At 41.8% G+C, this 144,179-nt stretch overlaps 5 protein-coding genes across 7 annotated transcripts in view; 2 read left to right on the forward strand and 3 right to left on the reverse strand.

Moving 5' to 3' along the window:
* Positions 1-34,666: 34,666 nt before the first annotated feature.
* Positions 34,667-45,841, reverse strand: nt5m (5',3'-nucleotidase, mitochondrial). Its single transcript, XM_078279443.1, has 5 exons — positions 44,038-45,841; positions 42,244-42,344; positions 41,230-41,290; positions 40,996-41,110; positions 34,667-38,550 (listed from the first exon to the last, which is right to left on the reverse strand). The coding sequence occupies exons 1-5, from the start codon at positions 44,314-44,316 to the stop codon at positions 38,411-38,413; spliced, it is 696 nt and encodes a 231-aa protein (XP_078135569.1). The 5' UTR covers positions 44,317-45,841; the 3' UTR covers positions 34,667-38,410.
* An 84-nt stretch (positions 45,842-45,925) lies between these two features.
* cops3 (COP9 signalosome subunit 3) lies at positions 45,926-62,251 on the forward strand. Its single transcript, XM_078279438.1, has 12 exons — positions 45,926-46,109; positions 47,597-47,726; positions 50,168-50,280; positions 51,574-51,623; positions 53,700-53,792; positions 55,314-55,493; positions 55,869-56,009; positions 57,954-58,127; positions 60,369-60,455; positions 60,572-60,685; positions 60,810-60,890; positions 61,864-62,251. Exons 1-12 carry the CDS (start codon positions 46,055-46,057, stop codon positions 61,915-61,917), a joined length of 1,272 nt encoding a protein of 423 aa, XP_078135564.1. The 5' UTR covers positions 45,926-46,054; the 3' UTR covers positions 61,918-62,251.
* A 751-nt stretch (positions 62,252-63,002) lies between these two features.
* On the forward strand, positions 63,003-99,706 carry usp22 (ubiquitin specific peptidase 22). 2 transcript variants are annotated; one of them, XM_078278835.1, is made up of 14 exons: positions 63,003-63,523; positions 67,506-67,553; positions 69,275-69,407; positions 78,237-78,350; positions 79,547-79,648; positions 82,888-83,054; positions 83,202-83,349; positions 88,341-88,443; positions 93,965-94,123; positions 96,146-96,272; positions 97,456-97,547; positions 97,844-97,906; positions 98,979-99,128; positions 99,251-99,706. In XM_078278835.1, the coding sequence occupies exons 1-14, from the start codon at positions 63,404-63,406 to the stop codon at positions 99,291-99,293; spliced, it is 1,569 nt and encodes a 522-aa protein (XP_078134961.1). In that variant the 5' UTR covers positions 63,003-63,403; the 3' UTR covers positions 99,294-99,706. The 2 variants fall into 2 exon arrangements, with proteins under 2 accessions (XP_078134961.1, XP_078134962.1); XM_078278836.1 differs by lacking the exon at positions 67,506-67,553 and having other exon boundaries at positions 63,005-63,523.
* A 5,641-nt stretch (positions 99,707-105,347) lies between these two features.
* On the reverse strand, positions 105,348-116,226 carry tnfrsf13b (TNF receptor superfamily member 13B). The gene is made up of 5 exons (XM_078279411.1): positions 116,137-116,226; positions 110,352-110,486; positions 108,295-108,411; positions 106,892-107,212; positions 105,348-106,083 (listed from the first exon to the last, which is right to left on the reverse strand). Exons 2-5 carry the CDS (start codon positions 110,467-110,469, stop codon positions 105,839-105,841), a joined length of 801 nt encoding a protein of 266 aa, XP_078135537.1. The 5' UTR covers positions 110,470-110,486; positions 116,137-116,226; the 3' UTR covers positions 105,348-105,838.
* Positions 116,227-131,401: 15,175 nt separating this feature from the next.
* LOC144535982 (somatostatin receptor type 2-like) overlaps positions 131,402-144,179 on the reverse strand; it is a 14,454-nt gene continuing 1,676 nt past the window's right edge. Inside the window, exons 4-7 of one of the 2 annotated variants that reach the window (XM_078278837.1) lie at positions 141,837-142,028; positions 141,311-141,738; positions 139,899-140,224; positions 131,402-138,184 (exon numbers count right to left, since the gene is read on the reverse strand). In XM_078278837.1, the coding sequence (XP_078134963.1) occupies positions 137,756-138,184; positions 139,899-140,224; positions 141,311-141,698 (1,143 nt within the window). In that variant the 5' untranslated portion in view covers positions 141,699-141,738; positions 141,837-142,028 and the 3' untranslated portion in view covers positions 131,402-137,755. The remainder of the gene's footprint in view (positions 138,185-139,898; positions 140,225-141,310; positions 141,739-141,836; positions 142,029-144,179) is intronic. The other variant, XM_078278838.1, reaches the window with a different exon arrangement.

Consider the following 144,179-nt stretch of genomic DNA (forward strand, 5'->3'; position numbering starts at 1 on the left):
TTAGCACAACAATTTGTGATGGTTAGCTTGTTACCTGTGACGATATATACTAAATGTAACGTCTCATTCACATTAGCAAGTGATTGACCTGCCTGGGTGCATTGAGATGCCTGATGAAGTTCGACGTTGTGGATCTGGCATCATTTATCTTGGTGCCACACACCTTGCATGTAACTGTTCGCTTACTGCCACTGTTTACGAAGTTATTGAAAGCAAAACTAATGACAAAAGGCACAACTCTGGGAGGACTTGGTGTCGCCATCGTCAATGCATGTATGTGAGTGCGCGGACATAAGGCATAGCGCATGCGTTACATTGCACATTATGGCAAAGGGCAGGGGACATGCAGCTCGTCATACATTTTCCCAACGTACATGCGCCAATAAAAGAAAATAGAAATACATGAATAAATTTAGATTTAAAAAGCAATTATTGCATGAAAACAGGTTGTTGACGAGTCTCGAAGCTTGAGTTCGAGTCAAGTCTGAAGTCTTTTGGGTCGAGTCGCAAGTCAAGTCTGAAGTCAGCTGTTTGTACGACTTAAGTGTGACTCGAGTCCGAGTCTCAGACTCGAGTCCCCATCTCTGGTGCACAACAACCATAGCAACGCACAGAGCTGACTGTAAACCGTAAACTGTCACAAAACACAATAAAATCCCAGATTGAGACCCATATTCTTAATGAGCTGTTTACATGTTGAAAAAACGCTTCTAAAATCCAAATAATACCGGCATATCCCACGTCTTAATCGGAAAATGCTAAAATTGAACGTGCCCCTGTTCAGGGCACTTGAAAAAAATTAACTCATTGGATCAACAGGAATCTCACAAATCTTTTGGATTCAAAATGGCATTTTTCACTGAAAGGTGACAATTGCGCCTTTGAAATTAATAATTTCTTTTCTTTTCTATTGTGTTTAATTGGTATGTTGATGTTGTTTAATGTCAAGATTTGATCATGTGATGAGAGGATATGCTATACGGTAGCTATATAGGGGGATGGGTGTGTGTGTGTGTTTCATAACTAGTAATAGCGTTAACTGGGGCCCGTCATAATAGCATGCACTGTGGCCTGTCATAACATAACGCCGCCGCCTGCAGGTGACGTAAGAACTGTCTTTCACTCAGGCAGAAATGTCTCGCAGAAGTTCTGTTCCTGCAGAATTTCTAGCTGCAGTTGTTAGTTAGTTGGATCAAGAGCAGCAGAGCAGCAGGCATCCGACAATTGGGGCTTGTTTGACGAGGGGCATTTTATAAGAAACAGACGATTTGTGCGTCTTGCGTGAGAGGATAATCTGCTCCTACAAAGGCTTTAGATGGAGCAGACAAGATGCAGGAGTGACGATTCAATTACAGATGACATAAGGCGCTGTTATCAAAGATCCTTCAGATGTGTGTGTGTGTGTGTGTGTGTGTGTGTGTGTGTGGGGGGAGGGCCGATGCACTGACACACAACATCTCTAAAAACAGAAACAATATGACAGGCGTCTTACTCCCATGTAAACATGCCTGGTCTGGTGAAAGATTTGATGTAGTGCGGGGGATGGGCGATGAATCAAAGGTTTGAAGGGCTTAATTGCCTTGTTGTGGTGCATGTGCTGACCAGCTCTGTTAATGCTGGTTGTTTTTTTTGGGAGATCCTGGTCTCCATATTAGAGCTATTATTTATTCGATTTGATTTATTTAACGAGACAGTGTCTTCCATCTCAAAGAGCGCCGCTTTGACAAAATGATGATGATGATCATGATGATCATGATGATGATGATGATCATGATGAAGATGATGAAGTGTGAATGCATGATAATAAAAAAACAAAAACAGTCCTTGCTTAGCAGAATGATTACACATCCATGGACTGGAACATTTTGAGTGCTGCAGCTCTAGTTATTATTATCAGTGTAAAATGATTTTTAGAAAAACATTTAAAAATAAACTCTTTTCAACTGCATGTTTTTCAGTTTACGCTGTTTTTTGTTTTTGTTTTTAAAGCAAAGAAGTGAAGTACATGTTCTTCTTTTCAGCGGTGACCAGAAAGAAAATCTGCGGACTGTTCTTCTGTTTGCTTGGGTCGGAGATCTGTTAACATTGTGAGTTTTAAATATGTGGAAAAATATACGGAAAGTTTTGCGGAAAGTTGCCGTCAGCTGACACAGGAACGGATGCCTGCAGATGTTCATCACAGCACATTATTTAAATAATTGTATATATTTGTACATTGTACAATATGCTACAGTGTACACATGGTATACCAACATTGTTGACGTACTAGAGATGATTTTGGTGTATATCTATCACCTATAATGTTTTTCACCCTGCTGCTCTGGACATAAAGCCATACTGATGGGTTCAGAACACCTAATCATGGTCTGTTTCACACCTGGATATCAAGAGGGTAAATACAATGGACGTCCAGGATTAACAGCAGATAGCAGGGAATTGATCAACAACCTGCCCTAAATACGGTGTCTTCCTTTAAAGCGCACTTCTTTGTTAATGTGGTGTAAAACATTAGATCATTCGGTGGATTAGCTTTGACCTAAATAGGAATCTGGGTCACCTGTTGTGTATCTCTGAGGTCACTACGTTTTGTTCCTTCTATCTTGGATCTGATGGCCTGCACAGCATGTGCTAGCAGAATATGGTACTCAACTGTTGAAATCAGTCAAAAGCACACTAAGGCTTTTCTCTTTTCGGTTGATTCATGATGTAACAAAGTGCAAAATAAGGTTGTAAATACCAGTTATATAGCAGTATTTTCATAGAAATAAATGTTCATCTTATAACCTTTTAGGAATATGCAGAAGACCTGGATCATTAGCGCTAACGATGTTAGCCACCATGAACAGACAAAGACAAGCGCGCCATATATTTGAGATTTGTAATGCAGTGTAATTATTCGGCAAATCCCTAGTAAAGTATATGTAATATAAACAATAAAGCTTCTTTTTTACAATGAAATAAGATATGTAGAACCATGGGCCTGTTTCCAGCAGCTCTCTGTTTGACTAGGTCTGTGTGTTATTCCAGTTGTTCTGTAATGTTCCAGTGTAGTTGTCAATAACTAAATGATCGTCTGTGATTAATCAGTATCTCTTAGTTTGGTATTGCTCCCTCAGTAAATAGTGTAGTTGCAGGTGGATGGTTTTACAAGCCGGGACAGGATATCCTATAACCCACATTCTGATGTTTACATAATGTAAAGAAAGGCAATAAGTGACTACGAACTGTTGTTGTAGCGGAACACATTCTTGGTTAAAGAATGGTGTAAGTACGGTGTGTGCCACAAGCTGTATGACTCAAACTGATCAGCTGGAAGCTACTATTCAATACCGGCAACAGGGAAAGTGTGAAAGATATGCAATGATTGTAAGCAGCTGTAACAGTTTAGTGCAGATCAAGCTCAAACCTACACAGCTTCAGAGTGTGTTATGTTTCTCTTCCTCACCCCTTCCGCCATCTGTCTCCTCTTTGTTTTCTTTTCTTTTCACGCCTCTGCAGCATCCACTCTCTGACTGCCGACAGAGCCACACTCTGTGACGTCATTAAGTTTAAAAGCCACATTCCTTGAATATTACAGTAGAGGATAAAGGACAAAGTGCTCAACAGGCATTGGCTTGGCACAGATGCCATTTTGAGTAGTACTATTAGATGATTGGTAGTTCCCTATTTCGCCCAGTCATCAATAAAAACACTTTCTACACCATTCTCCTCTTTGGGCTGTCATCAGTCCTTGTTTCTGATTTTCAAACTGGCAAAACCGAGGCTAATTCCAATATGCATTTCTAATCTGGGATTTATTTTTTTAATAATCAACCAGTTTCTTGCTTCAGTACGTAACCGGATCATATTTATAGTAACCTCTTGTCAATATGATAACACAAAAAAATTTGTCAAATTATTTACTATCTGAAAGTAAGTATAGGGTACTCTGTGTATCTGTAATGTTTGAGTTAAAAGCCCTTCCTCCTTCATGGCTTCTTCTGCAGCCCACTGTCGGAGAGGAGTCATTTCTTTGGCAATTTATTATTATATTCCATCCGTTTATTTCTAACTTTATAAAATGTGATTTCAATAAATCCAAGTTGTGCATTGTGAAACATTAATCAGAAGAACTGACTGAATTTAAAAAAGTCTGTTTGATAAGTTAATTTACACAAATGACTGATGCAAGGCAAATAAAGTCTTAACCCTCGTATTGTCTTCCCGTCAACCATGCACTTGTTTTTGTCTCAGTTTGCCTGTTTATAAAGCATAAAGTAGCCTATTAATGATTACCCAATTGTATGTTATATCTTTTTAGCCAACTTCATAAGTTATTACCACTAGTTGTACACTTCTTTATGGAATTGATGGTGAATAAACATCATTTACATGAAATTATCAGTCATTTTTGAGTAACATGAACAGAAATTAGGAATTATCTTGATTAATAGTTAAGGACAGAGAAACATACAGGTGCTGGTCATATAATTAGAATATCATGAAAAAGTTCATTTATTTCAGTAATTCCATTCAAAAAGTGAAACTTGTATAATGTATACATTCATTCCACACAGACTGATATATTTCAAGTGTTTATTTCTTTTACTTTTGATGATTAGAACTGACAACTAATGAAAACCCCAAATTCAGTATCTCAGAAAATTAGAATATTGTGACAAGGTTCAATATTGAAGACACCTGGTGTCACACTCTAATCAGCTAATTAACTAAAAACTGCAAAGGCCTTTAAATGGTCTCTCAGTCTAGTTCTGTAGGCTACACAATCATGGGGAAGACTGCTGACTTGACAGCTGTCCAAAAGACGACCATTGACACCTTGCACAAGGAGGGCAAGACACAAAAGGTCATTGCTAAAGAGGCTGGCTGTTCACAGAGCTCTGTGTCCAAGCACATTAATAGAGAGGCGAAGGGAAGGAAAAGATGTGGTAGAAAAAAGTGTACAAGCAATAGGGATAACCGCACCCTGGAGAGGATTGTGAAACAAAACACATTCAAAAATGTGGGGAAGATTCACAAAGAGTGGACTGCAGCTGGAGTCAGTGCTTCAAGAACCACCACGCACAGACGTATGCAAGACATGGGTTTCAGCTGTCACATTCCTTGTGTCAAGCCACTCCTGAACAAGACACAGCGTCAGAAGCATCTCGCCTGGGCTAAAGACAAAAAGGACTGGACTGCTGCTGAGTGGTCCAAAGTTATGTTCTCTGATGAAAGTACATTTAGCATTTCCTTTGGAAATCAAGGTCCCAGAGTCTGGAGGAAGAGAGGAGAGGCACAGAATCCACGTTGCTTGAAGTCCAGTCAGTTTCCAGTCAGTGATGGTTTGGGGTGCCATGTCATCTGCTGGTGTTGGTCCACTGTGTTTTCTGAGGTCCAAGGTCAACGCAGCCGTCTACCAGGAAGTTTTAGAGCACTTCATGCGCGCACATCATGGAGATGCAGATTTCATTTTCCAACAGGACTTGGCACCTGCACACAGTGCCAAAGCTACCAGTACCTGGTTTAAGGACCATGGTATCTCTGTTCTTAATTGGCCAGCAAACTCGCCTGACCTTAATCCTATAGAAAATCTATGGGGTGTTGTGAAGAGGATGACGCGATGCTCCAGACCCAACAATGCAGAAGAGCTGAAGGCCACTATCAGAGCAACCTGGGCTCTCATAACACCTGAGCAGTGCCACAGACTGATCGACTCCATGCCACGCCGCATTGCTGCAGTAATTCAGGCAAAAGGAGCCCCAACTAAGTATTGAGTGCTGTACATGCTCATACTTTTCATGTTCCTACTTTTCAGTTGGCCAACATTTCTAAAAATCCTTTTTTGTATTGGTCTTAAGTAATATTCTAATTTTCGGAGATACTGAATTTGGGATTTTCATTAGTTGTCAGTTATAATCATCACAATTAAAAGAAATTAACATTTGAAATACATCACTCTGTGTGTGATGAATGAATTTAATATACAAATTTCACTTTTTGAATGGAATTACTGAAATAAATCAGCTTTCTCATGATATTCTAATTATATGACCAGCACCTGTATGTTTATGGATGATCACGGATTTTCACCCAGGTAGACCATAAAAGTAGTGATTATCAATTAGCCATCCATGTTATTTTTGGAAAATTTGGTTGAAAAAGCCATATTTCTGATGTAGAAACTTTGAAAATGGGTCAAATTTGACCCAAGGACAACATGAGGGTTAAACTGCTTCCTACTGTTGTAGCAAAACCTCCATTAACATATTGTTAAATGTAACAAGGCCGAGCTAACGGGGAAACATCTACAGTGGGATTTTGTTTTCGCAATCATGGACCATCAGACAAAGTTGTCTTTGAAAGCCAACTACAAATGTTTCTCCACAGTTGAGAGTGTGTGTGAGAGAAAATGAACAGAGCGTGTTGTGTGATGATGACAGAATGTGCCAACGTCACACGCAAATCATTCAATCACGGCACTAACATGCAAGGCTCTCTGTGTGCTCTCTTTTCTCGAGTGCAGAACAAATATCAATTGTAAGGGCCTATTCGCTCTGCGTGGAGCTGGAGATTCTGCGTCAGTAGATGAGAAGCTCTCCTTTGTGGTGACCTGTTAAATGAGACGGGCCACGGAGAAACTTAAGCACACTAGATTTTGTTAACTGGCCGGAGATAATGCATTTCAGGGGAAATCAATGCTCCAAGTCAGCATGCTGTTTTCTTTTTACTTTCCAAAAAAAAGTTACAAATAGTTTAATCTCACTCGGGTAGGTGCTAATGAAATTCGGTTAGTCATGGCTATGGTTGCTACACCACCTCTGTCACACAACATGGCAAACACATCTCCTTCTGTGTTTTTGCAAAGTCTTTGGACAGGAATGCACGGGGCATGGGGCCAAAATAATATCCAAATCCTCTTGAGCACTGGCCATAGCCATCTAAATTTGGATGCCAAAGTACCTTTTTGGTGGCCCAAACGTAAACTTATATGCAAATTGACACAGCCTTACTAACCTTACTAAAAGACATTAACAGTTTGTCGTATACTCTGGCTCAAATGAATACAGGTGGTCATCGAACTATAATGACCTCATCCACATTGTCATTTAAATATTGATAAAGGACACTTTTTGCGTCAGTAACTAACAGCAAAGGCCCCTGACCAAGCGTTTTACCAAGCGCTGGGAGTAAAGGCTGATTTACACTTCTGCGGAGGCTCCGCGCAGAGCTTTTGCCGTAGCCCACGTACGTAAGTGGCCTGAAGTTTATTCTTGTGCGTTGGTGTGTGCGTCGATCTCTTTAAGAGAATAGCTAGATAGAAATATTTCATGTTGTTTATGGAGAAGGAGAACCTGGAAATAGGGGGAAATGCAATGCTACCAAGCCACGGCCAAGCGACGTGCGTCGCCACAACGTGTAGTTACATTTTTTAAGAGGTGCACGTCATGCTATGGCGTAGTGGTATCTCCACGTACCTATGTACGTACCCTCAGCATTGATTTAACGCAGAAGCATAAATCAGCCTTGCGACTTTGTTGGCTCGGTAGATGTGTGCGATCAATGTGATCCGACCAAGCGGCCGTCTGTGATCTATTGGGAGTGAGAGTGTGTTGCTTAGTCCAATACAAAGCAATGTATGTGATATAAATGTTGTTTATATGGTAAATTGACAGCAGGTTGGCTTCCGGTCACACTTGGAGCGACATGTTTCACACCATGTTGACAGCTTTAACCCATGGAAATTAGCAGTATAAGCCCAGCGGTTTCACACAAGCTGGTGGCTCTCTCAAGTTCTGCAGTTACCGGTTCAAATTAACAAGTTACTTAACTGCCTTCAAAATAGAATTTCAATCACTTCTCACTGCTGCAGTGGGAGTCCACACCCGGGGCAAAAAGTTAGCTTTAACATGTGTAAGCAGTCTGCAGTTCTTGTTGTCATGTGTTTAGAGGGAACAAAAAGCACATGATTTTCTAGAAGTAGTAATAAATACGTTGTCAGTCTGAATATCATTAATTATTGCATCCATATGTAAAAAAAAAAAGCCATTGTGACATTTCTCCTGTTATGCTCTCAACACAAAGAACATTGTGTGTTTCACAGTTCATGTTTTCTTTTAACTTTTCTTCATATCGTTGCTTTAAAGGGCTGCCCTGTACGTTATTTGACTGTAAAGAAAATATGATCAGCGTTACTGTGAGCCTGCAATATAGTGCATATTTTGAAAGCCACTATGTTTCTGCAATGCAATTTTCAACAGAACTTTAATATGCAACATAAATTCCCAGAGTTACACTATCAGCAAATGAGAAGAAAGTAATAAGCCCTATGCACATAGTTATCACACAGGCTGTATGTGATTGATGCGTGATGTCACTATGACGTGTGTGACATCAATTTAGCCTCCTCTCTTTCCACAAGTATTAATAATGTGCACAGACAAAATGATGCTGTTTTTATTGAGCGAGAAAAAATAAAATATGGAAATTAAACCTTGAATGTAATGACCCATACAGTTGGTAGTTTACAGGAAAAGTTCCACGTATACTGAAAATTGCATTCAAACTATGCCTTCATCCTAGAAATCAATGCCTTATCTGCACCTTCCCATATCTTTGCTCTATTCTATTCAGTTTCATTCTTTCTACATTGTGCGTAAAACTGTCACACTGATACACTGCAGTAAAATTACAGGAAGAGTTCCATGTATTAGGAAAACTGCATTCAAACTATGCCATCTTCCTAGAAATCAATGCCTTATCTGCACATTCCCATATCTTTGCTCTATTCTATTTAGTTACATTCTTTCTACATTGTGCGTAAAACTGTCACATAAACTGCAGTTAAATGACTTGCAGCATCACATGCCAGCGCTCCCGAGCAACCATCAGTGTTACCGCAGTGACCTTTGCGACTTTATAGCTCTGACACTCCCTTTAATTACAGTCTCCAGGCATCATTTTTTCATAGTCTCTTTTAGTAAATGACAGATAAGTATACGAGAATGTGGATGAGATATTTTGGTTTGGGCGTGTTAGTTTAAACTGACATTCGTTTTTCTACTGGAGCTAAAAACACTCGCACGGCGATCGCTTTTGGCTCAAAACCAAAAAGTAGCAATGTAAATGTAGCCTTAAATGGTGTGTTCCGGTTTAACTAGGAAGTTGGAATTCCAGAGTTCCCAGTCGTAAATTTAAAGGATAATTTTGGTATTTTTCAACCTGGACCCTATTTTTCCATGCAATGAAGCTCGGCGTAAATTCTTTCAGGAAGACTTCTAAACTTCATCACCTCTCTCTCTCTTCCTAAAACTGATCAGCTGTTTCGAGGCATTCACTTTTCAGTTAAACCAATCAGAATCGGCCATGAATTTAACGAGCCAATCACAGCATTACATCCCTGCTTTAAATCTGTTTCTCTCTCTGCGGCTGTCAGTTGTCATTTAAGGTGAAGAGTGCAACCCTCCTCCTCCCCTTTCCACCTCTCACCTCATCACCCACGGCACCCTGGGTCCTCCTCCGGCAGACTCCTTCAGTCTGGTCTTCGGGCTCCATCACCACCACCACCAGTGTCTCCAGAGACTCTATCGGGGGGGGGGGGATATGTCTTGGTTTCTCTACCTCTTTAAAAATTATTTTATAACGATGGAGTCTAATCTCCAAAGACTGTACATTTCATATTATGCATATGTACAATAACCTTTTGCATATCTGTAATGAAGTCTCTCCTGATTGAACTGGTGTCTAAGTGACTAATGTGAACAAAAATCTCTAAAATTATTCCAGTATTGAGCGGTCAATTCGGTGTGATGCCATTCTTAGTTCCGACCTCCGACATCCGAGGTAAATGTAACAAAAGATCAGTAGGTTTTATTTCTGCATCCTCCTGCTACGTCCTGCTATGCTCTGCTGTGCCACGCTACATCCTGTAACGCCCTGCAGTGCCCTGCTATGACATGAACTACTACGACTACTATTTCTAGTCACTGTAACATTATCTTTATTGTGACTGTTATTGCCACTGTTCATCACACCCCCAACCGGCACCATCAGACACCGCCTACCAAGAGCCTGGGGCTGGCCGAGGTTTCTCCCTAAAAGGGAGTTTTTCCTCACCACTGTCGCACTAAATGCTTGCTCTTGGGGGAATTACTGGAATTGTTGGGTCCTTGTAAATTAATGGGTGTGGTCTAGACCTACTCTATCTGTAAAGTGTCTTGAGATAACTCTTTCATTGAATTTCATTTGCAAATAAACATATTTAAATGTGTCCTTCCGCTAACATCCATCTGTTAATCTGAGCATTTAAATACTCTGCATCCAGGCTGTTGGATTATAAATATTTAATATTGATTTGATTGTTTGATTTTCATTTTATAATCCCCATTTTTATAACATAAAACACCCCATTTTTGTTAACATCTTTACAGTAGGCCAGAGTAGCTTGATTTGTCTGCTGATAGAGAATGAAAAGGAAGGGCATCCAACTCAGTCAAGGAAAGTGTAATAAGTGTATCCCAAAATATCAAGCTTTTCTTCGAAAGCTGAAAGCTATCATTGCAGACAAACAACAACTAAATGGACCCAGAAAAGCAAGACATTTGTGTTCCACAGCTATCAAACTGATACACTTGCCACACAGGAAGCCATTGAAACACTGTTTATTAAAGCACATAAGCTGAAGTAATCACCCACAAGAGATGGGAAAATAACTTGAGAAACAATACTTAAGAAAACAGCCGTTAGCAAAGCAAAGCGGTGAGGATTGAGACATCAGACTAAATGACGACACAGTTTTGTCTACTCAGCTCAGCTCCATTCACTGGAGCTCCTGTTGACATTGTTTTACTTGAGAAGTGGGACTTCATGGCAGCACACTGAGACCGCAACATGAGGCGACACATCACACATCACACTGACATCATAGGGATCCTCATCCGCTAGCTGCAGAGAGGTTTTATATGGCATCTGCTGGTTAAGCATTGGTCCTCTGTTAAATGACCAGGAAATGTTCAATACGAATGGAGAATCACATGCATCTTATTTTTTTTTTTTTGCACTGGATTAAATTACATCCCAGTCAAAGTACATTTGATTTTATTTGACTATTTGGATCATGGTCTTTCACAAGATCAAGATCTTATAAATGTAATTTGTTAAATGTTGTTTGTGCTGACCTGTTTTTATTCTTGTGAATTTATGTGTTGTTACTGTTGAGCTCACTCAATGTTATAGTGAAATGCTGCTTTTCGTAAAGCAATTTGAAAGTGCTGTATAAAACGTTATTTTTATGTTGGTAATATTATTACTATTATTGCAAAAAATATACAAGCGCAATTTACTGTATCTCTTTCCTTATTTTCACCATCCAGTTTCTTCAGTCTTGCAAGATTAAAGCATCAATTGGATTTTTTTGGCCTGCTTGTTGGCAGCGTAACAACAGATATTTATTTTGTGAAAAAGTTAGCAAACAGTTATATAGCATATTTATAGCATAAAATATAGCATTTTTACATATTGCGAAGATACGGAGCAACATTAGCATTCATTAGGAGCCTTTTTATCTGGTCACCTGATGAGTGTAAGTCAAATGTTCCTTATTACCGTTTTAGTCTCCAGAAACTCCTGAGGGAAACGTGGCTATAGCTGCTGATCGATCCACCAGATAGTTGTTAACTTTTTCTGGTTACCATTTGGTGTAGGGTAGGCACCATTTTGGTGCCTCATTTCGATGACACTTAACTGCCTGCGCTGCCCTCTGATGCTCCGAAACAGACATTAGAGAAAACAGAGGCATCGCTGCATGTGGCACTAGTTAGCATTATACTTGACAGCAGGCAACGTTAGCCTACCGTTAGCTAGCAGCTAACCAGGGAACTGCAGAGTCGGGTAATAATTCTCTATAGGTTTGTCACTATGGGGTGACTTTTCACATAAATTGTTTTGCAATGTTTCTGAAAAGATTATGCTGTTAAGGCCCAGGCACACAGAGCCGACGGCCAAATGTCTCCATAACAGCAGGCGGTGCTAATCTGTATTGTCGCCTAAAAATGAAAACCGGCAGCTGATTGGACGAACGCGTCACGTGGGTCTTGTTTCTCCGGAAATTCAAAGACAGACTGTCATGGCGGCTTGTTCAGAATACGATCTCATATTGCACTAAAATAGTTCACCGAAACGTGTTTCTGAAAACATTTTAAGCGAGAAATAGGCCGCGCAGTTGCTGAATCTTCATTTCAGATCAACAAAGGTCAGTTTAAAAGATTTTCGTCAGATTTTGAGAGACTCTAGTCACGCTCATTCCGCTCCCCGTTTCTGGGTTAGCACTCTACCAATCAGATGGGTCATTTGAGTCCGACTGCGGGCAGTGCCCGCCCCGCCGATTATACATGAAATCGGCCAAAATGAAGGACGACGGCCCCTCGGACGGACAACGGCACGGAACACACCGAACAGACTCGAGTCACTGACCTCACCAGACTGTCCCACGGCCGATTATCGGCTTGGTGTGTCCTGGCCTTTAGTTTTTTGATTTTTCTGAGCTCACACAAACACAACTTAATACAACATTGTATTTGGGTGGAGGCACAAATCTCAGAGATCTGTCAAAACCTAAGCAATGACTATATTCCGCTTTTATAAAAGGGATTTAATATCTTTATTTGTAATTTTGGGTGAATCCTTTAACAGTTGCTTTAACCTTAGAAAACAAGCCATAATAACTCCACTGCAAGGCTCTACTGCAGGGGTGGAAAACCAGTCTAGCATGAAGAGCCAAAAAAGAATCTTACCACATCATTGCACATGCGTACACACACACACTACATCAGCAACAGTGACTAAAGGCCAAATAATAACACACACATTTAGGTCTGATACCAAACGCTTCCGGCTGTCAGAGAGGATAACAACAACATTTTGAGGTACATCTTCACATTCCCCTTCACTGTACGGCTTTTTAGCGCAAGCAATCTTCCATACCAGCTGATTTGATGCCAATGGGACTGTTACAAAAAAATACGTCTGCTTCTCTGACTGACGTTTCAACGTGTTTATCTTGTGCTTGCGATGATTGGTGCCTTTGGGTAACGCCTGTATCACATTAGCATAAAGTGAAATGGGGCTCGAAGTTTGATGCCTTAAAATGCAACACTAAAGTCTGGCATATCAAGCAAAAGGCTTTCCTATTCTGTTTAGGCAAAAGAAAAATACCAATCCTCCAATTCAGATAAAAAAGGTCCTGTGCTCATCTTCACATTTGCACTTTGCGCTTTCCTGCCTCTGCTACGGCTATGGCTATGGTCAGTAGCCCAGCCGGTAGGTTTTCCAATGAGCCTCTGCCAGAGTGCGAGTATGTTTATGTTTAGGCTGTTAGTAGGCTATGTGCATTACATGCGAGATGTTGATCAATCACATGAGGACACACTTAAAAACTTTTTTTTTATTCCAATGAGATAATTCGGCACAGATTAAAATGCCTTTTGATTTATTACAAATAGGCTACATTTTAAAATGTAAAAAAAAATCTCATGACAACACATGGATAGAAGAAGCGCGGGCAGCTGGGAGCCACAGTTTCGCCACAATGCTCTACTGTAATGGCCAATACAGCTAAGCCTATTGGCGCAACAAAGAGAGAGAGGAGAGACAGTATTTCTAGGAACAGATACACCCACTGTGGGAGATGTACTGTGTGTACCAACATTAAAAAACAACAGGAATGAACGTCGAATGTTTTTGATCAGGGACTTGAGTGCATGCACGTGTGTCTCCACAGTCATTATGTAGGAACAAATGGACAGAGGTGTCTAACCTCAGCAGATGAGAGCGGCTCGAGAGTGTATGATTGGTCTAGCCCATAAGCCTCGTGAATCACTTAACGGCCTCTCGTCTACACAACCCTGTACACCCAACCAGGGGGTGTCAGGAGGTTTGTGGGTGGAGGGGCAGGCATGTGATAGAACATCCTCGCAGTCCAGTGTTGATGGGAGTAACGCGTTATAAAAGTAACGCAATTACAGTAATGTATTCCTTTTTGCTGTAACGCAGTAATATAACGCATTGCTAATTAAATTTCAGTAATAGTATACCCGTTACAATCTCAGTAACGCGAGTTGCAACGCATTTTAACGCAACATTTAGTGGGGTTTTGTTTTTGAATTCACCAACACCGCGAAACATTTCTTCACAGAAAAAAAAAAGCCGTGAGTATTATTTCCTGTTGCTGTATTCGATGGTTGAGATGACTTATGGAGTTATTACGCTGCGTTGAAGCGAACTGTCCCGTCACTGTTCCCGTGGTCAGAGCCAGAACCAGAGACGGTACGGACAACAGGTGACGGTACATCAGCGCAGACAGCAGTGTGTCCGTGTTGCTGACAGATTGAAACATGTCGGGAATTAATGTTTAGGCTTGCTACACTAGCCTGACAAGCCAGACCCACATCATGATGTTGGGTCTGGGAACTCACCATTGGCAGGGCTCAATCCGAGGGGCGGGATAAACGGTTGTCTTTCAAATTCCCTCTGCACGCAAATGGGATAGCGCTACAACCAACCAGAGCGACGCTAGTTGATAGATTAAACTTTATCCGGTCGGCAAAACTCTGAACACATCTTCCTTTTTTAAGAATGACTTCAGTGCCGTTCTTTGTTCTTTTCAGTCTTTCAGAGTCGCGGCCAAAGCCGATTCGAAAGACCGCTGTTCGCCAGCAGCTGCAGCAGCAGCAGCAGCCATCTTCTTTGTTTTCAAGTAGCAGGGAATTCACACGGAACCGTCGCAACTCTGCTGTCATTATGTTAAGCCCGCCCACCAACTCTATACACGATGTGATTGGCCTGACTAGAGTTTGGTTTTTCCAGCTCGCAAGCCAACGGAGAGTTGCTAGACGACCCTGGCTGCAAATTACATTTGCTGCCGATAGGGTGCGTCTAGATTTCTAGGCTGTTGCTATACGTAAATACCATTGCATTTTATCAGCCGTGGACATTTGTAATTGAGTATTTTCATTTTCTCCTACTTGCCTATTGTGCGTTTTACTTCAGCTTAACAACAAAATATGATGAATAATCTATGATGTATGAAAGTGGATAAAGAGGAGACTTTATTGATCCGGTGGTGAAATAGCTAGCACAATAGTTAGCTGCCAAGTCAAACTTCTGCTGTTATTTTGGTGAAAGTAACTCAAAAGTAATTCAAAAGTAGTATAACGCATTACAATTCAGAGACAGTAATATTGTAATTTAACTAATTACTCTCAAATGAGAGTAACTAGTAATCTATAATGTATTACATTTTGGAAGTAACTTGCCCACACAGCAGTCATACAGTAGCAGTCAGCATAGCACATACAGCATACAGCCAGTGGAATTACATAAAGGAGGAATATGACCAAAGTGTGACGATTACCTGCATGTCATGACCTGGCCCAGGTGGTCATAACAAAAAGACAACACCATGTTAAATGTTTAAAACAATACAATACTTTATTAAACCAAATTGAACCAAATAAGGCCAAATTAACTATATACAGAATGAGATGTAGAAATCAGTGGAGGCAGAGGTGTAGGGTGTGCATGAGTGAGTGTGTGTTGGTGTTGTGTACAGTGTAAACTCAGCAAAAGGCAAACCTAGGATACCATAACCAAACATAACCTAACCAAACCTTGGTGTGCCTGTGGAAACAGCAGGGAGGGAGGGAGAGGGAGAGAGAGAGACAGGATACTGCAGCTAAAGAAGCCTCAGCACACCAGACCCAAGTGAGCTGAGTTACTCTAATTAGTAACCTGCAAACAGGAGGCACAAGTTTGGACACACCCCCACCACGTAGACAGCAAAAACACTCAAATAACACCAAGGGCCCTATTTTAACGATCTAAGCGCACGGCGTGACGCGCCTGGCGCAGGTGGGTTTAGGGCGTGTCCAAATCCACTTTTGCTAGTTTGACGGCGGAAAAAAGGGTCCGTGAGCCGGGCGCATGGTTCAAAAGGGTTGTACTTAGTGTCTTAATTGATCATAGGTGTGTTTTGGGCGCTACATGCAATAAATCAATCAGGAGTGTCATCTCCCATTCCCTTTAAAAGCCAGGCGCGTTTGGACCTTGGCGCATTGCTATTATGATGGCGGATTTGCACGGTAATATTTTTATTTGTAATCTTCTGCGCGTCTCTGTGTGTGTGTGTGTAACAAGCAGAAGCTGGTTGAAGGACTGAAGGAGGGAGGATGCATTTGCACGGTCAAACAAGTCCTCCACAGGTGGAAAACTTCAAAAAAATCATATTCACGGTGGAATATTCACTTTCATTAGCCATGTAAACAGCTTAGTCTGAATTAGAGATGGTCCGATACCATTTTTTGCTTCCCGATACCGATTCTGATACCTGAACTTGCGTATCGGCCGATCCCGAGTATCGATCCGATACCAGTGTGTCATATATTTTATTATGTTTTAACAACTGCATACTACTGTCCCTGTATGGATGTGATATGATTTCTATCTTTGTTATTGGTGGGGGGTAAATAGAGTCATTTTTAACGCCTCGTAAGCATTTTTTAACTGTAGAGTAAGTGGCTGAAACAGGGTTCTAGCTCTGAAACACACACAACACATATTAGTCTGGGAGTTTTTTTTAACAAGTTTATTGCAGGTCAACATTGGTCCGCACTGGTTCATACTAATCAATATCATTTTTTCCATTTTCTTTTCCATACAATAACAACAATACAGCAGCAACCAACAACATACAGTTGTAATCATTTGGCGGATTCTAAATACACAACAATGGTAAGGTAGTAAATAGCAAGACTCCTCCCAGCAATCCTGAATCTACGCTTCTCCGCATGGAGGACCTCGCCCAACCATCAAACTTTTGATTAGTCTGGGAGTTGATTAGATCAAATTATATCATAATAATATAGGGTAACACTTTACTTGAAGGTATCGACATAATCGTGACATGACACTGTCATAACTATGACATGTCACTGTCATTAACGTGTCATAAACGTTATAAACAAGTCATAAACGTTTATGACTTCTGGCATTAAGTGTCATTTGGTTTTTGTCATGACAAGTTGACATTGTTTGGGTTGTCTTGATTATGACAACTTGACATTTATCAAAGTGACATTACCAAAAGCTGTCTTGGTCATGACAGAAGTCAAACGTTTATGACTTGTTTATAACGTTTATGACACGTTCATGACAATGTCATGCATAGTTATGACAGTGTCATGTCACGATTATGTCGATACCTTCAAGTAAAGTGTTACCTAATTTAGGCATGTATATAATTAGGTACAGGTATTTTTAAAACCGTGGGTGTGTATTCTGTGTCGTAGCTTTACGGCTCCCTTGGACATCCCTAAGCCTGATGACGACACACAGCTTCAATATGTGTCTAAAAACATCAAAACACCAGGGTGATGGAGGGAATGCCATGTAAGGATTAACATACTGGCTCGGAGGTGTGGCGCGCACACACACACACACACACACAAACACACACACACACACACACACACACACGCGCTGTGAGTGACAAGTTGGCATCAATGTGCTGAATCCCACTGTGAGCCTCAATCTGTTGGGCAAAGACGTCAATGTGTGAAGTTTCCTGGCACAGAAAATGTATTCTGAATGGAGGATGCTCATCACACTCGCTCACGCACGCACACACTCATCCACACAAACAATACGCATATGAAATATAAACAGATACGCAGGAGAGTGGGCCGGTTAAAATGGGTTAGCTGTAATAGCCATCACAGCTAATTTACCTAACACTAACTCAAATAGAATAAAAAAATGTGATTATTCACCACGTTTAATAGATATTGGACTACAGACAACACAAACATTCGCAGCCAACAATTAGAGCAAGCTGCTATTTTGGTCTCACACCCCTCCCGAGGTTTCAAATCCACAGGAAATCCCTATGAAATACATCCCCTTAGCTTCCATATTCTCACAACAAATATGATTCAGCTTACTCCAAAAAAGGATATTTTTGTTATCCTATAAGAGAGGATCTTTGTGAGTCAATCTTTGCCATGTACTGCTGTTCTTTATTCTTTCTCTTCTCAGGCCACACACACACGCACACACACAAACACACACACACATGCACACAAAACTACAAACGTTTGCGTCATCCTCTATTTCCACGGGTCCTGCGAACCAGACGAATGCGCGAGCTCATTTTATTCGCTCTAGCAGATGCGTCTGGTCCAAGGGGGTAAGCGAGCATCCGGAAAGCGTACCTCCTATGGGGAGATTCTGAGGCTAACAAGCCATCACCTGCTGTTAACATTCCATTGACTGCCATTCACTTTGACAGCGAATAACTTTACATCTGAAGCATTTAAAGATTTTTCCATTGTTTATTTCTAAAGAAACACGACAATGTATAAAAGGCTCCATTACCTTGTACCTCACGTTATGGCTCCGTAGCAGACGTTTTTATAAAAATAGGCTAACAGTTGTGTCATAACCACGTGACTTTCTGTCGCATAGTAGAGAAATTACCGTATAGTACAGGAGAAGCTCGCAGGCAGTTTCGACTTACATTAGCTGTTTAATTACTAATGTTAACTAGCATTTTAGTTATCAATAATTAGCCTGTGCCTATGTTATCTCCTTACATATCATATACCTACGCTCTCCGTCTCTATAAGATTGGGAATGATTAAGATTTCTCTTGGCACAGCTACCAGAAGACTTACAACTTTCAGACAGGTTGCTCACGTCACATCTACGTCGTCGAGCTCAGTTTGAGGCTGCGCAGCAACGCTCAGCCATCACCGGAAAAGTGATGTGTGTCCATTTCTTTTACTGTCTATGGTCTGGTCCTCCACTTTATTTGAATACAGCATAGACAATCTGCTTAGAAATATAGGAAATATTGGATAGGATAGAACAACACGATATAATTCTGCTAAATAAAACATCAAAACAAATCCAGTGCTGGTTCCATAGTATGGTAGAATTTAGGATAGTGACAAACCAAGATGGCTGCAGCTGAGTGGAACTATCTGATGATATACTATGTTCAAATTCTGATGCCAAATTGTCGTGGCAAATTGATGCTACACCACCACAGCTCATCTCTAAACGCTGCAGTCTGTTTACGTTTCTCCGTCGCTCAGCGCTACGACGTGTTTCATTGCTCTGACTGGTTGTAGGTCTAACCGATCCCGTTCGGAAGCATTTTGTCTACGGTTGTTGCTAAAGCCCTTTGGAAATCGAGGAAATGAACTGAGAGTTTCCAGACTAACTCACATTTGTAATTTGGTTTGGCAATGTCAGGCAGTAGCCAACAGTAGCCCCTTTAATGTTGTTGTTTGTATACGTATATGTGCTCGGTGATTACGTGTCAGATTTAATAAGGTTAACACCATGGCTGCTACACAGAGGACCTTCAGATACTACAAACTGAATTGACAATAGGAAGGGATGAAATGAACACAAGAGTGTGTGTGTGTGTGTGTGTGTGTGTGTGTGACGTGAGCAGCCTAATGTGAACATTTTCCAGCTCTTGTGTCTTGTGTCTGGAAGTGAGGCTGCTCTACAAAGAGATGTCATCAGCTATATCTGTTCCTCTGTGAAGATAGATGGCAGAGCGACGTGGATGTCCATCATCGTGGAAATTCACCTGCTTTTTCTTTCCATTTCCTACACACACACACACACACACACACACACACACACAAAAGCATACATAGTGCATGAAGACAGGCATAAACACACAAACACACAAGCTGTGCTATTTGTCCCATACTGACCGAATACACATATAGGAAATGAATCATGATCAAGCGTACGCAACACGCACCTTATCAACCCCAGGTGATGTGCACTGTTGTCGATGTTTTCTTCTTATGTAATTGTCTGGTTGCGTAAAGCAAATTCACAACTGAACTCCTTCAACTCAATCTCTTACTTGCATAACATCTACTTTCCCTGCACTCTTCATTCTTCCTTCCGATCTCTGCAGATATCAGCAAGCCTCACTTGGAAATGAATTACATTTCCAGGGAGCTTCAGCAGAACAGGACTTATTCGCAATTAGTAAATGTGGTGCAGCGAGGCAGTGCTCCTTCCTTTAGAAAAGAACATGAAAAACCCTGAAATGAACTGCTTATGATTCATTACTGTACTTACTATACTTATCAACAGCGTGTTCCACTCAGAGATCACTGCAATGCATTGTCTTCCTCTAAAAAGAAAATGAAGTCCCATCTTTTGTAAGCTCGGCATGACATGCAGCTAACAGCAGCTTTTCACAGAAATACTGCAAACTCGTTGCCTCCCTTATGAAGCAGCACAGAGAAAAAGAGACAAGTAGGAGAACTATATTGTTATTCAACCTTTGATTCATCATGCATTCCAGGAATGGACCTCTCTATCTTGCCTGACCCCTCTTTCCTTACACGTGCCTCATCTACTTTACTTAGTGTTTGCCACCATTTCTCAGAATGCCTTGACAACACAGAGAGATGAAAAAGTTGTGTTGTTTCCCAACTGAGAAATAGCGAATCATGCACCGTACTCAAAACACAACATGACTTGCAGCTGCATTGCATTCTGGTCGACTAAAGCTGCTGTCACTGCAGAAACTGGGATCTTTTTTTTTTTCTCCCTCTTTGACTGCTGAACAACATTGATGCAAAATGGCCGCTCTAAAAAAAGCCAGATTACAGGATGTTGTGCTATTTGTCATTATAAAAATCAAAGCTGCTATAATTGATCATAGGTGTGATTGGCAAAGGACAAAAAAGAAGGAAAATATACGCCGCACCCAGCATCACCCCCCCGTGCACACACAGTTTGCACTGTATTTCATTAAATGTATATACATTTCATGAAATACAGTGCAAACAGTGCACATTGAATGACAAGCTATCCTTTTAGGAAGGCTATATACCGTTTGTTTTTCTTTGACATGTTTTCGTTTAACTTCAGTTAGATGGCTTAGAGTTACTGAATGCATCTGCCAGACTGTTAACCTGCATGCTCAGCACGCGTTCTTTATTAGATGTGTAATAGTACCGTTGATGGGTGATTTAGCAAATACAAGCACTTTAGGTTGTAGGTTTTTAGGCAAAATGAAAACTCTTTAAACTGATTTTTATCTATCTGAATGTTTTCTTCACTCTGTCTGGAAACAACAACTAACAGTGGCTAAGACCATACTATCTGAGAATATACAGATTTTTGTTGGTTTCTCCAAATACCTGAGGAAAAATGTCATTAGCACCACATAATGTTTTAGTTGAAAAGGAAGGTACAGAAATTGTGGCCATATATATAAATGTATATATAAAATTTCACATGATGTTTTTATGAAATCATGTTTTACTACATGTAGTTTTTTTTTTTTTTTTTTACTTTTTGTCTTAGTCATTGTCATGTTTAACCCTTTTGTTGTCTTGCCCTTCCGGGTCAAAATTGAAAATTCACTTTTTTAGCGCTTTTTTTCTTTTCTTTTGGCAAATTTGTAAAAGTTTTTGTCAAAAAAGCTTTCAAAGTTTTCTTTATTCATGGTCAATAAACCGATTTTATATGACATTATACCTCATTTTTTCGCCCTTCACAATCCACAAAATTAATATTTTGTTGTGTTTTCTAGTAAATTAAAGGACAATTCCGGCGCAAAACAAACCTAGGGGTTATTAACAGATGTGTACCCACTCTTTCGCTCTCTGGGACATGTTTTCATGCTAATCGAATGAGTTTTTAGCTTGCAAGACGCTAGCGCGGCTCGCCGATTAGCTTACAACGCTAGTATTCAGGGCACAGGGAACGTAAAAACAAATCGCTATTTATACCACTAAAAAGGCTAAAAATATCACCAAACTTCAACGGTAGCATAATGAGGGTCCCTAAATGTTAACCGAAGCATTGAGAACTTTGTAAGTGATGAACAAAGAGCTCCGTGAAAGGGCTACGAGAGAGAGAGAGCTACCGGTAGTCAATGCCGCAACACAGCCTTGTACTTCAGGAAACTGGTGGTGTACCTGCGGACATTGTGAAGCTATGGCCACCGAACAGGAGTGTCTGTGTTGCAAGGAGTGGGACCTGTTGCGTCGCGATGCCCAAGAGCCGCAGCGTTTTGTACAGTCTGAAGAGTTCCCCTTTCTGATAAACAGGGCTGTACTTGAAACTTTTTCGGCGACCCAGACCTGAGGGACCAGATGGACAGTTATCCACTGAGTTATTTCAGATATATTGAGCAAATTGCTTCTGATTTTAGTTTGCATCGCCAGTTGTAAGTCATGACTGGTTTCCAAGACGGCGGAGGCGTGTAAACATGAACGCGAGTGTCTTTATAATCTATCTTTTCAATAAACTGTCTGTACACTTACAAAGTTCTCAATGCTGCGGTTAACATTTAGGGACCCTCATTATGCTACCGTTGAAGTTTGGTGATATTTTTAGCCTTTTTAGTGGTATAAATAGCGATTTGTTTTTACGTTCCCTGAATACTAGCGTTGTAAGCTAATCGGCGGTCTGTGCTTGCGTCTTTCAAGCTAAAAACTCATTCGATTAGCATGAAAACATGTCCCAGAGAGCGACAGAGTGGGTACACATCTGTTAATAACCCCTAGGTTCGTTTTGCGCCGCAATTGTCCTTTAAGTACCCTAAGTTTTAGATTAGGTGTTAGTCAGTCTCAACACCTTTCTATCCCTTTTTTGCTGACGTTTGGCCGTCGGCTCTGTGTGTCCGGGCCTTAACAATAGATCAAATGACTGTGTATGTGAAAGGTGTTTTGAGAATTATCAACCAACTCTGCTGTTCGTCTACGGAGAGTTTAAGTGTCTTTCAGAGACTGTGCCCCTTTTAAAAAATAAAACTCTCCCTACAGCTTCGGAATAGATATTTGGCAACGCTGTCGCAAAAACTCGTTGGCGACTCTCCCTCCCTCCCATCTTCTCCCTCTGGTCATGTGCATTTGTTTTCAAAGAAGCCGGCGAACGCACGGAGCCATGTCCACTGAGGTTTTTCTCGAAATATTACCCTTCTCTCCCGGGTCCGTAACATTATTCTTTTTTCCTACAATGGCCTTAGAACGCTGTCGGAGCTGAAGCAACTTGCGTTTGCCAACATCAAGCTTACAAGAAACTCTCGCCATTCTGAAAACGCAGGTCCGATGTTTACTTGTGTCTGACTCCTCGCTCGGTCAGTCTTCCGTTTCCTCTTTCTCTGTTCATCCGACAATGCTTTCCTAGCTTTCTGTTTCTTTTTTGCAGGCTCAGCCATGACGATAGTGTGAAAAACTCCATCGTTACCTTGTTCTTATAGCTAGCCGGTTCCTGGATGAGGGCGTGTAGCGGCAAAGTTGCAAGGGTGGTATTTCCGCTCACAGGCGCTAGGGGGAAGCGAGACGACCACCATTCAAACCAAAAAAAGGTCATATAACCATTCCAATGACTCCGAAGCTGTTCAGTTAAGGTAAATTAAGCTACAAAAAAACGGCATAATTCCCCTTTAAGGAATGGTAGTGTTGTTCCATATCTGCTGAATGTGTTAACTTAAAAGGTGATAGTATGTCAGTGTTGTGTTTACAGCTAGTTTTCGCTGCTCCCACGTGGCCAAAAAATCAACTAAAGCAGGTTTAAGTGATGAAAACAGTTAACAATATTTAATGGGTTTCAAATTTTAAAGGGCTTTTACGTATACTGCTCTTACCGGTTGTAATTTGCTGCGGACTGATTTGCGTCTAAGGGCATGGTCTCTCTAAGTGTCTTTAGTAATAGATTGAAGGAGTTGAATGAAGGTACATGATGTTGTAGATGCGTTGAATGTGCTATGTTCCCCTATGTGAGTCTTACTTAGGTATACTCATGTGATCAAAAATGGTATTGTGTGTAACTATTGCAGCCTATGTTGTGTGTCTAAAACTCAGTTTAATGTGATGCTGCTTGTCTTGGCCGGGACACTATTGTACAGGAAATGTTTTATGTTAACGAGGCTGTTCCTGGATAAATAAATAAAAATATATAAAATATTGTCGAGAAGAGTGCTGAAAGGGCTAAAAAAATGTAATGTTGGGTTAGTCAGCCACTTTGAAACTGCCATGTGTAAGGAATAGCACTCCGCCTCCAGGGGGCACTAACCAAGGTTTTAGGTTTTAAGCCTCTTTCAACAACAATACATGGAAATCTGTGTAGACGCTCACACAGGAGCCAACATACATCATTATCTTACTTGTTACAATGATTCAACATACTGTATGCTCAAGTGTTCAATTTGAAAATTGTAGTAAAGTATGTAGGCTGCTATAACATTTTGGTGCATTCCAATTCTCATGCAAAGCTTCCTAATGCTGCCCCAGCAAATTTCAGAAACTCCTACAAAAAAGAAAACACTGAGTTGCGTGTGTATTTCTGCAGGCTACACAAAAGTGGCATGCCAATAAAAAAGAAGTATTTTCAGTAAAGACAGTGGACAGAGAGACAGACATAAGGGCAACAGCACCATAAAATAAGCTTATCAGTGTTATAGTTCTGTAGTCGAGTGCAGTTGTGTGTTTGTTCAGTAATTACTTGCAGTGTTTGACTTCCAACCATAACACCAGCTCAGCAAAACACTGTGTCCTGTTCCTTTAGCCACACGGACAGATGGATAGATGACTGATGCACAGACGGAGGCAGACAGATGACAATAAACCAGAACAACAGACTGACAAAATTCTGCCTGTGGATGAATCACCCACTTTGGCACAAGCAAAAAACCTGCTAACTACTGACTCAGATATTACATACTAGCATCAACACAGGAGGAGCAGTTATGTTCTCATCACTCAAACCTGCATTATTTATTTAGTTTTGGCCACTGGGGGCAGCAGAAACAAGCTAGCTGTCAAGGCTACATTGACATGTCACCTTTTAAGTGGATACAGTGTAATTGTTAGCAAACAGTTGCATATTTACACGTCCAGCAGTTAAAGGAGAATTCCGGCCAATTTTTACGTTAATCTTGATCGCTATAGCTACGCGAGTACTTTCAATAGAAAAAACCCCGACCCGAATCAGTGCAGGTAACACGGAGAAGCTGCAGCTACGTACTACAAGCGTCCCCTGAGCTAAAACGGCAGTGGTCGGGGTAAGTTTTAGAGTGCCTTTGTGCCTCTTACCAGACACAAAATACAATGAATATGTCTGTGCCACATGAACAGGGCCTTTACGTGTCAACAAGATGCGTTTTCAACTCAAACATTATGTGTTTAAATTCACCTACCCATGTCCCTGTCTCGATCCTGCCGGTAGCTAGCTTGCCCTGCTGGCTGATAGCCGATAGCTGCCGTCCGGTGAGTGTATTCAGCCAGGCTTCTGTGATAATCATCCCAATAACAATCCACGGAGCGGCGGTGGTGTGGCTATGTCCTCCAGAGGACAGGTCATGTCAAAACAGTAGTGCGATAGTAGCTGTTAGCTGCTAGCTGCCCTCTGGTGAGTGTGTACAGCCAGATAGCCGTTAGCTGCTAGCTGCCGTCCGGTGAGTGTATTCAGCCAGGCTTCTGTGATAATCATCCCAATAACAATCCATGGAGCGGCGGTGGTCTGGTGGATGTCATGCATAGGACAGATCATGCCTTCGCAGTGAAAAGTTTAGATTATTTTCCCCTCAAAATAGGTAATTGAGCACTGTAGTGGTTATGACCATATCAGTGACTATGTAACTACATGGAAATGGGATAAACGATGTCTGTGGCTTGCACAGTAATAGTGTTACTGAAGCTTAGCTGTAGCATCGCGCTGTCCCCTGGGATTTCAGTTGTAGCAGGAAAAGGTAAAGAGTAGTGTGTGAAGAGTGTAGAGCGGAGTTGTTCACAAGGGAAGAAGCTTGGAGTAACGTAACTATGGAGAACATAGCAGATATACAACACACGGAAGAGTCTTGAGTTTGATGGTCGTCCTTATTTATTCGAACCCGAGTATACAGACGAAGAACTAGCCTCACAAGAGTTGGAAAGAACGAGACAGAGGGGCAACAGGCAGATTGCTGCTCCAAGCACAAGCTAAAGCTAGCCTTCAGTAACTGGAGGACATAGCAACACCATCGCCGCTCTGTGGATTGTTATTGGGATGATTATCACAGAAGCCTGGCTGAATACACTCACCGGACGGCAGCTAGCAGCAAACGGATATCTGGCTGTACACAATCACCGGAGGGCAGCTAGCAGCTAACAGCTAACGGCTATCTGGCTGTACACAATCACCGGAGGGCAGCTAGCAGCTAACAGCTAACGGCTATCTGGCTGTACACACTCACCGGAGGGCAGTTAGCAGGTAACAGCTACTACCGCACTACTGTTTTTTTTTAGGGGGAAATAAACTTCAAGACGTGACATGACCTGTCCTCTGGAGGACATAGCCACACCACCGCAGCTCCGTGGATTGTTATTGGGATGATTATCACAGAAGCCTGGCTGAATACACTCACCGGACGGCAGCTAGCAGCAAACGGCTATCTGGCTGTACACACTCACCGGAGGGCAGCTAGCAGCTAACGGCTATCTGGCTGTACACACTCACCAGAGGGCAGCTAGCAGGTAACAGCTACTACCGCACTACTGGTTTTTTTTAGGGGGAAATAAACTTCAAGACGTGACATGACCTGTCCTCTGGAGGACATAGCCACACCACCGCCGCTCCGTGGATTGTTATTGGGATGATTATCACAGAAGCCCGGCTGAACACACTCACTGGACGGCAGCTAGCAGCTAACGGCTATCAGCTAGCAGGGCAAGCTAGCTACCGGCAGGATCGAGACAGGGACCAGGGTAGGTGAATTTAAACAATGTCTGAGTTGAAAATGCATCTTGTTGACACGTAAGGGCCCTGTTCATGTGGCACAGACATATTAGTTGCATTTTGTGTCTGTTAAGAGGCACAAAGGCACTCTAAAACTTGCCCCGACAACTGCCGTTTTAGCTCAGGGGACGCTTGTACATGTTGCTGCAGCTTCTCTGTGTTACCTGCACTGATTCGGGTCGGGGGTTTTTCTATTGAAAGTACTCGCGTAGCTATAGCGATCAAGATTAACGTTAAAAACGACGCAAAAAGTCTCCTTTAGCGTCATATTTAGACGTGCTTGGTTGGGACTCACTTTTTGACGCTCTGGGTCGAGAAATACATTTACCTGACATGCGGCACAAAAACGGGACGGTTAGGTTTAGGAAAAGATCATGGGTGGGGTTATAAAATGTACTTTTCAGTGACGCGCGGGACAAGAACGGGACACGAACCCCGGTCTTTTGGCTGAAAACCCTGTGTTTGTTTTACCCTTCCACCACCCCAACCAACTTCATTATGTGGATTTCGGTCCTTCACACTATTCGCCACCATTGTCGCTCTTAGTACTACGTCATCTTACAGCGCCGCGGTCGACCTGCTGCTCTGCCCGGTGTGTTCCATACAGATGCTGAAGGGTGATTTTTGCGTCGGTATCCGACGCTGAGTGCCGCTGACCAACCTCCGGGGTACTGGCACCATTAATCTGCAAACTTTCCCTTAACTTACCAGCTAATGCTAGTGGTAGCTAGCTAGCTCGGTTGGCAGAATGCTGAACAAGGCAAAATGTCCCAATTAACTTTGATTAGATGAAAATGCACAGTGATAGGAGTTAAAGTTTAGGATTAAAACATGGACAACACCCCAAAAACAAGTTCATTCAGTCTATTTTAATGTACACAGTGTCACGGTTAGCATTGCTAAGCCTCTGTCATGATTGACAAGTTGGTGTGTAGCCACGCCGTTAAAGCATCCCCTGCTTTATCATCCATTTTAAAATAAATGGGACCATACTTTACAAAATGAACATCATGAAAAGACTTTGATTGAGGTAACAAATCAAGTGAGAATTTACCCATAGACTTCTATAGAAACAGAATTCTTTTTGCAAACAGTGGAGTCGCCCCCTGCTGGAAATTAAATAGAATGCAGGTTTAGGGCACTTACTTATTGGCTTTACTTTTCAGGCCCGGGAAGCTTTGTCTATTATTTTTACAGTCTATGGGTGCTGAGCAGGTAGTGTGCAGCAGGCTTTTAAAGCTGTTATGCTAAAAACAGCTACCTGCACCTGCTGTAAATAACACTATGGGGGCAGAGGGAGTGAATCTAAACAACGAGCTGAAACTCACTATAAAGCTCTGTAATGCTGAGGGGAGCTGCAGATTCTGGTGATATTTCTCTATTGGTTCATCACTACCAGCATTTCACATTGTTATTTGAAACATTGTTATTACAAAAATATAGCTGCTTTAAAGAGGCGAGTTGTGTCATCATCAAAATATTACCCAGTTCACCAACAGCAACTTCTTTCTCTTGAAGAAAAAGCACATTGCAAGCTATAAAATCAGACTTCTAATATTGATGTGATGTGCAGATGGTCCTCTCTGGAACAGATTTTGCAACACACTCCTCTTTCTCTTTCTCTGTTTTAAAGCAATTAGATGAACGTAATGAGAGCAATCCAAACAGACTGCTAGAATAACAGAGTGTGAGATACAGGGGGAGGTAGCCGAGGGCCTCTGATGGAAAGAACAAAAACAACTCAGCAAACAGGAAAAGCTCCACCTGACTCGTACTCTCTATTTGATGTGCTTGATTGCACTTTCAGTAGGTCTACTTCTGTTTTTTTCCGGTCCTGCATTTGTACTGTTCTACTCCATGGAATGTACCATCTAAAAAAATAAATCATTGGCACATTGGTATATGTTCCACAAAACACAATCAATGTCAGTCCATAATTATTAACCTTCAACATCAGCAGCACGTGGTTAACCGTAACCTAAGTCTAATCTGAACATTATGCTGGCTAATGGTCCCCTCTGTCCAGTGTAAGGACATCTTGTACTCTATATCTCCACTACTCCAATAATAATATAATAAACAGTATTGCGCAGACTATTTCCTAAGTATGTTCAATATGAGTACACCCCCATACTGTTTTCATCTTAAAGAGACATTTTTGCTCAGACACAGTTTTATTGCTCTGTTGGGATTTCCTCCGGACTCTGACGCATTTTCCCAATACGGACAAGCCCTTTCACAAATGCACTGCAGTTCAAGGCTGTATTTTTTATTCCAAGGCCGTCTGCAGATCTTGAATCAGATCTACTCCGGATAAGCAACTAAATGTGTCTGCTTCTATTTTGTTCTTGATTAACTGGAACTGTGTGTCTAGGTTTCAAGGATTTAGCTTGACACTTGACAGTCTGTACCAAAATGATGTGAACATAGTGGAGCTTCTGGCAGCTAAAGAGACAGATGTTTATCTCAGGAGTTGGAAGAGAGCAAAAAAAGAGCTTAAAGGTGTGAATATTAGACACATCCCTAAATGTCTCCTAGTGTTTTTCCATGTCAGCTGGATGTGTGAACAGGCGATAGTACTGGGGTTCCGGTGTAGCCAGCGGACATCCGGGCGAAGACTTCCCCTTCCGTGCGCCGGGTCCAATTAGCAATTTGAGAAGAAAATAATGAAGTTGGAGTTGAGAGAAGATGTCTCTATAAACAGATAAATAAAAAAAGCTAATAAAAGACTGTTTCCCCAGAAGGCAACCAAAGCCTGCTCAAATGTGATTGTAGTCCAAGCAGTATTGACCAAACAAAAAAACAGAAGGCTTTAATCCCAAAATCTTGCCCCGTTGCCTATATACGGTCTGCATTCATATTCAGATATCAGTTTATAAAGATTAGTAAATATCAGGGCTGCCCCCTCTTATGGCCCGGACACAGAGCCGATAATCGGCCGTGGGACAGTCTGGTGAGGTCAGTGACTCGAGTCTGTTCGGTGTGTTCCGTGCCGTCGTCCGTCCGAGGGGCCGTCGTCCTTCATTTTGGCCGATTTGACATGTAGGACTCAAATGACCCATCTGATTGGTAGAGTGCTAACCCAGAAACGGGGAGCGGAATGAGCGTGACTAGAGTCTCTCAAAATCTGACGAAAATCTTTTAAACTGACCTTTGTTGATCTGAAATGAAGATTCAGCAACTGCGCGGCCTATTTCTCGCTTAAAATGTTTTCAGAAACACGTTTCGGTGAACTATTTTAGTGCAATATGAGATCGTATTCTGAACAAGCCGCCGTGACAGTCTGTCTTTGAATTTCCGGAGAAACAAGACCCACGTGACGCGTTCGTCCAATCAGCTGCCGGTTTTCATTTTTGGGCGACCATACAGATTAGCACCGCCTGCTGTTATAGAGACGTATTACGTCTCGTCTCTTCGGTGTGTTCTGAGGCATTTTTTTGACCAATTCAGGGAGACTGATCAGTCCAACTGCCTTTCCTGCCGACGGTTGGCCGTCTGGTCGGTGTGTAAGCAGCTTAAGTCGATTAGTTGACTAATTGGTCGTTTTGGTCTTAGTAGACTTAAGATTTCTTTAGTTGAGTAGTCATTTTTTTATGCTTCTTTCATGCTGAATGTCTTATTTCCGAGAAACTTATGAGCACATCTCTGTTAAACACAAGATCTAAAGTGGGGCTTTTGCATGATTCTTTGTGGAGAAACTCAGTTTTACAGATCTGTCGATATTATCTAACTTGTCGATTAGTCGTGAAAATCGTATGAGCGTTAGTCGACTAAGAATTTCTTTGAGGACAGCCCTACTAAATATGCAAGTGTTCGCTAATACATTTGCGAAATCAACTACATAACGTGTATCATTTGTTCAATACTGTCTTCAGGGTTTTCTGCTGTCCCCAAGAAGTCAATAAGCACTGCTTTAAAAGCTGCAATAAAACTTTAATTTCTCTGCATCTGTTTATTATCAAAATTGTTATCGCAGTACAACATTTGTAGTGTTGCATCATGCTGGATGCTGGACAAGAATAAAACAGAATTTAAGAATGTTGGATATCTGCACAAAATATCTGCGATTGGTAACTTCAGCCTGAACACACATTTGGCCTTTAAAAACTGAAGTCTTGCCAAAACAACAGTAGTCAGGGCTAAAATGTCAGACAGTTTTCCTGGAACTCAGAAAAAAAAGAAGGGTCAGGGAGAGTTACAGAAGGTATGTTTTTTTTTATTACCACCCTCTTAAATCAAACAGCACAAAGTCGATAGTATTTTATCGGAGGACTGTGCTCTCTGAGGCCATGTGTGTAACTTTAGTTCCAATTACATCTACTGTACTCCTTGGAAAATGTTCAATACAAAAATAAGAACTAAAGGAAACCAAACCCTGGCCAATTCCCAAGCCGTGCGTCCTATTTCAGTGACGTTTTGTTGCTTTTGAAAGCATACTGTATTGTTGACTGTGCTGTTACAGTACATGAGGCTTTTTTGGTGTGATAACAGCAGAGGAAGCACACACTCGTTAATCAGAGTACAAATGCTATAGGTGTGACTTAAACATGTATGACAAATAATTGAATGAAGACATTTCTGTCTTAAAACAATACTCACGCCCATAAACAGCTCTTGGTCACTGTAAGCATTCCTCCTGCTCTTACTGGCCATTAAGAGATCCTTTCCCAACATGCGTCCAATGGAAGTAATATGGTCAAAATCCACAGTCCTCATTCTGAACAAATATGTATTACATGTGCTGGAAATGTGCGCAGGCCTGATTCTGCTTATTGGAATGGAAATGGCTTCAGATATCATATGTCAGTATTAAAAGCTTTAGTGCGTAACTTTTTTACGTGAATGAAAGTCCGTCACATTCAAGCCGTTGCCAAATGAGTTGCTACAAAGCTAATTAAGCTAATCAGCGCCACACAACTCTCTCTGGATTTCTCAGTATGACTATGTTCAGAAGATTGTGGCGTCCGGCGACTTTCACGCGCAGAAACTTGAGTGAAGACAATTGCCTCTTCTGTTTTTGTAATCCTCCGTGTCCTCCATGGCTACTAGCAACTGCGTGTGGGGGAGGCGTTGTATCGTGGTCACGCAGACAGTGGTGTTGTCATTACTTAGACTTCCTCATGGGGGAGACAGAAACTACGCACCATTGCTTTAAGACTTCAAAAGATTATGCGGATTTAAGGATTTAAACGTGTATCTATGTTGTGTGCACAGTAGATTTTGAAGTGCCAATACGATTAAAAAAAAGACAGACCCTGACAGCAGACAAGAACGCTAATTTTGGACAATTTTGCAAAACCCAGAAATATGTTAAATGGTATTGTTTTTTTAAATTTTATTTAGCTTTAATGCCCAATGCCAACACTTGCAAAATGTGTGCTTTCTACGATATCTGCATCGAAAGTATAGTTTGTTAGGGAAAGATAAGGGTTATGGCAAATGAACTATATAAAATATGGTTATTGTTAGGCACTTATTAGGGACAGATCGTGGTTATGGTTAATAAATACCTGAGAGCTAATTGCAGGTGTGTGATGCGTTGCGTCATGTGGGGTACATCATGTCTGAAACTAGCACTGAATGTAATTGTTGAAAGTTCCTGGTTTGAGTGGATCTTGAATGTTGACGTCCACAGACAGAGGGACGGACGGACTGGAAACTTTCAGACTGAGCAGTCATCAGAAGTTCTGTTCATCTGCTCAATATCTGCGCCAAACAAACAGATATTAAGCTTGAAGGCTGGGAAAAGCTGGCCAAAGGATATTCTGATCGACTGCCAAACAGATTTCACTTTGATCCAATTACGTTTCGTAAACATTAGTTTACTAACTGTCACAAGTGCAGAATGTGGAAAAAGTAAAATAAATGATGATAGGAAAAACTCAGGTCTCAGGTAGTGCACCTGAATCTTATTGTATGTATAATGCAATGACAATAAAAGGAGTCTTATCTTATATTGAGCATCTAATCAGGCTTTAATGGCAACACAAGTTCCTAAGCATGAAAAAAATAAACTGCCTTTATTCATCTTTGTCTCGTAGCGTTGTCAACCTCTCTGCCCTATAAAAATGCATGCTGGGATAGACTCCAGCTCCACAGAGCCATGCAAAGGCTAATGTAGAAAATGTATGAATGCCATGCTGGCAAGGTTTTGTTCCATTCAAGAACAAATTACACCCAGGAGACGGAGCTCAACTGAGCAGCACAACAGAACTCTGCTACATGCTGAGGTAAAGATCTGAGTGTGATTTTAAAGGCCAAAGAAGACCTCAAAAGGACCCGATGCTGTGTAATTATCCAACTTCTCTCTGTCTCTCTACACATCCTGTCCAGTTCACACTATGGAGGATGATTGCACACAATTGGCTACACCAGCTGCTGTACACCACTGACACGTACAGTCAGAAGGTTATGTTTTGGTTCAATGCATTCTCATGAACAGGTCTGTATGATATAGTACGGAAATGTATGCACACCAATACATATGATATCCTATGAAACCTGGCGACCGCCGGCTGGTCACGTGACGCCGGCTACAGTGACCGGCTACGAGCTCTGTGACGCCGAGCGACAGTTGCTAGTTGTTTTAAGCCGCTACAGAGCTCTGCGACGCCGGCTACTGTGCTCCGCATGGTGTTCTGCATGGTGCTCCGTCAATTCAGCGGTAGTTGGTGGTTCAGTTAACCCGAGAATAGGTGACTTTGAGCCGGGTACAGGGCACTGCGAGCTGCCGGTCCTTTCGGCCGACATTGCGGTTACGTTTAGGTGACAAAAAGTGAGCGTTATGCGGCGACAACAGTTACGTTTAGGCACCAAATCGTCTTGTTAAAGGTCCCATGACATGGTGCTCTTTGGATGCTTTTATATAGGCCTCAGTGGTCCCCTAATACTGTATCTGAAGTCTCTTTCCCGAAATTCAGCCTTGGTGCAGAATTACAGCCACTAGAGCCAGTCCCACAATGAGCTTTACTTAGGATGTGCCATTTCTGTGTCTGTAGCTATTGAGGAGGGGGGGGGGCAAGGTAGAGAGTGTTGGTGTGGCCTTGACCAACTGCCACTTTGCTCATTTGAAAGCCATGATGCCTCTCTCTCATGGATGGGCCAAATTCTCTGGGCGGGCCAAGCAGAGAAAGGGGAGGTAACCTTGCTCCTTATGACCTCATAAGGAGCAAGATTCCAGATCGGCCCATCTGAGCTTTCATTTTCTCAAAGGCAGAGCAGGATACCCAGGGCTCGGTTTACACCTATCGCCATTTCTAGCCACTGGGGGACCATAGGCAGGCTGGGGGAACGCATATTAATGTTAAAAAACCTCAAAGTGAAAATTTCCTGGGTGCAAGTCTTTTGTACACACACACACACACACACACACACACACACACACACACACACACACACACACACACACACACAGCAGGCTGAGAGTTTTATTTATATATTTCTTCTTTGGGTTTTCTCCCACGGTTCAATGTGAAGTGACCCTGACCCTGTATAGTAACACGCATAACTGTGTGTAGGATATTGATGACTAAAATGCAAGGATGAATGGGCATAAAGAGGCAGATGGGGACCGTTGATAGTGAGCACTTTCCCATGCGTCTATCCTGATATTACAAAACGGACGGAGGGCAAACTGCAGTCCAGACTAATGTTCCTATTCAGCTGCTTTTTCGTGTGTTCTTAGCGGATATGATCAGCAGAGAGAGAGGACATAACAACAAAGAGCAACAAAGAGGAAGCTCCTTGTGTTTAGTCAAAATATCCCATACTGCCAGAGGGTCAACTCAAGATATTGGAGTTTCCAACTTTTGCCAAAAGACAGTGTGGGCCTATATGTGTATAATAAAAAAAAAACTAAACACACAAAGAAAATTAAAATGTACTTTTAATTGCACCCAAAAAAACGAGGACCATATTAAAATCACCTTGGTCATCCCTTTTTTTTTTTTTGTGAAATAAAACCACACAACTCATAGACAGAAAAAAAACATTTTTTAGACTAGGCACATTAACACAGCACTAAAGTACATAACACATGTTCCAGCATCCACCACTTTGTTCTTAAAAAGCACATCAGCGGCAACAGGCACATTTGTAACTGACCCGCCAAAAATAGCCAAAGTGGATTCAAACGTACTTACAGGATGTCTTAAATGACCGTGATTAACAACGCAATTGATATTTTTCTCTCTCAAATGTTACCTTGTTACATTAAGCCTCAGACAGAATAGGTTCTTCAGACCTATGCAGTTTTTGTGGCTCATGTGACTCAGCGACACAAAATGTGGATATCGTGTATGTACTATTTTCAGTCAAAATGTAGTTCTATTTTTATATATATACATATATATATACACAGTACAAATGACATGCTAAAATAAATACAGATAGCTTATATTGTGTTGTGGAGGTATTCTGTTTCATTAACCCAATAACCTGGTTTAAATCGGATGCAATGTGTTGATGAAAATATAAGGGCTCCTGCACACTGGCTGCGTGGCGTGAGCGTGTCAGCTGCGTGGCGTGTCCGTTTTTATTTCGGCTCCCATGTTAACAGGTTAGTGCTTGCACGCTGCCTGCGTCACGTCTCAGGCCGAAAACGCGTGCATGCTAGAAATAAGACCGACGCCTATTTTTCACGCGACACGCAAGCGTGTTGGAAGCTTTTCCAGGCAAAATAGAATAGGAAAAGATGTTTATATGTCATTTTGACACAAATACATATTAACAAATGACATTTTGATGTATGAAAGTCTCTCGGTTTTGACATAAATGCAGATATAAATGTAATTTAAAAAATATAATAAGTAATTATCGATTTTTAAATATTAAACCTGTCAATACAGCACGAAATATTCTGTAGCCTATTTTGCTGTCAATACCGCCGACGTTGTCTTTGCTGTAATCAAATCAGTATATATTTATGTTTAACATGAAGTATACTGCTTGACTGCAGTAAATCAATGAGAAACATACATGTGTACAGACAAGGCTAGCAGCAGCAGCAGCAGCGCCGCGTCAGACACGTTTCTGGTGTGCAAAGACATAGGAAACGCCACGCAGCCGCCACGCAGCTGACACGCAACAGAAACGCCACGCTCACGCCACGCAGCCAGTGTGCAGGAGGCCTAAGAATAGGTAGAAGTGAATTGTGACACAGATCTAATATTAAATGGCGTAGATCATGAGCACTACTTATACAACTGTGCTGAATAGTTTGTCTTAAAACAGATGCTATATTGGCTTTTGGTTAATTGAGGATAACTTTCTTGTTTAATGTATTAACAATAGACACCAAAAAAAAAAAAAAAAGAGCTTGATCCAGAAAGTCATAAAATATGGTGTGTTCAAAAACAAAGTTCAAAGTTTACAGACACCGGCTGTGTGTAAGTAGAGCACGTAAAAACACGATTAATCATCCCTCTGTTTTGAGTTTAAGTTCATTCTGACATCGAGAAATTAAGTCTTACATTCATTTAAAAAATAATCTTACTTAACCCCCAATAAACTACTCCCTTTAATATTTGAAACATTTTTCAGTGACTGTTATTTTAATATATTTCCAACACTGGTGGGTGGTTTTGGCAACGTATTATGTATGTGTGCAATTCTATTCTATGTTTTTCCTATCGGTGTATCAGTTAAGATGCATAGGTTCATTGTGAAAAAGATGAACTACATAAAAACTAAAACAAACAAAAAAACAAAGAATGAAGCACCATGTCTGCTCATTACCAACCTTAAGAGATAGCTTTGTGTATGTATATCGGCTTTTACATTGACAGTGGTACTCGGTGATCCAAAGTGACATTGCAGTACTCAAAAAGTACATGTTAAATGATGACCTGACATAACAGTTACGGCGTCTGTAAGTCCAGGTCCCTTTCTTACAGCATGCTTATGTATTGCACCTTCTCGCCATTGCCTACGACTCATGGGGACTTTATTCTTGTTAATGGCAGTGTGTAGTGGTGTGCCCTGTTGTGTTGTCCACTAACTCATTAACACATTACTGTCAACTAGTGATACGCCTTTTGTTAAGAAGACCGGCTTTTGCATTTAAAAACCTTGGAAATCATTTTTCGAGTTGTGAACAATGGCCTTTCTGTCTGTATTCATTTTTTTTATTTAAATTAAGAGAAGGTCGTTAATAATTTAAGACGGTTTTCTATCTTTGAAAGTAAAGTGAGGATTAAAATATAGCTGTGTTTCAGTTTTGGGGATTCCATTATGGAGTTGAACATGTGCGCGTCTCTATTGAGTTTCAAAAAAGCGTTAAAATCTAAATGAATTCACGGTTAAGAAGTAAGTTGAATAAAATGTAAATTGTAAAAAAAAAAAAGAATCTAGAATTGTACTTAAAGCTACGTTGTGTAAGAATTTCTCCCATCTAGCGGTGAAATTGTATATGACAACCAACTGAATATTACGTTCCAGCCCTTCCCATTCCGATCACGTTTTAACTCCTACGGTGGCCGAACCCGAACTTAGCTCTTAGTCCCTCCATCGTTTACACGCAGCTGTTCTAGCCGCTCCAATATTAACTTTGGCCTTGTCGCGTTGTCGTTTTAATTCTCTGTTTCGCTTCCCTGGCGAGTAATCTCCCCCTGGCATTCGTCACGGTGCCAATAGGTATAAGAGGGCGAAAGGCGGAGGTATGTCCCTCTTTGGCTAATGTATTTTAAAGATGGAGGCGCAACATGGCGGCCGTCACTCGAGCGACTCGCTCGTATGTATTCTGAATGATTCTGAACGGCAGATTCTACGCTTACGAGAACACTTTGATTAGCTGGTGGAAGTAATTGCACATGAATGAGCACATATTTGTGAAAGAACAAAATGTTTTTTTTTTGCTAAGAATCAACTAAAAAAAAATTACACAATGTAGGTTTAAGTATTTGGTTTAGTTTAGTTGAATTTCTGGGTGATTCTATAAGGATTATGGGATAGGATAGGCAAAAATAAGCCTTGGCTTCGGCCTATTCCTTTTTCGGTTCGATACGGTGGAAAATTGTGGTAAATAATCGTTTCTTTCATCTATGTTAACTGAAATAAAATTATTCATCATCATCATCATCATCATCATCATCAAGACCATAGCTAAACAGCCCCAGTGTTAAAATTCAGATTTTAATGAGGAAGAGAAAAAAAAAAAAAAACCTAACAATACGTCTCCCAGAAACATTGTACGCAGAAAAAGAGCAGCTCACAACAAGTTCAACATGCCCTGTTAGACTCCCCGTGTATCCATTTGAAATTCAGTATTCTGCTGTCACAGTTTCTTCAGTGAAATAGGTGGAAAGGTGGTTCCCATCACACTCAGTCTCAGAGTGCCCCCTTGTGGTTGAACAAGTGAATTGTCCATACCCAGCAGAGTGAAAGAAAACCTGTATATAATATTGCGAATGTGGCTGATCATTCCCCCTTTTAATATTAGACCCTCCTTCCTTTCAGAAACTAATTCTGAAGCGGCCGCTCCGAGCCCTCGACACCCACCGGCGTGGTGATGACGTTGTCTCCGGTGGACACCCATCCCCCCCCACACCCACCCCAACTCGTCCACTAACCAGGAAACCGGGGCCGCCGGGGCTCGTGGGTGAAGGGGTTCCTCTCACTGCCTTTTGCTGTCCAGGATGGCCCTCCAGTCGTCCGACCAGGACAGGAGTCGTCTCTGCGGGGGGCTGAGGGGAAGGTGCTTGTTGTGGCAGGCGGTGAACAGGATGTGCTCCCACGTCGGTTTGGGCTCCACGCCTGATCAGGAGACATGTTAGGTACAAACAAACATTACTTAAATGAAAAACACTATAATACATGTCACTGTGTAGAGAGTAAAAAAAAACAAAAAAAAACACAGCTTTAGACAACCCCCGCAGATCCACTACTGTGGCAGCTGTTTTATACGCACTAAGATAATATAGGACAGACTTTATTAATCCCACACTGGGGAAATTCCTGTGCTACAGCAAGCAGCTCAAAAGAAAAAAAATGTACACACATCAGAATAACACAAATACACATTAAGTAGACATAGGAGAAACAATATACATAACGTATAGGAAATAGTTATAATAATAATAGTAATAAAACAAACATATTTACACAATATACACCCTTATATAAACAGACAGTATATAGACACAGATATACAGATGAATAGACATGACATATTGCACAGTTGGAGGTAACAAAGAGTGATAAATAAATAAATAAATATGCATAGTGCAGGATATTGTCCAGTGATGGCTCATATTGCAGAAACAGCTAGCAGTGCTACGTTATGATGTTGCATTAAAGAGTCTGACTGCTAAATGAGAAATGAAAACACGACGCTTGCAAAAATCGGCGTTCATGCTCTAAGAGTGAACGGTTCAAAGATGTGAGCCGAGAGGCTCGCCGGCGCCTCGCCTCGGAGACGCATTCCAGATATCTAGCAGGCTTAATATCTGGAGCTGTTGAGGAGTCTGTCGGGTGGCTACAGCCAATCAGAGCTCGGCTCGGGTGATTACATTTCCAAACCATCCAATCGTGGCTACTCGGGATCAGCGAGATGCGATCTGATCGCCAAACTGACAGAATGGCTACATTGAACACGTAGGCTGGAGGAAGTCGTGTAGTGTTGGACACCTTTTACAGGGCTTCTCGTATCAAAACAAGACCACTGGAAACATTCAAAGGTCAGCCAGAGAACCAATCAGTGGAGCTAACGTTAGCATAATTAGCTAGCCACTCACTTCGCTGTTCATTTCGGGCCGACAACAGCAACGGTCACCAAATGGGCCCGTGTAAGAAACCGGCTTTTTTTCTGCCTCTGTATGGAATCAAGGACCCAATGTTTAATGCGAACTAAGAATTTAGTAAAAAAAGAAAGTTAATCTACCACCGTTTGTTGTTAAGAGACTGCATATGTCACGACGTGCCAGAGGGGTGGAGCTTAAGAAATGATCACTCATTGATCTGGGAGCTGCATTGTCATCGATATCAAATACAAAATAATTATGAATATTATTACAATACAGAATGTCCATTTGTTATAGCAGGCACTTTTGGTATTGTGACGCGATATAAACACTGCATGCGCACACGCGCGCACACACACACACACACACACACACACACACACACACACACTAAGCTTGCACGATATTGGAATAAAACTGACATTGCAATAGTTCTTTTTCATGCAATAATATTGTATATTGCGATATGAAAAAAGACATAATTAGCTCTATTTGTAAATACTAAATCATTCTCGACCACTGGGATGATTTTGTAGGGGGATGCATCTACATAGAAAATAAAAATGAAAAGGGTTTAAGCAAGTAAGCGCTGTGACTACTCTTCTGAAGAGATTTTGGTGAGGGAAATTAGATGGTTAAATACACTAGTTGACTGACATGACACCATTGTATTCATATAATACTATCAATCCAGGCTAAAGTAAATGATAGTAATAATGCATGCATGTTGCTTCCTCTAAATTTCAGGTTGTGGTCGACTAGCGGGGCCCGCTCGTTTGTTTGATACATTGATCAACATTGATTGTGATTGGTGGTTTTGCTGTGCATGCAGAGCCTGCATGTCACGCACTAGCAACAAACTGTGTATCCAAGAGCGCTTAAATCAGTGTAAATGACGTTATATCAGACACAGACTGCTGTTGTAGATTAGTGTTACGTTTCCAGCGTCGCAGCTCAGAACCGCAACGTTAGTTGGGACAGACGCCTTGTTTCTTTAGGCTAACTATATTAGATTTAGCCTGGCTGGTGGCAGCTTTATGCGGTGAAAAATGGCCCGGGAGACGTCGTGATAACGGTGCATTAATCAGGGGATTTATTTTGTCTTTGCAGCGATGGAAAAGCATGTGCATCGCTGTGTCAGCAGCAGCTGCCGCGGTACTTTTGCACGCACGGAGAGCCTCACTTCCCATAACAATAAACCCCGTTGGACTAACGTTACGTCGCATGCACACGTTGCCCACGTGGCTACCTGTCTTAAAAAGGGGAAGGGTCGGCCGGTAACAATCATGTGAAGGGAGAACGGTGAAAGTTTACTTTTCTATCAAGCAGCAAAAAAGTTGAAGCGTCAACATCGCAACGTCTGATGCGATGTGACTATCGCGCACGCGCACGTTGCGATGTAGACGATGAAACTAAATATCGTGCAGTTCTAACACACACACAAGCAAACAGTCCTTACCTAGAATGTCAGGCTTGTCGTCTATCAGGAGGTCTCCGGTGATTACTGTCTTGTCCCTGGTCAGGATTACCCGCTCCAGAAAGTCATGGCCCAAATGCTTCTCTACCCAGGCATACTGGACACACACACACACACACACACAGGAAACAAGATGTAATTAGAAAAAGGAAACACAGAAGTGGTTTCCAAAGGGAACATAGTAGTTATTATGTTGTTAATTGGCAGAGGGCTTACCTTCTCGTACGGGCAGTGGTTGTAATGTTGTATAGGGCTAGTGCAGATGAAGACATCTGTGCTGCAGAAAGAAAAGGGAAACAACAGGACCAGGGTGGAAGCATTTTAAACAATTTCATATTCCGGCTGTTTATACCTGACACACTGGCTATTTATAACTGGGAGCAATAGCTATTGTGGACCTTCCTCGGTAGGAAAACAAAGAGGTGGAAAAAGAATATGAGACACACCATGTAGCAGATTTCCCTGATAAGAAAACAGCTTCAATCAGGCAATGGTGGTCAAATAAAGACATTCATTTCCACCAGGAAATGCAAACATACAATTTCATAACTACGCCGGCTATTTTTAGGACGTTAATCCGCTGCGGTGTTACCTACTGGCTAACGGTAGGCTAACGTTACCTGCTGCCAAGTTTATTAATGGTAACTAGCGCCATGTGTAGTGCTGCTTCTGTTGCCTGTAATATCCGTTTCCGAGCACCAGAGGGCAGGGCAGGCATTTTAGTGGCACCGAAATGAGGCACCGAATCTTGTCATTCGGTTCGGTAGATACCGGTCGTTTAGGCACCGGGGGTTTCGGTAACCGACCCTAGTAACAATGAAACACATCTTCCATCCATCAGTCTGCAGCTCCAGTTGCTGTCATACAAGTCACACACCGAAACTGCTTGTCAAACTGATCACCAAAGTATTGCTCATAGAGCCTAACAAACGTTTGCAATATTTATTTCCGGTGTGAACCGTCTTAACTCAAACAGTGTTTCTGTCTAGGGCTCTCACCAAAAATCGCAAAAAAGAATATTCACACCCTTTACTTTGGAGTTTTGCGCAGTTTAAGGCACAAAATCAACTCCTCGTGATCATCTCCCTGTAAGCTCTCAGACATTCTGGTTTGTTTTCAGCACGATGTTGCTCGGAATAAAAACCTGTCCATATCACATTTTACTAATAGATCAGCAGCATCTCAATCAGTTTATAGATTAGATGAGTGAACCGCATCTTCAAGACCTACTTATCCATCTTGGCCATCTCCTTGACCGCCTCCACTCCTCCTGGCAGCGGCTCCAGTTCTATGAAGAAGTCTTTGGACTCCCAGATACTGATGGCTTTGTCCTGGAGTAATAAAAACAACACACACAAACACACACACACACACACACACACACACACACACACACAGTGTACATTGATAAAGTGTCCACGTGAGAATACATGTGCTCTGAAGGCGGAATCTTCAAAGGTCGACTTGTTAGCTAGACACTTGGTTGCCTGAAGGAACAGAAAAGCTGATATTTAAATGAGACGGCACTGTACAGCGTTTTTGAGTGTTTCAATTATGACAACGCAGGAACTGAGAAAAACACATTTGTGGTCTATTAAAACACATTTGTGGTCTATTTCTTATTTTGTGCTCATGTGCAACATGGACCTCGTACCCCTGGCCTAGTTTCGCTTTTGAGACCTGCTTTATTTGCGTGATATAACACAAATTAGGACAGACATCCTAGTGTGAAATAGGGCTGGGCGATATGGAGAAAATCAAATATCCCGTTATTTTTTTGACCAAACACCTCGATATCGATATTGTAGTGTTGACCATTGGTGCTTTCACAAAATATTTACACAATGAGATTTTTGATAAATAATCATCAGTAATGTGGCTGTAATGAGTAAGTGGGTAAAGGCAAATAAGTTACAGTTACAGTTACAGTTAGAACAGCAGAAAATGACATCACTTTACTGTAACGCACTGTACTGTACACTTACGCCATATTACGATATCCAAAATCTAAGACGATATCTAGTCTCATATCACGATATCGATATAATAGCGATATATTGCCCAGCTCTAGTGTAAAATATACTTTATTAAAATGAAAGCCTGAAATCTGATGTGGATTTATTGGTTTAGTATTCTACCTCATCGCTACCTCCAAAGTCTTTGAGTAAATACATATTTTCAACAGAAGAAACTATAAATACGAATGTGACATTCACACATTTAACTATGAGAATAACCTAAGTGGGTCTTATTAAAACTACTGTAAGTAGGAGAGCCTCTATCAGGCTCTTTATACTGGCCCAGGACTGAGTAGCGTGTGATAACAAAATCAGCTTTAGGATTAAAATGCATTAAAAAAAGAACAACTTGTGTTGCTCATGTCTTTTACTTTTGTTTTCCTGACTTATTCCAACACGTGTGCACTGTGCGTCTGCCATGCCAAGTACCCAGGTAGTCCAGATGAAAAGATACTGTAGGCGAGGCCAGGGGTTATAAAGGGAAGGGTCACAAAATAGATATGCATTTGGCTCACTGGATTCGAACCAATACAGACAAATATGTACAAATAGAATGGTTCAGTATAGCAGTAGTTTATTTATTGTATGGGATACGAATGTGTTCAAGACTCCTTATGCATTTTGTCATTTAAGATACTGGCTACTTTTAGAGGCTATCTGTCCACTCAGATATTGAATGAAATTCATAAACAAAATGTAAAATTGTAGTTCAACTGGTCAGCACTGTGCAATTGCATAGCCTGCAAGGGACATTGGAGGGGATGCACTGCATGTTGGGTAATATCAGGCTTCAACTGCAAACTCTACAGAGTGAGACCTTGGACACCTGTCATTCTGACACACTGATACAGCCTGTAAATCAATGCAATTCAATTCTGTTTGAATGTAACTTTTTAACTGGGGACCCTGGGGAACCAGCTCCAGGCCTCTGGCTCTGTGTCGGACAGCGAATGTGAATTTCTCTAACATTATTAATATAGCACACGTATGCGTGTCAGTCACTTACACACAGGTCAGTCCTCAGTTGCCCGTACTGCGTTGACACCCAAAACCCTCTCCTGTCGTCCAGGGTGATGTGGGGATCTTCCGGGTATCGGGCCCGGTACTTCTTTAAGAAACCCCCCTCGAAGTCTGCCAAGACCCCGTCCATGTCAACCAGAACCCGCAGTCTCTTACCCGAAGGAGAGGATGACGACGACATGTCTACGCAAATCCTCTTAAACGGATCACGGAGCAAAGTTTTCCCTCTTCCGAGTAGGCGTGTAGAACTGAACAGTAATAGCATTGTTGACTCTTGACTGGCTGCTACTGCAGTAGCGTTCCCAATAACTGTCACTACCCTCTCCAAACGACGATGGAAACAGTTGATAAGTCAGCAATTAGCAATTAGCTAGCATTGCTTGTGTTATTTGCCTTTTCGTTAAGTTTTGTTTCACTGCCAGTGTAACTTTATCTTTATGGGCATAACTCTCTCCTAGTCAACTGCATTTGAGCTAACGCTCGGTAGCTAGCTAGCTAGCTAGCTAGCTAGCTAACTTCAGCTGGCAGGCTAGCCGCACAGCAACGGGCAGGTCAAATGTGACATTCCTTTGGCCACAGTGTAATGGGAGCTGTTAGCATCGTTTGTCTGTGTGTATTAACTGCTCGGGCAGCTATCCATAGCCTTTCTCAAACCCACAGCATCTGAAACATCTGGCTGCTGGTGCTACCTGAGCAGAAACGAGTACTGATGTTCAGGCACCATGGAGAGAAAAAAGCTCGGCAGTGAGAACAAACTGTACAAAAGTCCTGCTTGCAGCAAAGATATTTTAGATGAATGCGATGGCTCACTCCTCCGTTGTTTTGTGTGAGAGCCATGTATAGGCAATTTGCAGTTATACAATTTTGCAAATTTATAAAAAAGAAAAAATTTACCATCACCACTAGTATTATTATAGGTACGCTACTTCTGCCTAAATGTCACAGTAGGCTAATATCTAATTCTGAGCGGATAAAGCAATATTTCTGAATGGAATGCTGCTGGAATGACTCGAGATGCAACAATTGTTTGTTCTGCAGTCTACAGTGACGCTTTCGGGGATCCATCAGATGTACATAAAATGCATGACATTTGAAATGTTGCCAAAGTAAATGCTTACTTTTCTATATTTGAGTTGTGATATTTTTTTTTCTTCTTCTTCTTTTGCTCATCTTGAATAATTGTAAATCACAGTAGACTTCAGAACACTACAAAAGACATAATGGTGGTACAGCAATAAAACAAAACAAAAATATCAGTATTATACAGTAAGTTTTACCAAAGATAACCAAATTAAAATCAAGTTTATGAAGGTGATGAACCTAATAGGCTTCCATATCGAAAGAGCGAATAAATTGCAAAATGAGTAAGTGTGCTGTTAGTGCTTATTAACTAGCTAATTTAAATGAGCTGTTCTCAGAGTAACAATTGTGCACTTGATGTATTTCATCTGCAAAAAAATTAAAAATAAATGTACAGCAGTCCAAGTCAAGATAATTTACAATAGTACCTGTATCTTTTTTAGAAGTACAATAAACGTTGATGTCCAGTCTATATTCAGTGGATGCTTTAAAGTCAGTCAGACAGGTGCTCTTACAGCTTATAACATCTTTGCTGAAAACCCGGTCAATTTTACGTCAGTTCCTGTATTTATTTATTTTTCATTAAAGGGAGAACTGACGCTGCAGTCTTAAATAAACTGAGGTCCCTTAATTCACAAGATAAGCACAATAAGTGACACACAATACATTCCTAAAAAAATATATAAAATTATAGAAATTATGACAATTATGAAATATAATACTTTCAGCAAACCGTGTGTCTGGCCCTTTAAGAATCCAATGGTCGGTTCGTAAATCTCGTTGCAGTCTGTTCTGTTTATGATCTCGCGATAGCTTCACCTCTGTGGCGGCTGTGTGGCCCCCTGTCTTAGTCCGTACGGAGTTGTTTCTGACGTTTGAATGAAAAACAGTGCAAATTACCTCCACTTTGGACCCAGGAAATAATGGCTTCAGCCTTGGAGCAGTTTGTGAACAATGTGCGGCAGCTCTCCGCTCAAGGTAGGGTCGCTAAACTCATTAGAGTTGGAAGTATTAGCTAGTTAGCTAGCATATGCTATCCAATGCCGTGCCGATAGCTAGGCAGCCAAACTGGTTAGAGCCCTCTTTTTGCTTTATCATGTAAACACACCGTAAAAATGACTTTCTCTGGCTGCGAGAGTTGTGTAAAGTATCACCAGAAGATGCGTTAGTACACAGGGACGCCTATGATAACCGCAAACTGGGTGGTTCCTCAAGCTAAATGTCAAAATCATACTTTTTGTTTTTGATCTAGAAAATAATTTCCGATGACTACCTACCGGTAGTCCCGCCCTGGGCACGCGTGATTGGTTGGCGAACGGAATTAGCGAATATCATTGGTTTAAAGTCCATCTGTCAATCCCGCTTGCATTACCTCTATTGCAAGGCCTTGACAGGACACTTGACCGGGCGATTTATATTGAAATACTCAGCCACAGCACGATGATTGTAAATACAGTTGCAAGTCACGGTCGTTTTCTACATTTCTAAAGAATAGCATCTTGACAGCCATAAACAAAACAAAAATGCAATTCTATCTTCAATCCGACCACTAAAAAAAAATTAAGAAAACGCCTCAGCACACTTGCGGAAAAACTTGCCCCCTTATCCTTTGTGGATTTTTATTAATTTAATGTCAACATTTACAATGATAGGGGAAATATATATTATAATACTTATTTTTTTCTAGTTTTAAGTGCAGTTATATCTGTGTGCATGTGTCCCTCTTGTGTGCCACAACATGTAATTAGACATTTGAAAGTTGACATTTAATGAGATTAAATTCCAGTTTAACAGCCTAATTCAGAGGTCTTCAACGTTTTTTACGCCAAGGACCCTTTAGCTGAAAAAGAGAGAGTAGGAACCCCCTACCAAATATATTGTATGCAATTGAGTTGCATATTAAATATGAGCCCAGATGGATTAAATTGAATGTATATTAATATATTATTTATACATATGTTTTAATGTTAAACTTACTGTACATGTGGAAGACACAGTAAATCCTCGAGCTTAACTGTATGGCTACCTTACCTATAGTAATCTTATCTTTTCAATGTGTAAATTAAAAAAAAAAAAAAAAACTTTCACAAATAGGCCAATTTATCTTTGCTATTAATGTTTATTTTCAGACATTTACATTTTTGAAAAAAAACTTTCAAAAAAGTATGTTTTTTTTTGTTTGTTTTTTTTTACCTAATTTGGCGGCCCACCCTGCACTTACTCTGAGGACCCCCTAGGGGTCACAAACCCCCTGTTGAAGATCTCTGGCCTGATTTAATTACAAAACAGCGGGCCTGCCAAAAAAAAACAATGAAAATTGATCTGCATCTAGCATTGCAATGTAAACTCTCTCAGATATGAGAAATGTGTTCTTCCAAAGATCTAAAGGACATGCAAGAAGGTCCAAAATGGTGTAATTTCTCTCTGTTCTCCTACCCCCCCCCTCCCCTCCTCCCCCCCACCAGGCCAGATGACTCAGCTATGTGAGTTGATCAACAAGAGTGGAGAGCTGCTGGCCAAAAATCTGTCCCACCTGGACACGGTGCTGGGGGCCCTGGACATCCAGGAGCACTCCCTCGGCGTGCTGGCTGTTCTGTAAGTAGCCTGCTCCATCCCAGGTCTTTTTTTTTCAGGTTTGCCAACCTCAGTGCAGTTAGCCACGGTCGAGAACTCTTCCTCGGTGTCTCGGGAGTCTTCTTCTTCGCCCAGAAAAAGAAAAAGGATATTGAAAAGAGCAAGAGACCGGCTTTTTGAAGCGTGAAGGCTACCGTAGCTGTAATACGTACTTTGAACTGTGCGGCGTGAGAGAGTTAATTGCGATATATGATCTCAACGCTAGATGGGAGAAATTCCCACACATTGGACCTTTTTAATCCGGTTCTTATCGATTCCGATTCTTTGAGGGGTGGAGTTGAAACGGGTCACATGCTTATTTCACAGACAAGTAACCCCCAGAGTTAGATAAGTCCATACATACCCTTCTCATCTCCGTGCGTGTCGTAACTCTGTCTGACGCCCCCACCGCTAGCCTCGCTTAGCACAGATCCTGGAGGTAACCGGCTCCATCTAGCCTACTGCTCCCAATAAGTGACAAAATAACGCCAACATGTTCCTGTTTACATGTTGTGATTTGTAGAGTCACAGCGTGTACAAATAACAAGGTCACATGAGACACAGCCATCTTCTAACCGTATACAAACTGGGAACTAGATTCTAAGAAAGGCGAAGCACTGCTACTTGGGCGGAGTGATTTGCTAGCAGCACCTGAAGCCCCGTGGTGAGGAGCAGAGAGTTAGCCTGGAGTTCACTCAGAGTTGGAGTAATAGAGTCAACAATTACTAGATAGTAAAAGCATAGCGACCTTGTTATTTGTACACCCTGTGACTCTACAAATCACAACATGTAAACAGGAACATGTTGGCGTTATTTTGTCACTTATTGGGAGCAGTAGGCTAGTAGGGAGCCGGTTACCTCCAGGATCTGGGCTAGGCTAAGCTAGCGGTGGGGGTGTCAGACAGAGTTACAACACGCACGGAGATGAGAAGGGTATGTATGGACTTATCTAACTCTGGGGGATACGGTGAATAAGCTAAAGTCCCAATATGTCGGCGTGTTCCTTTTTAAAAAATTTTTTTATTATTATTATTCTGGGGTGTTTTTTAGTTTTTTCTGTCGCTAGCCCAAATATTATTTGCTGTGTTACAACTACAAATGAGACCAACATGCAACTAAATGTGCAGCCAATCTAGACACCCGTCCTAGAATGCCAATGAGGAAATCAGGGAATTGTTTCAGACAATGTTTCCGGACTCTCACCTTTTATCTTTCTTTTGATGTCGTGATACACGTCTTAAATTTCATTCACGATGGCCTTAAAAAGGTCTTTTAAAAAGGTCTTAAAAAGGTCTTAAATTTGACTTGTTGAAACCCTGGAATCAAGAAATGCCGATTCTGCATTGAATATTATTGCTGTTGAGTTTGATCGCACATTATATAAAACACACTTTTTACTATTTTTACTTAGTTCTAACCGCTTACTATAACGTAAACACTAAATGTGCTGAGTTCACTTCTGCATCACAAACCTTAAAAACTCAAGTTAAACACCGTTCCAAAGATATCATTTGACTCTCTGCATTTGGGAAAAAGGACCCAACAACTAAATCATCCAATTTAGTTTTTTTAAGGTCTGTATTAAAGCGTAACTCTCGCCAAAATGCTACCTAGGGTCTTTTTTGTGAATGTACCCGAGTCAGACTTTTGTTTAAAAGCATAATTAGGACGGAAACGCCACTTTTAAGATTCACCGTATTGTCGTTTTCGGTCAAATGGCCTTCTGAATGGGAGTGCTAGGGTCACTACTATGATGGCATCAAAATCACTGTTTTTAAAACACGAAGAAGGCTCGACACAACATGAAACTTTGCTCCAAGTATCACCAGGGGCTCTACACATGAACTCAGCATTGAGTACAGTTTGTGTACACAGAGTTTACTAAAAAGAAAGGTTAGGAACAACTCACTGTAGCTGTTGTTGTTTACGCTATCCGCCATCTTGCCAGTCAAAAGTATCGATCTCCGAATGCGAATGAATGGACTCCATAGGAGGAAATGTCATTCGTATATGAGGCTCCTTTTTCAACTACAAGGTCAATATTGTTTTTCACTAACGACAAAACAACAAATTATCCATGCATTTATATGGAACTAAGCTTTAGGAGCTTTCCATCTTTACTCTCCTCCCTCGACTCTTTTTGACTGGTTAGATGGACGGCGAGCGGAAAAACCAACTGCTAAAGTGAGTTGTTAAAACCTTTCTTTTTAGTAAACTCCCATTCAAAAGGCCGTTTGACCGAAAAACGAAAATACGGTCAGTCTTAAAAGTGGCGCTTCCGTCCTAATTATGCTTTTAAACGAAAGTTTGACTCGAGTACATTCACAAAAAGACCCTAGGTTGCATTTTGGCGAGAGTTACGCTTTAAGGTCTCTTTGGTTCCTTAAAAATGCCTTGGCTCACCACCTCCTCTCTGCTTCCAGATTTGTGAAGTTCTCCATGCCAAACATCCCTGACTTTGAGACGCTCTTCTCCCAAGTCCAGCTCTTCATCAGTACTTGCAATGGGGAGCACATTAGATATGCAACAGACACTTGTAAGTCCAGACTAACCAAAGCTCTCGCTCCTCCATGTTTAAGGATGCATGTTTCTATTCTTGTTTTTTTTTTTTTTTATATGTTTATTTAAAAAAAAAGATTTCTACACTGATCCCTGTTCTATGACTTATTTGTTTTGAGAGGATGTACTCTGAGCTAAGCTGTGTCCCACTTTATCTAAATGATGCCCACTATTTCTCATGCAAGTACTTTACTACTGGCTTTTTCCAGTGTCTGCTGACAAGATCTAAAATGTTTTTTTCTAGTAGCAATCAAAACTAAGAACAATTCAATTTTATTTATAGTGTCAAATCATAACAGGAATTATCTCAGGACACTTTACAGACAGAGTAGGTCTAGACCACACTCTATAATTTACAAGGACCCAACAACTCCAGTAATTCCCCCAAGAGCATGCATGAATGCGTAAGTGCGACAGTGGCGAGGAAAAACCTGGGACAGACCCAGGCTCTTGGTAGGCGGTGTCTGACGGTGCCGGTTGGGGGTGTGATGAACAGTGGCAATAATAGTCACAATAAAGATATTGTAATAGTTATAATAGTTCATGGTGTCCATGCTGCGTTGGTCAGGTCGTAACGGTCAGGTATATCGGTGTCGAGTAATAGTGCTCAGCAGTATCTGCGATTTATAAATTTTTTTTTTTTTTGAATAAAAGAATTTTTTTTGGGCATTTTCAGCCTTTTATTTTTAATAGGACAGCAGAAGAAATGAAAGGGTGGAGAGAGGGGGGAATGACATGCAGCAAAGGGCCGCAGGTCAGAGCCGAACCCGGGCCCGCTGCGTCAAGGAGTGAACCTCTATATATGGGCGCCCGCTCTACCAACTGAGCTATCCGGGCGCCCGTAATACACAGTCATTTGGCACCCTTGAACCGTGCGAGGTTGAAAAGAAATGGCAACATTGTATGAATGTTATGCGTGTGTCCAGGAATACGATGCCTAACCTGCAGTGACGTGTAGACCTATCTTGTACGCGTGAGCAGTGCTTTACACTTAACCAACCACTAAAAGAGTAGTCTGGCTCAACGGATGTAGGATGCTAAGATGAAGCCTGACATCCGGCGCTCTCGCTATGTCCGCAATTCGGGGTTTAGCGCCGTCCAGGACTGTTGTGATTGGTTTAAAGGGACACAAACAAGCCAGAGGTTTTTTCCCAGAATAGATAGGCGGTGTAGCCAGACCTTACCCCGGCGCTGACCCAAAGCTATGGAGGTCTGGCTGTGTGAGACTACTAAAAGAGTAACCTTCCTTCACTTGTGTTTCCTCTCACAGTTGCTGGTCTCTGCCACCAGTTGACAAACGCCCTCGTAGAGCGGAAACAGGTAAGACTGTGGATTCTGACTTCGGTGGGAGCGCGATGCCCAACCAGTTATCATTACAGAGCAGAAGATTTAACTCTAACGTTTATATTTTTTTACTGTCCAAATGAATCTGCATTGATTGGTTGTGTTTGATAATCGAGTGAATAAAAATGTTCTTAAATTTCTGGTTTAGTGTTTAAAATGTAAATTGCTGGATGAAATATGACACGGAGGAAAAACAGCATATTTTTATGCCGCTATGTTTTCTAAGAGTCGGCAGTATAAAAAAGAGAGAGAAAGATATTCTCTCTCTCTCTCTCTCTCTCTCAAAAAGTACTTTCTTGAGTGGCTACTTCTTTATAGATTATGTATAATGCTGTCATGGTTGCGCAAAACTGTTTTCATTCATGACTCACAGCAGTAGTCGGCAGCGATGTGGTTGCTAATGAAGACTGAATAGTTCTAATGCAGAATTCGAATGGGGTTCATTTATTTCAGAGCGGCGTCTATTTTCTTGTCTTTAGTCTTTTGCCCCTCGTTCAGCCTCTGTCTTTGGCTTGTGAGCCATACACCTCTAGCTTCCATCAAAGACCACCTGCCCACTGAACGTAGTGTGAACGGGAGCGTGCCACTGTTCCCACAGCCCTATGTTCCCACATTTCTAATTTCTTTTGTCAAAATTAGGTCCTATGTTCCCACATTTCTAATTTCTTTTGTCAAAATTAGGTCCTATGTTCCCACATTTCTAATTTCTTTTGTCAAAATTAGGTCCTATGTTCCCACATTTCCTTTTTCATAAATTTTGTTTCAGATTTTATCCCACTTTCTCCCAATTTGGTAGCCAGTTACACCCAACCTGTTATCCCTTAGCAGTGGGCTACAGATGGAATGTACCCCTAACCCTAGGGCCTAACTTTAAGAAAAATCTTAGAAATGTGGGACCATAGGGCTGTGGGACCATAGGGCTGTGGGACCATAGGGCTGTGGGACCATTGGGCTGTGGGACCATAGGGCTGTGGGACCATAGGGCTGTGGGACCATAGGGCTGTAAGAACATAGGCCGGTAAGAACATAGGGCTGGCCCCGTGTGAGCAGGGTGTATTTATGGACAGAGCACGGTTTTATTGTAGACTGTCTACCAGCTCCAAACGCTGCAGGACCATGGACTCTGTTATCACATTGTAAGGCTGTTTTTCTGCCAGATAGTATAGAAGTATAGCTAACATTCAATCTTCACTGTGTAACAGATAAAACATGTCACGGAGCATTATAACATGAAACACCATCAAACCGGTTCTATATTCTTATGCAAGGATGAGAACATGGATATGAATTGCATATTTATTTATTTATTTTTTTAATAAGCATGGGACGTTGAACGGAGCATTTATCACAAGAGCTAAAGTTATAAAAAACAAACCATTCCAATAAAAAAATCAGTATTTTCCTGTAAACCGCAATTTCTGATCTGCCTCAGTTCAACAGCAGCATCTACATATTGCACCTTCTACGATCATGTTAAATAAAGTAATACAAAAGAAATGAAAAATCAGTCTGTGATATGTAACATAATTCCAGCACAAAAATGTTAAGTTAAAATAAAATAAAGGCGCGTCTTTAAAGATGACGATATGTATCGCTATTTTCACTTTGTGTGGATAATACTGGATAGTTGATGATTGAATCCATATATCGATCCAAAACCCCTACCCATTATGTGTGTTAAAGGAAACTGCTTGTGAGCGGCTGAGAACTATTTTTAATGTCGTCTGCACCTTGCTGCAAAAGCAATTTCCCCCTGCGGCGATAACGCTAAATAATTAACACATTTGAATCTTATTTCTCCCCGCCGCCCGACAACGTCCCAAATGAGTCATTCTACTGCTTGAGCGCCGCCGAGCCTCCGCATCCAGGAGCAGCGTGTTTTCCTTTTCCGTCTTGATCTAAGTATTTGAATGCTTTTATTTTTTAATTTATTTTTTATTAATTTATTTTTTTTAAAGCGAGACGCAGGCCCAGGTCGTTTCCAGTGTGTCCGGATGGCTCAGGAAAGCCACAGCTGAATCACTAACTGAATGTGTTTTCCTTCTCCGGCAGCCATTGAGGGGTGTCGTCGTCCTAAAACAGGCAATAGACAAAATGCAGATGAACACAAACCAACTTACCTCAGTTCATGCAGACCTGTGTCAGGTGAGTCTCTAGCCCTGCTGCATCAGCACCACCGTCCAAAAAATGAACTTTGTCTTTTTGTCCACCTGCCGAATGGCCAGTGAATGTTCACATTAGGGCTGCACGATATGAGGAAAATATGCGATACGCGATAGCGATAACGATATTCCTTGAGATAAATGAACAGACATTAGAGTGTGCTCAGTTCTGTTGCTTTCAGTATTCTTTTAAAATACAACAAATTGCTTGTTGAATTTAAAACAAATAATCATTTTTAACATTCTTTTATTGTACAAATTGAACATTGGATTGACGGTGACACGCACTACTAAAAATGTGACACATACCAGTCCCTCCAGAAAAACGTGACTATGCGATCGCATAATTCAATGCATAATCAGCCTAAGTCCGCATATTTACGCATATTATTTTTCAAATACACAGCACTTTCGCCCCGTGATTTTGCCGATTTCCGCGCAAAATATGCGGGGCTTGCATGATTTCATAATCCCCGCATTTTCGTTGCAAAGAAAGTCACACATATCTTAGCAGAAAGTTGGAAAAAATGTCGCACAAGAGCAGCCATTTTCCCATGTTGCCATGGGAACGTTACGAAGTGACGTAATTGCGCGACGTGAACATCATCGAAAAGCTGCAAACCCCGCGATGAAGCCGCGATGAAGCCGCGATGAAGCCACGATGAAGCCGCGATGAAGCCGCGATGAAGCCACGATGAAGCCACGATGAAGCCGCGATGAAGCCGCGATGAAGCCGCGATGAAGCCACGATGAAGCCGCACTTTTTGCAAGTTCCCGCAATTTCGTCGCATAAATACCCCGCATATTCCATCGCGTTTTTTAAGAAAACGTGCCACATAATCAAGGATTTTTGCCCGCAACAATCACACACAAGAAGAAAAAGGAAGGACTGATGTACACTTTAAAGTGCAGTTTTCTACCGATATTTTCTTTCAACTAACAAAAAAATCTCGTAGCCTCTATCGCGATATGTACTGTGTATTGCGCCAGTTGGTATTGCGATGACGATAAAAAACGATATATTGTGCAGCCCTAGTTCATATTGTACCAGCCACTTAATAGATTCCCCTTTTTTTATTTATTTATTTATGCATTTTTGGGCTGGCGAGTGAAGCAAACCTGCCAGCCGTTTGCCTATTTCGCCGGCATTTAGCTGGTAGACGGTGCTAATTTTGGAGCCTGATCAGCACCACGGCTGTAATCCTAAATGGCCTCATGATCCAACTTTTAATTTAGCTACCTAATGGGATCTATTTAGCTGTACTAGATTTAAGATTTAGTTTTAATTGTCCCAGAGGGATATTTGTCATTTGTGAATCAACATCCAAGTTATCCCCTGTTATCTTAATTGTTTTCGATCTCCTTCTCCTAAATGCAGAGCATTTAAGTGGTTGTGTTGAATAATTCAAACGCAGGCTCAGTCCCAGCACAGTTGCCTTCTGGTGTGAGCGTCCAGTGTAACCCCTCTAAGTTGTCCTCTACCTACCTGTCTGTCTCCTTGCAGCTGTGCTTGTTAGCAAAGTGCTTCAAGCCCGCCCTGCCCTTCTTGGAATTGGACATGATGGACATCTGTAAGGAGAACGGAGCTTACGACGCAAAGCACTTTTTATGTTACTACTACTATGGTGGCATGATCTACACGGGACTCAAGAACTTCGAAAGAGCACTGTATTTTTATGAACAGGTACTCTCACACTCCCAAAATACCCAGATACACACTCAAATACATGCGCTGACATGCATGCGTGTAATGCCATAGCACACATTCTTTGAAAATTGGTTTCTAATGTGACCATTCATTCTTCAGAGTTTGTCCTGTACTTACGCAGGGCTTAAGATTCTCAGGCACTACGCCTGAATCCAGGCATGGTGCAGTTTTAACATTTTTATAATGACTTAATTCAATGCGTTGTACTCCAGGGCAGCATTTCAGGCTCACAAATGGTTTCTTGCTTTAACCCCTGCTTATGTACTGTATGCCCTGAATGCGTAACATCTCAGTTTTTCTCTGGCACATATGTAGATGATCACGTGTGTGTCTCGTTTTTCTCTTGTCCAGGCAATAACCACTCCAGCGATGGCAGTGAGCCACATCATGTTGGAAGCCTATAAGAAATACATCCTGGTGTCACTCATTCTCCACGGCAAAGTGCAGCCGCTGCCCAAATACACCTCGCAGATAGTAGGGAGGTTCATCAAGGTAAGGGCAAATAGCACGGATGGAATGAGCAGTATTAGGGCTTCGCTGTTTTCCCTTACAGCGGTTACCTTTACATCTGCAGCCATTTCAGTAACCGGATTTTCAGCTGATGCAAGCCAGCTCATTAGAACTATGTTAGAATAACCAGATACAGCTAGTCAAGAAATGTACACACAGCTACAACTAATGCAGTAAAGCACTGTTTGCACGGGACTAGTATTACCAGTGGATCTCATGTTATTTAGAAATCCCCATCTCACATTTACTGACATTATCCCTAGGGTTTGGTACCCAACTCTGTACTTAGGTACCAACCGAATTACGTCGGTACTACCGACGACCGATTCATTTATTTTGTTCTAAATAAAGAACAAAATCTTCTAAGTAAACGGGATGAATAGGTTTGGAATTATTTTAACAACGGAAATGAATTCAATTTGTTATACAGAGGGAAAGTACCGAAAAACATGTAACCCTAATTATCCCCCACGTATGATGTCACGGCTCTGTCAAAACCTTAACTTCTAATTGCCTTCGCAGCCAACACAACCCCGAATCACAGACGCCGGTCACCACGGGACTCCTTTTATCACACAACCTCTGTGTTTGGCGAAGTGTGGCGGGTCATTTGCGGTGGAATGTTCACTTGACAGATTACTGACATGGCAGATTTCACACGGGATTAAGATCAGACGACCGCCGCAATTATTACAAATGACTAGAGGTCCCCAGGTAATCCTGGTCCCATCAGATGGGGTGTAACACAACAGTCCTGCGATACATCCTCACTTCATTAAGTTTATACTGTTCCTTTTCTGTTGAAACCCTTTTAGAGGGGCGTTGACTTAACTGCAGGGTCACTGAGCAGTCTGTGGTGCTGTTGAATTGCATTGCATTAGACTGACGTGTCGATTATTTTGTCCAGCCTGTTAATATCACTGAGGGTAAAGCTCTCTGTACCTCTCACCTCTCTAAAACACATGCTGTTTAAATTGCACATGCAAGCATTTCTGTGTTTTCTAACGATAAAACGGATGGAATGTGGCTTTGAAAGTATAGACTCCCAAGTGTCGTCATGCACAGCAGTTTGCTGTTTATCTAGGTTTCATTAGAGAGTCAAATAGGGCACCAGTCACCTTTTTTTTTTTTTTTTTTCTATTTTCATTGTCAATGAACCTGTTGATTATGTTGTAATCACTCAATCAATATTATTACAGTCAAAGTGCTGCGTTATCTAGCTGTAAACATCTTAGAATGGCTGTGTCTGGCTTCTCCAGTTTTCAATGTAAGCAGAGGTATTGTAATATGCAATACAGTATTTATACCATACTTACTTACTTACTCCTCTTCATCCCCTATGGGACATGAGGCTTCAATGAGCACTCTCTATTGCATTCGGTCCCTGGCAGCATGTTGGGCCTCTCCCCATGACATGTTCATCTGTTCCAGCTCTTATGTCACAGTTCTGCGCCAGGTGGTTTTGGGCCTCCCAGGTTTTCTCTTGCCAGGTGGTGTCCATCTTAAGGCGACTTGCATGCGGTCCTGCTCCGTCCTCAACACATGTCCTAGCCATCTCAGGCGTCTGTGCGTATTCTCCTTGGTGATGCTCCGGCTTCCCGTTTTTTCGTATTTATACCATATGTATATGCAATAAATGAGCTGTTAACAGCCAATGCCCACGAGAGGTTCCACTGTGGCCAGCTTTTTTCTGAGCTTCCAGACCGAGTTTCCCCAAGTGTGCCAAATCCTTTTCAGCTCAGAAGGAAATGAGGCGACTTCAGGGACTTAATCATTTAATAATAGTGTTGATTGCAGTGTGAACACACTGTAAAACCCAGTGAAGATCTGGTACAGTTGATCATTGGTTGTGTGCCATTAAGTAATTTTTTTTCTTCTTTTTCTCTGTGTCCTTTCTCTTTGTGTTTCTCTTCCCGCTGCCCTTAGCCCCTGAGCAATGCATACCACGAGATGGCTCAGGTCTACACCACCAACAACCCGGCCGAGTTGCGCGGCGTGGTCAACAAACACAGCGAGACCTTCGCACGAGACAGCAACACAGGCCTGGTCAAACAGTGCCTCTCCTCCCTCTACAAGAAGAACATCCAGAGGCTAACAAAGGTGGACGCGTTTGTGTGTTCTTGTATTCTTAATGCGAGCCAGGGGTTTTCGCAAGAAAAATATGAGTGAAATTGATCCAATCCTTACTTCTTCATGGGCTGACGACGCTGAGGTTTGAACTGTACTGTATAACCGCTGGTTTGATTTCGGTTAAGGATTAAATTAAGTTTAGTCAGAGGGATATGGAATTAGGGCTGGGCAATATATCGATATTATATCGATATCGTAATATGAGGCTATATATCGTCTTAGATTTTGGATATCGTATCATCGTGATATGACACAAGTGTTGTCTTTTCCTGCTTTTAAAGGCTGCACTACAGTAGCGTGATGTACTTTTCTGAACGTACCAGACTGTTGTAGCTGTTCTGTTATTTGCCTTTTCCCCACTTAGACATTATGTCCACATTACTGATGATTATTTATCTAAAATCAAAGTGTGAAGATATATTGTTAAAGCACCAATTGTCAACCCTAGAATATCGCCGCAATATCGATATCGAGGTATTTGGTCAAGAATATCGTGATATCTGATTTTCTCCATATCGCCCAGCCCTACATGGAAGGTATACAGAACGTTTAAAGGTACACTGTGTAGTGTTTGAAGTATTTTATTAGCTAAAATCTATGTCTTCATTCATAAATCTGTCCTCATTGGTGTAAAATGACCTCTGCCAATGATCTGACTTATCCTCGTAAGCCAAGAATTTCTCATCTGTATTTACATCGGACGGGCAAGTCCAAGGAGGCTTCCATGTCGTTCCGCCATTTTGAAAAACTCTAATCGCTGAGAGGGACATACAGCACTAGCCTAGCTGTCTAGCTAATCCACAAGGAGTTTTCGTTCAGAGCCGGCGTCACGTGACTGAAACCAGCTGAAACGGCGAAGGAGATCAGTGAGAGGCGCTTGTCACTGCCCCCCGGCAAATTTGAAAGCCTGCACTGCACTTCAGTTCATAATGGAGGATCATAACTTATGCCGAGCTACAGGAGAAGGAATCCTCGTCGCCAAAAAAGCGGAAAATTGGAAGACGTGTTGTCATAGCTTCTTGGTACGTAACGGCTACCGTAGCTGCAACACGCATTTGAAAAAGCGAGGCGCTAGAGAGCGCTATTCGTTTGAATGGGAGAAATTCCTACACAGTGTACCTTTTTTAAAGCTTTAGTGCGCAACTTTTTTATATTAATGAACGTCCGTTACATTCAAGCCGTTGCCAAATGAGTTGCTACAAAGCTAATTAAGACTATCAGCTCCCCCAACTCTCTCTGGATTTCTCAGTATGACTATGTTCAGAAGATTGTGGCGTCCGGTAACTTTTATGCGCAGAAACTCGAGTGAAGATAACGACCTCTTCTGAAGAGTCCATCATGTGTTTTTTTTTTTAATCCTCCTTGGCTAGTAGCAACTGCGTTGGGGAGGGGTGGGGGCGCGTGTGCGATCACGGAAGGCTTGTATCATGTGTTGTCATTACTTAGAATTCCTCATGGGGGCGACAGAAACTACGCGCTATAGCTTTAAGGATCATGGCAATACAGAATGACGAAGCGACGAAGCATGTCGCCGTTTTAGTTCAGTCTATCAGGCCAGGTGAGAGCAAAAACCTTTTTAAACTCTGATCTAAGGCATCTGGAAACGCGTCTCAATCCTCCTCCTACAACTGTGCTGCACGCCATCAGAAGTGCCAGTAATCCAAATGACAGGAAACAACCCAAAAAAAAAACACATGGGTGAGTGAACTGAAGGCGGACGTGGACAACTGCTAGCCAGCTGTTAAGTCTTGTTTGGAAAGCTGAGCAAACCAGATAGGAAACAACGGCTGGCTGTCTTCAGCTAGAGCTGGTTAACATATCACTTATCATATCACATAATCACTCTGTCATGACATGGGAGGAGCCATAGCTTAGTGTTTTGGTTATCTTAATATTAAGAAGAAGAAGAGATACTTGTATTAATCCCCATAGGGGAGAATTACATTTTACACCCCGTTACATACACTTATCATGACTTAGCTTTGATTTGAGGGATTTTTTTTTCCTGTTTTTTTTTAATGCTTCGCTACAGTTGGCTGGTGCAATATTTACCTTTTTTAAATCGAGCTGTGTAAGCTTTAATCAACCGAATGCAAAGATCCTACAAACGCTCAACCAAAGACAAGTAACTGTACACGATGTTACACTCATAGGTTCAGCAGATCCTTTTGTCCAATCTGTTTTAAATATCACGTCATGCGTCCCCTGCAGACCTTTCTGACACTGTCTTTGCAAGACATGGCGAGTCGAGTGCAGCTGTCCGGCCCCCTGGAAGCAGAGAAATACGTCTTACACATGGTGAGTCGGTCCCGAAAGACCAAAGCATGAAACTCCAGCCTTAACGCTTGCCGTCTGTACACGTAACTTAAAATCAAGAGCAATGTTTCAGCGCTCCTCGTTGTTCTTCCGTGCAGATTGAGGACGGTGAGATCTACGCTAGCATTAACCAAAAGGACGGCATGGTCTGCTTCCACGACAACCCCGAAAAATACAACAACCCGGCAATGCTCCACAAAATTGACCAAGAGGTGAGGATGTCCAACTCTGGTTTGCAACGTTGTCTTTCCTTTGCATGACGTCCCTACCGTTATGTTATGTTATGTTATGTTACTACTTTTAAAGTGAAGCTCTGTTATTGTTTTCTCCTTTCAGATGTTGAAATGTATAGAGCTGGATGAGAAACTAAAGTCTATGGATCAAGAAATCACAGTAAACCCACAATTTGTGCAGAAGGTGAGGCAATCAAATGTATAAATATATATATATTTCTATTTTTTTTTTTTTTTTTTTTTTTTTTACATATGTGTGGATGTATTTTTCTTTGTAGAATCTCAACTAGAGGTGTTGAAATTAATCAAATAATCGATGCATCGAATCGTGGACATGGACGATGCTGCATCGATAATCGGCCGGGCCATAATCGATTATTTCTGTTTACAATTTAATGTTGGCCTGACAACCTTTCTGTTTACATATTCTGTTATGTTTTGCACATTCAGGAAGTGCCATGTGCTCAGTGCTGTAGTTTGATGTATCCAGTTTATTTAGCATTAGAGCACCGCAGAATGTTTTTGTTTTTGAAGCTTGAAAAGCTATGAATTAAATATCCTATATGGCTCTAATAGTAAAAATGTATTTGACGCATCGAGATGCATCGAGATATCGGATCGAAGACATGATAATCGTAATCGACTCGGGAGATCAGTGGAGAGTCACACCTCTAGTCTCAACATATCTTTCCTTGCGAATATCCTGGTTTTTAGCTTGTGGCTCATTGCTAAATTAACATTTTTATTCATGGTGCAAAGATGCTTTATATGTGGTAGAATTATTTTATATTCTAAATGATCAAAGGAATGAACACAGTGTAGCACAACGGTAGCTAGTGTTCGAATCATTAAAAAAAAACAAATAAACATAACTGCAGTTGGACAAAACATGCTCTTTTTTTATTTATTTTTTTTATTTAGGTGTTCCAAAAGCATTCCCACTGGGAACATGGACTAATGATTAAAAAAAAAAAGGTTTTCGTTTCCCCAGCAAAGACATCCAGATAATTCAGTCGTAAACCTGCTCCCTTGAAAAACTAAACTATCAGCCACTGTTTGTGGATATACAACAGGAACCGGTTTTTAAGCTATTGCCGGTCCGGTAGCAATTATGTATTTATTTATTTTTTTTAACCTGTGACGCTTTTGTTTTTCAGAGTATGGGATCGCAGGAGGACGATGTTGGTAGCAAAACATCAAGTTATTCCTGAGGGGCCTTGGACAGGGAGAGAACGCCGCAGCCGCCCAACCCGTTCTTCCCAGGATGAGTTGGATTTTTTTTAAAAGAGGAAAAACAAACAAACATTCTATTGCATAAGGACATTGGTCAAGGAAAATCTAATTGTGTGGAATGATGATACATTTGGTTATTCTTTCTTCACAGTGTCTTAAGGATAACAAATTTATCCTTACAGAAAAGAAAAAAGAAAAAAAAATCTTACCATTTTTGTCAGTGTTTTATTTATCAATGTTCAGGTTGGAGCGCCACTGCTACATTAACAGAAACCACAATAATAAAAACTGGACTTATTTGTTCCAAACGTATGTGTGAATAATCTCACTGTTTGTATCGGTTCTGCTGCATGATGGCCGTAAAACAAGAGGGCCTTACGTGAGGTAAAACATCTATGACTGCCGAGGGATATATTCTACATTTTGTAAAGACTGCAATCACCGTTTTTTCCTCGCACTTCTTTTGGTTAGAATGCAGATACCATCAATAGCAGATCTGTACACATGGACATGCCTTTGACCAAACAAGGCACAATGGAGGAGTCAATCACAATCTGGTGCACTGTTTTGTTGTTTTTTTTTCCCTTTCCTTTCCTACTTTTTTTTTTTTTTTTTTTTTTTTTTTTTTTTTTTTAGGTTGGATCCACTAGAGGTCGTTAGAGCACTGTATAGAAACCCGTTTAGACAAGAGGTTGAAGTCAACAGATGAAACCAAACTGTCATGTCATTTGGGAAGCTTGAGCTTTGCGATTGTGGATCTGTTAATAATAAATTGTTTAAGAATTATAGTTCTGGGTTTCATGCCTTCTCATCCCTTTTGGTTCAAGACATGTACTTTTAAGACGGATTAGAATTCCCATCCACTCTTTGCTGCTCTTGATTGTCACATTATAACGTTCTTTATTGATACAATGAAGCTGATTTATGTTTCAGCCAATGAACGTCCTTATACAGACGGATGTGGTTTGCCGGGAAATTGCACCAATCACGACGCAGCACCCACTTCACAGAGGCGGGACTTTACCGTAAAAAGAAAGTTGGCACACGCCAATCATACGCAGCGCTCGCCACTCATTGGTCGACCGTTATGAATGAGGTGGGTCTTGACGACGCACCGTGTGATCCACTGTTGAAATTCCAGTGCTAACCAACTTTAGCCAGCTTGCTAACATGTAATTCAGCGAATGTGAAGAACTACATATACAGCGCTAAACTGGATTTAAATGCAAAAAAATATTTTATTTCCAACATAATATTGTAAAAATCGTCTTGATGATTGCTACCGCGCGTGTCTCCTTAACTGCAACCAGGACATGTCCGGTTAGCCAGAACGCAGCAATCGGTGGATAACGAACCTGGCAAGCTAGCCAGCCAGCCCGTCCGTTTCTACTGGGTCTGCGTTGAGGGATTTTGACAGGTTCCATCTACCCAGAGGACAATAAAAAGCCGGTTGCTGTGACTACCATGAGTCCCGCGGGCTGCCCCCATGTCAACGGCTTCAAAGTGGACAACTGGAAGCAGAACCTGAGGGTTATTTATCAGTGTTTCGTGTGGAGCGGTTCAGCCGAGACCAGAAAACGCAAGGTAACAAGTGACAGAGTGAGACGAGTGGTCAGAGAAAGGGACTCTAAAACGTACGCCAGACTGAGTGTGTGTTTGTGTATGTGTGAGCTGAGCTGGCGTCCCGTGCGTGGACACTTCCCCCCCCCCCCGCGCCCTGTCAAAACAACACAAACATCCGACACTGAATGCCAAAGTACTGTGTTTGCTCTCAGTCAAATACTACCCCACGCTCTAGTTTTTCCTTGGTATCTATCAGGCTAGAATTAGCCGACATAGCAACATCAACACCTGACAGACTTGCCACAGCTGCACAGCAGACCAAACTGAAGCAAACTATACGAGCATCACTGTGGTAACCCCTGCCCGACCGTTAGCTCACTTCAAAAGCTAGAGACCGCATTATTGATTAGAAAGCTGATGTGCATCGGTTGGCTCTGCGCCTGCACTGGCTCCACTTCCTTCCACCAGCATTAGGCTACACGGTGCTATTTCCTTGCTTAGGGGGGAGGGCAATAATAATTGTTTTTAAACTCAACTAAGCTTACTCTCTACCTGTTATCCTGCGATCCCTAAGCCAAAATGACAGATATGCAGCTATCTTTGCACTGCATGACTGCAATACGATGTCGTTAAACTGTTAAAGCAATAGGATGTGTGTGTGTGTGTGTGTGTGTGTAATCCGTCAGTCTCTCTTTCACATGGGTACAGTTTGTTCGTATTCTTTAGAGAGGGAAGCACATTTTATTGAGTCCTATTTATTGTAAAGATCAACAACACATGGATGCAGAGCAGATTTGCACAATATTAGCATGTTGTGTGTGTGTGTGTGTGTGTGTGTGTGTGTGTGTGTTTTGGCTGCCCCTACATGCATCCTGCACTCGAATGGGCTCTGGAACAACCCCATCCCCCTGTCATCTGTCATGGGATCAGTGGGGAGTTTGTTGTCCAGGAGGCATGTTTACTGAAATAAATGGTGTAAATATTACACACACACACACACACACACACACACACACACACCCTACCCTGAAGAGCAGACAAGGCTGGTAAAAGGGCTCACATCCCTCCTGGGCATTACCTCCCTATTGGCAGTGCATTCTTATTGATATTGATCGTGGCTCAGTTTTCCACTCAGATGGAAGCATGCGGCCCAACAGGAAGCCCTTACACATTTAGTAAACATTTAGTTTTTTTTTTCTCTCTCAATGGGACACTTACTCTAAAATGTCTCTGAAGAATGTGATTACACATCTTTTGGCACTTAGATAAACATGGTGATTGATGTTTTCCATCCCATTCATTGGTAATTTTCCAGTTTAACCTGAGCTCCAGCATATGCTTCAGTTTGTTTGTGTCTGTATGGAAGCAATCTCAAGACCCATATGCTTTATCAGCGTCTGGGGGAATACCATGGGTTTACCCAGCTATTCCGATCTAGCTGCTCCTACTATTGATCCCCTCCGCTTAACTGTAGCGGCGCTATTTCTATGGGTACTACTGAAGAGAGAGACAAATGTTTCTTATCCCTCACTATCCCACGAAAAAAATCATTGTGTCTGCGTAAGTTTTGGCAGTTTACTCCCATAATCTTGAAGGGGGAGATAGATGATATCAAGATAACTGCAATGGAGCACAATGACCGGAGCCTTGCAGGATAATGCATTCTGATTTCCTCTATGTTGATTTTGTAGTGGCGGCCCGCCATGGCAAAAATTCTGCCGCCACGGTTTCAGAAATAAGGCAGATGCGCAATGTAGTCGCGGATGCCTTTTTTTAAATGATCCTGCCAACATAATGCGTTGGCTGCCGCTCACGTTGCAATTTAACAACAAGCAGAACTATTCAGAGGTTGTTGGGCCCGTCCAGTTTAACTCCAAATACTGTTGCGTTGATGTCGTTTATTGTCAAAAAGTTTGCTTTCTTCCGAGTCGACTATTATTGTTGTTGTTCGGACAGACCTGCCCCCACTGCTAAAAACTTCCACTTCTACCCAGGATCTTTCCAGCCCATTACCCTCTACTGCTCTTCTCGCATGACATCCTGCCAGCAGATGGCTCGTCCCCGACGTGGCAGGGCTCGCAGAAATATGACATGGACAGAGCTTTGCGAGTTCGGAAGACCACAAGGCATTACTGAGCGTGTGGCCTGTTAGTTAGTACGTGGCCAGTGTGCTGAAGCAGAACTAATGTATGTCCATGACTGGGGCTGGGTACCGAATTCAATAGTTTTTTAGGCAGCGACCTGCAGAGAATTGCCTCCTTTTGCCTTCTTTTTCACGGGACAGACATGTTGACGTGTCATAGTAGGAACAGCACAGGTGTGTTCAAAACCATTAATGGTGGCTGCATTCCACTTAGGAGAGGCCCTGGTGTTGTGTATGCTGACTCACTGAGATAGCTCACTGGGACACTTGATGGAATTGAGCCATCGTTAAGGTTATACATTTCAGCTGTGCTTTTCCTACTATGACAAGTCAACATGTCTGCTGTGAAAAAGGTCCATACCCAGTTTCAATACATGCAAATCTCATCAGCAACAGTCAGCCAATAAACATGCAGCATGCACTCTAGCAAGATCTTTTATGCTGGTAATTGGCTGTCTAACTCTAGGTACTACGGCTCACGTAGTAGGAGCTGGAAAATAAACCAAAACGATTTGTGCCGTGATGTTGTAATTTCTTTTGCGTTAAAATAAGTAGTCTGTATCCACTTCAAGGATTGCTCCGGTGTTGCAGGAAAACTCCGCCGGATGTCCTCCTTTTCTCCGAGCCGAACCGTCTGTTTCCTTCCTCTTTCTTTGTGTTGGCATTCTAAACGGCGGTGGATTTAGGCCGGCTACACACTGGCTGCGTGGCGTGAGCGTGGATTTTCTGTTGCGTGTCGGCTGCGTGGCGTTTTCTATGTCTTCACACACCAGAAACGTGTCTGACGCGGCTGCTGCTGCTGCTAGTCTTGTCTGGACACGTATGTTTCCCATTGATAAAATGAAATACCACTTTAAACATAAATATGTACTGATTTGATTACAGCAAAGACAACGTCGGCAGTATTGACGGCAAAATAGGCTACTGAATATTTCGTTCTGTATTGACAGGTGCAATATTCGAAAATTGATTTTTTTCATTCATTTATATCTGCATTTAAATCAAAACCGAGAGACTTTCAAACATCAACATGTCATTTATTAATATGTATTTGTGTCAAAATGACCTATAAATATCTTTTCCTATTTTATTTTGCCTGGAAACGTTTCCAACACGCTTGCGTGTCGCGTGAAAAATAGGCGTCGGTCCTGTTTCTAGCATGCATGCGTTTTCGTGTCACGCAGGCAGTGTGTAAGCTCTAACCTGTTGACATGGGAGCCGAAATATAAACGGACACGCCACGCAGCCAGTGTGTAGTCGGCCTTATGAGGACTATGGTTAGCTGCTCCTCAGATCTCTGCAGGGTAAATCCAGACAGCTAGCTAGACTGTCTGTCCAATCTGAGTTTTCTGTCGCACGACTAAAACAACTTTTGAACGTAAACGTGTTCCGCAGCACTGTGGAGGAAGGTCTGGTAAAGCGAGACTACTCCATATGGGACTCCTGCTGCCATGACAGCAGAGGATGTAAGGATGTCCCATTCCTACATGAATACAATGTTCTCAGGGACCAGAGAAGTAAACATGACCCTGCCAGTTGGAAGAATGAGTGAGTGAGGGGGGGGGCATTGTTGCATATTGATACCATTTTTTTTTTTTTTTTTTTTTTTTTTTTTTTCTTATTATATATAATTCATGTGCTGTCTAAGCACTTACTCATGGAGGGGTGTGTGTGTGTGACTGGAATAAGAATAATATTTTTTTTTGTTTGTTTTCTTCCATTCCATTTTGCGTCCATGTCCATGTTTAGGCTGGCATGTCAAGTATGTGCTTGTAAAGATCTCACTTGCATATTACTTAAATCTTGTTAATGGAGTTGTTTGACATTTAGAAAAATGCACTTATTTTTTTTTATTTGCAGTTAAATTACAAAGAAGAACAACAAAACCATGCAAAGAACACAACACAAGTAAAGTAAAGCGTGACTTATACTTCTTTTTACTGCGTAAAATCTACACTGAGGCTACATACTAGGGGCGCGTGATACATCGACTCAGTATCGTTATCGCGATATCACGATGCGCAAGTTACCATGCCACTTGCACATGTTAGTGCACGTCAGCGCACGGGGCCACTACGTGATGAACCCCATGGAGCGTACCACGTGTGTGCATATTTGGACAGAGTGACCGTATAAGTGAAGAAATAGATAGAGACAACAAAATGGAATGAATCAGAAGCGAAAGAAAAGTTGTGTCCTGTTCTCTTTATTTATTTATGTTATACTGTCCAACCAGTAAAACATGTCCTGTTCTGTAGACATGGTCCTTATTTATTCATTCATGTTGTACCAGTCCAATATGACCATCAGTTGAAGTAAACCTTGTGTTGTATTTGTATGTATATGTTTAAAAATATCGAAATTAATATCGATATCGCAATAGCACATTTTGTCAATATCGTGCAACCCTAGTACGGACGTAGGTACGTGGAGACACGAACCTACGCCGTAGCCTGACGTGCAGCTCCCGAAAAATTTGACTACACGTCACAGCGACACACGTCAGGGCTTGGTAGCGTTGCTCCCCCCCCCCCACCCCCCCCCAACAAATCTTCTTTTTAAAAGAACACGCCAACTTTTTGGGACTTTAGCTTATTCACCGTAACCCCCAGAGTTAGATAAATCCATACATACCCTTCTCATCTCCGTGCGTCTCGTAACTCTGTCTGACGCCGCCACCGCTAGCCTAGCTTAGCACAGATCCTGGAGGTAACCGGCTCCAACTAGCCTACTGCTCCCAATAAGTGACAAAATAACACCAACATGTTCCTATTTACATGTTGTGATTCGTAGAGTCACAGCGTGTACAAATAACAAGGTCACATGAGACACAGCCGTCTTCTAACCGTATACAAACTGGGAACTATACTCTCAGAAAGGCGAAGCACTGCTACTTGGGCGGAGTGATTTGCGCAACACCTGAAAAGCACCGTTGTTACTCTCTGCTCCTCACCACGGGGCTTCTCAGGTGCAAATCACTCCGCCCAAGTAGCAGCAGTAGCAGTGCTTCGCCTCTCTGAGAATATAGTTCCCAGTATGCATACAGTTAGCAGAACACATGTTGTGAACACATCAGGCAGAATTTGACATTGAGATAAACCTTTTGCAATTGGCATCTACATTTCAAATATCACCTTCTCTTAGATCTTCTCCTTTGCCCTTATGCCTTCTTCCGTCTCCTTCTTTCTCCCTCCTGTCTTTTCTTATTTTCCCTCTTCTCTTCTTCCACGCGTTGCTCATTTCTTCTCGCCTGGTCGTATTCATGCTGGCTCATTGGCACGCCAGCTTCTCGTCTGCATGCTTTTGAACCACACTATCGACCCTCCACCCACAGTCATTCTCAGTTCAGTTAATTATTTTGATAGCAAGTTAAAGCCAAAAATGATGAAGCCAAGTCAGGGCTGGCCCTTACAAATGACTACATTTCATTACACCGTAATGATTCAAGAGACATTTGACATTTTGAAATGTCAAAAAAAAAAAAAACTGTAGCTCTCCCTGCTGTGGTTCGATGGCCGTTAAATTACATGGTGCATTAGAATATTGTGCGAACAATTGTGGTAATAATTCCCTTTGTCTCTCTGTTAATGCCTCCCTCCTCCCTCTCTGTCCTCTCCCCTCTCTTCCAGGCCAAGTCGTGTATCTGCCACATGTGCGGTGCCCACCTCAACAGACTCCACTCATGCCTCTACTGCGTCTTCTTCGCCTGCTTTGCCAAAAAACACATCCACGAGCACGCCAAGAGCAAAAGGCATAACCTAGGTATGGCAAACGCACACTCTGGGGCCGTTTAAAAAAAAAAAAAGGAACTTACTACATACTGCAGACGACTGCAGTATGCGGTACCTACTGACTCTTAAAGCACTGGGCAAAAAAAACCTCACACCACCATTTCAAATGAAAAATCTAACTTCTTGAGCTTTGCAATTTCTGTTTGTTTACTTTTATAAGATGCTGAAAATGTAAGAAACTGAAACTTAATTTTCTTCCGTCTTCATTCATGTGAAATAAGCAAATGAAACCAACACTAATTATGAACTGAAATATTAAAATAAATTACGATGTATCGACTAAATATCACGTTGTGCAATATCAATATCGAAAATGTACCGAAAAGTATGTAATATTTATTTTGTGGTTGTATGTGTTGTGATCAATTTAGAGCCCGCATATTTCATTGACCAGCATTACAACTAGAGATGGTCCGATACCGATTCTGATACCTGAACTTGCGTATCGGCCGATCCTGAGTACCGATCCGATACCAGTGTGTCATATATTTTATTATGTTTTAAGAACTGTATAGTACTATCTCTGTATGGATGTGATATGATTTCTATCTTTGTCGTCGGCCTGGCTCAGGTTAAACTCTTTGTGAAACATGAATGCCACAGAACGTTCTTTTATTCTGCAGTTTGACAGTCAGTTATAACGGAAAAAGAACATAAATAAACTACTTTAACGTATTTTTTCTTTAGGGCTTTATTACGTGGTATCGGATCGATGCATGAACTCCAGTACTTCCCAATACCAGCGTTTCAGGCAGTATCGGAGCCGATACCGATACTGGTATATTGGTATCGGTATCGGAACATCTCTAATTACAACCGACCTCTTTTCTCACCTCAAAAACCACCACGAGACACTTTACGATGAGTGTGGATCGGCCTGCATTTTTCCGGAGCCCGACGGGCATTAAGATATTCATGTCCAAACCCGGCCTGGCCCGTCGGGTACATCTAATGCTCTATGACATGCTCCCTGTGTGTGTGTGTGTGTGTGTGTGTGTGTGTGTGTGTGTGTTTGTGTTTCTTTTTTCTTTTTGATTCCGTTGTGTTGTAATTCTCTCTTTCGCTATTCAAAACAGAATCCGCTGTATGACGACTACAAATGAGACGAACATGCATCTTATATTGCAGCCAATCAGCTTCCGTGGTATTACAAGACTGTACCACACATTAAACAGATTTAATTATTCAGCTATGGGGAAGTGCAAGTTTAGCGATACTTGGCTTTCATTCATAATGGCCTTTTAAAAATTCATAAATTTGACTAGAAAAAAATGTTTATGTATATATTCAGGTTCTACTGTCCGTTTTAATGAACCCTTGTCTTGTACAAAAACCTGTTTTAATATTCTATAAATGTATTTTAGTGGGTTTTCCCTAAAACTTGTTTTTTATATTAAGAATATCGAAATAGATATCGCAAAATTCATGCTCAATATCGCAATATTACATTGTGTGTGTGTGTGTGTGTGTGTGAGGCTAGTCAGCGAGCGAGCTTGTTGCGTTACGCCTGCAATCTCTTGTGGAGCTTTATAACTTGGACAAACGAAACGGGGCCAGCTCACAGCGGGGTCTGTGAAGGTGGACCGGCCGACCGGCAAGCCAGGTGAGCTTTGAGGGCCCTGATGGCGTCACACCAGGCATCCAGACCTGCTATTAGCCCCCTTAGCTTAAACGAGTTGGTCCCTGCCTCCTAAACAGACACACTAACAGTATAACCATAATGCACACACACTCACAACGGTGTAATGCTTCTTCTCTCAAAACAAAGGCTGCTAAAAGGGCTAATTATACACTTGAGTATAGCTAATGAAGATGTAACTCGGTGTGATTGCTAGAAGCGCTGACGGTTCAGAAACACCAGAGTGTGTGTGTTTTTGTGTCTCTATATTTCCGTTTTAAAGGGTTTAAACAAGTGTTAACTTCCTTGAAGGCGGGTACTCTGTTGAAGTTTAAAACTATTGGATCTGCCCAGAGCCGCTCTGGATCTGCCATAAGCAATCGCTAACGTTTGGTCGTGACGTCGGCTTAGCATCGCTAGCGTTCGCCTTAGCCAACTCCTTCACCACTAACGGAGCGAGCTGGAAAATCAAACTGTTCCCGAACCCCGTGGGGAGGACGGCCACAACATCACGGCCACCAACAAAACTCAGCAAAGATTGTTCTTGCTCGGGCTTTAACTTCTGGATATTCGGCAGCGTTGCCACAACGGACCGAACGGCTTCGCTCGAATCTTTCTCCGCCGCCATTACGGAACTACAAACTCAAACTGGCGCACAACCTCAACGTCATCGTTCTCCACTCCCTCTGTTCACTGATTGGACCGCCAAAGATTTGGCCAGAGAAAACCCAAGACTATACCGCGAACCCAGACGGAGTACTGAAGGAAAATGAAAATTGAGCGGAAGTACGTAGGAGGGGGCGGAGCCAGGCTAATTTGCCCATGCATTGGTGTCTTAAGTGACTAATGTAAACAGAAATCTTTGACTTTGAAACGCTGTAACCGGCAGCCGCGATACAGGCTGCTATGTAATCTATAGGGCAAATGCGCATCATCACTTTCCGTCCACTAGAAGTGCTGTTTTTACCACTGACAGGCTCCGATTGTTTTTATAAGTTTCTGACAACATTATGGAAAGGATCCCTACAGAGAGATCTTTATGTTAAAGAGTAAGATCGAAACAGCCACAAAATCGCAATAACCACACCCACCATACTCCATAAATAAATAAATAAATAAATAAATAAATAATGCTTTTAGCATGTAAAGAGCCAGCATGGTTTCACATGTAAATGGGTGAATTAAGGGTTTATTTCAACCAAACCAGAGCGGTGACTGGTTGAACAGCGGTAAGACGAACCAAGACGGCTTTTGTTTTATTTTGTGTCTGTCGACCTTGAATGAAGTGTGATTTACGATGGTAAAATGACTATTATTTAAACGGAGTCTGGTCATTTTGGGTATGCGTCATGTTAAACAAAAAGGATCTTACTCTTTACAAAAAGGTCGACCTCTGTAAGGATCCGTTCCATAGTTTTGTCAGACACTTAATACAATAACCCAATAATCTGAGCATGTCAGTGGCAAAACGGCACTTTTAGTGGACGTAAATGGAAGGTGCGCAATTGCCCATTATTGCTTAATACTGAACCAAATAAAAAAAAAAAAAAAAAAAAAAAAAAAAAAAGTTTCCATCAGTGACTTCGACACAAAAACATAGGAATATAGGGTCCAGGTTGAAAAAAGCCGAGGTTACCCTTTAAGTTAGTTATATATTGGACTTTGCCTGGCTGTGACATAGTTGTGGTTTTGTTATGCATTTAAGGAAAATAATCAAGAGCAACAGAGAGAGCTATTACGCAACCTGGTGCAACATAATTGCAACTCAGTCTAAAGACTTGGTCTCATGGGGGTATTCGAATGTCACCAGTGTATTTGGCCTCATGTAGCCCATTAGAGCGAGCACATGCATTAGTGAACTTCCTAATAAATAAGGACTGAGGTCTGTCTTGGTGGCTGATTAAATTAAGCACATATACACAAGCTGAGATTCTACTTCATTGTGTATACGTCCCTGTTTAACCTTACTCCAAAAGCCTTCAAAACATCTATTGGTGTGTGGGTTTATGGGGTTATTTTAACACAAAAATGAGATCTGCCTCCACCTTGTTTTGACAGGATTATTATTCCAGGTCAGAGAAGGCAAGGTAAAACGCTGCACATCAGTGATTTGAGTGGTAATCTGCATTGGATTTGTCAAAATATTCTCCCTTTTTAAATGACAGAGAAGGCTTCTATTTTCAGAGCTGCAACGACCACACTGTGTTTCTCACCACAGCCTCGCATGGACGTCGCTTTGTTGGCGAGCGTTCACCGTGAGGAACGGGAAAGTTGTATTACAATTTGTCACCGAAATAAACACATTTGCATCAAACAGACACAATCTGGATGGCTCCGGATTTGAACAAAGGGGTGGGTGTTTGCCGAACACCAATAACTGTTGGCTGCTTTCCCCCTCCACACTACTCCCACAGGGACACACCACACGGCATGTAATAACCACAACGTTGCACACAAATCTCCGAATGATTGCAGAGAAGATTGCTGCGCATTACCTGATCCCCCACAGTTAAACAACTGCTGAATGTGTGCAATCTCAGGCGGAATGTGAAGCCTTGTGGAAAAGCCAAAGAGTCATTGACATTGATATATACACGTACAGATGGGTGACAATTGAAATAACACAAGTGTCTCTGTTTACCTCGAGCCTCCAGAACAGCATTGATGCTCCTTGACGTACTGTAGATTAGAGCTGTCAATGTTCTTCTATAATACCATTCGAATTTCATTTTTTAAATTTTTATATTTGAATAATATTTGAATATTTTAATGCTCGAATGCAGCCTGTTCTTAATATGTACTACACTACTCAGGCTTATTCATTGTCAATGCCATTATCAGCATGTGGTTGTTGTTACACATTCTGTCCTCTAGGCAAGGCAAGGCAGCTTTATTTGTATAGCACATTTCAGCAACAGGGCAATTCAAAGTGCTTTACATGAAAACAGATTAAAAAATAAAAAACAGATAAGACTAGAGGGGACGTCCAACATTAGCCTGGCCTTGAAGGGGACTTACGTCATGGCACTTTGCATTTCTGGCACGCCACTTTGTTTACATTCATTTTCCACCACGAACACACAGCGACAAACCAAAATCAACAGAGAACTCTGTAATGTAACATTATCTGACAAGTGTATTGAAGCGGCTCTGTTGTTAAGGCTAACGGTGCTCGATTAGCACAACTAAGCAAACGGTGTTGTCACTACTATTTTAGTGATTTATAATCAACCAGTGTCTTGTAGAGCTTCACGTTAATGACAATACAGCTGTTAGAAGTAATTAATTAATGGGCATATGAAGTCGAAGCTAACTGACAGCTGTAGGGCAGGTGGCATAAACTTTAGCTGTCTTCATGAAGCTCCCAGCTAAGCTAACGTTACTATAATTTGCGACGCAGTTAGGAAGCAAGATTGAGCTAACTAATGATAATGTAAGCATGGCTCGGTGGGTGTCGATTTTTAAAGTCATGTAAAACTATTTCCCATTTCAGCCAGTCATTTCAGTTTGTGGCAAAACCATTCAGTGCTTGTTTTTCATTTTGTGACTTTCGGTTTGAATAAAGGTCTATTTTTCCTGTCTTATTTCTTCATTGAAGTTTTCTTTAAAATAGTGTTAAAATTTCGTCTGGTCTTTTATCTCATGAACCCAGTCTCGTGTCTCTTCTCGTGTGCTGGGTGTCTCGTCCCACCCCTAATAGTATACATAGTATATTGAGTAATGTAGTGCAGAGTATGCGATTTCGGACGCAACCCTGAATCAAATTCGGAATATTGTCATATTCTGAATAATAGTAGAATATTAGTGTGCGTGTAAACGTACTCGCTGAACGGAGGGGGAAAAAAAAAGAAGAAGCAGCACAGACTCCAGAGGCAACGTTCAGAAGGCAGAGTAAACACCAAACGTCATATTATCTTCAACACAAGGCATCGTCCTGTTAGAATGAATGCTGCCGCGATACAGGTAGCGTTCAATTTTATTCTCCACATAATAGAATTAAGACCGTTTGGGCTGCAAGTGAAGTACGTTACACTGCGGTGTTTTGGAGGAGAACGCTGGCGCAGCATAGACACTCGGGGTTGTCCACGGCAAAGGCTGGGGCGGGTGGTGCGGGGGGGGGGGGGGGTTTGGCAGATGTTCAGAATCTGCCCGTTTGTTTTTATCCTTTGCTCGACGTTATCGCTCAGCTCAGAAAGACCCCCTCTGTGTGTGTGTGTGTGTGTCAGACACACAGATTGTGAGTTTAATTAGGTTAGCTGCTGAATCAAACGCTGCAAAAATAGAGTGAGAAACCGTCTAATACGGAGGGAGAGAAAAGATTTTTTTTTATTTTTTCCAAAAGGGATAGATCTCCGCAGACTGCCGAGGATGTAATTAAGTCGTCTTTAACAAACCCTGCGGAATTAGCCTTCATTAAACCCCCCGGCCCCTCCTCCTTCCTGCTTCTCCTCCTCCTTTTCTCTCTTGCCGGTCCATCTCTTTCATCTAACCCGTTTTTCAGCATTTTCGCTCACGGCTATTTGGTGAATGCTGTTTGCGGCCCTGTGTTGGGCTCATCCCTGTCTCTATCCTCCTCCGGTTTTGCCCTCCTTTCGTTCCCATGGTTACCCGATGACCCTGTCGATATCCAGAATTGTGAAAAGGATTTCATCTAATTGCACTTGTCCTGCTTGCTGTCTTTTCTCTTTTTTCTCTCTCTCTCTCTCTCTCTCTGATGAAAGAAAATATCAGCGGAAAACTACACTTTAGAATGTAACTGGTATTCTTTTTTATTATTTTTTTTATAGTGGTGCCTTTTATATCCAGTTCAATAAAAGAATGTTGGTAATGATTTCCTTTATTTGTTTTAAATTCAAAAAGGAGTGTGCCGACTAGGGCTGCACGATATGAGAAAAACATGCGGAATGCGATAACCTTGTTGAATATTACGATAACGATATCACTAGCAATAAATAAACAGACATTACAGTGTACTCAGTTCTGCATTTCTACTGCTTTCAGTATTCCGCTAAAAATACACACACACTGCTTGTTGAATTTCAAATAAATGAAAGGAAATCATTTCCAACATTCTTTTATTAAACAAATTGAACATTGAATATAAAAGGCACCACTCAAAAAAAGTGAGTTACGTTTTAAAAATCTCAGTGTCTTTTAACACATGTCGCAGCCTTTCGCGATGTGCTTACTGCGCCAGTTAATATTGCGTTGACGAGAAAAGAACGATATATTGTGCAGCCCTAATCAGTCCCTCCAGGATTTCGCTGCCTTTTTTTGAGATTGTTGCAGCCCAAAATGCCCGAATTTGTGGCAGCTTTTGTAAAAAAAAAAAAATGTTTGCCATGCCTTTTTTTTATTTGGGTATACTTCTTTAAAAATAAAAGGAAACTTGTTTCGGGGAGAATAAAACTACTCTGGGCTAAGTGTTCCTAGGAACCTTACCAAAAAGGCTCAGGATGCTGCAAATGTTGGTATAATATGAAAAATGGCTGATGGATTTAAGACAAAAATTATAATTTCTGTCAGTGGCTTGTTGATCTTTACATTGTTAGTTAATTTCCTGGCCTGGGACACACATTCATACGGTTTGATAAAGTACTTATTGGACTTTAACTTATCGTTGCACTTACAATAAGGAGCATAGCTGTCCTCAATTTAGGTCATCCTGTACGTCTCATCTCCGTTTTTTCCTATATCCACCGTGTGTTTGTGTGTGTGCGCGTCAGTCGCGAGGGGGGGGGGGGACTGTCAGAGAGCCGACAGGAAACAGCAGCAGCTTTCAGCGACTTTAGAGTGGAAAAAACGTTCCAGCGTCCATTGATGTTAAAATGTACACGGTCTTTCGCTGTACGTTTTGTTGGTAAATGTGAGACGTTCGAGTCACACAAGTCTCGTCTTCATATCAGAAACAAGGAAATGGGGCGCCTGGATAGCTCGCCTGGTTGAGTGTGCTAAGGCTCAGTCCTTGACGCAGCGGCCACGGGTTCGATTCCGACCTGCGGCCCTTTGCTGCATGTAGTTTCCCCTATCTCTCCCCTTTCACATCTCCAGCTGTCCTGTATAATAAAGGCCTAAAATGCCCCCAAAAAAAAAAAGAAACAAGGAAATGAATTTGGCGACGTACATGTGTTACGTCAACCCGTTCTCACTCCCGCTTGGTCAGTGGCTCTCAGAGTCAAAAACTGACGCAAAGTCTGGCACGGGGGACTGCTGGGATTGGTTGAAGTCGCGGGAAACTCCGGTTATTGGTCGAATTTGCAGGAAAGTTGCGGTGATTGGTCAAAAATGCGAGTCGCACCGAATTGACGGTGATTGGTTGAGTTTGCGTGATTTGTTGCAATCGCGACATCGCGAATTCCTGGCGGGACTGCCCAATGCAGAACTGAGTACACTGTAATGTTTATTATATACCTGCAGAGGATGACAGCTGGGAGAAGCTGACAGGCAGGTTGTCATGGCAACAGGAAACAGGTAGCGGCAGGATATAGAGCAGGTCAGGAGAGAGTGAGCGGAAGGAGTTTTTGTCTGTGTTTGAACATTTAAGTGAGTGTGAAAGATGGGTGCCTCCCTCCCCCCCCCCATCCTTCCTCACCCTTTTTACTCCTCCTGTTTGAGCTGTAACAATTCCAAATTTTACTGTAAAATGAATTTGTCTCAGAAATAATTGCGATTTGACGATATAACTGTCCCTTTTTAGTCAAAATAAATAAATATGTATTCCTTTTTAGACAGATTCAAGTTTTGAATGAATCCCAGTACATATATTTTTGGTTCTATCACTGTTCTGTGTCCCAGATAATTTACTAACACAAGTACACAGCCTCTTTGTGATCCTAAAAACATTTTTCATTTTTCTCTTAAATGAATGATGAAGGTCCGGAGGAAGGGGCCCACTCATCGCTCCCTCCGTCTCTCGGGGTGTCTCTCTCTCTCTCTCTCTCTCTCCGTCGTTCCTGGATGGTGTTAACAGATAGCTGATATGTCAGCAGATAAGCCTGGCTATCTGGCACCGCAGCACCATGGCAACGTGGCCCTGAATAGAGAGAGTCCGAAGCAGTTGGCGGTTCACACAGCTCGCAGGGACGACGGCGCGAGACTGTCGTCCCTGGCGTTTGACTAACAGCTTCCTCATGCGTTATTTCTTTTCCTTCCCTTTTCTCTCATCCTCGTCTGTCCTCCTAGCCATTGACCTGCTGTATGGAGGAATCTACTGTTTTATGTGCCAAGACTACATTTACGACAAAGACATGGAACAGATTGCCAAAGAGGAACAGAGGAAAGCCTGGAAAATGCAAGGTATGACGGCATAAAACACACATAGCCATACCACACACTGTTGCACTAGGGCTGGGGGTGGGGGAATCATTACAGCATAGTATCGCGATATTTTTCCATGGGCAATACTGCAGCGTTTCCTCTGTTGATTTTGTAGTGGCGGCCCGCCATGGCAAAATGTCTGCCGCCACGGTATCAGAAATATGGCAGACGCACAATGTAGTCACTGTTGTTGTTCGGACAGACCTGCCCCCACTGCTAAAGGAAACACTGTACTGTATCGATACACGGACGCCTTTATTTATATATATATATATATATATATATATATATATTATTATTATTTTTTTTATTTATTTTTTGTTATACTTTTTGGTACTAGAATAATAAAATCAAAGTTTTTTTTTTTTTCAGTTCACTAGAATCCAATCGAAGCGAGAGGAACAAACTGAAGAAAATCTCTTACTGTATGTACACACCGCCGCCGACTTGAGCTTCTAAAGATACCGGAAGTCATTCATTTTCAACCTCAAACTTTATGGTAATGAGCTATGACGCGGTTCAGCGGCAAGCAGCGGCAAACGCCAGCAACCAATCAGAATACAGACGTCCTTCGCGCTGGCTGATTTCGGAGAAACATACGATGTAAACTTTAGTTCCTACAAAAACATTAGTTCCGAGAAAAAGGAGGAAAAGCTCATTATTGCCGTTGCTGGGTTCCCTATCATTTATGATATTTGCGTATAGGGACCAGTTAACGTTACCCGCCGGTCACGGTCCGCTCACGGTGAAGTCCTGCACGGGTCAACAGCTGGCGGCTGCTCACTCTGCCTGCATTCTGCTGCGGTTCAGCGGCTAACGAGCGAGCTAACTGCTAACGGACACCGCTGCGACCAACAACCAATACAAATTCTGTCATTACATATGTAATTTATAAAAGGCTTCTAGTGTCAATGTATTGGCCGTGCAGAGGCTGCTTGTGCTTTTTTTTTTTTTTTTCATGATCGAACATAGAATGCTGCTACGTCAGAGCGGCCAAAGCGTCAAACGGCTTCCCCATACTTTTTGACAAGCGTCCTTGACAGGGCGGCCAGAGCTTCTTTGCAGCTCAAGTCGGCGGCGGCGTGTACGTACAGTAAGATGAAACAGATGTTGACAAAGTTTTCCTTTGGGGACATATTTTGAAGTGTGTGTGTGTGTGTGTGTGTGTCACACAGGCATAGGGGAGAAGTACTCAACGTGGGAGCCCACCAAGAGGGAGCTAGAGCTGCTCCGCCACAACCCCAAGAGGAGGAGAATCACCTCCAACTGTACTATCGGTTAGTATCTCTTTTTCCCCTCATGCACACACATATATATATAAATATATATATATATATATATATATATATATATATATATATATAATACACACACACACCAGTGTTGGAGAGGATGGCTGTGTAGGCTGGGTGTCAAACTGGGCCAATCGCTCGGTTTCAAAGAGAGGGACAGAAGGGAGATCTCAGAGGGACAAAAGGTCCCTGTAAATTCAATTCAATGTTATTTATAGTATCAAATCATAAGAGTTATCTCAAGACACTTTACAGATGGAGTAGGTCTAGACCACACTCTAGAATTTACAAAGACCCAACAATTCCAGTACATGTACGTTCTACCAGTAAATGTAGAAAGAGAGGACACGGCCCTACCAGCATCATCGACAAATATGCAAAGTTTACATCTACACACTTACATTAAAATTACTTTTCCATTGTGTCATCTAAAAACCATGAGCACAAAACCAAATGTTTACACCTCAGGAAATGTATTCATTTGCTTTAAGCTTCCAAAAAAAAAAATATCATCTCTGATTAGCCAAGATTTTTGTAAATACCGCTTTCCCATTTTTACAGATTATAGCACCAAGAAATGTCAACTCTTTAACATTTTCATCTGGTTTCCTGGCAAGAGACCTTTCATTCTGGGTATAGTAGGAATAGTAAAACACAGATAGAACAGAATAGGTCTTTATTGTCAGTGTTACAGGTACAACGGAATTTAAAGTGCTCTCCAGTCAGTGCATCATTCATTGAGATTATAAAAATATAATGTTACTTTAAGAATAAATAGAAACACATAGCAGCATTAGCAGTATACATGAACACTTATGGTCCTACACACCCGTCATTGCATAAAAACAGTATGAACATACTGTACATCTACAGACATGCATACTTTCTGTCATTGCATTGATCTATTCCACATCAGCTTCCATGTTGAAGATCTTTAGGTTTCAGTTTGATGAAGTCATGTTGGGCTCTGGGAACTTGTAATGGCCTTTTTTTTTTTTACCATTTTCTGACCAAGAAGATAAGATTTTATGAAGGGTTAACCGCTAAAGAAATTCAGCATTAAGCCCAGTTCGGACCAAAGATTCGCAGGGAAAAGACGCAGCGGTCTGAATCGGAGCGTCTCAGCTCGACTCAGGCCAGCTGATGGCGGGCGCCTGCGACCCAGCTGATCAAGTCTCCTGTTACTGCTTCTAGAACGTCTAGAACGAAAGTGACGTCGCCCGTTTCAACAGCCAATGGTGAAGTCAGCTGGTCGAGTCAGTTGCAAACTGTCAGCCGGTCGAAATGGCAGACCTTTTTAGACGGAGGCTCAACGAGCGCCCGCGAGCACGGTATATGGTCAAGCGAGCTAGAGAGTGACTGAAGAGAGGGAGCGGCGGTAGAACAAAATTCATCACAAGAAATGCGGCTGTAGCAAGTAGAGCCATATATATAGATAGATAGATAGATAGATAGATAGATATTTGGTGATATTAAAAATCCGATATGTCGGCCGATTATATATTTAAAAAAAAGTAAACTTTGTTTGTTTTATTGTCACAACAGAACAAAATTTATAAAAATACAACCTTAAGATATGAAACTTAAAGGGTTAAACAGGAGAACAGGGCCGTTGTAGAGCGCCCTCTGGTGGGCAAACTATGCAACGCCAACACTCATACATGGTTTTTATTTTATTTTTTAAATATGAATTTATCGGCCACTATTAATGCCGATTGTTTGAAAAAAATGCCTAATATCGGCCGATAATATCTAGTAGCAAGAATCTCACTGTCCTTATTCATATTTTAAGACGCTACAAATGAAATCCAGCTACTAAAAAAAGCCTGAAAAGTCGGAAGTGATGAACTGAAGTACAGAGGGTCGTTGCTATAGAGATGATGCCCCGTCTCGTCTAGTTGCGTTGGTGTAAACTGGCAGCTGTCAGGACGTCGCAGGCCAGCGGGTTGCAAGTAGTTGCGTGTTTTTAGCTCATCCAGTCGCGACTCTTTGGTCTGAACTGGGCTTCACACGCCGCTCTACTTCAAACCAATAGTAAGGTGAAAGTCAACGCAGACATCCTATACGGTGACGCACGCGCAGCATGTCCGCGACAGCCGGTCAGTCACGCAAATACAAGAGAGAAAAGCAGCAGAATGTATTGGAAGCAACGGAGGGAGTATTGGATTGAAGCAGTGGTGGGGTTTGTGTGGGAGTGAGGAGAGCTGGCATACCTTGTAGCAGCCTGCAGCGACGTGCTCTAGCACCATTAACATCCCTGGCACCGTCTTAGGCGAGGGAGACTACAGGCCTGGCTGCTCATCGCTGAGAACACTACCTCTGTCTTTCCTTCCTCCGCTGTCCTCTTTCCTCTTCCTCCTTTATTTCCACTATCTCTGCTGCTTCTCCTCCTCTCCCCTCGCCTGTGCCTGTGTGCTGTTTGGTCTGCTGTAATCTGACATGTGTGTGTGTGTGTGTGTGTGTGTGTGTGTGTGCGTGTGCACCTCTCAAACAATGTAACTACACGTCGCGGCGAAGCAGACCACAAACAACTGTGATTGGTCTGCTCGGCCGTGGCCTGCTAGCGTTGCATTTCCCCCTACTCGTTTTCTGGTTCTCCTTCTCCATAAACGACATGAAATCAAGGAGAGGGTTAACTTTTCAAGTCGTGGTCAGAAAGCACAGGGGAGACACTTTGTTTCTCTCACTACGACTCTAGAGCCGGTACTCCCTCTGAAGCTAATCCCCGTTACTCTCTCACTCGCTCTACCACACACACACACACACACACCCCCGCGCGCACACATATGCCGGCTCTGCTATTTTCTCAAAAGAGGTCGACTCCCTTACGTAGGCTACATATATCCCTCTTTAGTTGTCGACCGTTAACAGCACTGCAGCTTAGATGCCCCACTGCAGCAGCCGAGAAAAAAACGTCTCTCCTCAGCTCTTTCTCTCTGTCCTCCCTCATTTTTTTCTTCTTCTTTTTTCGTCCACCAGCCAAATGGCTAGTGAATGTTCAAATTTGACCAGCCACTCAATAGATAATTTTTTTTTTTTGGCGGGTAAGTGAAGCGACTCTACCAGCCACTCGCATATTTGACCCGCATTTGGCTGGTTGCTAATTTTGGACCCTGCCTCCACCCATCCATCCATCCGTGCTCTTTGTCTAATCTTTTTGTTTTTGTTTTTCCTGCTTCTTATTTTCCAATTCCTCTGAAACCCCACCCCCCCCCCCCCCCCAGGCCTGCGAGGTCTGATAAACCTGGGCAACACGTGCTTCATGAACTGCATCGTCCAGGCGCTGACGCACACTCCGCTGCTGCGTGACTTCTTCCTGTCCGACCGGCACAAATGCGAGATGCAGAGCAACTCCTGTTTGGTGTGCGAGATGTCGCAACTCTTCCAGGAGGTAACACTCGACAAAGAATTTGTTCAAATGGGAAGAACGAGAGGGATACGAGGTATAGAAGGAAACGTTGTGTCTCTCTCTCTCTCTCTCTCTCTCTCTCTCTCTCTCTCTCTCTCTCACCTACTGTACACGACCTTCCTTCTCCAGTTCTACTCAGGCCACCGGTCGCCACACATCCCCTTCCGTCTTCTTCACCTGGTGTGGACCCACGCCCGCCACCTGGCCGGCTACGAGCAGCAGGACGCCCACGAGTTCCTCATCGCGGCGCTGGACGTCCTGCACAGACACTGCAAAGGTGGGACACACATGTACACAGAGGCAATACGTCTTGTTTTGTTTCTTTATGTGCACATATTTTTAAAAAAAAATGAAAAAGGTGGCCGGGTTAGCTCAGTTGGTAGAGCGGGCGCACATGTGTAGAGGCTTGCTCCTCGACGCGGAGGCCGCAGGTTTGGCTCCGACCTGCGGCCCTTTGCTGCATGTCGTTCCCCCCTCTCTCTCCCCTTTCGTGTCTTCATCTGTCCTGTGGAAATGAAAGCCTAAAAATGCCCCAAAAAATAATCTTGAAAAAGATACAATATATAGTGGGGGTGGGAAAAGAAATTGAAAATCATATGAATCGTGATCTATCTGTCTATCTATCTGTCTATCTATCTATCTATCTATCTTGCTAGCTATCTATCTATCTGTCTATCTATCTGTCTATCTATCTTGCTAGCTATCTATCTATCTATATCTAGATAGATAGATAGATAGATAGAGATATATATATATATATATATATATATATATATATATATATATATATATATATATATATATATATATTTACCAATGATTCACCTAATTATTTTCTGTTTATATGGTACTGCTGATGGCGACTAGGCTACATCATATCCGTTTCCAGCTCAACGGAGCGAAAGCAGAAAATGCACGTTCTGTTCTTTACAAATTAAATAAATGTCATAATGACGTGATGTGCATTCTTCTTAGAAAACAATTACATTATTTTTTAGAAATGTATCATGATATATTGTCTGTGTGTATTCTTCAGCTTTTGTTTTTGTTAAAGAAGGAAAAGAAAATCGCAGTACTTCTAGAATCGCAGTAAATGCAAATCGCAATGCAGCGCTAATCGGCACCCGTGTATCGTGGAGAATTTAATGGAGACAAAGGCATATCTTCCCAGCCCTAATATATAACTTGCAAGAGACATGTGAAGGAGAATTGCCTAAAAACCCTCCAGGGGCTTGAAAAGTGGCATTCTTCAGGCAGCATATCACCAGAAATAATCATGTCAGTCTAACCTCTACACGACTGATATGTATCTATTAATATTTTTACACACGCATCCAGAACACTGATTCATAGTACATGCAAGTATCCAGACAGGAAAGACAAAGGAGAACATAAACGCACATAGAAAATGAAGAAACAAACAATAATCATAATAGGCCTTTTAAACTTGTATGGCAAAGAAAGCTATTGGTCGGCTATATAGGCAGTCCATGTGGAAAATCTAGGTTGGTTAAAGGAAGTAATTTCAGGGCTTGAAGACAAATTCAAAAAGATTTAGATAATTCCAAAATGTGGACTCTAAAAGACTCGCTAGAGTGTACGGGAAAGAGGAGGTCTAAGGAGACAAGAGCTACATGTGGAATAAGCATATAAGTGATGATTGTATGCAAGTATGTCATGGCAAGAAGGAAAAAGGGTTCTTTTCAAGGAACTTTGAACAAATAAACCAATCTGGAGATTGTTCACAACACCTTATTGAAGAAATAGAGGCTGCGAGGAATAGGGGACGTACGATTCAGAAAATGTCACGATTCGATATCGATTTTTAGGCTCACGATTCGATTCAAAAACAATTCTCGATTTAAAAAAAACAAAACGATTCACAGTATGTAAATGTAGTTACTTTTCCCATGTGATGGGGTGATTTTAAAAAAAAAAAAAATGGATTTTTGGAATTCTATGAATCGATTTTGAATCGGTAGAGCTTGAATCGCGATTTGAATATGAATTGAGTTTTTTTTGCACACCCCTAGCGAGCAATATCTTGTATGTCGATGTACACAACTTATTATTCCTAGTGCTCGTTTCTTAGATAAATATTTAAACTAGTAAAGATGGTTGTAAAGGAGGCAAGGAAAAAGCCGGACAGGGTTCCCGGCAGGTCCTAACAAAGTCTTAAAATGTCTCGAATTAAGTTTCGTCAGATTAAGGTCGTAAATTGTCTTCAATGTCTTCAATGTGCTGTCAATTTGCTAGAGGTATCAAATTAGCGGACAGTGTTTTTAAGATGGTGGGGTAAATTGACACCGATTGTCACAGACGATAGAAATCGGCGAATACGTCTTTGGTTGCCTTATCTTAGCCGCAGCCGTAGCTGTTTGTAGTCTATAAAAGATGAGGCCTTTTTTAGGAATTGTAGGTTACGTTAGCTAGCTAGTGACGGTCATGATGCATGTATTTCATCTTATTAGCCGTGCATATATGTGCTTTTTGGTTTAGGAAAGGATTTTTTTTTTTTTTGAGGACGCACGCAAGGACTATTAGGGCATTTATTAAAGGTGCAATATGTAATACTGACAGCTTGTGTTTAAAATAGTTAACTGCAGTACAAATTCAAAATACTGGAGAGAGTCGCCTCCCCCGCCCCCTTCTCCCCAGACTCGAAGTTCACGGAGGTTGCCAGGCTGAGACCGCAGCATACACAACAATGTTGCCAGACGCTAGTCTCACATAGCCAGACATTACTCCACAGCACAGCGGAGGAGCTAACGTTAGATGCTGGCTATATTGACAGTCATAAAAGCCCGTGCTCACGCGGAGCTCTGTACCCAACTGACAGGCGCACGTTTTTTTGGTTTAGAATTACGGTAGGAACCGCTAAAAACACAACAACCTCGTCGTCCTCTCCACCCGATGGACAGACACACTTCCTCGGCTTAGAGTTACAGTTGGAACCGCTAAAAATAACGCTACCTTGCCCTACGGTGACCAGATTTCCCGGAACTAAACCGGGACACTTTGCGCGTCACCGTAGTGCTCGTGCACGCACACGCTTTTTAACGTGAACATGTGCCAGCCCAGGTCAGACATAGACACAGACAGATTAGACACCATTTTGCCAACAGCACACGTAGGCCTACTGCTCACAACATATAGGGGGTATATATATATATATAGGGTTTTACGGTAAGGGTACATGAATTATGAATTCATGGATGAATTAATTCATGATTTCTGCATTACTTCATTCCTTTATATCTTATGAATCATCAGGAATTGACATGAGTTCATAGCCTATCATTCATCACCTCATGCATGAACGACACAGCAACTAAAGCATTAGGTAAGGTGGCTACATCATTATGCACAAGTTGTGTTCAAATCACAATTTGCGCAGTGATGACCACATTTTATTTGCCCGAAAAACAAATAATCATGATCATGCTCAATAAATCATAATTCATAATGATGTGCCCACGTACCTAATGCTTTAGTTGTGTTGCTATTGTATGAGGTCACGAGTGACAGACTATGAACACGTCAATTCCTGATGATTCATGGGATATTAAGGAATGCAGTAACACATAAATCATTAATTACATAATGCATAATAATTAGGGCTGTCAAAGTAACGTTAATTTTGATTAATTAATCTGAGAAAAAAATAACGCAGATTAATCCATTCCATATTGACGTTTGCATACAGACAAAAATCTGGTGCCACTGATATGTCTGCGCTTCTCTCTGCTGCTCTGAAACAGACGTTACAGGAAACACAAACCCCGCTGCATGTGACGCTAGTTAACACAATACTCAGCAGCAGCTAACGTTAGCCTACCGCTAGCTAGTAGCTGGATTAAAAACGGTTAAAATGCTGACAGCTAACGCTAAACGGTGTAAAGTTTGACTTTGTTTTACTGTAAATCAAAAAATGTAAAAATCATACGCTGGACACTTTATTAGTCTTTCTACATGGGTTTAGTTAATGATCAGGCTATAATAAGACCACGTCGGCTATGTAATCAATGACAACCGGGACAATTTCATAGTGGTTGGTGTAAAATGGGACAATTTAGCGTCCCGACAGCCTTTTGTTGGGAATCGGCACACGCAACTCAGAATCGGGACTGTCCCGGTCAAACCGGGACGTCTGGTCACCCTACCTTGCCCTCCTCTCCACCCAACTGAACACACTTTATTGGCTTCGAATTACGGCAACAATCTCTAAACGCACTGCAAACTCACAGTCCTCTCTTCCCGACTACGGCTGCTGAACAGGCTACACGTTGTAAACAGCCGTGGCTGCTTGCCTGGTCCTCCGGTAACGTTAGCAGTTAGCAAGGTTAGTAGGGTTAGCATGGCAGTGTTAGCCAGGACCAGTCAGGATCACTTTACTGGCTGTGTCTCAATTTGTTTTTGCGAGTAACCAACTCGGGTACTCTAGCTATATAATTCAATGTGAGTACACGAATGTTGAAATTACATAAATTCGCACTTCCTTTGTAGCCGTGATAAATTAGCCTGAAGCTAATGCTTAAGCTACGTGTTCAGGAGGAAATTAGCCAACTCTGCGTCCTTTTGGGCTCTAAGCTGTCTCCATCTTTCAAATACATTATCCATTATTTACCTGGGGTTTGTTACGTCTCTGGTTATGCAACTGTTAGAAACATGCCATTTTTTTAATTTATTTTTTTAGGTCAGGTAGAAGTTATCTCCGTTGATCCCGTTCGGTTGTTTGCTAACGTTACAGCTGTAGCGCGCTGGGTTTGCGTTTTTACAGGTATATCTGCCAGCCTGGCTGTCAAAGTTGATAACAACACACAGGCCAAAACACAAACAGACATTCCGTCACTGAAACGGAAATTTCAAAAGCAGAAAATACTGGCATTAGCATTGTTGTCAGAAAAGAGTAGTATTTCAACTTAGGTCATTTTTGGATTTATTACAGTAAATACATTACATGTTGGACCTTTTAAGCTATTCAATTTGTTATTAATATCTTAATAATGACTCAATAAATTCTTTTTTTCTATCAAAGTAATTCTTTTCAAAGTTTTTTTGGCTCTTAAACTATACGTGTGTGGTGGTATTACTATTAAAAAGTATTACATTTGACTTTAAAAATGGTGAGAGAGAGAGAGAGACACACTCTCTGCATTTTAGAAGCAGAGGGTGGCTGGGAAGTTACACAGCATTGCTTTTAGTGACTGTGTGTGTGTGTGTGTGTGTGTGTGTGTGTGTGTGTGTGTGATTGTTATATCCACACAGATGACAACGGGAAGAAAGCCAACAACCCCAACCACTGTAACTGCATCATCGACCAAATCTTCACCGGGGGCCTGCAGTCTGACGTCACCTGTCAAGTCTGCCAGTAAGTGCGCTCCTGTGTGAGGTCCTTCCAAAGCAAAACAGATAAATAAATAAAAACACAATGCAAGCCATGCCCTTGTACACTACAGCAGTGTCTTCAACTATAGCTGCATTATGTGACTGTGTGACTCCGAAATGACACACTCGCACACACTTCTCGCCGCCCCCATCCTCCCCTCTCCTTCATCGATCAGGCGCAAGCACACACACACACACACACACACACACACTCAACTGCTACACTGCAGCAACAGCAAAAGCCTTGTCATGGCTTACCCGTTGATCTCTAGCTCCCCCTGGTGGTCAAAGAAAGTGTCTGATCTTTTTGCTCTGAGATGCATTTTTCATTTAAGATGTTTTAGGAATTTACAGGTGCCGGCACACTGCAATGGACGTGGAAGTGAACCAGCAGAAATTTGGTTTGCATTGTAATTAACATAATAATATATCACGCTGCCAGCGTGTTTCTCTTCTTTAGATCCAGACTGAATCATTAAGCAGGCCACCTTCAGGTGAAACAGGTATGAACAGATTTTGGAGAAAGGAAGTCCACCCCGCCTACAGTTTCTGCGTGACTTGGGTTTGCTCCGGCGTAGGAAAAAAAAAAACAGTGTGCTCTTAAAGGGATAGTTTGGATGGTTAGAAGTGGGGTTGTATGAGCTGCTTCTCCATAGTCAGTGTATTAGCTACTAGGGGTGGGGATCACCAGAGGCCTCACGATACGATATCATCCCGATACTTATGTCGTGATACGACATTATTGCGATTTTAAACATTTTGTCAACATATGTTTTATCTTAAAAGATACATTTCTCTGTTTGTTCATCTCACTTCAGTTTTATTGCTGCAAAATGGGACTGTCAGGCAGACAAACTGACCAACACGTATGATAAGAGATCGATACTTGGCGTCTGTGTATCGATACAGTATTGCCACTGAAGATTTCGCGATACTATGCTGTATTGATTCCCCCCCACCCCTATTAGCTACAGTAGATGGCGGTTGCTTAACTACTGTCGACACAGTAGTTAAGCAATGCCCTGCTGTGTGACGGGGGAAGCATGTAAGTGTTTCAAAGCCACCCAAAAAAATATATTCTTATCGGTTTAAGTGTACGTTGTATTTAGAATATTTTCCACCACTTTACCCTGCCGTCAAACAGCCCTTTGCACAAAAGTTTTCACCCTCTCTCTTTCGGCCCGTTTAAGGTGCATTATGAGTTCCTGCATGGTTTCAGCGCGATTTCATTTTTGTCTCAAATCGTAGGCCTCTCTCCTTGATCCGCTAGCTGCCTGCCTCCTGAACACACTGTGAAAAAGCCCGGTCTCGGGAGACAACACAGGGGTCATAAACGTCAAACAAACACTAGAGGCACAGGCTGTGCACCAAAATACAACAAACACGTTCCAGCCAATCACATACAAGATGGTTGGGGGAGGGGGTGGGGGTTAGTGACAGTTAGTCATTACAGTTACGGAAACATGGGGGGAGGGGCGAGCTTGCTCTGTTTTGTTTGAAATTTACTTGGAACGTCAACAGAAGTGACCGTGCAGGAACTCCATAGTGCACCCTTTAAGACTCTTCAAAAGTTCTCCTTCTGTAAACGCATACATTATATCTGCTTGTCTCCACAGTGAATGCCACTCGTCGTTGCTGTCATTATCACTCACTTTCTGCAGGCGATGGCCAACCACCATCTGCTGTGGCTAATACACTGACTATGGATAAGTACCTCATTCAGCCCCACATCAAAATATCCAAACTATCCCTTGAAATTAAAATGTAAGAGGAAGTGATTTAAAGCCAACTACACGAAGCACTGCGCTCTGGCTGGCTTAGAGTTTGAAGTAGGATCGCTTGCAGACATAAGTGGATAATAATTAGCAAATTCATTTTTAAGCATACAGTTGAATAATTTTGTATTAGTATGGCACCACAACAGGCACACAGAAAAGCATCATAGCAAAGAATGTGGATTCTGCTGCCTTGTTTTTGTTTATATCATATCAGAAGAGAAGTTCTCTCCTAGGACACGTCTCTAAAAGAAACCCTGCTGCCACCGGGCTTTTTGCTGATTCATGATTTATTCACTTTGCATTCTCCATTTAAAATGTAAGCCTAACATGGTGCCTACTCATCCTTTTGCTTTTCGACAAAATAAATGGATCTTGGATATTCTATAAATCCCAGAACCACTTATACCACACTGCCACTAGTCACCATTTTTAGACAGAAGGAGTTGAGCCTTTCAGTCTAGGTCAGTGGTTCTCAAACTTTTTGCAATAATGTTCCCCTTTTTTGAAATATTTTTTCAGCCAAGTACCCCTTAAACAGAGCAGAACATTTTTGGTTATAACTATAGGGCCAGCGCCCATCTTTGCACCCATGGGTGTGCTGGTCTTACAGGGAGGTGTGTTCAGGTGCATTCTTGGCGTATTGCTATCTTGAGGCAACCAAAAGTTATCACGCCATTGACCAACAAAAACCTGGTCTAAAGTGAATAACGCAGCATTTCGCATTAGTAAAATGCGTGAAGTACTGCTATGATATGATCTGCTTGCACGCTTTCACTTCACGCACGAGCAGATCAGTTTCTTCTCCTGGAAATCTCTCCTTCCTGCTAAGCAAATCCGTCATAATAGCAATGTGCCAAGGTACAATCGTGCCTGGCTTTTAAAGGGAATGACAGATGACACTCTGATTGGTTTATTGCATGTTACGCCCATAGACTGTATATAAAATGGACCAAACAGATCCCGTTGCTCTGGACGGAGACCAGTGAAGGATATTAGAAGCACTTTTCCGGTGATGGCTGAGCGTTACTGCGCAGCCTCCAGACGGAGACGATGTAAATGTGACGTGAGCAACCTGTCTGAAAGTTGTAAGTCTTCTGGTAGCTGTGCCAAGAGAAATCTCAATCATTCCGAATCTTGCAGAGACGGAGAGCGTAGGTATATGTAAGAAAATAACATAGGCACAGGCTAATTATTGCTAACTAAAATGCTAGTTAACATTAGTAATTAAACTTAAACAGCTAATGTAAGTTGGAACTGCCTGCGAGCTTCTCCTGTACTATACGGTAATTCCTCTGTGTGACAGTAAGTCGCGTGGTTATGACACAACCGTTTTTATAAAAACGTCTGCTACGGAGCCATAACGTGAGATACAAGGTAATGGAGCCTTTTATACATTGTCGTGTTTCTTTAGAAATAAACAATGGACAAATAGAGTCTTTAAACGCTTCAGATGTAAAGTTATTCACTGTGAAAGTGACGTCAAAATGAATGGGAGTCAATGGAATGCTAACGGGGGGTGAGTGCTTGTTAGCATCAAAATGGCGCCATAGGAGCTACGCGTTGTGAGGAGAAGCTTACCTCCTTGGTTATGCCCAAAACACACCTATGATTAATTAAGACACTAAGTACGACCCTTTTGAACCATGCGCACGGACCCTTTTTTCCGCCGTTAAACTAGCAAAAGTGGATTCGTACACGCCCTAAACGCACCTGCACCAGAGGAGGGTGTGGCTAGTCCACACAGCATTCCGGGATGGGAGCAAAACGTGCTCTGGTTTATTGGCATTTCTTTAAACCAATCACAGTCGCCATGGGTGTCGCTAAGCTACACACAAAGATAGTCTAGCTAGCTGTCTGGATTTACCCTGCAGAGAACTGAGGAGCAGTTAACCATAGTCCTCTTAAATCCACCCAATTTAAAATTCCAACACAAAGAAAGTAGAAGGAAACGGAAAATACATGCATCCGGCGGAATTTCCTGCGGCACCGGAGCAATCCCGAAAGTGGAATGTCAATGATATAGACTAGTTGCAGCCCTACTTCACTTATGGAGCTTACCCACTGCTAGTACCAGCTCAGCTCGGCTCGGCTCAACTCCACTCGGCCGCGCTCCCCCGTCCTCCATTTTCCATTGCAGTACCGCCTCATGCGTGAGGCGAGCGTGGCTGGTCGTCATAGCAACGCCGCAGGAAACTGCCGTGACTTAACACGACACGCACAGAGTTGTTTTTGATTCTCGGAATGTGGCCGTTGCCACAGCCAGAAGACACATTTTGTTTCAAAAGAAGCTGCAAAACACACAAACACACATTGTGCAGCAGCAAAATCTAACTTGCTTGTTACTGCAACATAGTCTGTATCCACGATGTTCCACTTCCGGGATTGCTCTCCAGAAATTCCGCCGGATGTCGCTCTTTTTGGGTGTCCCTCACCTTCCACCTTTCTTTGTGTTGTAATTTTAAACTCTGGTGGATTTCTGAGGACTATGTTTAACTGCTCCTCAGATCTCTGCAGGGTAAATCCAGACAGCTAGCTAGACTATCTGTCCAATCTGAGTTTTCTCTCGCACGACTAAAACAGCTTTTGAACGTACACATGTATCACCAAAACAAGTTCCTTCCCGAGGCTATTTTGCTGTGGCACCGTGGCTCTGTCTGGCACTCATCGCCGCCCAAGTCGATTGTGATTGGTTTAAAAAAATGCCAATAAACCAGAGCACGTTTTTCTCCCATTCCGGAATGCTGTGTGGACTAGCCAGACCCTCCTTTGCGGAGCTGTGGAGGAAGGTCTGGCAAAGCCAGACTAGCATTACAGTAAAGTGATGTAAGTTGACCAGACTGTTCTAGCTGTTTTATTATTTGCCCTTACCAACTGAGTCATTGTATCCACATTGTCGGGGATTATTTATCAAAAATCTCATTGTGTTCATATTTTGTGAAAGCACCAACAGTCCTACAACCTAACCTACAATATTGACGCCATATCGACAGCGACGTATTTGATCAAAAATATTGTGATTTTTGTTTTTTAAATATGGCCCAACTTTATTTCCTCACACAGTCTAGGGCATGCAGGATTTGTGTTAGCAGCATGACGGACTGGCAACCTGCCCCCCCCCCTCGACTCTGGTCCAATGTGAGCTGGAACAGGCCCCAACTCCATGCAATTCTGCACAAGATAAGCAGCTTAGAAAAATGATTGACGCCGGTAACAAAGGGAGCCCTTTAGAAAAGATCATCTCCAGCCTAATTTTCTACGGTCACGAATGCCCTCAGCCAATATCATTTAGTTTTGTATCCTTAACTGCCAGCGCTAAGCATTAGTGTGCATCTGCGAACGATGTTCAGTGGAATTATCTTCATAGCCCAGATGTAGCAAGCTTAGCTGCCAACATCAGGAGTGCAAGGGTCTGAGCCGCCGTGCCAAGTAGCTGATGTCTCCCTTTTTTTTCTCTCCCTCTCACTTATTTCTGTCTGAATAAAGGAAAACTACAAAGTGCAGTGTCTTACTGTGCCTCCCACGAAGAGGGTAACAGACGGGAAGACGTGCTAATCAACACGCAGCAACGCCCTCGAGTCTACATGAGATATCTGCCGAATTTTATTTTTTATTTCTCAATACAGACTCGCCATCTTGTGTGTGTCTCTCTCTCTCTCTCTCTCTCTCTCTCTCTCTCTCTCTCTCTCTCTCTCTCTCTCTCTCTCTCTCTCTCTGTCTTTCTCGTAGCGGTGTCTCGACAACCATAGACCCGTTCTGGGACATCAGCCTGGACCTGCCGGGCTCCTCCACCCCGTTCTGGCCCCTCAGCCCTGGAGGAGACGGGTCTGCACTCAACGGAGAGAGTCACACAGCCGGGGCCACAACACTCACAGACTGTCTGCGCAGGTAACTGACATAACCGTGTTTGTCATATAATTATTTCATAGATTACAATACATATACACGGTAGTGCTGGGCGATTAATTAAGCATTTTAGCCCAATTACGATTAATGAAAGCTGACTTTGTTGGGTGTTCGTGTCCCAGGAAATACTACTTAAGGGGACTGGCGTTTTAACTAAACTACAATCTTTTATTCTAATCTTAACTAATTGTTTTGGTGCCTAAACTTAACTGTCAAATGCTGTGATTCGAATGATGGAGTGCTGTCAAGGACAACACCCAGACTCTTAACATGGGGGGTAGGACAAAACTAGGGAGTTGTCACCTGTAAGTGAGAAGTTGTTGCATTTTGCCATAGTGGACTTTGTGCCAACGAGGAGAAATTCCGTTTTATTGCAGTTAAGTTTGAGGAAATTTTCAGTGGACCAGGATTTTTTTTTTTTTTGCTCCTGTTCCTCAGTTGACTCTGTGTTTGAGTTTTCCTCCATGTTGCATCCACGCCACAGACCGGACAGGGCGGAGTCACGTTAATACACACACGGTAGTGTGTTTTTTAAGGAGAAAGTACATGAACACACACACAGTGGGGAAAGTATTAACAGGATGTAAAAAAAATAAAAAGACATGAGAAAATTACTTCGGTTAGAGGTTCTGAATTTTTGCGGTTTCGACTACTTTTTTGATGAATCGTTCAGCCCTAATACACAGTTCCCTGGCAACTAATTCCTGTTTTTCCCAAATTCACTGGAGCGACAGGGAGGTCGAGATCAAGATGAACTTCAATTTCCCACAAGGTGGGAGATTTGTCTTGGGCACTTAACCCATGCTGCAGCCATAAAAACAAAAAAAACAACACAAACAACATGTACAACAGATACTGTACACATACCATACAACAAACCATCAATATGGCCCTAATGGTGTGTAAAACACAACATGGTGTCACCCAGTGCATAGAGTTGAACATAACTCAAAAAATAAATAATAAAAACAAATAAATATCAGTGCAGAGTCACAAGCACAACAATAACCGCAAATCCCAATCATCAACCAGGCCTGTTCTGGCTTTTATCTGCAGCTATTTAGGAGCTTAATAGACACAGGAATAAATTAGTTCTGGAATAGGTTAAGTCTGCAGTAGGGGTGGGAATCAACAGAGGCCCCACGGTACGATATTATCATGATACTTATGTCACGATACGATATTATCACGATACTTATGTCACGATACGCCATTCACAATACTTATGTCATGATACGATATTATCACAATACTTATTTCACGATACATAATTATCACGATACATATGTCACAATACGGTATCACAATACTAATGTCACGATACGGCATTCACAATACTTATGTCATGATACGATATTATCACAATACTTATTTCACGATACGACATTATCATGATACTTATGTCACGATACGCCATTCACAATACTTATGTCATGATACGATATTATCACAATACTTATTTCACGATACGACATTATCACGATACTAATGTCACGATACGGCATTATCACAATACTTATGTCATGATACGATATTATCACAATACTTATTTCACGATACAATATCACAATACTTATGTCACGATATGATATAATTGTGATTTCAAACATATTGCAACATTTCTGCGACTTCATTGCTTTTTTTTCCAACTTCAAATTATGTCCCCAAAGCAACATCTGTTCATCTCACTTAAATTTTCCATCTAGTGGACTGAAAAAGCAATTGGATCTTATTATTCTAGTACCAAAAGGTTAAATTCTCATGTGCAATTTATATAATAAAAGATTGATACTTGGCGTCCGTGTATCGATACAGCATTGCCACGGAAAATATCGCGATACTACACTGCATCAATCCCCCCCACCCCACCCCTAGTCTGCAGCAAGGAACTCTAAACCTCCTACCGGAGGGCAGCGGCATGAGACGGGCATCAGCGTCCATAAAAGCACACCCATAGACAGAAACACATGGGCACTAAATCTCCTCCTCTCCCGTCTACTGTAGGTTCACCAGGCCAGAGCACCTCGGCAGCAGCGCTAAGATCAAGTGCAGCGGTTGCCATAGTTACCAGGAGTCCACCAAGCAGCTGACCATGAAGAAGCTTCCCATCGTGGCCTGCTTTCACCTCAAAGTAAGTGTTTGCTTTGGCTGCTACTTTAGTGCAGTGGTTCCTAAACTTTTTCACATCAAGGAACCCTAAACTGACACAAATTAGACCACGGACCCCCTTCTTTGGTAAGATTTTGTCCCAGGGGCCACCCTCTGATAGGATTTTTGCTTTTAGATGTTTTATTACAGAAAGTGTATGAAACCCATGACCAAAATAGTCATACGTTCTGTTATTGCATTGCTACTCTATATTGCTCCAGTGAAATACTTATTTTCATAACAATCAAGTATGAAAAACTGAGGACACGCTGTTGGATGCTGTCCTCCTTTCCTACTTTTTTTTTCCAATGCCTAATGAATCTATCTCTCTCTCTCGCTGACCCTGTCTTTCACTGGTTGAAGCCTGAAAATATTGTAAACAAATTAATAACATAACTAATTACACTGGTGGGACTGTTGAGCTCTGTTTCAGACTGATACCGCCGGTTCAGGCTGGTCCTCATCCTCATCACATGCCTTTTTCAGTCGCGGAAAATACTTTTCAATACTCATCGGGATTGAAGCAGCAAACATTCAGTGTAAGAGTAAAAAAATGACATAACATTATTTATAATAAGTTTATTTGATTCACAGCTGCTACATATAGTGTTTTGACCTCGACAACCCAACTGCATTTTACCGCAAACTTGCGACTAGTTAACTTTCTAAAGCAGGCGCAATCGCTTGTTTGCTAAAAGTCGGGTCGGGACTCCAACATTAACACACTGACAACATTGTATTCAGAATATAAAATAGGACTTTTTAATGTGTGATTGTGTAAAGGTGTTCACGAGATAGGACAGGAGGAGAGCAGGGAAAGGAAATGCAGCTGAACGAATACGCTGCGTGTTTTAAATAGCGTTCAAAAAAAAATATTAAAAGCCAAAAATCATAATATGAGCACTTTAAAGAAATGCCAATAAACCAGAGCACGTTTTTCTTCCATCCCGGAATGCTGTGTGGACCAGCCAGACCTTCCTCCGCAGCGCTGTGGGGGAGGGTCTGGCAATGTGAGACTATTGTGTCACTTATGGATGGAATTATAGTAAAAGAAAATGAATCCCCTTTTGTGCTGGGGATCCCCTGGAACCCCCTCAAGGACCCCTGGGTGGATATTGGTTATCAGAGCGGCGTTTTCTAAAATGAGTTTCTCCGTTTGCTTTCAGAGGTTTGAGCATTCAGCCAAACTGCGGCGGAAGATCACGACTTACGTCTCCTTCCCATTGGAGCTGGACATGACCCCCTTCATGGCCTCCAGGTGGGCACAAACTCCAAACGTGTCTTCATATCTGTTCACAGCGCTTTATCTGTTCACACCCCTGTATAATCAATTTGTATTTGTTCACATCCGCACTGAATGTATGACTGTAGAATGTAGACTAATAAGGACACAGGAATTAAAAGAAGGATGAGGAGCACCAAACAGAAAGTCCCACTGCAGTAAACGCTTACTTTCATTGGATTTGCAGACGTGCTTTATAAAAGACACTTTCTTGACTCTTGCTGGAACAGTTGTTGCTGTCGTGACTGCGTTTGTTCTGCTGTGTGTTTCAGTAAAGAGAGCAGGATGAATGGGCAGTACCAGCAGACCGTGGACCCCTTCAACAATGACAACAAGTAAGTAAGCAGTAAAGCAGCCTTCCCATCACTACAGGACATGTACATCACCAGGGTCATCAGGAGCCCCCCCCCCCCCAACATCATTAAAGACAATACACACCCACAATACAGTCTCTTCACACTACTGCCCTCAGGAAGGTGCTACAGGAGTGTGAAAGCATGGACAAGTTTTGTTGCCATTACTTAGACTTCCTCATGGGGGCGACAGAAACGACGCAGTATAGCTTTAAATGGCTATTTCGTATCGAAATCTTAATTTAAAAAATAGAACTGGGCAGCAACCCACGTGTATCGGCACAAAGCGGCCTTCTTCAGGGTGTAGCCCTCAAGACCAGTTTCCCTCTTTTTAGTAGACATATAACACGATTACAAACACCTGAGCACACAGCCAGGGATCTCAAAGGTGACAAATGCAACGTATAACCACCAGATGGCTCCACAAAATATATATAGAAGAAAAATAGAATAAGAAAAAATGTATATACCTATACTTGAAGGTATCTACATAAGAGTGTCACTCTTGTGTCATGACAGAAACCGAATGACACGTACTAAAAGAAGCGTTATGTCATAAACGTCTATGACTTGTTTATGTTTGTGACACGCTCATGACAGTGTCATGTCACTCTTATGTAGATACCTTCTAGTAAAGTGTAACCGAAGAATTTAATAAAAATGGGCACAAAATCATGTTTTTATATATTTTATTATTATAAATCAATGATAAAATTATAAAATTATTAAGTTCCATTTGAAATGTATGTACCTTCTCCTGCTATAATACATGTGCAGAGATGTTCCTTAGTGCATAGGTTTTTATAATGTCATCACTAAAACAACGTAATCGAGAGACGAGACGATTATTTTGCACAAAAATAAAATAATAATGGTTGCAGCAATATGGTGCGTTCCATTTGCGCGCCGAAGTCGGATTTTCCGAGGTCAAAGTCGGAAACACGGCGTTCAGCTCGGGCGTGACGTCATTCCCAGCTCCGGCTTCCGGGTTCCGAGGTAAAATGGAACGCACTGGTAAGCCTCTTCTTTTCTGTCTCTTCCTGTCCGTTTTCAGGTACAGTCTATTTGCAGTAGTGAACCACCAGGGGACACTAGAGAGCGGCCATTACACCACCTTCATCCGCCAGCACAAGGACCAGTGGTTCAAATGTGACGATGCCATCATCACCAAGGCCAGCATCAAGGATGTCCTGGATAGTGAAGGGTGAGCCAGTCGTAGCACTTTGCATTTTTGGGGATTTTCGAAAAAAAAAAAAGAAAAAAAAAGCTGTTCCTTTTTTATCAGATTTGCTGCAATGTGACCTCATGGTACTTTCATCTCCCCAGGTACCTTTTGTTTTATCACAAACAGTTCCTGGAGTACGAGTAGTTTCCCTCCACCAGCGGCAGGAGACGACGGATGATGCAAGGATGAGTTGCATGGGAAAAGGTAACCAGAGTGATGAGAGAGGCATGGGAACGGAAACGCAAGCCCGCCTGAGTCGCTCTGTAGTCGCAGCTCTCAGTCTTAGCATGGAACCACCCCTTACTCCATACTAATGTAGTTCCACTCGTACGACATTCAAAAAAAAAAGTGTTTAGGAACCAAACAAAATGCGAGGAATTTGGGAGGGAGATTTGTATGGGCCCTGATGGGTTATTGTACAAAATGTTGTTCACTTGAATTCAAAGGGTGAAAGCAGCTGTGATCATCTGCTGTACTGCAAAATCAGCGTGTACTTGAGTTCAGGCAATAGACGTATAGCGCCGTATCCCCGCCTTGTTCCACTTTCATTTTTTTTTTAGATACAGACATATGGGCAGAAGGTTGTGTGTTTTTTTTTTTTTTGCTAAATGCTTTCATTTATCCGGGGGAAGGTTTACTTAATCACAAATGCTGTTCTTCACCGTGTTTCATGTTCGCACAGCTGCATTTAATAGCACCTGAACGTGAAAATATGTGGAGTCGCAGCCTTCCACAGGGATTCGAGGCTCTGCTTTAAAGAAGAATTTCTTCTTCTTTTTTTTTTCATTCGCTTGACCTAATCCGCAACTTCCTGGACACAAGCACACTTATCTGACACACCCACACTTCTCGAAATGACCAAATATTTCATCAAGGATGGAAGTTGTCTTATTATACATTTTGTTTTTGTTCAGAATGCAAAAAAAGCAGAGGGGGAAAAAAAAATAACTTTGTATAGAGATCTAGAGAGATTGTATGTATTACTCGTGAGTTTGTAGTCAGTCATATACTTGTCAAAACATTGTCTTTTTAAGCCCCTGACACACCAACCCGACGGCCGACCGTCGGCAGAAAAGCCAGTCGGACTGATCAGTCGGCTCCCCGAGGTCCAAAAAGTGCCTCGGAACACACCGAAGCGACGCCGACTCGAGCGTGTAATACGTCTCCTTGACAGCAGGCGGCGCTAATCTGTATTGTCGCCCCAAAAATGACAACCGGCAGCTGATTGGACGAACGCGTCACATGGGTCTGGTTTCTCCGGAAATTCACAGCCAGACTGTCATGGCAGCTTGTTCAGAATACGATCTCATATTGTAGTAAAATAGTTCACCGAAACGTGTTTCTGAAAACATTTTAAGCGAGAAATAGACCATACAGTTGCTGAATCTGTCTTCATTTCAGATCAACAAAGGTCAGTTTACAAGATTTTCGTCCGATTTTGAGAGGTGTTCGTCACGCTCATCCCGCTCGCCATTTCCGGGTTAGCACTCTACTAATCAGATGGGTCATTTGAGTCCGACTGCCCGCCCTCCGACGCAACAAGTCAGGTCGGCCAAAATGAAGGCTGATGGCCCCTCCGACGGACGACGGCACGGAACACACCGAACAGACTCGAGTCACTGACCTCGCCAGACTGTCAGACGGCCAATTATCGGCTCTGTGTGTCAGGGCCTTAACAAGTAGTACGCAAAGGATCTGTTGTTTTCTGCCTCTCACGCTGCTTCCAACAGTCCCGGGGGAAATAAGTGACACCGTGAATATTATATTTTTATACATGCTGTAATTAAATCGTCTGTTTACGGTTTAGCATTCTCCCTAAACTCTCACATTGTTCGCCTGCGTCACTTTGTGCCGTCAATCATGTCTTGTTTTTTCTTTGTACACACAAAAGCAAAAAATAGTGCCGTCACAGCAAGGTGACACTTCATTCGAAGGGGTGTGCATAAGACTGACATGACACCGTCATAACCATGACATGACAACTGTCATGAACACAGTCTTTTGAATGTTCACGACTGCTGTCATTAACTGTCATTCGCTACATTATGACACTTTTAATGCTAAGTAAGCATTGTTTGAGATGTTTGCGTTATGACAACTTGACATCAACCATGACAACAATCTCCGTGTTATGTCAACTTGACATTAAACCAAGACAGTGACAGTAATGACAGTTTATTGTAATGTCAACACGTAAAGCTAAGTAGTTTCTCAGGCCCTGTTTACACGAATACGCTCCCTGGTGAAAATGACAAAATATTTTATCAGATGTGCCTTTTGTTTAGACGGCGACAGCGTGTTTGGGGCTTAAAAACGCAAAAAAGTGAAACCAACCTCCAGAGTGGAAATCTTAAAAACGCTCCACCATCGTGTTCCCGTCTAAAAGGTAAAAACGCTGTGTGTGTGCGTGCGCGCAGACTTGATGGATCGCATTTCACACACTTTTGCGTCACCATATGCACGCAGATTCCCCCCCCCCCCATAACGCTCGTCTAAACGCGGAATAAAAAGTGAGAACGCAACGCCACTTTTGCGTTTTCTCTTCAAATCGTTCCCGTCTAAACCTAGCCTTAAACTTTGATAATTAGGCCCGCCGTGACATATTTACGACAGGTTATGTTGTCTTGGTTTAATGTCATGTTGACATAACGCAGAGATTGTTGTCATGATTCAATGTCAAGTTGTCATAACACAAACATCTCAAACAATTGCTAACTTTGCATTACAAGTGTCCAAAATCTAACGAGTGACACTTAACGTCAACAGTCATAAACATTCAAAAAGACTGCCTTTATGTTCACGACAGGCGTCATGTCATAGTTATGACGGTGTCTCACGCACACCGCTTCAAATACAGTGTTACCCAGTCATGGAACTGGTGACATAAAACTTCATTTTTATTTTCTTTATTTTTCTTGTTTAATTTGACAACATGTTGGCGCTACAGAGGCATATTCTTCATGTTCAAGATACGTTGTCGCCATGCTGTTTCAGGTAAATGGCAACAAAAAAAAGAAATGAAACAAAGGAGTATGTATAATGGGTCCGAAGCTCGATCCTGCATTGTTAACCGGTGGCCGCATGTTGCTCTAATTCGTGTGTGTGTGTGTGTGTGTGTGTGTGTGTGTGTGTGTGTGTGTGTGTGTGTGTGTGTGTGTGCGTGCGCCCGAGAAAGGGGAAGAAAAAAAAGCTCAGTGTAGATGTTTGTATAAAATGTTATTTCGCGTAAAGGGAGAAAAACATAAAGTGCGTATGTGTTCCCGTTTGTATGCACGTGTGTCGTGCGTGTGTACCGTATGTTCGTGTACTGAATCAGTACTTGCATTCAGCATGCCGTCTGAGCTAGGCATCACAGTTTGATAGTATTTTTTTTTTTTTTTCCACATGTTGATGATGTATGTAAAAGTATATGTGTACAGTTTGTATGTAAGAGACAAATGGTGCAACCTCAAAGTGGATTTTCTTCTTCTATATCGCTGGATCCGGACACGGGGCTCGTAATCAGAAGAAAACGTCGAACTTGACCCGGCCAATCATTCCTCACACACACACACACACACACACACACACACACACACACACACACACACACACACGTGTAACTGCTGCAAGAACTGGACACAGGAAAAAGACACTCAAATAAAGAAAATCTATATCTGTTAACACTTTTGTGCCTCTCATTTGTTGCCCTTAATCATTTAACACTTGTGTTGTCTTCCCGTCGACCATGACCTAGTTTTTGTCGGGGGGTTTTCTGCGCTGTATTTTTTTCACTCCTACCGTATTCACCACTAGTTTTATACTTCATTTTGGAATTCATAATCAATAAAACTCATTTATATGAAAGTGTACTTAATTTTTGATTTAGAAAAAGCTGAAATTATGAGTTATTTGTTAATAATGAGGTTTTGTAAATGTACATTATTATTATTTAGGTTATTTTTCTGGGCTTTTCCGTCTTTAATGGACAGGAGAGGGGGAAGACATGCAGGAAATCGTCACAGGTCGGATTCGAACCCTGGACCTCTGCGTCGAGGCATAAACCTCTGTTTATGTGCGCCTGCTCTACCCACTGAGCCAACCCGGCCATGTAAATGTACATTATTTACACATTTTTAATGGAATATTGCTGATTGAACATAATATCTATTCTCTAGAATTGAACAGTGACTGCAGACGCACTTTAAAAATGGATGACTATTTGAACAGCTTCTCTACAGATGTTTCTGATATCAATGATAATTTTTATTCTTTATTTGGTACAAGAAGAAGTACAAGAAGATTCTGAATCATAAAACAAACCATCACCCCACAAATATATACGTCACAGTTCACAAAATTGACATACATACACTGTATGCATGTTGTGTCAGTACTTGCACATGTACATTTCTATACTTGAAGCCCTAACAGAGGAATTAGTAGAACTTGAACATTTCTCCCAGTGGTTGTATAAAAACACACACGACTGATTATTGTCAGGAAAACTAGAGCTGCAAAGATTAATCAATAAGTTGTTAATCGCCAACTAATTTGATAATCGGTTTGAGTCTCTTTTTATGTTAAAAAGGTAAAAAATTATCTGATTCCAGCTTCTTAAATGTGAATATCTTCTAGTTTCTTCACTCCTCTGTGACAGTAAACGGAATATTTTTGACCATTTTCTGACATTTTATAGACCAAACAACTAGAAAACCAGAAAATAATCGACAGATTAGTCGACAATGAAAATAATCGTTATTTGCAGCCTTAGAACTGATTATTATGTTACTGTAGTTGGCAGATTATAAATTCTCCACCGCTGATACCTGCACTAGACTATCCCAAGTAATGTTATGTGTGGTGTGGTTCACTTGTTTTGGTTGAAAAGTAATCTGGAGAGCAGGAATCATGAACTTAGACATGCAAGTGTGTGTCTTCCTGTAACTATAGCTTACTGAAATTATGGGAATAACTAAAATACTTATGGGAATGTGAGCGGACATGCCAAGATGATGGTTGGCAATCAAATGCAGTTGGGCTATCGTGGAACTTGTGTTGTTGACCATAACCTATAGTTTTTCACCATTGAGCTCTAGTTGGTCCTTGTCGCAGCCGTTTGGCTTGTTGAATCAGTGGCAGTCAGTGAGAGAGAGCTGTTCAGCCCAGTGAAGCGGCGATTTCACCCACTTTCTCTTCATTTTCTTTTCATTGTTCACCTCCATCTTGTCTTCCACAATGAAAAGATCATGGGCTGAAAAGCAAAATGTAACAGTGCCAGTCGAAACTTTTCTCAGTGCTCATATGACAAGATCATTCCATGAGATTCACAGTGTCATGTGAATAGTTGGCTAATTTATTTTGTCCCTTGATGTTTCTATTTGTTTCACTATGTTTTTTTGGGATGTTTTACAAGAGCAGACGCATTATTATGAATCCCATTTACTTTCTTTGGTAAGATCCGCAGCATTCAAGCGCTAGGATTGGCCAGGCTTCAATGCTCGCGTGAGGTACCGGAACCCGATTTGTTCATGTCCTGTCCCCTGACTAAAGGGCTATCCTGACCGTAACCATTCAAAGTCAATGCCTAACCTCAACCAATCAAGCTGCTACGCAGGGCGGGTCTTGCCAAGAAACCAGACATACATACATGCATGCCAGTGGTAGTCAGCTAGTAACTGTAGTAAGCTAGTAGTCAACTGCAGTTGAGGCAATGTGAAGCAAAGAATCAGTCAATGGGTGCATTCCAATACCTATACTCCCATACTATTTAGTATGTCAATACATAGTATGTCAAATGCAGAATGCCAAAAATACCAGGATGTCCTCCTGCATCCAGTCACATTTTGCAGTATGCAAGCCAGCATGCTTTTCTGGCTATTCTTACCCACAATCCTCAGCATATATGAGCAAGAGGGTCAAAGTTCAAGACGCAATGTTAAAATGAAGTAGTATGTCCAAATTGTGTAACATACATACACATACATACGTTGTAAGGGCAGCTACAGTATGTACTAAAAGTAGGAAGAAAAAATATACGATATGGAACGCAGCAAATCTTTATCAGTTCTTTGCTATCCAATTGGTGTGTCAAAGCCCTAACATTGGTGTCTTCCAAGCCCCCAAAAACCTCGTAAGAGGTCCCTGGACACATATGTTCCCTACGATATTAATAAGTCAACTCATTGCCCTATTTTCAGTTATAATCTTTAAGTATGCTTTTTAAACTGCCCTGCGGCACAAACGTCATTTCATCTGCATGCCTTCATCGGGGAGTAAAACGTGTTTTTCACATTAAATATGAATGAACCAGACAACAGCTTTCACAATCCAAACACACTGCGGTGATGTTATCCCACAGTCTGATTGAAAAAATCTAATACACTGACAATCTTCGGTTACACTTTACTTTAAGGTATCTACATAAGAGTGACATGACACTGTCATGAACGTGTCATAAACATTATAAACAAGTCATAAACGTTTAAGACAAAACGCTTCTTTTATTAAGTGTCATTCGGTTTGGTTATGGTTAGAGTTAGGGTTAGGGTTCATGTGTCATGACTGTGTCATGACAGTGTCATGTGTTCATGACAGTGTCATGTCACTCTTATGTAGATACCTTCAAGTAAAGTGTTACCCAATCTTCTCCTATGACCTGGGGACACATTTGGACATTCCAGTTGTCCCGTGGGGCAGCTAAATGAGCCTCATCCAACTGCCGCCTCCTCCAGCACCTCCAGTCCAGAGTTGTGTAGGTTCTCCTCAGCCCTGACAGGCCCTCTATGTTGGACAGGCTGCTGGTAGAACGAGAAGGGTGCTCTCAGTGGCCTGTCGTTGCCCTGGCCGAGTGCTTTCAGATCAGGGAAACAGTGGACACATACGCAGGTCTCAGTAGGAATGGAGTCATATGATGGCTCATGGTCTCTGGTGCGGTTTGAATTTGTTACATAATCTGTGGAAAGATGGAGTAGAGGGTAGTGGGCACACATTGGAGAAAAATACCATGATATATTTAAACTGCAATTTAGAAACACAAGTTTTGAAATACAAGAAAAGTAATGGAAAAAGGTTTGTCTGAAGAAGAATGGCTACACTGTCTAAACTACTCAGTGTGTTTACATGCACAGCAGTAACCGGGGCATGTTCTTACCCCGGTTAAGTCAGTTTTTTCCCCGAATACATGAGCAGGGAAGAATGACGGGAGTGACTCTACCTCCGGTACAGTAGGTGGTGCTCGGCCAAAGTACAACTGGTCAGAATAGGGCTTTTTCTTCAGGTTGACTTTTGTCAAAATCACAACAAATGAAAAAATGTGTCTCCTCGTCCGTCTAGAAATGGGTCTTCTTGATAGTACTTGCCATGACGAAGTCCTCAGTGGGTTTAAAGGTTTAAAGCTTGTGTTGTTGCGTTTTTTTTAGCCGTTGCTTCCAACTGCTCTCTTGTATTTCTGAGTCAAAAACCTCTGCAGCGGAGTGGGGAGGGGAAGTTATAACCTACAGAGCATGCGCAGACGCGTAACCCCAGCTTACCCCGGTTAAGATGTATACATGCACAAATACCTTGGTTACTAAAGGACTTACCTAGGTCTGTTAACCGGGGTATGACAACTCCGATTTTAGACGGGGTAAGGTGTTTACATGGCATTTGAGAAACCGGGGTATTGCCTTAACCCGAATATAATCAGGTTTTCAAACTGCATGTAAACGCACTGATTGATTGCACTGATTGTAGCCTTTGAGATGTATCCATACCGCACTAACCTTTGGACCTCTGCTCCGGCTGGCCAACCTCCTGGCCCTGCTTGACCACACTCTCCTTGTTGTGGTTAGCCTCCTTGGGTCCTGGTTTGGAGGTTTCGGCCCTTGCTCTCCTCAGTAAGACTGCCAATGCTAGAGACAGGCTAGAGAACAGCAGTAGCGTGCACAGGGCCAGCAGGGAGTACAACAGGATAGTGGAGTCTTCCAGGGCTATCAGCCCTGAGATCCCTCTGGAATTTGGCACGTGTGAGGTAACTTCAACCAGGAGCTTTTTGGTAGTCACAGGAGGTGTCGGAGCTCGGGGGGTAGATGAGAAGGATAACTCTGAAAGACCATCAAGACAAAACTGTATGGTGACAAGCATTTTTGGGGCATTTTATTCCTTTATGGGCAGCTGATAGTAAAGAAATGACAGGAAATGAATGGAGAAAGACATGAGGAGTGCCATGCAACAAAGGTCCCTGGCCAAATGAAATGACTCATGGTCAGTACCCTTACCAATGTACAACCAACAAGCATCTATCTCTGCTAAGAAGTAAGCATCCTCTACGCAAACCAAATACCATTCTGCCCCATTGTACAGGAGCAGTGGCTTTTCTAGCAGTGGTGTAGTCTATGTGATACGCAGGTATACGCCGTATACCCACTAAGAAAGCGCCAGGATTTCCATATACCCACTTAAAAATGCCCAATGACACGCTACAGCATACTTTCCATTATAGTTTTGATATATTTTGAATTGTCATCTGTGTTTTACTTTCTTCACATAGGCTAAATAAAGGTATTCCCACCGTAAATTGGTGCATAAAAGTGTATCCGAATACAGGAAATGAAGTCGATGCTCAAACCTTCGCTGGGGGAGGACACACAGACCCCCCACTATGATATGGTAGACTACACCACTTTCTCTAGCTATAGCTTATGTATTTGGGTGAGCTTGTTAGCTAGCTGCTCACCTTCCGAAAAGTCAAATCTGCATCACCAGAAGTACATTTCTAGCTTCCGCTCTCTGTGTGTTGCCGTTCTCAAAATCCCTTCGCTACGGGAAACGACGACGACGACAAAGCTACACGCTGAAAATGGCAAGTTTTGAAGGAAGTTTGGATTGTGCAATAAGGCAGGCCTTCTTTCAGGGAATGATGGTAAAGATTTACACAGGATAAGTTTATGGCATTTCCTCTCTAACTGGGACGTTTTGGGACCGACTGGTGGGATTGCTGTGGACGAAGTACACACGGCGACATACTGGTAAGAGCAAATTACGTTTAACCATGTCTCCAGCTAATTGAAATAGCTCACGTATTGTGTGAACAGTCAACTTCATTTAATATTAAATGCCTCCAGAAAACAGAGATAGTCAGTAAATAACTGAAGCTGTAGTCCAGCCCAGTGGGGTCAGTACTCACTCTGGCAGTGCTGGGAGCATTCTGCTGGATGGCTGCCACAAGTCTTACTGCACTTCACACATATCTTCAGCAGCGCATCATAGTAGTGGCCAAGCAGTGCTTTACAACGTGCAGACTCTAAGGAAGGAGAAGGCGATATAATGAACTGAATATACTTCTTTCCTGTCAATATAGCATTTAAATATATATTTATTGTTCTAAAAAATGAATTCTGGTAATTTCCAATGCTAATTAACTGTTCTTTAACAGGTTACGTCTGTATCTCGTTTATTTAAAGTGCTCATATTATGCTTTTTGGCTTTTCCCCTTTCCTTTTATTGTGTCGTATATCTTTTGTCATATGTTATATGTTTACAAAGTGAAAAAGCCCAAAGTCCACCCCAAAGGGACTTACCATCTCCAACAGAAAACACTGTTCACAAACTGCTCCAAACAGCTCTATTGTAGTCCAGCCTTTACTTCCGCGACGAACGTGCATCACTTTGTAACGCACGTTATAATGCTCGCCTAGCTGCTAGCGTGGCACGCCCTCATACTCTGCAACTGACAAGCTAGCAGTACTTACTGTGCATGTGCCAAAGATGGAACAGAAGTGAGATGTCTCACTCTGTAGCTAAAACAGAGAGCTCAACACACAGGGTGAAAAGAGGAGCTGCAGCAATGTGCAGTACAACTAAAATATGGTGTTTTTTGAAAATTAAACCACGTAAACCTATTCTGGTACAACCTCTAAATACAATTATGAACCTGAGAATGAGCATAATATGAGCACTTAAAAATACCTTTAATAGCCGTGGCAATACTTTCAGTGTGTATAGAGCCAGCATATTTCCACATGTAAATGGGTAAATTACGGGTTTATTTAAACAAATCTCAAAGTCTTGAGTGTTGAAACAATGGAAAGACAAACCAAGACAGCTTTTGATTGTTTGGACTTTGTGTCGACTTTGAATGAAATGTGTTTTTACGATGATTAAACTACTGTTTATTGCAATGGAGTCTGGTGGGTTAAAGTGCGGATTGGGCCGCATTTTTCTGTCCGAGCCCGGCCCGCGTCTGACAGAGCAGTGTTGTATATTTAGTTGCAGCACTGCGTTGCCGATATGTGGAAAAGGAACTTCGTTGACACTGTTCTTGATTATAAAAAGGTTTATTACATCAAGGATTTCAGCATCATGACGGATCCTGCAGAACCCGGAGAGTACAAAGCCAATATGCACTCTGTCTTGCTGCAGCAAGAACATGGCTTATAAGGGGTACGTTTAGGTAACATGTTAGTTAAAGTAAATAGATGTGAGTTGGCAAGTAAAGGTCTGAATCCCTTTGAGTTCAGAGTCTTTTTGGGGGGCTCCAACACTACACATAAAATCATTGATCCCACTCAGCCCCCAATCACAGAATCACATAAAACATCCTCTTCAACACATCACTCCACTGAGAGGAAAATCATTAAACTTACTTCACTAACACAGAGCTCATTATGTCTCAGCACATTTGAGCTTTATACAAACTTTAACCTTATAGGCTCTTCAGATACTACAGCAGTAACCGAGCCCGACACACTTAAAATCTCTTCTTTTTTTTTCTCATACTAATGACACATACGTTTGTTTGTGTGGAAAGCTTTTATTAAGCAACTGTAGGAAGGCATTCAGAAATGTCAACAGATGAGCGCATCAGCGCACACGGGGCAACAAGCGCATGTTAACACAGGCGCGCACCTACATAATAAGATTTTTTTAATTTAAAATGATCATTGCTTTATCGCGCTGATGTGACCGAGCCCGACCCGAACCCGAACATCATTTCTAAATATCTGTCCGAACCCGGCCCTGCCCGCCGGGTACCGTCGGAAAACAAAGTGTTCCCATCAGTCACTTAGACACAAAAACATGAGAAAATAGGTTGAAAAATATGGAAGTTACCCTTTAAATGTGAGGAAAATGTTCCTGGCACAACCATGGATGTATGTATTCCTGAACCTCTGACCTATGTGTGTGTGTGTGTGTCTGTGTGTGTGTGTGTGTGTGTGTGTGTGTGTGTGTGTGTGTACTCACCACAGTAACTGGTGCATTTGGGGATGATATGTGGTTGCTTGCATTGCATTTGACAACCAATACATTTTTTGAGCAAAGCATCCCAGTACTGACCCCCACGGCAGCTTCCACCCATCATGCCTGATGACCCTCACACTGACGAACACAAAGGACAACACGGACATATATAGAAAGATAAGTAAAGAGGAAATAGCAGTGGGCAGTGCAGTGATGTGCATCTTGTTGATCTAACAATATTGATGTCCTAATGTTGTGAAATCGTTCAGTCTTGTAACTGTGTTTTTATACTGCAGTGTTCTTAATTAATATTCTCTTACATTTTGTTCACAAAGTATAGGCTATTACATTTCGTTTACAAAGGTCTTAAATTATTTATTGTCATTTCGTAGGATTAAATACCAGGGAATACAGTATACTTGTGGGGTCTGCACAGCCTTGTGGGGCCCAAAATGCTGGACCCCACAAGGTTAGAGGGCTGTTTGAGGGTTAAGACTTGGTTTTAGGATTAGGGTTAGAGTTAGGTTATGGTTAGACATTTAGTTGTGATGGTTAAGGTTAGTGAAACAAACGTGTGTGTGTGTGAGACTTTACAATTTACTCCGTGTGACTTGGATGTTATACGATGGGTACTGCTTACGTCAGTGTTTCTAATTTACGCTCTTGACCATGGAGTGTGAGCGCGTGACAAATGGATGTATAATAATAACGGCACAACATGGCGTTTTACTATACTATAATTTAATGGACATGGTGAGCAAGCACTGGCCCTAAACATCCAAGCTCGGGCGCGAATCAATCAGTTGTCAGGAAAGAAAAGAAAACGTCTCGCACCGTGCTACTAAACGAGCTAACGTTAGCTCGTCGGCTAGAATGGGCAAGTGTCTGTCTGATATGAAGGTCTGGCCAGGGATGCGGACAAGTTAGCGGACGAGGCTAGCTGAGGGCAATGGGGCCGAGGTTAGCACAACAAGCGACGAGATATGGACGATGACGGTGTCGGCGGTGCTCCACCTTTTGTAAGGTATGTGTTGAAAACGCATTCAACATGCCGTCAAATGTGCGTTAACGCACATGTGATGCGCTTGTTGGGCGCATCACCGTGGAGAGTAGTCTCGCCTTGCCGGTCCAGACCTTCCTCCACAGCGCTGCTGAGAAACAAACAAACCTGAGCCCAACTCTTTAACCCTCCTGTTGTCCACGGGTCAAATTGGAAAAGTTTCTATATCAGAAATACTTTCTTTCAACCAAATTTTAAAATAACGTGGATGGTTCAATACAACGCTCTTTACAAGTTAAATAAATGATCAGTTCACTACTTTCATTGAATGTGGGTGTTTTATTCAATTGTATAGCATGTAAAGAAAAATTTATAATGGAACGTTGAAAAACGTAGGAGAAAAAAACGTCAAAAAAGCACAGAAAAAAGGTGACAAAAACATCGTAACCAAAAACTTGGAAAACAGTGACAAAAAAAACATTGTTAAAAGTGACAAAAACGTCAGGAAAAGTGACAAAAATATGGGAAAGCTTAAAAGAACGTTACGCAGAAAAATATTGACAGAAACGTCGAAAAAAGTGTTGCAAAAGACGACCAAAACGTTCGAACATTTTGACCCAGAAAAACAAGAAGCCGACGGGGAAGACGAGATAAGATAAGATAGACTTTGGGGGCTTTCACACCTATCTCATTTGGTCCGGACTTTCGGACTTTTCAGTTTGATCCGAACCAAAATTACAGGTGTGAAACCTCCCCCGGACACAAGCGGCCGAAATTTGGTCCGACCAAATGAGGTGGTCTCGGTCCGGATCAAACTGAACCACGGTCCTGTTCGTTTATAGTGTGAACGCATTTTTTGGATGGTTCGGACTTTCTGACCAAATACAGGAAGCTCTGGCAGGCTATCTTGGTGTTATAAGACCGGGGAAGCTCCTTTAAGGAACAGCTGTCAGTGCTTACTTTGTAGTCTACGTGAGCGAGAGTGTGCAGACAGCTGTCGGCTATCAGAGCAGAATATTTTACTTGTTAAGTGGTAGGCCTCGTAAATGTACAGTGTAGGTTTCCGTTTGTCTCTGAATAAATGCTCCAGACAGAAAGTTCCCGTGTCTTTGCTTCTCAACATCACAACAAAACAAAAAGAGCCGCGGCAGTAGGGGAGAGCAGCAGTCAGTTGAAAAAAAACTCCGACACAGAGAGAGGATACGAGAGGACGGGGAAGCCCGTCTACAAACCGATCAATTAGAAGTATCTGGAGACGCAGCTCACGTATGTGATGACGGCAGGACGTAGTTTTGTCACGTAAAGATCTTTAGTGCGCTTGCATAACTGCAGTGTGAAACCAAGACTTACTGGATCAAATGTATACAATGTAACAAAAACATGCCTTTAGACGCGAAAAAGCAGAAAAAGCAGAACTGGATGAAACAATCACTGAAGCAATTGGCATTTACATTGGCATATTACATTAAATGATATATTATCTTATCTAACCAAGGTGGAACTAATTGTAACACCTCATCATTTTCTTTTTTATTATTCTATTTGTTTTGTATTTTTAGTTTCATAGATAAGAGCTCTTCATGCAACAAATACTTAACTTATGTTATTAGAGTACAAACGCAACTTACAAAGCTATTGTGAATTATATGATGGTTGAGTATTAATGTTTTATTAAATTCAGGCAACGTTACATGGTAAATAATGACAAGTCAACATGTCTGCTGGGTTAATATTAGAGATGGCCCGATATGATTCTGATACCTGAACTTGCGTATCGGCAGATACCGAGATCCGATACCAGTGTGTCATATATTTTATTATGTTTTAACAACCACTATCCCTGTATGGATGTGATATTATTTCTATCTTTGTTGTCAGTCTGGCTCAGGTTAAACTCTTTGTGAAACATGAATGCCACAGAACGTTCTTTTATTCTGCAGTTTGACAGTCAGTTATAACGGAAAAAGAACATAAATAAACTACTTTAACGTAGATTTTCTTTAGGGCTTTATTACGTGGTATTGGATCGGTGCATAAACTCCAGTACTTCCCGATACCGATACCAGCATTTTAGGTGGTATCGGAACATCTCTAGTCAATATACCTATATTGACCCAGCAGACATTCTGACATTTTAATATAGTCACAGCTTTCAGAGTTTTACCAGTGTTACTGTATATTTTGAAAGTATTTAGGTCACAGAACCTGCTGAGAGTCAATCTTGTGTTTTGGATGTTATCTTACTGTCGTATGTCTGTGATGTGTCAGTGTTTTTCTCTCTGCTGCAGCTGCTGATTTATCCCCTTTCAATACTTTCTTCTACTACTTAATTACTTACTATACTATATAAACAAGTCCCATGTCTTTTTTAGCCTGTTTGCTGAATGCTACACATTTATTTCTTCCCACAGAAAAGAAACAAATGTCAGATTTTACTGAGATGATGTGATAATCATTAGTTAAATGGCAGGAGTTGTCGATATAGATATATATATATATATATATATATATATATATATATATATATATATATATATATATATGTATAGTTGAATCTGGCAAACGTGTACACGCTACGCTACACAGAAAATGATCTTGGTCTTTTTCATATATATATATATATATATATATATATATATATATATATATATATATATATATATATATACAACTATGCATTAGTACAGCTACACTTTGCTTCCTATACATCTTACACAGTTAAACCAATGCTGTGAGATATATATATATATATATATATTTCTACAGCATTGGTTCTAACTAAACTAAACTTAATATATATATATCTCACAATGCTGTGAGATATATATATATATATATATATATATATATATATATATATATATATATATATATATATATATATATATATCTCACAGCATTGGTTTAACTGTGTAAGATGTATAGGAAGCAAGTGTGAGCTGTACTAATGCAGTATAGTTGTAGAAAAAAAAGACTGCTCAGTCTGTACTAGGGTTGCATGATATTGACAAAATGTGATATTGTGATATCGATATTAATTTCGATATTGTAAAATTACAAACCTTACGGGAAAACGCATCATAACAAATTAAGTCATTTTTCTTACAACACAAGGTTTATTTCAACTGACGGTCATATTGGACTGGTACAACATGAATAAAGAAATAAGGACCATGTCTACAGCACAGGACATGTACTGGTTGGACAGTATAAAATAATTAAAGAGAACAGGACATGTTTTACTGGTTGGACAGTATAAAAAAAATAAATAAAGAGAGCAGGACACAACTTTTCTTTCGCGTCTCTGATTCGTTCCGTTTTGTTGTCTCTATCCATTTCTTCACTTACACTGTCACTCTGTCCAAATATGCACACACGTGGTACGCTCCATGGGGTTCATCACGTAGTGGCCCCGTGCGCTGACGTGCACTAACGTGCAAGTGGCACGGTAACTGGCCAATGAAACATGATCATTATAACGTTTGAAGAGGGCTCTAAGTCAAACACAACTAAGCCACACAGCCAACGGACGGGACGCAGCGCTCCACAAAATAAACTAAATATTGCATACCTATTGCGACACTTTCGATATAATATTGCGCAACGTGAACGATATGGACTCGATGTATCATGCACGCCTAGTCTGCAATATAGCACCAGTGAAACCCTGTGTTTTGATAGACACTGGGACTGTGGAAGGTCTTTTTCTGCCTTTGCTTTCGAGACTTTTTTTAGAGCACACCTTGCAAAGCATGCACAAAGAGCCACGTGATTGAAAGATTAGGGGGCCATCAGCAACATGCCAGGCTTCCAAAATTCCATCCTTTCAGAAATCATGTCTTTATTTCGCAACCACAGTCCTCTTCGCTCCGTTGAGCACTGAGTCAGTGGACTGTGAAAAGACACACGGTCTAACCCTCCTCCGCCCTCCACTACTGTGTACTACAGTGTATTTGTCACACCCTGATAATCAGCACTCAGTGTCTTACTCACACCCCTTTCAGATTACATGTGAAGTTAGTACAACGTGTATTTATCACAAACACATACTTGATGTTTGCCAATATCAAAACAAAAGTGCTTATTTCCATACAAACCAAAATCATTACTTACTGTAGAGTATCTATTTTTGTGCTTCCTTATTGAGATTTGCTGTGGCTCTTTTTACCATATATTCTTTTTGTGTGTGTGTGTGTGTGTGTGTGTGTGTGTGTGTGTGCGTGCGAATGTAATTGGAGTCAGGACTGCGTTCACAGCGAAGTGAAGACGTTTCTGGTGATCAGAGAGCTCGTATGAGTCGCAGAGCAGCCACAAGTATAGTATAGTAGAAAGTGTGGCAACGCTGGCTGAAGTTGAGGGTTCAAATTTCACCTGGACCACAAATAGTGACACCCCTTTCTCTCTCAATACTGAAAACACCCAGTGACCCAGTATGGGTTGAAAGCGATTAGGGCTGGGTATCACCAATGATTTCACCAATCGATTCCGATTCCCAAGGTCCCCATTCAGTTACATTTCCCATTCAACATTAAACAGTTCAGGGAAATTTCAGTTACAATGCCAATTTTTCTTGCATATAAGAGATTCTAAGAGAACTTATGCTGTCAATGTTTACATTACGAATTGAAATCCAGTCACCACGTCCATGGTGAAAATGCATACATTAAAAACATCGATTTTGTGATTTAATTAATCAATATCAGATCACTCAAACAAAGATCGACTTCAATTGGAGAATGGATTATTTTAAACCGTGCCCTAAATTCGTTGTTAAGAGCGGCCACTCACCTGGCGAGATGAAGACGCGGTGGGGGGCTCCTCGGTCTGAAGACGAGAGTGAGATGGGCCTGTGTTTCAGCAATGGAAGCTCATTTGGGTACAGCCTCTCTGCCTGACCTGGGGGACTTCCCCCCCAGACACACACACACACACACACACACACAGACACACAGACACACACACACCAAAGTTAGACCAATGCCAGTGCCTTTAAAAAGTCCCCCATGTACTTTTGTGTTTCAAAACATTGAATCACAGCAGATGTTCAGTAATTAGGACGTTTTGACAATAATCAACAGAAAATGTACTAAACGGTCAATTTTAAAAACCTATTTCTACCAATGGACATAAATATCTACAAAAATGTATTAAGTTCTGGCCCGTTTCATGGGCGTTTCATGTGAGTTAAATAGGAGTTTCAGGTCCTTTTCAGGTACTTTGACTTGGCACCTCCAGAACATTACCAGTGTTGAGCTGGTTCATTTTTTACCCTAGAAACAGTAACAAAAATAGATTTATCTCATGGTCCACTTACTTGTTTTCCCTGAAGCTTTCAGACAGTTCTGGCCTTCCTCGGCAGATGGAGTTTCCTTAATTGTCATGAATTAGTTTAGTTGTTAACGGACAACAGTTGAAATACTGTAAAAAAAATAAATAAATAAAAGTCTTTAAAAATCAACATTTTTGTATTGAAGCCATTCCTGTGTAGCCTGGTCCTACCAGACTCTGGTACATTTCATTTGTACAGAGAGTCTGGCCACTCTCCATTGACAAGTGTTAACTTCCTTGAAGGCGGGTACTCTGTTGAAGTTTAAAACTATTGGATCTGCCCAGAGCCGCTCTGGATCTGCCATAAGCAATCGCTAACGTTTGGTCGTGACGTTGGCTTAGCATCGACCACCAACAAAACTCAGCAAAGATTGTTCTTGCTGAGCGGAAGTACGTAGGTCGGCAGAGCCAGGTTAATTCCTGTGTAGCTTTAGCTTGACAATATGTTTGGGGTTGTTGCTTAGCTGGAATGTAAGTCTTCTCCCAATATAATATAAAATATCAATAGAACACGTGTAGAATAATATTTAAGAATATAAATCCCCTCCCGAATGGCAGGTTTCCTTTTTTTTTTTTTAACTCAGACATGTTAAAAACTCACACATGTACTTTTTCTGCTATGACAAGTCAAAATGTCTCCTCAAAAACTCCCATTGACTGAAAAGCTTTTCACGTATAGGTTGTCCTTTTTCAAAAAGTTTCTATATCACAAATTTGGGTTTATTTCAACCAAATTGTAAAACCCAAGTAGATGGTTCAATACAACTAGTAAAGTAAATTATCAGTTTACTACTTTCATTGAATTTTGGGTGTTGTATTAAATGTTATGGCATTTGAAAAAAAAAAAAAAATGAAAATGAAAAAAGAACATTGAAAAAATAGACAAAAACATCGGAAAAAGTGACAAAAAAAACTTAGATAAAAGTAAAAAAAAAAACACGCTGAAAAAGAAGACCAAAACGTTTAATTTTGAATTTTGACCCAGAAAAACAAAAAGTTGCTTGTTGGTCGACGGGAAGACAACACAAGGGTTAAAAGTGTGTTTTGTTAAAAGGGGGCTACATGCTTATGCAAGCACTTGTTTTTTGGTTCAATTCATTAGAATGTCTTTTCACAAACTGGCCTAAACATTATAACAGAACTATCCATCTTCAACAAGTCATTCTGGTACAGCCCCTCTAACCTGAAGTGACAGGTTGACCACAGTGACTCACTTCTACCAGGTATTAAAGTTTTTTTGAAAGGTGTGACTAAACCCACGTTCCCAAACATCAGAGTGAAACTGTCGTACAATCCCACACCATGTGTTTCACTCTCCACTGAACACAGAGCGGATTTAACGGTTTCATCTCTGCTTCACTTCTCATATGAACCAGCATCTTTCTGGCCATGTGCAGCTTAGTTTTAGACTGAGAGTATATACAACACTGAATTATTATGCACCTGCAGATATTAAAGACATGAACCAGACATAACCAGAGATTCATTTTGATCCAAGTATGGGTACAATTATTATTATTATTTTTTTAAACCCTGCACAGCTTTATTTTAATTTCCTTAATCAGTGCAAATTGCTCCATGTGGCATTCAAACAAAGTGGCAGCCACATCTTAAACTATTAAATAAATCTCACACGGTACTTGTTCGCTCAACTGTACAGCTCTACTGTTATTATTCATGATGTATTTATATGACTAGATCAAAGTGAGTAAAGCAAAGAGAGGACATCAGAAAAAGAGTAGAACCTAAAATTCAAGACACAAAGCACTTCAGTTCACACAGACTTTTTGTCACTCTGAGATTTTCGGGGAGGCTTCTCTGTGCAGCTGTTAGAAGATGCCGGAAATTCTGGGGTTACAAGTCCTTAAAGGTGTTTTTTTTTAACAACACACGATTTTGGTTCTGCCTTGTGACATTTTTAAGGCAGAATGAGTGGGATTTGTCCGTTGCGGGTTATAAACACAAGATTTCAAGTTGGCCCCTCCTCAACTGATCAGCGAGTATTTTAGAAGAGATAAATGGTCACAGAGTTATGGACATTAATGACGGACCGTGCAATAAAATGTTTCAGTCACTAATTTGACAGTTGTTTGGATGGATGCACGTAGTTTATGGTTACAAAACTTGGCCTACTTGCCGTAACTTTGGTGCATACCAGTCATCAAACAATAACCTCCAAACATATGCGCACACAATATATAAAAGAGACTGTCCTACCTGAAAAACGCCCACATAGGTAATTTGTTCAAGCAGCAATTAAACATGCTTTTAGCCTCTTAACATGTTCGAAATGTCATTACAAGTGCCTACGCATGTGAAGGTCTGGCAATGCGAGACTACTAATGCATTGACATGATCCCTCACTGGCTTCCCACAAGCAAACAAGTTAGAGATACAGCTGTTTGAGAACTGACCCTGGGTCTCTGCAGCACACCAGTCCAGTAACAGGCTTTCTGATTGGCCAAGGGAGTTGTAAAAGCTTTCTCCAATAGACTGAAAACAAAGTATTAAAACAATGCAGTTATAAAAAAAAACCTAGCCTCTGAAATAGAATGAAACTACCTAATGATACTGGGGCTAAAAAACCCAAACTGCAGATGCACAAGAGGATGGCTCTGTGATTAATGGATCACACCTCTAACCAAACTACCACCTTCAGAAACCTGAACACCCAGAATAGACTGGCTGCAGATGGGTAGTCAAATTCAGGAAAGGAAAAAAGGAAGCCAGTTGACACAAAAAACAGAACAACAGAAAAATGGCTAAATCAGGACTAGAACAGTCAGGCTATGCAAAATGCTAGGCGAGTTAAAGACGTGCAGTTTTCAAAAGTCTTGATTTACTTAAATATTTGCGTCAACAAGGAGCCATATTCGTACTTTTTACACCATATTGGTAAAGGGGATGATGTTGTTTTTGGAAAATCAGAGAGCCCCACAACCCACATAGGAGTGTGTAACACTTGTTAAAATACAAAGTTAGGCTTGGCTCTCAGAAGTGTGACAGACACATTTTAGGTTAAGTGTTCTTTTTATGGCATCATTCTATGTACATGAACATTTTGATTAATTTGTTAATTTGATCGATCGATTGATTTCGAACATGTAACAAATACTTAAAAAGAAAACAAGAATAACTAATAACATGAAAAAAATAAACTTAGCACAAAAAGTAAGGACAATTGTGTTTGGTAGATTATTTCTCTGTGTTAACAATGGTTTTTGGAAATAAATCTTATACCGTTGGAAAGCCTGTTTAGTTCCCTTTCAAATGGTGCCCCATTTTTAAGGAACATGCATTTGTGGGATGAGCAGCAGTGCTGAGTATGTGGGTTGTGCCCATGAGAAATTTGCCAAATCTTCTCCGCCATTGCCATACAGGTTATTTTGCTGTTGCTTTTGACACTTGTTTTGAACTTCTGGTACCCCCAGGTGCTGCCAATCAGGAGCCTGATTTAGAGATGAGATTCTGCAACCAGTGGCAGTCCCATATCTCCCCAGTCTGGGACCGAACTCTATCCTCCAAGATGACAACGCTCGCCCCCACAGGGCGGGGTTTATCAGAGACTACCTCCAGAATGTGGGAGTGGAGAGGATGGAATGGCTTGCCAGCAGTCCTGACCTCAACCCCATTGAATACTTGTCGGACCAGCTTGGGCTTGCTGTTTGTTCCAGAGTGACCAACACAACCACATTGGCTGACTTGCGACAAATGCTGGTTGAAGAATGGGATGCCATCCCACAGCAGTGTGTGACCAGGCTGGTGACCAGCATGAGGAGGAGGTGCCAGGCTGTTGTGGCTGTGTATGTTCTTCCACGCGCTACTGACGCTCCTGTTTGTGAAATAAATACATTGTTCAATTGCCAATATGTCTTGTTTCTTCAAACTTCAATCATCCAATCCACCAAACACCAAACGAGTCAATGGCAGAATAAGCTGTTTGGCATAGAGAGGCAGAGAAGATTTTGCAAATTATTTTTATGGGCACAACCCACATACTCAGCGCTGCTGCTCATCCCACAAATGCATTTTCCTTACAAATGGAGCACCATTTCAAAGGGAACTAAACAGGCTTTCCAAAGGTATAAGATTTATTGCTAAAAATCATTGTTACCACTGAGAAATAATCTATCAAACACTAATTTCCTTACTTTTTGTGCTAAGTTTAATAAATGTCCAAAAAGGAGTAGGAAGAAGTTATATGGGCCTAATAATTCTCCATAACTCACTAACTCAATATGTATCATATATATGACATAAAAACAACCATCCTAATGGTATTTAATAATAATATCTATAATCAGACTGGAAGCACTTTACCGTCAGAGTGAAGTCCAACAATACCAGATTTATACCACTAGATGGAAACAGCCTGCAATTTTTGAAAAGACAATCTCATCAGTGCAGGATCAATAATAATGTCCAACCTCTCTGCGTACTTTCACGTCTAAATACTGTCTATATCTCTTAGAAACAACTCTTAATCCTACATGCAGGGAGGCAGATCCCTGGCAAGAATAAAACTGTTCCAACTTTGGTGAGGTGAAGGAGAAGTGTGAAGGATAAGGGTGTTAGGGCTGAAACTAGTCCCAGGTGAAGTATTTGGATGAGTGGATGAAATGAGCTGTACTATGGGATATAGTGAGTATCATTAGTGTATGTTTGATCAAAGAAACAGAGCCCACATGCTGTGCAGTGTTCCCCTAAAACGTCTACCAGACCATTGAGCAATGGTTCCACCCACAAGGGCAGGGTACGATATAAGCCCCGTTTTAGAAGGGTGCTGAAGCAACCCGGCACCCCTAAAAAATAACTGCTAAAAAAGTCTGTTGTTAGTCTATTGTGAGCTAAGGAGTTCTGCTGTAGGAATATCACAGCGTCGTGGAAACTAAACTCAGAATCTAGACCCCTGGATCATTCAGAAAAAGAAACAGAGCCATTTTTTTTGAAAATAGTGCCTGTCAACCATTAGTGCAAATCGCATATATCTCTAATTTTCAAAAGTTATTGATACTGCTTTTCCACAGATGGATAACTGATTTAATTTGTAATACCAACTCACATTTGTAGTAATGGCCCTGTGGCTCAGCATTAAAGTAAGTTTTCTCAGAATTGTTGGTTTCTTTCTAGTTACATAATTCAGTGTTTCCCCTACCATGATGGTCCAAAATGATGTTAAAATGCACAGTTAGCACAGTAGAATAACGTTTATGAATTACGTTAAAAGGGTGACAGACTCTGATACTACATTCGCCCCAGCACAAAGGTATCTTTGTTAGAACAAACAGGCCGTTTTGCATTTCCACATTAGCTTTCTTCTACGTCAGCGTAAGTATTGACAGAATATCTGTTCTGTCACTCTAAGTCGAGGAAAACGTGGTTCATTATAGAAGAGTTGTGCAGGTGGAGTTTGTAAGACGGAAAGACATCGGATTGTACTCTCATCTTGATCCGACTGCTGAACCAGGTTTAAGAGGCATGTACGTGTTCTTTTCCATGCATTCAATTTTCATTCATCCTGCGGTGTAGAGATACTGTTCTCATAGTACGGTAGATCCCAGACTACATAAAGCTCAACAGAAGTATCTTTAATACCAACTTGTCACTGCATCTCTAGTATTCAATATGTTCCTACCACAATTTCACCTGATCAAATTGTTATAATTTCTCCAAGTAGAAAAATCTGTTTTTCTGAATAGGATTTAAAAACTACATCAAAAAGTCAATGGTTTTATCTAGTCAGTTCTTTTTTCTTTTTTTTTAATTAAAGCAGCTATAATCAAATTATAAAAATGACTACTACTCGTATGTGAAACTGGTCACTGGTGATGAACCTACAGAGCTTTATCACCAGAATCTGCAGTTCCATTCAGCTTTACGGAGTGTATTAGCACCTTTCGTCTTATTATTTGGGTTTTTCAAGCCCGCGACTTTACTGCACAGCTGTCATGACGTTGTTTTCGTCCGCAGCACATAGCTGTTTTCAGTTAAAAAGCTCTAAAAAAGAAACAACCGCAACAACTGTACACTACAAGCCCAGCCCCAGACAGCAAACGGACAAAGTTAGCATCTAGCTGGTGAACATAGTGAAGCATTTAGCTGCTAAAGTGTCAGATATTTCCTTCCAGTCGTTAACGGGGGGAAATTATATGATATGGAGAGGTATAAGGAGAGTGAATATCAGACTTACATTCATCAGGTGGCGACAAACACGACTTCAAATGAATGCTAATGTTGCTCTGTATGTGTTGAATATGTAGATACCTGTTTGCTAACCTGTTAGCCAAACTATCTAACTAATACCCGGTTTACACGTACGTGGTTATTTTGAAAAACGGAGACATTTTCCTTCGTTTGTGCCCTTCGTTGACACACAAACGGAGAATTCGCCTCTGAAAACGATTCTTTTTAAAAACTCTGGACAGAGTGGAGATTTTGGAAAACGTTGTTTGTACATTTGCATGTAAACTGAGAAAAATAGACATAGACAGTAAAATTAATGGACAAAGCGACGCCGTAGACTTGCAACGGAGACCAGTGAAGTCTATTAGAAGCACTTTTCCGGTGATGGCTGAGCGTTGCTGTGCAGCCTCAAACTGAGCTCGACGACGTAGATGTGACGTGAGCAACCTGTCTGAAAGTTGTAAGTCTTCTGGTAGCTGTGCCAAGAGAAATCTCAATCATTCCCAATCTTGCAGAGACGGACAGCGTAGGTATATATAAGGAGATAACATAGGCACAGGCTAATTATTGCTAACTAAAATGCTAGTTAACATTAGTAATTAAACTTAAACGGCTAATGTAAGTCGAAACTGCCTGCGAGCTTCTCCTGTACTATACGGTAATTGCTCTACTATGCGACAGAAAGTCGTGTGGTTATGACACAATCGTTAGCCTATTTTTACAAAAACGTCTGCTACGGAGCCATAACGTGAGATACAAGGTAATGGAGCCTTTTATACATTGTTGTGTTTCTTTAGAAATAAACAATGGATAAATAAAGTCTTTAAACGCTTCAGATGTGAAGTTATTCGCTGTCAAAGTGACGCCAAAATGAATGGCAGTCAATGGAATGCTAACGGGAGGTGCGCTTTGCGGTGGCTTTCTTACCCCCTTGAGAAAAACAGAGGTTTAAGCAGCCGATTAAGTGAGGAAGAAAAGAGAGAGGAAGTGATTTGTTGCTGTTGTTGCTATTTTCGGGATTCTGATTGGCTAACGTGGGCTTGAGCTTCTCATTACACTGCCACCTACAGGTTTGGCATGCTCTTGACGGCATTGCCGGCATATATACACGGGTACGTGTAAACGAACACTTTTCTGAAAACTGACAGCTGTGCACGATGTTATTTTTGAAAACGGAGAGGTTGAAATGTCCGTTTATGAAAATAGCCGGCCACGTGTAAACGTAGCATAAGAGGAGATATGTCGGTGTTGTGTTCACAACTTCTTTGCACTATTGCAGGTTTAATGAAGACAATTAACATCCATTATATAAAAAGTGGACGCCTACACTGCTAAAATCTTTAATAGTGGGAGTAAAACATGAGCTTTAACAGACTGAATTCTCTGTAAGGTTCAAGTGCTGCATGCAGGGCAGAATGCCTTTCTAGAGGGCGCAGAAGTTTGTGCTACGCCCCTGGCTGCATGACAAATTGTAGTCACGAGAACATCAGCCTTGGCGGTGTTTATTTTTTAAGTTTGCCTTTGTGTGTATGACGACCTTTCAGAACAAATTGGCTTGGAGGCGTCTCACTTGAACTTTAACTCAGCCTCAGTTACTTTGGAATGCCTACTTTTCACATTCAGACAATCTGTTGTGCTTTACATCCTGTTCAGTACAACTACCTGATGCTATACTTGAAGTGAGCTGTGCTGCATATTGATTTTCATACGCTGAATCTAAATTTGTTCTACTTTGAGTGCATATGATGCAACAGAATTAAAAAAAAAGGTTTTTCAGGAGTAGTTTGACAGGTCATTTTTCTTGAGGCTTAATCACACACTACCAAGGCTTTGGCGCAGCGCTCACACGTATAATCTATATATATGTACATGTATATCTATTGTTGACCGCACTGACATTTTTTACATTGACATTTAAATTGCTATTCAGCTGGCTAGAAGTGGATGAGAAAATTCATTTTCTACTTTTGTGCTCATTTCCATCCTCTCACCTGCCACCACCACACTTAGACACCCCCAAGTACGGCATTCATTACAGAGCACATTACACGTTTTCACTGTGGAACTGAATCCTCAGCAGTGCAGATTGGCACAGCGTTCATAGTCGTGAGTCATATGGAGGCGACTCAGGCGGGAGAGAAACTAGGAGGTGATATGAGGTGTTGTTTTAAGTGTGCTCACTCTTGGAAGGTATTAAATTTGAGCCTTACCTACTTCTACGTGTCAGGGGATGTCTAATTAATCCACATTAAGCCAAAGAAAACATGCATTTGATATGATTTTGTCGCAAGGAACCTCATATGAGATGATTTAGATTTTCACCTGTCTTTACTGTAGGGGCCTTGTTAGCATTCATTTGTTGATTTGGAGATCAACATATAGGTTAAAGGGCAATTCTGGTATTTTTTAAAACTGGGTCTCATTCTTATAATTGTGGCCATCATTTCAAATGTTTGTCTTGGTGTGCAACAGAAAATAAACACAAAGTAGCCCCCTGGATTAGCTGTTAAGGCTAGCTGCCCAGAATGTCTACAATAGTAACCTGGGTTAAAATCTTCCAAAATATCTCTTTAAACAAACCGTGTCGGTGACGGTTAGGTACAGTAATGGTTTGCCTAAAATGCTAACATCAGCATGCTAACATGCTCCCACGGTAATGTGAATATGCCAATGTTTAGCAAGTTATAACATTTGCTTACTAGAACTGAACACAAAGTTGAGCTAAGGCAGATGATAGAATAAAAAAGATGGGGTATAGTACAGTTCACGCTGTGGAGACCATGAATGTCTGTACAAAATGTCCAACTCTCGACATACTGTAGTTCAGTCTGGACCAAAGAGGTGTACCAACAGACCGACATTGCCATTTCTAGAGCTACGCTGCTAGCATAGCTGACTAAAAGGGTTGAATATAAAAAGGTCAGTATTTGTGTATTGTAATGTTTTTGTGTAATGTTGTTTTATATTTCTATGTTTCAATGTAACACAGTCTTTTGCTACATTATGCTGAAACACAGTCATTAAAATGCTGCTAAAACAATGTTAATATGTTACGTAGACGTCTAATGCCGACCTTATGCCGAACGACTGTTCAAGCCTTCCAATTTCGTAGACAAATTTCCAATAGTGGAATGAAATCATGAGAGTCTTGCTAGAGTTGGGGCGCGTCATCTCAATGGTTTGGTGTAAGGTGGTCATAAAACTCAGTTTTTCCCATTTTGATGTTTCTGACAAATCCAACGTGTTTGATATTATCGTAAGTTTTAGGTCAATAAATTCTTACAGTCTATGAATAAAAACTCAGTGACATAATGACAGATTGTCTTTAGATGTGAGATGGTTGTCTTTAGATGTGAAATGCTGTCAGACTTTAGTCTTTTCAAAGTCTTTTTAGTCTTCTAGTTTATGGTAGGCATTAAACTGAGACATCCAGACGTGCATATTTTGTCTTTTGCAAATCGCCAACTCAATGCTTACAAGGTGAGTTAACAATTTTTGACTGCAGTGAAAGTGATAATGAAAACAGACATTTTCTTTATATCTATCTATAATATGATATGAAATTGGAACACCCTGTCTGAACAGGACTCTGTGACCTTAGAATTAACTCATACAGTATCTCCCATTAACACATAGGGCCCTATCTTGCACCCAGCGCAATTGACTTTGTACACCAACGCATGTATCATTCCTATTTTGCACCAGATGCACAGCAAACTTTTCCCTCAACACACTCACTTTGGTAAATTAGGGAATGAACTTTCGCTCCCGGGGGCGGTTCAGTAAAAAGAGGAGGCGTGTTCCGGTGCAAACGTTCCCTAGGGCCATTTTGCAGTTTCAGAAAACAGCTCCAAAAATCCTATGAAAAATCGAGGAAGGGATGAAGTGACCCTGCCCGGAGGCTCGTCAGCGAGTGTCTGGTGGCCGGGTTTGCCACGGAGCCCGGCTGGGCACAGCCCGAAAAAGCTACGTGGCGGACATCCCTCCATCCCATGGGCCCACCACCTGTGGGAGGAACCGCTGGGGTCGGGTGCGCTGCCACATGGGTGGCAGTGAAGGTCAGGGGCCTCGACGGACCAGACCCGGGCAGCAGAGGCTGGCTCTGGGTACGTGGAATGTCACCTCTCTGTGGGGGAAGGAGCCGGAACTTGTGCGGGAGGTGGAGCGCTACCGGTTAGATCTGGTGGGGCTTACCTCTACGCACAGTCTTGGTTCTGGAACCATACTTCTGGATAGGGGTTGGACTCTTTTCTTCTCCGGAGTTGCCCAGGGTGTGAGGCGCCGGGCGGGTGTGGGGATACTCACAAGCCCCCGGCTGAGCGCCGCTACATTGGAGTTTAACCCGGTGGACGAGAGGGTCGCCTCCCTACGCCTGCGGGTTGTGGGGGAAAACTCTGACTGTTGTTTGTGCATATGCACCAAACAAGAGTTCAGAGTATTCGGCCTTCTTGGAGACCTTGAGTGGAGTCCTGCATGGGGACTCCATAGTTCTGCTGGGGGACTTCAACGCGCACGTGGGTAATGATGGAGACACATGGAGAGGCGTGATTGGGAGGAATGGCCTCCCTGATCTAAACCAGAGTGGTTGTTTGTTGTTGGACTTCTGTGCTAGTCATGGATTGTCTATAACGAACACCATGTTCGAACATAGGGATGCTCATAAGTGTACGTGGTACCAGAGCACCCTAGGCCAAAGGTCAATGATCGATTTTATAATCGTTTCATCTGATCTGAGGCCATATGTTTTGGACAATCGGGTGAAAAGAGGGGCGGAGCTGTCAACCGATCACCATCTGGTGGTGAGTTGGGTCAGGGGTGGGGAAGACTCTGGACAGACCTGGTAAGCCCAAACGGGTAGTGCGGGTAAATTGGGAGCGTCTGGAGGAGGCCCCTGTCCGACAGACTTTCAACTCACACCTCCGGCCGAGCTTTTCGTGCATCCCTGTGGAGGCTGGGGGCATTGAACCCGAGTGGACAATGTTCAAAGTTTCCATTGCTGAAGCTGCGGTGAGGAGCTGTGGTCTTAGGGTCTTAGGTGCCTCAAGGGGCGGTAACCCACGAACACCGTGGTGGACACCGGTGGTCAGGGAAGCCGTCCGACTGAAGAAGGAGTCTTTCCGGGATATGTTATCCCAGACGACTCCGGAGGCAGTTGCAAGGTACCGAAGGGCCCGACGGGCTGCAGCCTCTGCCGTGAAAGAGGTAAAGCAGCGTGTGTGGGAGAAGTTCGGAGAAGACATGAAGAAGGACTTTCGGGTCGGCACCAAGGTACTTCTGGAAAACCGTTCGCCACCTCAGGAGGGGAAGCGGGGGAACCATCCAAGCTGTGTACAGTAAGGATGGGACGCTGTTGACCTCAACTGAGGAGGTAATAGGGCGGTGGAAGGAGCACTTTGAGGAACTCCTAAATCCGACTAATACGCCCTCTATGGTAGAGGCAGAGCTGGAGGATGAGGGGATTGGCATCAATTTCCTTGGTGGAGGTTGCTGAGGTAGTTAAACAACTCCACAGTGGCAAAGCCCCAGGAATTGATGAGATGTCCAGAAATGCTTAAAGCTCTGGGTGTGGAGGGGTTGTCTTGGTTGACACGCCTCTTCAACATTGCGTGGAAGTCTGGGACGGTGCCTAAGGAGTGGCAGACCGGGGTGGTGGTTCCCCTTTTTAAAAAGGGGGACCAGAGGGTGTGTGCCAATTACAGGGGTATCACACTTCTCAGCCTCCCCGGTAAAGTCTACTCCAAGGTGCTGGAAAGGAGGATTCGGTCGATAGTCGAATCTCAGGTTGAAGAGGAACAATGCGGATTCCGTCCTGGTCGTGGAACAACGGACCAGATCTTTACTCTCGCAAGGATCCTGGAGGGAGCCTGGGAGTATGTCCAACCAGTCTACATGTGTTTTGTGGATCTGGAGAAGGCGTATGACCGGGTGCCCCGGGAGATACTGGGAGGTGGGAGGTGCTGCGGGAGTACGGGGTGAGGGGGTCCCTTCTCAGGGCCATCCAATCTCTGTACGACCAAAGCGAGAGCTGTGTCCGGGTTCTCGGCAGTAAGTCGGACTCGTTTCAGGTGAGAGTTGGCCTCCGCCAGGGCTGCGCTTTGTCACCAGTCCTGTTTGTAGTATTTATGGACAGGATATCGAGGCGTAGTCGGGGTGGAGAGGGGTTGCAGTTCGGTGGGCTGGGGATCTCATCGCTGCTTTTTGCAGATGATGTGGTCCTGATGGCATCATCGGCCTGTGACCTTCAGCACTCACTGGATCGGTTCGCAGCCGAGTGTGAAGCGGCTGTATTGAGGATCAGCACCTCTAAATCGGAGGCCATGGTTCTCAGCAGGAAACCGATGGAGTGCCTTCTCCAGGTAGGGAATGAGTCCTTACCCCAAGTGAAGGAGTTCAAGTACCTTGGGGTCTTGTTTCGCGAGTGAGGGGACAATGGAGCGGGAGATTGGTCGGAGAATCGGCACAGCAGGTGCGGTATTACATTCAATTTATCGCACCGTTGGGACTAAAAAGAGAGCTGAGCCAGAAGGCAAAGCTCTCAATCTACCGGTCAGTTTTTTGTTCCTACCCTCACCTATGGTCATGAAGGCTGGGTCATGACCGAAAGAACAAGATCCAGGGTACAAGCGGCCGAAATGGGTTTCCTCAGGAGGGTAGCTGGCGTCTCCCTTAGAGATAGGGTGAGAAGCTCAGTTATCCGTGAGGAGCTCGGAGTAGAGCCGCTGCTCCTTTGCGTCGAAAGGAGCCAGTTGAGGTGGTTCGGGCATCTGGTAAGGATGCCCCCTGGGCGCCTCCCTAGGGAGGTGTTCCAGGCACGTCCAGCTGGGAGGAGGCCTCGGGGGAGACCCAGGACTAGGTGGAGGGATTATATCTCTAACCTGGCCTGGGAACGCCTCGGGATCCCCCAGTCGGAGCTGGTTAATGTGGCCCGGGAAAGGGAAGTTTGGGGTCCCCTGCTGGAGCTGCTACCCCCGCGACCCGACCCCGGATAAGCGGATGAAGATGGATGGATGGAGAAAACAGCTCCGCCACAGACCAGGAAAGACCTAGTCTAAAGTCAGTGGCGCGTTATTCAGATGCTATTTTAAGGGCGCACGCTTGGCCGTAATGTAGAGTGTGCACACCGCGCATACACTTTGCTTCTCTCATCTCACGGACCCAGCAGTTTCCATTTTTGCAAACCATACATAAATACAATGAAAAATATGACCTTGTTTTACACATTTCCATGAATCATGGATGTGTTGATGACATAAATGAGGAAATATTAGAGGACTTAATAAGATGTAATGTTGAACTGCATGTGCCGATGCCCCTTAACCCAAATGCCCCAGCAGCAGCACGGGAGAGGAGAGACAGAAGAGCTGCATCGTCTATAGTGAGGTAATCTCGGTATAATGTTAGACTACGTTGCAAAAATATCACCATGCATTCATAACCTCGTGATTCAGTGAGAGTGAGCCCAAAACATTGGAAAGTATGTTTTTGTGACATTTCTTAATTACATTTTGACAAAAAGAAAAATCAATAGCAAACGTCCATCTCCTCGGCTGTAAACCGCTCCTGGCGTGCGCCCATGGATGTATTAAGAGCGTCCGCCTAGCAAATCCACCATTATAATAGCAATCCGCCATGGAACGAGCACACCTGCTTTTAAAGGGAATGTGAGATAACGCTCTGATTGGCTTATTGCACGTTACACCCAAACCACACCTATGAGTAATGTAGCTACTTCAGACCAACCCATTTTAGATTTGCGTCTGGCGCAAGAGTCATTTATCCAATCATTTATCCCGCCGGTATAATAGCAACAGCGCCCGAGATCCACCCACAAAGCTACTTGCGTTTGCCGTTTGATACTTGCGTTTCAGCTCATTAAAATAAGGCCCATACTGTCTTTCACCATTTTGGTTTTCTTTATTTGGGATGTTTGCTTTATATTTATTTTGTCTTAGATTCATTTCTGTTTTATGGAAGCCCTGAAAGGCAAGGTGAAAAATTGTACGTACGAAAAAATTACTTAGGTTTTGGCCAAAAGTGCCCAGTTTCTTTCACCTTGCCTTTCAGGGCTTCCGTACTGTTTTGGTAAACTATAACGTGTGGTCTTCCCATCTTTGTCCAGCCTTGAGCTATGTTGTTACGGAATAAAAGATGAAATTAACTGTTCTGTGTTTGGGAGTTCACATCCTCTTGAGAAATGCTGGAATTCACAGAATCCCACATTGGATATTATCTGTATACAGCATAGTGGATTCTGTATGATGTGTTCACCTATCAAAGAAAAACTAGGAGTTCCTCCAAGGAATTCTTGGGGGGAAATACACAGTGAAAAAGATCTTCAAGTAGAGCTATGAAAAAGGCACAAACAAAGTAGTTTCTGTTTCTGTCAAAGCTCTACCTTTAAATTGCAATTTCAGGAACTTTCTAAGATATAGCTTACATTAGTCAGTAGTAATCATATATAGTGCATGCAGCAAAGTGAGTCCACACTAACACAAACTCACACAGGCTACATTGCACAAACACTCACACACAAATACACAGGTTGACCATGGGAGCAGAAACTGGCCTGCATTTTATTCGCAGAGACGAGGACATTGGCCTGTCCATTACAATCAATGATCACATTATATTCTATGCAACAATAAAGAGTCACAAATAAACATCTGCTTTCGACATTATATCACACATAACATAGGCTATGTAAGCTGGGAAAATGTTACTAAAAATGATTTACATTATGTTTTGGTTACCAACATGTCTGTACAGTACAAAGGCCTTTGGTTGTTTGACTTTTGGGAAAAAACAGGTTACAATGTTGTTTTGCTGTACATTGATGTTATCACATGATTTTATATTACGTTCCAAGGCACATAGATAAAAGTAACTGCACAGAAAAGTACATATCCATGGCTGTACACTGTCAGCAACAAGCATGTAAATTACAACCAGCGTGGCCAAAATCTGGCTTAGTCAAGACTATAATGTGTAATCTGTAGTGTTGAAAACCCACTTATCATTTTATTCCTTCGATCAAAAGAATGTCTCATATTTGCTACTGATTTTAACTTAAAAATCTACAAAGTTGTTGCTAAAGCTGAACCCAAACTCAGGTACATATCTGTAACTTTTTTCTGAGAGTGTATCTAGTGGCCAGCCAGTAAGTGTGCAACACTGGTTTTGCTTAGTGAGGGAACACAGAAAGTGGGATACGCAACCCTCCCCATGCAAGAACAAGCAGAGGATACCACAAAATACATAGAGTTAATATTGAACGGTGCATCCTCAGGAGTGCACGTTCTAGCCCTTCGCAAATAACTTGTGTTTCCAAAGAAGAAACAGAGCGCAAGAAGGCAGAGGTTTCCCATTCCTCCGCTTCTTTCTCATCTCATCTGTACACTATACAGTGGCAGGAACCAGACAGAAATCCGGACAAATGCCCTTTTGACATTTGGCACTGAATTGCGCTCAGTGAACAAAGAGTCATGTCAACCCAAACAAAATTACAACGGAAGCAGTGACTACAGGCAGCATCTCATTGCCTCAACTGTCCTTTTTAGCGCTTCATTTACACTGGTTTTGGCACAAACCGTCTTATTAACATCTACGTAACATCAGAATGGTGGGTTAAGTACATTAAGTATGCCCAAATAGGACAGGCATCTTCGGTATGGTTCAGTTGAGTTTGGGTGGCTGTAAAGTGTGCTCATGTAATTCTTTACCGGCAATGAGCGTGAAAGAAAGAGGGAGATGAATGGATAGGACAGAGCAAAAGTAATTAACTGTGGATGATGAGAGAGAGAATAGTTCTTAAACTTCAGGCTTGAATGCGCTAAAATACCTTGACAGTAATGGGTGAGATTGTAAAATGGGTTTCTCAGTGGGACACGCGTCTGGGAGAGTATTCACAGGAAAGAAATAAAGATAAACAGAAATCTATAGCATGTTTCCAGCCAGCAATCACAGGTTTTCTACATGTGATGATCAAATTTAGAGCTGCAAAGATTAATCAAATTGATTAGCTGTCAACTGTTAAATGAATCTGCAACTATTTTGATAATCGGTTTGGAAAATGCTCTGATTCCAGCTTCTTAAATGTGAATATTTCTTCACTCCTATATGACAGTAAACTCAATATCTTTGAGTTGTGGAGGAAAAAAAAGACATTTGAGTACATCACCTTGGGCTTTGGAAATCACTGATTGACATTTTTCACCATTTTCTGACATTTTATAGACCAAACAACTAATCGAGAAAATAATCGCCAGATGAATCGACAATTAAAAGAATCGTCAGTTGCAACCCTAATCAAATTGCAATCCAAACATGTTTCTGGTTGGTCTTGGGATGTGTCCCATTATTGGACATAGACATGCAGAATTGGTCATCCTCATCATCTTCTGCATTACTCAGTCAGGGATGTGACGCGCTTACGTCTGAGTTACACATTGTGAACAACATGACTAGAAAGTGGTCCTTGTGTCTTTATATGTACATCATATGGAATTGTACCTACACTTGTCTCTGAGTGTGTGTTGCTATTTTGACCTGTGAGTGATGATATGACTGACCCTGCTACAGCAGTGACAGCAGAGAGACATTGCCATGACAAATTATTTTCTGCGGTAACCTCCTGGGACAAGCCCTGCCTGGCCCTCATCTCTTTTGATTGCACTGAACGATGACTTCTACATTGACTGATACACCACACTGACACCCAGAGATGGGAAGTAACAAAGTACAAATACTTTGTTACTGTACTCAAGTACAGTAACAGATATTTTTACTTTACTATTTATTTTTGTGCCGACTTTTTACTTTTACTCCTTACATTTTTAACATGAATATTGGTACTTGGAGTTGCCGTTATTATTTTTCGCGTCATCAATACCGAATTCAATCTAATAGGATGGAAATATACGTTGCACTTGACACACCACTACAAGACGACTCGACAGATTCGGCAGCATTCATTCGCGGCAAATCATTGCGGCTTGATGGCGGTAACGTTAGCACATAGTAGTATGGACGACGACATGATTGAAAATGAAGAAAACAGAGATCGCAGAGATTCGGCAGACAAGCAGCAAGACATTCCCAATCATCCTTGGCCTTATCTGAGAGAGATGTTTGAGATAATCAAGAATGACTCCCGGCGAATGTGCTGCAAATTGTACCAACCGAAACTTCTTAATTAATGTCTGTTTAGTAATTGTATCCTTTATTTTCTTTCCAGAAGCCATATTTGAGCACACACACACATACATGTAGATTAAACAGGAAGATTTAAAAAAGAGAAACTGGATCTGTGAATTCTCACACAATCACAATTGAATTCATATCTTGCTACTCAGTCAGAATCGTATTAACCTGGAGTCCCAGTCTCTGTCACAATAATCATATATGTGATGTTTTAGACCTATTGGCAGACATCCATTTAAAATGTAGGTAAGGGCTATAAAGAGCCTTTTTTTCCATGTCCACTGAAGTTTCTCAGCTTGAACTCTAGCTTTGCATAAAATATGTCATTCGCAAGGCTACTTTTACTTATACTTTAAGTAAATTTCCAAGCCTGTACTTTGTTACTTTTACTTGAGTAAAGAAGTTAAATCAGTACTTCTACTTTTACCAGAGTATTTTTTAACACAAGTATCTGTACTTCTACTTGAGTATGGGAAGTGAGTACTTTTGCCATCTCTGCTGACACCACAGCATATGGCGGATTACGTTATTACCATAGAGACTTTGCAGTTGTTTGACAAATCTCCTGGCAACTAGGTGTGGTTTCATCATGGAGGTCCGTTGGATAAAAGTAACTGTGCACAAACAGCCTGATAGCTAAAACGGAAATACAGGTCTGCTGTGGATGTGGGCTTATTCATTTAGCATTAATGGAGTGATAAGGTTTCCAAATCCAGGTTATTGTGACAAGGTTTTTTTCTTGTAGCTCCTTTGGCTCTTGCTCTACTGTGGCTTAGTGGAGTCAGACCATTTAACTAAGCAAACTGCTATTGTTTTATCTAGCGAATCAACCAGCTAGCTAATTCATAATAGCTGATAATGATGTTGATTTGTGGAAATTTAGGTTAAAAGTTGTAAACCATATATCTTCACTGGAGCTGTTTCATTTTGGACAATATGTACATTTCAATTCTAAGCAACGACTAATAGTCTAAAGTCATGCTAGCAGCTCTGTGGTTGTACTTGAGTGCAATGCTAACATCAGCATGCTAACATGCTCATATTGACAAAACTAACATGCAGATATTACATAAGATATAATTTTTACCGTATGCATCTTTGATCAATGACCATTGGTCAGGTTTTTGGTACTGATTGGGTAGTGTGTTAGCATGCTAACATATCCTAATTAGCAGTAAACAAAGTACAGATGAAGCTGACGGGAATGTCATTAGTTAGGTATTTGGTTTTAAAGTGCTGGGAAAATAAAATAAATTGACCTGATGTTGGTGATACATGTAAAGTTAAGGGATCACCAAAGTTATTACAGGTCATTCTCTGGGGACCATGCCTGTCTATACCATAGATTGTATGGGTGACTTCCTCCCGCTGTCCAAAAGTGAAGCCAAAATATCCTGGATATGGGTGCTGCCATCTTGTAACTTTGGAGCCAGAGTCTGCAGTAATTGGGCGGCCCCACCCATACACCCGCCCGACCAATCATGAGTCATTCATAACATTTCACCCCGTTTTTATAGCACTAATAAAAACCAAACTTATTAAAAAATGAGCATGATAAGAATTACCTAAATCTAAAAAAGACGTTTACTTTTTTAGTTTGGCCCATGTCCCATCCACTAACATGGAGGGGGTGGGATTTATGACTTATACTGCAGCCAGCCACCAGGGGGCGATTAAAATGTTTTGGCCCTACTTATACAATCTATGCATCAACCCCTGGTCTATACCAAATTTCATGACAGATTTTCCATCCAAAAGTTGTTGTGATATTTCAAAATGGACACAAGTGGTGAACTAACAGCCTAGCATTGCCACGCCGCTAGCATGGCTATAAAAAAAAAAAACATGGGAACCTCCATGATGTTCCACTGATTGATTGATTGACTGCCTGATTGATTGATTATTCCATTAATCAATCTGGCATCCTGACAGTCTTGTGTCCTTCAAGAAGCCACTAATTATAAAGAGTGATAAACTGGAGTTGTATGCACTTTTGCTATAGCCGCTGCCTGCTTATTGTTTTCACTATTCATCTGGAATAGTGAATGCCACTAAAAGATGTGAGATGCTTTGAGTCAAGTTCCTTTGACAGGTTAATGGTAAGCTTATCGAGGTATGTGGTATACAATTATAAAAGCATACAATTCATATTTTGACAAGAAGTGGCTTTCTGAGCCATTGTTGCCCCAGAGCTGGTGACTTCCAAAATGGCCATTAGAAGGCTTCTAACAATGTCTGAATTTATTATACAGGTGTTTCAAGTTCTATTTCTCTTAATGACTCACACACCTTGCTCTCTTCCTGTCAGCTGTATCCATTAAGTCTACTGAAATCTCAAGCTTTCTCTTTACAGTATGTGTTGTGTTCTCAGCAGATACAAACCATACACAAGCTTTAGTCCTTTCTATCTCCTATCTCTGTATCTCCTTTTCCCCTGCCTCTCTATCCCTCTTTGACTACAATACACATGTTTCTGCCTTCTGTGTAATTTAGGCATTTTAGCAAGCATGTGATGGCTGAACCAAACGACAGTGACTACATTTCAACATGAACTCTGGAGGAAATCTTACATTATCAAAACACAGCACTTCACAAGTAGAAATGGGCTCTTTACAATGACACCACTGGCACAGGTAGCAACTATTGTTAAGAACAGGAAAACAGTAAAGTGTAAAGTACACATGACAGGTTTCACAGATAGTTTCAGAGCTGCCCTTGATGCACTACAAGAACACAGAATTTTACAGCAGGGAATGGCTTTGAAATATAATTTGGTCAGGACACGGAGTCGTCCATGTCAGAAACTTTCCCCCAGAGGTTGACAGAAAACCAAAGTCAAGCTGTTTTGTTGTAAAGGGAGCAAGGTCAAGATATGTTTTATTTAACTTAATCAATAACCCTGGATGTTCAAATCAAAGGTTCACGGATCGATGCAGCTCCTCCCGCGGAGATGCCAGCAATAGAGAGAAAAGACCATCCTTTGTCGTAAATATGTATATGTATATATACATGCCTGGTTGATCACATAAGACTAAGCTAATCAGCTAGTATGTATAAAACATGACCATGAATCATTTCCCCTTTGGCTCAAGATTTTTGATTTTGTTTTTCTTTTAAAGACTCTATAGAATTATTGTGCTGGCTGTTTCCAACTGAAATGTTTGACTTCAGCAGTATTTCCACATTCAGAGAAATCAATGCCGACCCTTCATAGCTCTCAAAACACTCTCATCAAGGAGAGCCTGAATGGTGCTCAATCCCATCTAGCTCTCTCTCTACCGTGTATTTCTCCTGTGGGTCCACAGCAGTCCATTCTCTGATCCTGCGTCTCGTTTTGATTTTGGTTCAGTCTGCGTGACTTCTGACAACTCAATAGAACCCTGGCAAGCATTAACAGCACTCCTATTTACGTTTGACTTGAACATCACTTGTCTCTGCTGTGTTTAAAATCACTTCAGTCAATAATTTTCGTCTTAGGGCGAATTCAACCCAAATATTAATATTAGTTTTGTGCTGGAGTCAGTGTACTTTCCCTTAAGAAATTGTTTATTTTTCACCTAGACTTTGTCCATGTGTCGATGTCCATGAGCAGCAGCTATTATATCATCGTCCAGCCCCTGCATCTTTGAACAGGAGTCACTATACTAGCAGCTCATCTGTCTGTCTCTCTGGGCTCCTTGGATGTGACTGCCGCTGGTCAGATGCTGGTCTGTAGCTCGCCATTCAGCAGGGCAGCATTGTGAGTCTCAAGGTTGGCGTTGAGTACAGCATCGTTAACCATCCTGCTCCTGTCTGCCCTGCTGTCACTGCGTTCTATCTCGTCCAGGCCTGCCACCTTTTTCAGGCATAGGACGTTCTGAAAGCTCTTCTTGAAGTTGTCCGACAGGAAGGCGTACAGAATGGGGTTGGCGCAGCTGTTGGCGTAGCCCAGCACCACGACAAAGTCGAAGGTGCTCTTCGCGGCAGAGGTGGGGTTGATGGAGCTGGTGACGGAGGTGACGTTGAATATGTAGAAAGGCAGCCAACAGAGGACAAACACCGCCACCACTATGGACACCATCCGTGTTACCTTACGCTCAGAACGCTTGCGCTTGCTGGAACCCACCCGCATGCCAGACGACTTTACCTGGCAAAGGAATGGACTGTCAGTGGCTTAAAATCTCTTAAATATAAAAGCACAGTGTTATATACAGACATATAAAATATCTTAAAGTTAAACTTTGACATTTTGGTATACGCTTGTATGCTTTTTTTTGACAATAGTGAGATGAGAAGATTGACACAAGTCTAATATCTTTCTGTTAAATATGAAGCTACAACCAGGAGACTGCTTTCGTAGCTTAGCCTAAACACAGGAAGTAGCCAGCTGTTGAAAGCTTAATAAACAATCTGTTCCCAAACTGAAGTGCAAAATCATCAAGTTGGGGTTTTACGTAAAGTTATGCTGAATTATTTCTTGGCTGGGCACAGTGACTTTAGCAAACAATATACAACGTGCTAATTAGGGAGCTTCAGAGGTGCTCTTGCTAAGCTGAGCTAACCGGCTGTTGGCTTTAGCTTCAAATTTAACAGACAGGTATATGAGTCATATTCTTATCTAACCCATGGCAAGAAAGCAAATTAGTGTGTTAACCAAAATGTCGAACTATTCCCATTAAGAGCCTAGGAAACAGATTATAAAAATCACCTCTCAACATTTTCAGAACTGTTACCAACCAATAAGTGCTAGCTAGCTCATAGCCCTGTTCCTGGACCAAGCCAATGGCTATCAGAGGGGATGCAAACATTTTAGTCACTCAGGCATTCATACAATTTGCAAAAGGAAGACATTTTGAAACTACAAACTCACCAGGTGGTAGACGTGTTTTACTGACTAATAAGGTGGCAAAACAGTTCCAATACAGTCCAAACAAGCCATGTAACGTCATGAGCTGAATGGCTGCAATACTATTGATTAAAAGAGGCTAATGTTTTTGGTCTTTCAGCTGGATTATGGAAAAACTATGGGCCCAATTTTCATGAAACTTGGTGGAAGGGTGTAGCATTGGGAAGAACCAATTCATTTTCGGAGCAGATCCGAATCACCAGGTGGATACACAAATTATTTTTTTTACTAATTAACAGTGCGAAATAGGGCGTTTGTGCTGCATTCATGTGGTGTCAGAATAATCAGAAAAATGACTTCCCGACTGGGAAAATTAACACTGGATTAACATTGTGAGATAGCTAATGCGTTTGTGGAGGTCTGTTCTCTCCGAGTGCCCTTCTAGTTTATTGCTTCCGGTAATCACATTCTGTCAAAGCAAATCATGTTTTTGTTGCTTCAAACCAACCTGACAAACTTTTTTAACCGTATAAGTCTCTATTAGAGAAAATGTCCTACCTTCTGCTGTATTTTCATCATTACAATGTTAACGAATGCCTGTAAAATTAAAATGTTAAATTTCTCTAGCTAGCCTGGATAGCCTTCCAAGGCTAGCTAGCTTGTGTCCTATCCTGTAAAATGTAATATTAACGTAATCGCCATTAATCGTGATGTTGATTTTCATATGTAACATATATTATATTAGCCTAAGCAAAAACATCTTATAAAAAGATAGTTAAGTGTGCTGTGGCAAAAAATGTCCATCATTTCAAAGTTGTCAACCGTTAACTACATTCTTATGCAACAGTGACATTTTAAAATGAGCCATTTATCTGAATCTGAATTAAACATGACTTAAATGGCCAAAAAACTTCATTCTAGTCCTGTAGCCAGTACTAATCTTGTTATTGAACTGAATGGAGAAAATTATAATTATCTTGCATTATATGTCCCACATGTGGAGGCGGGCTCTTACCTTGACTATAATGAGCAGGTAGCACAGACATATGACTGCCAGAGGCAGGCAGAACCCAATGAAGAAGGTATAGATTATGAAGGCTGTGTAATAGACATCCTGTGGCTCCGGCCACTCGATCCCACATGTTTGTTCCTTGTGAAGGCCACTAAAGATCAAAGTAGGTAGGATGACTAACAGGGACACACACCACACTGTCAGGTTGATGAGCTTGGCCACGCGGGGCTTCCGCCATTTTGTGGACTTAATAGGGTGGACCACAGCGAAGTACCGATCAATGCTCATCACCATCAAACAGAAGATGCTGGTGAACTGATTGAGAGAGTCTGGTAGAGGGGAGAAGTGGAGGAGTTGAGAAAGAAATGTAAAATTAAAATAAGTATCAGTAATTGCTTATGCTTGTTCTTTTTTTTTCAAACAGGAAGTTTATAAAGTATGATAAAGGCTTTTAGTAAGACAACTGGGATGACCAACACTGTTTGAATTGCAACTAAAGTCTATGCAGCATCTATAATCTATACACTTCAAGCAATAGCTCAGCATTGAGGCAAGGACGCTTATTTAAAAATGAAGCTACAACCAGGAGACGGTTAGCTTAGCTTAGCTTGGCAAAAGAATTAAATAGAATAAGAGTATATCCCAAATTGTTAAACTATACCTTTAAGACACTTAAATGTCTAAGATTTTGAACAAACTCTTTAATAGAGCTCAACAGTGACCGCCCTCTTCTGAACCGCTCTGGTTCCGGAAGTGATATTACCCATTCAATTGCACCATTAATGTTTCAGAATATGCTTATATAAAGAGTTTTAAGCCTGGAACCAAGCCAACCTGCTACCAGATGAATCGCGCCCATAAAACATTTGATATGGCGCAAAAGAACATTTTAAAAACGGCAAAACGAACATAGACTTCAGTGGTAGCAGCTCGCTATAGCCGGTCACGGGTTCTGTAAACATTTCCATGGTAACAGCGAGCTCCACCAATCAGAGATGCAGCTGTTACATCTGAGATTGTTGGTAGTGTGGTACTTCTCCATGAAATTGCAAATAAAACAAGGTTGATTTCATACAGACTTGGCTTCTACAGGAGCATTAACCTTCATTTCACAACCTTGTAGCTCGTGGTCAGTCTACCTTGGATGGTTTAGACATTATGGCTTATAATCAAAATCCTTATGGAGAAAATGAATTGGATTTTCACTTCCGGAACCACACTTTTGAGCTCTAATTGCAACTGAAGTCTTAATAATACTTGAAAAAAATACAGATGTTTATTTGGGTTTTCTTTCAATTGAAACCACAGCAGACAATGATTTCAGCATAATTGAGGAAGCCAAAAGGGGTTTCTTTGCCCATTAAAACTGCTGCTGCTTTCTCAAGTGTACCATAAGCCTTCTGCTCTACACCTACCGACAGTCATGATCACCCTGCACAGCACCTCTCCAAAGGGCCAGTGCACCAGCGTCAGCTGCAAGGCGATGAACGGCAGGCTCATCATGCACAGAACATCGGCCACCGCCAGGTTCAGGATGTAGATGTTGGTCACCGTCTTCATTTTGGCGTATCGCAGGATGACATATATGACCAGGGCGTTGCCGCACAGCCCCACGGCGCATACTATGAAGTAGATGAGGGTGATGACCACAGAGCTGGTCTTGTCCTGGTGAGGCTCCCTGGCTTTGGAGATGTTCAGGTCCAGGTTGGACTCATTCCCCTGCATGTAGCTGTCATACAGGAGGGGCTCAGGGATGGAGATGTTGGGGACAGTCGGGAGAAAGGGCCACTGATCCAAGGCCATGATGGCTGAGAGGTTTAGGGTGTCAAAGGGTTCCGCATTCCTAAAGATGGTAAGGATAGATGTTAAAGGAGCTTGGAGAAGGTAGCTATTATTGGGTTTGAGGTTAGGATGTTACATGCTTAAAAGCATTGACATTACCATGCAAGACTGTTGAAAGCAGGGTAAAGGGTCTTCAAGTTCTAAAATAAGCCTTGGGTAATGGGAATTTGACACGTTGGGGTCTAAAGGTTTGGGGCTCTGGGGATCGGGATGACTGGGGATTTTCATTAACGAGGAACCACAAGTATCACATCCCAGCTGTAGAGAAACAAAAAAACTGGCAAGATCGATCTATGGAGAGAGAGAGAGAGAGAGAGAGAGAGAGAGAGAGAGAGAGAGAGAGAGAGAACAAGAACAGAATGAGAAAAACATATTTCTTTTGACAAATAATAAAAGTCGTTCAAAATCCATGGCAACAGTTGCAACGTTACTTTACATAACTGCTTACATGCCGTAACATGTAAAATATTCTCTCTAGAGAATACTCCAGGTATGTCCTTCACATGTTTAGTTCTTATTATCCTCAATATTACTTACAGCTTTTTTTTAAAAACAACTTTTGACCGTTTTTTCACACAGCAGAGAGAGAGAGAGAGAGAGAGAGAGAGAGAGATGCAAAATACTGGAGCCCACACCCAACCCAATTCAACATACAACTTTTATGTCATGACTAGGGCTGCAACTAACGATTATTTTTGTTGTCGTTTAATCTGTCGATTATTTTCTCGATTAATCGATTCTTTTTTTGGTCTATAAAATGTCAGACAATGATGAAAAATGCCGATCAGTGTTTCCCAAAGCCCGACATGACGTCCTCAAATGTCTCATTTTGTCCACAACTCAAAGACATTCAGTTTACTGTCCCAGAGGAGTGAATAAACTAGAAAATATTCACATTTAAGAAGCTGGAATCAGAGAAATTGAATTTGTTTTCATAAAACATTACTCAACCGATTCATTTAGCGATTCATTTAATAGTTGATAACTAACCGATTCATCTTTGCAGCTCCAGTCATGACAATGATTTGCACAATTTTGCACTGAAAAGTCTAGTGTATTAAAATTTCACAAAGATGTGCAGGCCTGTGTTACTACACAATCACGACCTTTACTTTAGAGCCATACTTGTGCCAGTGTCAACATTTCAGCTGGATCTCGTCCGGTCTTACACTCTTTTCTCACTTTCTAACACAGTCCAGACCCTAATGCTGTGTGTGTGTGTGTGTGTGTGTGTGTGTGTGTGTGTGTGTGTGTGTGTGTGTGCGCGCATGCGTGCCTCCCCCACATATGCATACATGCAAAAAGGTCCGCCTGAGCGAGAGCACGTCAAGGGCACTGCGCTGCAGAAGACAAATGTTTATTCAATTGATCTCGGGGACAAACAGCTCTGGATCTGTGGCAAAATCACTCACTCTTTCCCCGCGGAGTCAGCATCAAGGACATTTTGTCCATTTCTTGCTTCTTTTTTTTATTTTTATTTTTTTATAATTTACCTGAATTAGGCCTACATGTGATTGGCACAAGTGGGCCCACTTTAGACTGTCCGCTTAATGCTCATTACAGTCAAAGGAGATGTATTTTAGGTTTGTCAACCAATTCAAGCGATAAAGATAACTAAGTCTGGCCAATAGGAATCCTTTGGTGGCCATTCACCTCTGAAACAGTGTTGGTCTGTCTATTTCCACATGGCTGCACACATCAACCCTCAGTTTGTTGAGGGAGTATTTGACTCACTGTAGAAGCTTTCTTACCCTTATGAGAGCAGTTACATGCGTCACACTGCGTTCTCATAACTAAAAGGAATTTTATTGGACGCAAATGAAGTCAAATTTTCTAATTAGAATCCTTACAATTTTAATGCCGGTTGATGTGACTGTTACTAGGGATAACAGCGAGTGGAGGAATGGAAGACACCGCCACGAACAATGAAAACTACCATATAGTCTGAATGTAATTCCACTTCTCTCTGACCATAACTCTCGTTAAAAATGGGGTCTGATTCCATTACAATCGTATTACTTGAAGTGCAAAAGTCTAAATCCTCAAAAAGAATCTCTATTGGCCCTTGCAAACACATTTCGGTGGAGCTCCACTATACACCCATGTGCTTATATGTGTGTGATAGTTGAGCGTGTGAGAGATATGCAGGGGAAAGTGCACAGAAAAGCAATCAGCACTAATCATACATCCACTGATGAAAGGGTTTATAATGTTATTTGCTAGCAGGAAGCAGCAATTACTGTGTAAGTGTTGGTATTATTTGGTAACATTTCAGAGTTTAATTATCAGGCAGGGTAATTGTTTCATATTATTAAGAGTAAAGGGTGATTCCGTGGTCCATTAAAACTCTTGCAATGGAAAAGTCTAATGGGCTCTCAGAGACTCAGAGAGAAACATTAATTGCAGTATGGATGTCAGGAGCTGCATTTCAGCTCAGCACTG

This window comes from Sander vitreus, chromosome 21, assembly GCF_031162955.1.
Source record: "Sander vitreus isolate 19-12246 chromosome 21, sanVit1, whole genome shotgun sequence".
In the NCBI taxonomy this organism is placed as follows: Eukaryota; Metazoa; Chordata; class Actinopteri; order Perciformes; family Percidae; genus Sander; species Sander vitreus.

Coding starts and splice junctions, on each gene's coding strand:
- cops3 (XM_078279438.1), top strand. CDS start 46,055: ATGGCTTCAGCCTTGGAGCAGTTTGTGAACAATGTGCGGCAGCTCTCC. Junction 47,727..50,167: donor CTCGGCGTGCTGGCTGTTCT/GTAAGTAGCCTG, acceptor CTCTGCTTCCAG/ATTTGTGAAGTTCTCCATGC. Junction 56,010..57,953: donor TAGTAGGGAGGTTCATCAAG/GTAAGGGCAAAT, acceptor CGCTGCCCTTAG/CCCCTGAGCAATGCATACCA.
- nt5m (XM_078279443.1), bottom strand. CDS start 44,316: ATGCTATTACTGTTCAGTTCTACACGCCTACTCGGAAGAGGGAAAACT. Junction 42,345..44,037: donor AACTGAGGACTGACCTGTGT/GTAAGTGACTGA, acceptor TTATTACTCCAG/GACAAAGCCATCAGTATCTG. Junction 38,551..40,995: donor CGACAAGCCTGACATTCTAG/GTAAGGACTGTT, acceptor TCTCCTGATCAG/GCGTGGAGCCCAAACCGACG.
- usp22 (XM_078278835.1), top strand. CDS start 63,404: ATGAGTCCCGCGGGCTGCCCCCATGTCAACGGCTTCAAAGTGGACAAC. Junction 78,351..79,546: donor GAAAGCCTGGAAAATGCAAG/GTATGACGGCAT, acceptor TGTGTCACACAG/GCATAGGGGAGAAGTACTCA. Junction 83,350..88,340: donor CCTGCACAGACACTGCAAAG/GTGGGACACACA, acceptor ATATCCACACAG/ATGACAACGGGAAGAAAGCC.
- tnfrsf13b (XM_078279411.1), bottom strand. CDS start 110,469: ATGATGGGTGGAAGCTGCCGTGGGGGTCAGTACTGGGATGCTTTGCTC. Junction 108,412..110,351: donor CAAATGCACCAGTTACTGTG/GTGAGTACACAC, acceptor CTCCTTCCTTAG/AGTCTGCACGTTGTAAAGCA. Junction 107,213..108,294: donor ATGCTCCCAGCACTGCCAGA/GTGAGTACTGAC, acceptor ATGGTCTTTCAG/AGTTATCCTTCTCATCTACC.